This window comes from Gavia stellata, chromosome 4 (assembly GCF_030936135.1).
Source record: "Gavia stellata isolate bGavSte3 chromosome 4, bGavSte3.hap2, whole genome shotgun sequence".
Lineage (NCBI taxonomy): Eukaryota > Metazoa > Chordata > Aves > Gaviiformes > Gaviidae > Gavia > Gavia stellata.
In genome coordinates, this window is record NC_082597.1 from 22,853,991 (window position 1) to 22,975,886 (window position 121,896).

Sequence of the window (121,896 nt, forward strand, 5' to 3'; positions counted from 1 at the left end):
TTAAAAACAACTGTTAAGAACCAGATTTATGTTACACTAGGCCACTTAGCAGACACCAGTGACCCATTTTGCAATTGCTAATTAATGGGGCATTCAATTACCACAACCCTCTGCAAATACGGATCAGAACACAATCTGCAGTCGTGCACACTCCCACAGTGTCACCACAGCAGTCGGTGGGATCACTGGCACAGTCCTGGCAAGAGGGCACCTCTAACGATACCAGCGTGCCTGCTGCTGGCAGAGCTGTGGAGCCCTGCACCCCTGGGATCACCGGACGTGGAAATGGCAAGGTCTTTGCGGTTTGATAAAATTCCTCCCACTTCAGTGCTCCCTCCCTCTCCACTTGTGGCTGAGCTAAGGCTGATGCCTAGAAGAGGTGGGATTAGAAACAGACTCAGAAGCAAGCAGCTGTGATCAGTGGGGAGCAGCTGCATCCAAAAACAGCAGTACTCAGAGGGGGGACGTCCTTGGATGCCAAGAAAGCCGTCTGGTGCAATCCCCAAAAGCAGCAACCAACTTGTTTTTACCCAGTACAGTGTCCCATCTTTCTCAGTGGCCTTCACCCACCAATTGTGAAAAAAAAGGTATTTGGAATCTGTGGACTGCAGTAGACTAAAATGCCCAAACTGAAATTTTCTTATCTGTCAGACATCGGATGGATTTTTTTTCCCAGAAGTGAAGGTCTGCATAGCTTATACCTTTACTTGATTACGTGTATTTTGAACGTTCACACATGAAATGCCTGCTCAGTGCTTTTAAAGCAAGTGGAAACTATTATTACATGAAACAGAAGTGAAATTCCCAACTGTCTCAACATGTCTGTACTTCACTTCTACATACCACATACTTCCAAAGCTCAGCCCAATCCTAAACTAACCCTGGTTAGAATACATCCGTGAAGTAAAATATTTAAGAGAAGATCAGAAAATGTACCCTCAAATCTGCTCTAATGAAACTGTATTTAGATAATAAACTTGTGCTCAGACTGAACGGGTGTTTTAGCCATACTGTCATTGAACTGTGATCTATCAGAAACAGAACAGAGAAGGAGGAAAAGGGATAGAGACAATTTTAGAAAATAATCAGTAGCTATAATCAACTATTGACACATCTTTCTTGAAAAAAAGTTTTCTGGACCAATAAAATATTTGTATCTGTCAGCCTCGTGATTTGAACTACCATCAAACGCTGCTTGTGCTTAAACAGGTGGTGCAACACGGATTTTTCAGGTTTTGTGGGTGAAACATTAACTATTCTCCAGCAGAAGAGGAAAGGTCCACTGGAAGAGAGAAAGCGAACGGACGGAACAGCAGCGGTAAGCAGCAGGACTGCACGGAGAGGAAGTCACGGGTAGGTTTGGCCATGACGTAGTTTGGAGTTTGAATTCCCTGCGTGTTCCATCTCCATTAGACCCACGACCATGGCGTGTTTTCACATGGACACCCCGTGCAGTCCCACACCTAAGGGTGCTCTCTTGCCCCTTCTGCCTTTCTGCCATTTCCAAATCGCCTGCAACGGCAGCCACGCGACAGCCAGCACGCCAAAGCAGGAGCCTTTCCGTTAGCAGTCACAACAGGCACAGCCACCTGGAAAGCGCTGCAGGGTTAAAGCCCAGGACTTGAAGATCGGTCCCAAACCAGGCCTCCTGCGCCCAGCTGGGCAGGCCTGGCTCAGGTGGGAGAGCGGTTACAGCGGCCCGAGAGTGCTGCCTCAGCTGACCTGGGAGGAGCAGCTTCAAAGAGGATGCGGCTTCATTCCCTGCCACAAGGCCCGCTGCTCCCGGGGGCAGCGGAAGGGGCTCGGGCACCCGCTGCCGGCACTCCCGCACGCTCCCGGCTCTGCCGAGCCTTTCCTCGCGCCGGGGCTCCCGCAGACACACCAGTAAACCCCGCAAGACCCCTTTACTGGCTCGGACCCAAGCGACCTCTACGAGCCGGCACAGAAACCGGGCCGCAGAGGCCGCGGACCGGAACGCGGAGCACCCGCCGGCGGAGGGTAGCCGCGCGGGAGGACCGAGGCGGGCGGGTGGGCGCCCGCGGCTGCCGGGCCCCGCGGCCCATGCGCCCGCCCGTGCGCCCTGGGAGCTGTAGTCCGCTGCCGCCCGCTGCCGCTCGCCGCTTCCGGGCTCCGCGCCGGCGAGGGACTACAAGGCCCAGGCTGCCCAGCGGCGCCGGCCCCGCCCTCTCAATGAATGACTAATGCAGCGCGTTGTCCGGCTAGTGTGCCCCTGGCGCCGGAGCTCCGCGGCGCCGCCGCCTCCTCTCTCAGCGCCCCGGCCAGCGGCGGGACCCGCCGACCCCGCCGCCGAGCACGGCAAGTGAGCGAGGCGAGGCGGGCGGCCGCGGTGCCCGCTTTCTGCCAGGCCGGGGGGCGGCGGCGGCGGCGGCTGTGGTGGTGCCATGTTGGGGCCGAGCCCCGGTGCGGGCGGGCGGGTGTGTGAGGGGAAGCGGGGGGGGTTGTCGCGTTTCTCCCCGTGTCCGGTGCCCCGCAGGAGGGGAGTCGGCTGTGAGCGGTGCGGCCGCCTCCCCTCGCCGCCTGCCCCCTCACATACACCCGGCCTTTCAGGTGGCCGGCCCGGAGGTACCGCCGGCCCGGAGGTACCGCCGGGCAGCGCCCCGCTCGGGCGGGAAGGCGGTCGGGGCGAGGCGGCCCGCTCCTGCCGCGGGAAGCGCTCCCCGGGCCTTGCGCCCGCGGGCGGGCCGAGAGCGCTGCGGACGGCGCCTCAGAGCCCGCGGGAAGGGGCGGCCGGGGCCGGTTCGGCGCTGCCCTGCCGGTGACCCTGCGGGCGGCGGGGGCTGAGGGGCCCTCTCCGGGCGGGGGCGGCCTCCCGCCAGGCGGGCGAGCTCCTCCTCGGCCTCGCAGTGGAGAGGTTGAACCGTAAATCCCCGCTCCGGAGGGGAAGAGGAGGTAGGGAGGCCGCTGCCCGTCCCCTCTCCACCGGAGCCCTGCAAGGAGGCCCGCCCTGCCGACTAGCGAACTGCACGAGGGCACGAAACTTGGGGGAAACGCGTCCTTTTGGGCTGTTCTTCAGGTCCCGGACCCGTGTGTGGTTACACCAGCGGCTGCACCTTTCCAGTCACTTCGTTATGGCCGTTTGTTGGCTTGGGGGTTCATGGAGGTGGCGGTGTTGCTGGGCTGAGCGCTCCGGGCTGTTTTACGTCTTCTAGGTGTTTCGTGATAGGAACGTGGCATTCGTTTGTGGGTTTGGCTGTGACGGTGAGCTGGAGAAGAGAAAAGCAAGGCTCACAGTTTTTCTTTCTTCTATTTTGGTCTCTAAACAGTTGTGACTTTTTCAGACTGTCCACATTGTGCATCACATGCAATAAATTGTGAATTCAGGGATTTGAATTCACCTCTGAAAAGAGTTCTAATTAACCCATGTCTTGAAAATAACTCGTGTCCCAGGCATAGTCTGTGCTTTTCTCTTGAGGAAAATACTTGTACTGATGATCCTGTAAGCTGGTATCCATACAATGAAGGTGTTTATTTTTGGCTAGCTTTCAGGAAGAGAATGTTTGTGTTTGGTAATACTTTGCAGAAAGTTGCCACTGCTGAGTGGTTGCTGCTGGGTTGGAAAAGTGAGAGAAAGGGCTTTTAAAAGTTAGATCATACTTTGCATGTGTGGTGGTGTCAGTAGTAGTCCCAAGAAATATCAGTGGTGCCTGGAATGGCCTCACTTCTCCATTTTGTAGAGACGTCTTATCAGTGCACCTACTGTTCAGCTCACTAATGCATGTATTCCTTCTTGGAAAGCTAACGGAGTAAAGCAAAAAAATGAAGAAAAAAAAAGACAACAAACACATTTCAGGGGTTTCCCTGATATATTTTAACAGGGAGTGGACCTTAAGCAGTAGGGAAAAAACCACGCATACATTTAATTATCCTAGGTTAAATGAGTTTATTAACTGAAAATACTGGGTTATGGCTGTGGCATTGGTTTGTGCCCAGCTGTTTGTGGCTTTTGGTAGACTTTCAAGTTTCAGTAGCTTGAGTTGCTGATTGTAAATTTGTCAGCTGTTGCAGTGTCTGGCACTCTTGTGTGTTAACAGTGGACTCAGATGTTGTTTAATTCAGTGCTAGGAGACTTACATGTATTTTTCAGTGCATTCTTTCTTCCATATGGTAAATATGATAAAACATTGCTGCTGCTGCCACTGCAGCTATGAATAAAACACAGTGGTATTGGCATCTTACTTGTGGGAGAGTCCTCCGACTGCTTTTTTTTTTTTAAATAGTTCTTTTCAGAAAGCATCTTCTTTTTCCTTATTTGTTACTTGGGAAAAGTGAAGAAAGAGAATTGGGGCAGTCTTAGAAAATGGAAAAAGTGAGAGCAGGCCAGAGATAAGTGTGCTCCAGATTTAACGGGAGTGAGTGTGTAACTACAGCTGTTTGAAGTGATATCGCAGCATGTGCTCTGCCAGCCAGTGCCAGTAGAAAGGAGGGATTCTGCAGCTCTCCTTGTCCTGCTAGGGGAAAAAAGTCCATGCTGGTTAGCAGCACCAGTTGTCTGTCATAGATGATTTAGTACTAGATCTCACCAATAAATTCTGTTGGTAATGGTTCTCACTAGATAGGTGTTTGCAAATAGATTTCCAATGTGAATAGTTTCTGAGGTCAGCCCTCCAATTATTGAAGGTTTTCATAAATGGCCACTAAAATTTGAGGTGGTATGAACATATTAATACTGTAGTTCTGTGTTTGAACTTACAAACTCTACAAATGCGAGTGATTTTTTTTTCTGCCTGCAAAATGACTTGGGGGCATATAACTTTAATGTTAACTGCCATTTATAGATTTATATGAAAACATGCATGCACTCAGTGACAAGGTCTCTTCCTTTCCCCTTCTTTTTCTAAAAAAAAAAAAAAGTTAGAGGGGTTGTTTTCTCCTTCTGCCTCCTTCCTCCCCCCTCCTCCCTTTTAGTGGACATGCTATGCAGTTTCATTGAAATCACTGAGGGATAGCATCTCAACATAGAAGAATTTAAGTGTCCTGATGACACCACATATCAAGCCGCAGAAGAGACTACACTGGAGCTCCAGGAGTTCATGTTTTCCAGTGGTTAAGCCCTGCTGGCTGTCTGCAGAAGAACCTTGTTTGTACGGGCAGCGCAACATTGCGCACGTGTTGAGCGGTCTGTGTGCCTGTGCAGGAAGGGTGTGCACGCTTGCGAGAGGGAGCAAGAGCCTGCACCACAGCTGAACAGCAACACAAGCGCTGATGAAGTTGAAAAAAGGTCTCCATTAACCTGTGCCGTACATCTGGAGATCATGATCTTACCTTGGTAGGACGTGTATCTCGCGTGTTGCACAACTGGGAGCCATCCTTCAGAAGGACAGTAAGACGCTAGGTAAAGGGTAACCAATAAAGAAGGCCTGTGTGTAAGGTGCCAGGATCGGGAATTGCTGAGGGGTTTTCTCATTTCTTTGGAGGGTAGCAGAGAGGAATGGAAATAGAGATAATCTTTTGAGGGAAGATTTTTTTTTAACTACTGAGCTTGTCAGGCGCAGGGTGCTTTATACATTAAATGAGCAGTGCAGCAGCTGGATGGAATTGCAAGCAAGATGACTTTCCTGGTTAGTGTGAGTGTGTCTGTACTACTGAAGGGTTAGTGCTAACATGTGAGGCTGCTGTGTCTGCAGGCTGGAGTTAGTTTGCTTTCCTGGGGCTTTGTCTGTCTTAGGTCTGTCTTGAAACCTGACCCGCTTTCGTTAGTTCCCTGCCACAGTAGACCTTTGTGTCTTTGCTTGTTGCCAGTATGTGGGCCTGTGTCATATAACAATATTTCCAGTTTTTGTGATCACCTAATGATTTTGAAAAAGAGTAGATCAGCTTGTTCCCAGCTACTGTCTGGAGACTAGGATGGAAGGGGCAGGCAGGAGAGCACTGGTAAATGATGTGTTTGGCAGTTGGGCAAAATTATTTTGTCCCACAAAATCCCAGTTTTACCATCATAAGGATTGCATTTAAAAGTGTTCATAACAAAATGAATGAATGTGAGTGTCTGCCAATACTCTTGAGACCCAGCTTCTGGGTATCTCAGCAGACAGCCATTGACACGTGGAATAAACGTGTATGTGGAGTTTAAGACTTCTGCAACAGTTTTGTGGACCACAGTCAAATATCTTCCAAGCCACTAGTTAGTTGTCCATGGTAGAACTTCTCTCCCCATCTCCTTTGCTGGCTGCTTGTAGGTAATGAACAGAGAGTGGAAAATTTGCTTCTTGTAGAACTCCCTAGAAACTGTGCATGCAGCAGCTGTGCTCATTTCCTGTTGCTCTGTTTGGGAGTGTTTTGCAGAGGGTTCCCCAGAATCAGAAGTATCACTTGGTTCATAGTTTTGAATGGCCTGGAGGGAGGAGATGTGCTGAGTGGATATCTTACCCCAATCTGCTGATTGCAGGAGAGACTAATAAAATTATTTTCGTTCCAAATCTTCCCTGAATTCACATGATTCATATTGGAATAAAATAGGAAAGTGTCTTGGGTAGATGTGTAGGTTCTAAGACAGTGTGAGTTTCTGAGTGGTTGGCCAGACTTGGGCCATGTCACTTTGGTCTTTCTGTCCCATGTTTCTAAATTTAGCAACCTCTTTACAGCCTCTTAAAACAGTAAGGATTTGGCCTGTTGCTTTTTCTTAATTCTGCTCTGCATTACCTCGTACTTAGTCATTTCATCTAGTAGCTCTAGTCAATGTAATAGCAATAACTTTTACAAACACAAAACATATGAGTCTGCCTTCTTGTCTCTCACTGACAAACATGTTTTCAGTGCACCAGTGTCCCAGGCCAGATATTCTCATGTTCCAACACCTTCTGTCAAACAAAATTAATTTAATTGTCTGTGACTTTTAGCTTCCAAAGTATGCAAATGGATGTTGACTCCAGTGTCCAGGCACCTGAGTTTAGGCTGCATACATCAGCACAGTTCATGTTGCAGGAACATCTCATTGATGCTCAGAGGGTAAAAATCTGTGTTTTGAAATTTATGAACTGAGTCATGCGAAACCAGAGCCACAATCTACAACCATCTGTGATCACAGAACCAGTTGCTCAGTTAAGTTTCAAAGGCGTGGGTTGTGTCAAAGAGGTACGTGCAATATGTAGAGTAGGTCACCTTGGTGATGGTTTTGAAATATGTTCGCATTTCTGAATTTGTGGCTGTTGCATTAATTGGCAGTCAGGTTTCAGCTGGTGGATCCTTCTGAGTATGAGCAGTCTACCAGCAGAGAAGAGACACCATTTGGAGCTGATGATAGTTTGTTTGTAAACATTTTTAAGATTTCTGTGCATAAGCATGGAAAAAGCCTCATCAATCTTAAATACTCTGTTTCCATTGCAGAGGATGGTGCTGAGGCTTAAGTGGGTATCTGTTGATTTGGGTTCGCCTTTGTAGTAGGTTAAATGTTAGGCATGGAAGGTACTTTGTTAGGTATTCCAGACAGCAGGTAATGAGTGCAGTGGTTTGTTATTGGGAGAAAAGTTGTGTCTGTATCTGAAGTATTGATATGCCTCTTCTGTTTACATAAAATAAGTAGTCCTGTTAATGGGTAGCAGCATTCAAATGAGATGTGCTTATGCAGTGCGTAATATGAATCTGAAGCACACAGGCTGTACCAGCTAAACTGAATATCCGTTGCTAGCGAAACTGCAGGTTTAGAGGATAAAAGGAACATGGCACACTTGGTGCATGTAGATGTAAGTAAACTTTTATTGCTTCCTCTCATGCCCAGTGGATGAAGGCTGTGTTCTGGCCAGGGATACTGGTGTTAGAGGGCTGGGTCAGGAGGCTGGCTGTGAAATACACGCTTGCGTGTGCCTGTGGCTTACATCCAGGGCAGGTCAGTTCTGGCTCGGTTACAGCGCGACCTGTGTGAGGTGTGCTGTATTCTCACTGGGGAATGCCCACTTTATTGTTTGACAGCTTGCTCTTGAATCAGATTCAGTCCTTAGCCTACCTCTCATCTTTGCCACAGTGACTCTAGGGGAGCAAGGACGAGTGATGTTGGCATGTTACTGTGAGGAAGTGCTGTCCTAGGAGATGTGGGGGGATCTTCTTGTGAAGGGCCGATGATTAAAACCAAAGGAAAATTCACATTGCAAAATTGAAATGCTTTGAAAGCTCCAGCAGCCTCCTAACTACTTGTTTAGATACCAGAGGTCATGTTTGTAGATGTATTTAAGTATTCATATGCCTCAGTTCCTTATTTGTAAAGTAAAGGGAAGTACATATCATCCTAGTTCAGAGGCTGCAGGATTAATACTCTGAGTACTGAGAGATGCGGTACCTTCTGCAATGCTAGTAAATATTGTAACTATCTAAAGCAGGTATACATGCATTTAGATTGGGCGGGGGAATAAAACATAAAAATTGTTGATTTTTTCCTTTCAATAAAAGGTGAAACAAGTTGTGGTAGTTTTGTGGGTCCTAGTTTCTTACTAGTTATTGTGATGTGCGTGCAGTGCGTAGAAAATACAGAGCAATTGTAAGACTAGAGAGAACATGGTTTTTTCCCCCTCTTGCAATATCAACATGTTAAGGAAAGCAAGTGCTGCTTCTGAATTTCTGTATAGCTAAGAAGGAAGAAAATATTAATATCTTCTTTTTAAAGAGTAGCTGACTAGGTGGTTTTATAGGTAGGAGCATGAGAGTTTTTTAAAAAAAGCTTTTTATATTGATTCAGTTGAATCATTGTCTGAAGGCAGCAAATTTAGACAAGACAATAAAGGAAGAAATTCACTCCTACTGTAGGAGGATACCTTAATGAACTGCCTGTCCATCCTTTGTGTTGTGCTTGAATTTTCTCACTGAACCACCTAGTTGCAATAAAATGAGAAAGGGCGTTCATCCTTTAACGTTAGCTCATGGTTTAGTGTCTGTAACTTGCCTTGCTAGAAACCCTAACTTGTGAGTGTACCTCTTTGTCTCCTCAAGACTGCAAGCTAAGAGGGTTTCAGATGCCTAAATACACAGCTCAAAGTGAAACGCTCTGGTCAGCCAAGACTACCCAGTATGAAAAACAAGCCAGTAGTTCATGACCAGATTTTGCGCAAAGAGGAAGCTCTGCCGAAGCTGTTTTACATTAGGAAAGCTGGAGGACTGATGTGAAATAGCATGGCAGGGAGGTCTTTCTCACTCTGCTTTTGCTAGCTACTGTGCAGAATAAGCGTTGCTAGAAGTTGTTGCACTTACCTGTCGGTTCCTTTCTGAACTTGTGTGTTGGGGGGAAGAGAATAGTCCCCCAAAGTGTAGGGGAAAAATATAGCCCCTTATCCACAGTGCTGTTGTCAACGTGAATGGCTGCCCTGTATGTGCTGTCAAGACAAGAAGACCTTGAAAGGGAATAGATGCCTATCAGTAAGATGAGTAATGGCTAAATTTTAGGCTTGGAGTTCTTTTTGTGGTCTCAAAAATTCCTGTTTGGTTGCTTAGGTATCTTAAAAGTTGTGAAAAGGGCTTCATTTGTTCATATGTGTATGCATAAAGAACAATATTTAATCACCCAGTGAATGGCAAGCCTTCTAGGACTAGTGAAGATGAAACAAGCACAAGAATTCCACTTGCTGGGGAAAAAGGTGGATGAGTTGGGAATTCAGTCATCAAGGAGTCCCTTCAAGAAAATTCCAGAGGCAAAACTCAGTCTTGCTGGATTATAAGGAGCCAGGTCAGGCTCCTTCTTGTTTCTTCTAGCTCCAAGAATCTTCTTGGTGGCACTCTCAGCAGGAGGAATGAATCCCAGATTAAGATAGTCTCCTGGCAGGTAAGAGAGTAGAAATACTTTCTTATCTCTGATCTTTATGAGTGCCTGGAAGCTGCATCTCGCAGTTTGTCTGGGAAAAAAAAAAAATGCACTGTTGTACCTGAGATTTTCAGTATGGGATTTATCTCATGAGGGCCTCTTACAGCCCTTTGAAGTAGCTGGAGGAGAGAGATTTCATTGGTTTCACATGGTTGTGCCAAATCCCATGGTCATTAGAAAAACTTGAGGTTATGGGATGTTGTGGTATACATATTATGGGACACAATAAATAATTGTCTGACAGCGGCTTTTGCCTGTGGCTTTACAACTTGGGGTTGAATTTCCTTCTGTTTCCTGGCAGGTTCTGCCTACCTCCTCTTTTTTACACGCACGTGCACCATCTCCTGTAATCTTCAGTAATCTTTTTTTCCTCGAGGAGCAGTGCTGTGCATTGCACCTCTGAATGACTGTGAGGCTCTTACCTGCCTGCCAAGTTTGTTTAAAATTCACCTGTAGGTTAGCAAGCACAGACAAATAAGCTCTGCCTTGTTACCTAGTCTCATTTCTTTAGGAAGTTGAACTTTATTAAAAAACAAAAAGAAACTTCAAGGTTGAAAAATCAAGCTCTAAGAAATTTGGAAGTGCTTGGATTTAAGTTGCCCAGATGCTTGCCAGGATTTGATCTGAATCAGCACCATTTTCCCCACTGTTGGAACAGGTGGGAGGAAGTGCATACAGGTTCATATGCTTCAGTTACTAATCTGTGTAACAGCAAGGTATGTTCAGTCCTCTCTCAGATGTTTCAGGATTAATATTTCAAGAATCGTGGGATGTGGATATCTTCTGTGAATAGATAGGTGTAGAGGGATGGTAACTTTTCCGTGTGGCTGAGCTAGGTCAGCCTGGAGTCCATGGTATTTGACTATTCCCAGAATATATGTACTTTCTCCTATGCTGTTGGTGAGGTCACTGGCTAGCTGAGTAGCCAGCCTTGTCTGTACTCTGGTGTTGACATGTTCTGTGCCTGTCGTCCCTCACACTGAGGAAGGGCACATTTTCACAGCAGTTCTTCAGTTGAGCTTTAGTTTGCTGTTGGCAACCAGTTGTAAGAGTTTTCTTAATGTTGACTGAACAACCTGAGTTCTTGGGCATGTTCTAAGAAAAAAAAAATAATAATCCAGAAACAGGTGTTCTGTGTGGAAAATTCCACCTCCAGTGGATCTTGAGCAGATATAAGCACCTGAGAATGAGATCTCCGAGAAGAAAGTGGTGGCAGACTTGCCTGTCGATGTGGCTGCCCAGCCTCTCATCTGACCATCATAGTATTGTTCCGTGGGTTCTCTGCACAGGCTGGAACCTTGCTATGGTGGAGCTGGGAACCACACTGAACAAACAGCTTTGCTTTCTGCAAAGGTTGTACTGGTCAGATAAAAAGCAGTGCTAGTTAGTGTGAGAAAACTTCACAGAAGAGCGCTCTCCAATATCAGACACATCATTTACCCAGTGGTGAGAATGGGATGAGGTTTTCTAAAATGTCACTTGGTGGAAAAAAAATCACTCAGTGCTTCTGTATAGAAGTCTATTCTTTAACTGAAACTTGCAGTTTACTATTTTTAAGAGCACTCCTGTAGATAAGAGACATGTTTTCAAACCCCGGCAGGCCTTAACCAAGCTTAGAACTTTAGTTTGTATTTGGGGCCAGCTGAATCACTGGCAGAAAAACACTGGTATTTTGCACATAAACCAATTGAGGATCGAGCCCAGAGCTGAGCATCAGAGTATTGGTGTACTCCTGACTGATGTTGTAGTTGGACAAATATTTTCTTAGAGGGCAGTGTTGGTTTCGGCATCTCTGCTTCATACTATCCCTTCAGTTTTGCTGCCACAGTTGTTCTGTAGCTCTTTGGTCATCTGAGCTTAAAATGCCTTGGTAGGGTGGGGGAAAAAAAAAAGGTGGTTTTCTAACCTGAATCTGCTCTCCAGTCTGGTTTGCTGAACAAGTCAACAAATAGTTAAACCAGTCTATCAGAGACAGGACAGGATAAAAACAGGCGCTAGGTTCACTTAAGCCCACAATGCCACCAGACAACTCTGGCCAGGCTGTCCGGTGTGAGGTGTCAGTGGGCTGGCATCTCCTTGTTCAGGTTGCGGGTCTTGGGGCAGGGGTTTCCTTCTGTGCTTATTTGGAGCTGTCCATACTGCATGTAAATCGTGGGAACACTGTAGCAGAAAACAGCAGTTCAGATTCACCTGCCATTTCGCTTACTCTGACATCCAGGTTTCCTTGACTTGACTCGACTCCTTGGAAAGGGGGGCAGGCGTGGTCCTTGTTTTAAATTTGTATTATGCATTGTAGCAAAAACAATGGAGTACTTACATTGCCTGTGCAGACTTCTCGCATGTTTTTGAATAAATAGTTTGTTACTGAACCTCTTGGACTGTTTGCAGTTTGTAGTTTTTGTTTTAACAAAGTATTTGCCTCTCAGCTCCAGGGAGCATGCAGAAGCCAGGCTCTTGGCCACTCTGCATTTTTCTTGCCCAGCCTGCAGCTGTGGTCTGCAGTTTGCTGGCTGACCACTAGCAGTGGACATCATGAAGACGTAAATTACTGAAGTCCCTCCGTACGTGTGTGGAGGGAGGTGTCTGAATTATTCTTGCATGCTTCACGCGGCCCAGGCGAACGCCCTTTTTATAGAGATGTATTTTAAGCAAAGCTAGAAAGCAAAACAACTCACTTGAAAACAAAGGCTAGAAACCAGGATGCAGAGCACTAATCAGACTCGAAGACTGTTGCATTCAGGGAAAAGAGGGGGGACTTTTGCCATCATAGTTCTGTGCTGGCATATGCCATCACCCAGGTGCCAGCCAGATTTCCTCCAGCCTCACCTGGGCATAGGGCAGGAGCCTAACTTGTCCCTCCGCTCCTCAGAGCGGGACTGCAAATATGTTGTATGAATAAGTTGGTGAGGACTGCTCTCCAGCCTAATAAAATAAAACATTGTTCACGTGTACTGTGAAACAGGTCAGAGGGAGGTAACCCAAAACACTGTAGTGAAGAAGCAGTACTTTCTTGGAGTGCTTCAATTTTAGCGGGCTAGCAGTGAGAATAAGCAGAATGAGCACTAGTCACACGCTCAGTGGCTTGTGCCCTTAGAGTACTATCAAAGTCCAATCATAGTACTCTGCCAGCTTCAGGGAGAACTTTTGGACTTGAACAATATGGATGGGAAGAAGGAATCTTAAAACTAATACATGGAAGCCATTCACTAAGGGTTTGAAAAAACAGTTCCCCGGGGTTTTCACACAGGCATGATCTTACTGATGTTCTAACCCTGGCATATTTGTAAATATATACATGATGCAGGTCAGGTAACAATGTGTGTGGCTCTCTAGTTGAATATTAAGACTGTGACTGCTCTCCTCTTCCTTGTAGTGGTGAAGTCCTAGAAATATAGATGATTCCTAAAATTTGCCTAAAAACTGTCTTGATGTAGTTTGTTTGGACAAGACAGAGCTACTGATCTAGTTGAGCAAGATTTTTGCTATTGCTGAAACCTTTTTGACAGCCATCCTGTATCTTCAATTACTTATGAGTGATCTTGAGGAAAAAGGCATTTTTGCAGAATCTAAGACAGCAAAAAAAGCAAATTCTGAGTTCCCATGAAATCCACCCTTGTTTATCAAGATATTCTCGGTGTGTATGTGAGAACAGGACTATGCTCTGGATTTAGAGCCAGCTCAAGAACCGGATTGAAACAGGCTAGTTTTACCCTACTGATGGGGGAGGGGTTGGGTTTTTTGTTGTTTGTTTTTTTTTAACAGCACCAGAGTTGAAAAGGTAGTGTTTGTGCATCTTCGGTTTACTGCTTTTATTACTTCAACTTTTATTACAGATTGTAGAGACACCTCTCCTCCCCTTCCCCCCCCCCCCCCTTATAGTTCTTAATGGCATAATCCAGAATTATTTGTTTAATTTTTAATTCTCTTCCATTCCTTTTACTTCTTGCAGTTCTTGTGTGGTTGGTGAAAATAAGCCTACACTGCAGGGATGCAAGAGGAGCAACAGCCTGAGGTAGGGCTTGGAGCTGAAGATTTTTTTTTTCACAGTAGAATTGCAGGGAAGGTCAAGACTGAATCAGCCAGGTTCTTCCACTCATCTTCAGGGAAGGTCTGCAAAGTTTGAGGGTTGAGACTAACAGTGTGAGAGACCCCTTTTAAAACAGGGGGGTGGGGGACTGAGTGCTATTTTTTTGCTACATTTAGGTTGTTGTTTTCAGGGTCCTTTCCCTGAAATTGCAAAAGCTAAAAAGGGTCTTTTGTATTAATTTACTTGCAAGTGAGGAATTGCAGAAAATAGCCTAACCTTTACGAGGAAAAATGTTTTGTGAGTAAATTACACAAATTGATTGTATATGAATGATCTCTCTGTACCTAGGTTAAGTACCTTGCCAAATTAAACTGAGGTGCTTTTTTCTACCCTTTCTGTTCCTTTTCTTTTTTTTTCTTATGAGATATAAGAATGTTGGTTCCTGTGTCCTGGTAGTTAATTAAAAAAAAAATGGAACGGCAGACTCTCAATGTGGTGCTTAGTGCTTTTCCCACTGCAATGTTGTAATGTTGTTATGATGACAAAGCCAGCATAAGTGACAGGATTAATTCCATATGTTACAGATGGATACATTTTTCCAAAATATTTTTGTGACTAGAGTTACGTATGCAAGCAGTAGAATCAAGCCATATGTTGTGATCAAAAGCTGAGCTGGTGTTAAATTAGATTTGTGAATGTAATTGCAACTTGTGGTGTAATTGCAGTTTGCAGTTGTCAATGAACAGACTTTTGCTTTGTGGTGAAAGGGTGATATGTTGCTGTGAATGCTTTAAACTTTGCACTGTAAAGCTGTTGTACTTTTTGGTCTTACTCCATGAAATGTATGATAAATTTTGCCTTGCCTTCAGTGAGGCCAAGGTAAGACACCCAGGATTTATTATCTGAAAATTTCTGTTTGGCATAATGGAATGCAAGAAGAAATTAATTACTCTTGTTGAAGGCTCTTAACAATTGGATGTACTTTGTACAGTCCTGTTTTAAATCTTACCACGTTAAGTACAAAGTAAATAAACCAGTCATTCTAGCTAAAAAGCTGACATCGTTCAGGAGAGCTTGGCTGCCTGCTTGCTTATCCATTAATACTGCCTTTCATTTGGAAGGTGCTTGAATAATGATGGATTCACATTCTGTCTCTAACTTTGACTTAATGTTGTTCAAGAATTCCAAATTCTCCCAGTAATCATCCTGATTCAACTTTGAATTAATGTAGTTGCCTAAAAATAGTTTATAGTAGTAGTTTATAGTTAAAGTTTGAGCTTTCCCCGATTCTTAAGTCTCTCTGCACTAACTCTGCCTCTCTGGCTTGGATGACGTAGGCTGGATGACTGGGATTGTTTGCATTCTGTGCACAGGTTTTAAAACTTGTCTGTTAGTTAAGAGAGAGGTTTTGTTAGCCAAAGACCTGCCTCATATACTTCTAGTGATAATATTTAAAAGTCAGTCTTTGGGAATCTTTTCCATTACCTTCTAATCCTTTAGAGAACAAAAATAGGCAGATGCTTTGCATCCTTTTGACTTTGATTTCTGATGTATATAAAGTCAACATGCACACCAATCATACAAAGTTTGTGTATATTGTGTAATTACCTTACACTTATTCCAACAGAATAAAATACTTGAGCAGACTCTTCTAGAATGGATGTGTGTATTTTTGTGAGTGCTGATTAGCTTTGTCAGACTCCTGACAGACTAATGCTGCCTGGTAGTTGAGTCAAATATGCCATCTTATAAATGGCAATGGTATTATAATAATCAGTGCACATTTTAGTTTCCAACACAGAAAACGCTATAGTAGTGTTGGAGATAAATTTGTTCTTTTATTCTAGAATCATATTTTCTGTGTCAGGTATAAATAGTATCTTTTAAAATAGGCATGAAATAGTTTTTAATATGTTCTTTCTCATACTTACCCAGCTAAGAGAAAAACAGTTGTAAAATCACAGATGTTTCGAACTGTTGACACTGCTTAAATTATTTACTTGCTTGAATATTATATGTAGGTTCAAATCAAGCAAACTCACAAGGGAAACAATGTATTAAAACATTTCACTATAATTCCCAGCCTCCTTTTGAATTTGTTTCATACAGGCTGCTGCAGATCCAAGGTCCTCCTCTGATGCACCAGAAGATGGCCCAAAGGAAACGTCAAGTGTATCGCAGAATATCTGTATGTTTCTGGTTTGACTGGGGAGGGTGTATCATGTTGGAAGTATATTAAGCTAAATGTCCATGCCTTTTCCTTACCTAATAAGGATGTGGCTGTTAGCACAAAAGGGAGATGCGAATGAGGTCATGTCTGACTTAATCTGTTCATGATTTGTAGAAAGGCCCAGTTGCGTAAACCAAATTTGGAAAGAGCAATGACATATTGATTGTCAGTTTGCTTCTCCCATGCTTTCAAGAGAAAGTAAATGGTTTTTGATTTAATAGATCTACTCAGCTATTGTTTTAAGCTCAGTCGTTGCTCTCTAAGCTGGAGATGTATAAGTACATGTTTGCTTTAGCGTTCTGGTATCTAGTGTTACAATGTTGAATCAATTGTCCCAAGTGGAATACTTTGCCCATGCCAGCATGATAATGTTTTGATATGAAGTCCAAGCTTGCAGGATGTGGGAATAGAAGTATTCCAGCCAAAACTGTCTTGTGAAGGCCAGGAAGAGTATCAGTCCTTACCTTTTAGTGGTAAGGATCAGGTAATGACAGACATTTCTTTCTCAGGAGGAGAAAACAAAGGCTTCTTAGGATTTGCTTTGTGTTTATTGATACACCGTTGTGATGTTAATGTATACGATGATCATTTTGAACAATAGGAACATTCAGATTGTGCTTTCTGGCAAATAATAGGCTCTGAACCACCTTAGGGCAAATTAGTGGGTAACAGCAACATTATAATAATGCTGAAGTTGTTGAATAATCCCTAGGGATCGCAGCTTTCAGAAATAACAATCATCAGAGCAAACAAACCTTGACTAAAGCTATGGGAAAAGTACTCAGACCTGAAGAAGCAGACTAATTTTTAGTTGCTTTTTTTCTCCAGGTATAGAAGTTGGTTTAATAAAAACTATAGCTGCTCCTAAGAATGTTTTCCTTCATTATGTCCCTAAATGATGACATTGGGTACTGCACTGTTATAGCAGTTTTTCTTCACATGAAACATTGAGTCCAGTTCTGAATATATGTATGAGGTGAAGGCTTGAAAAATTAATAGAAATTAAATCCTTTAAAGGTTACTGAAAACGTAGAAACCACTTTCAACTAGGGAAGTCTGAGCCATAAATGGCTTTAGGCTAGGAGAGTATTTGGGGAAGGTATTGTGCACACTCTTCCCCGTTTCTTATATTCTTCCTTAGATATCCACTTTTGACCATTGTGGGAGGGAGGATATTTGCTTAGGTGGATTTTGGTTGATCTACTATGGCTGCTTTTATGATTATGTGACTGTGAGTGCTACAAATGCAACAGTTCTACCTATTATCCTTCCTTTTACAGTCATGTTTTCCCACCCCCTCCTTAGCATCACCATCTGTTTTGGCAGCAACATGGTCTTAGATCAGACTGTACTGATTGCAACACACCGTGTTCTTGGGTATTGACCATGAAGTAGTGGGCTGCTAAAATGCTAACTGAGAAGGATGTTGGAGGGTGGCTTTTGTTTTGGGTTTTGGTTTTTTGACATAAAATCTTGTGAGACAAGTATTTGTGGGACAGATCTGGCACCAGAGCCACATAGTTAGACCAGATACATGAAACAAATGAATGTGTGGTAGGAGGCTCTAATTTAGCTGCATCTTTGACATCCTGCCTGCAGACTGTTCACTAACCTTTTCTGTTTTTCCTGGGATTATGATCCTATTCCAGGCTTCTGGACCACTTGAGACCCCTGCTAACTTGTGCAGCAGCTTGCCAGAGAAAGAGAGTTGGTTGGAAACAAAACTCTGCTTTCCTAGTTGATGCTTTTTTTTTTTCCCCTAAGATGCATTACAGCTTAAAGATGACTCATTCAAAATTACTATATTTCCTATTGATGTAAAACTGAAGCTTCTCTGTCTCAGTTAATGAGGCTTTCTGGCATTTAACAAGCAACTGTGATGGAACTGATAGATCTTCCTGTTTTCCGTGGCAAGCTTGACATAGATGGGCTGAACTGTCATTTTGGTCTTAAATAGTTTGTTGTTGAAACTAGGGAAGAATGATTGGTTTCCTGACCTGAATACCTCTTAAGGTTTAATTCTCAATTGTATACTGATCCCTGGTGTGTTAATCACAGAAAAGGCTAAGATTGGTGCTGTAGCTATCCTATATGTGCCAATATGTGCAGGTGACTTTACCAGTGTACTCACACCGTTGCACATGTGTTGCTATCATTTATACAGATAAAATCCCAAAAGTGAACACTTTAGTTCTAGAATTAAAAGAATGCTCTCTTTTTTTTTTTTTTCAATTTAGTGTATACCTTTTCTAAGTATTCTTTGCTTCTCTGTCCACCTCACCTGCCACACAGCTTCTCTCTTTCCCTTACTGAACTGCGTGGACAACCTGTCCCAGTGTCCACAGGGTAGGAAACCTGGACTGAGACCCATGCTTGGAGGCAGCCTCTCCAGTGGTGGCACTCTCAATGATGTAGCCTCAGAATTTAATGTAAGATTACAGTGGTAAATCAATGGCATTTTAGCTCTGCTCTGCTCTTTAGTGGTGACATTTTTATTTTCTGTTTTACTTGCCTGCACTTTATAGTCATGTGTGCTTTTCTTCTGTTTTTCTTTACACTTATAGCTGATGCAGATGCATTTAAAATCCTCCTGGAGATGAAGATGAAGAAGAGGCAGAAAAAGCCTACTTTACCAAGCACTGTGACTGAGCTTGACACAGAGGATGGTTCTAAAGTGTACGTAGTTGGAACAGCCCACTTCAGTGACAGCAGCAAAAAGGATGTAGTGAAGGTAAATACTGAGTAGGAGCCCTTCAGCAGCATGTTTATAATGTTGTCAACTTAGGATTAAGTAGAATGAAGTCCAGCTGTCTGACTTGGTTCTGTGCTGTAACCTCCAGACTCTGTTTTCTCATTAGCTGTTGGAGGGCTAACAGTGCTGTGGGATGAACTGAGGCAGGCATAGTAATAAACTTTTGATGCAATCCATTGCTCTCCCATCTCAAATGTTTTTATTTGTCCTTAAACAAGTACAGATACAGTGCCAGTGTTAAAAGCAGAAGTCTCGCTAGTGAAGCTTACATTGCCTGTCACGATGCAGCATCATGTCACACCAACAGTGCGTACTGTGGTTGTTGCATACTCACTGTGATGGGGACGTGCTGAGAAGATGCAAAACCTAGAACAGAAACTGCAGTTTATAACCTGTCTGTGCTCGGGGTGTATGATACTGAGCTGTAAAACCATGCCGCCCCAAACTTGGATTCCATTCTCAAGATGCAAATAGGTCCGAAGCTCTAGTGAAAGTAGGAACTATTTCATACTGTACCTCATGCAAAGTCTGCAGTTTAGAGACTTTATTCTGTAGGAGCTAGAGGGGGAGGAATCTTGTGCCAGAAGCATCCACCCTGGTTCTTAAAAAGCTTATTCTAACTCAAATTGCAAATGATTGCAGAGTATGGTGAAAGAAACTTTGTGAATGTGAAAAGTTTAACTTCCAAGTTTTTCTTCCCCCCCTCCCCAGCACAATGTGTTCTCCATCTTCCTGTCCCAAAGCATCCAGTAACTAAAGCATTTCACTGTCATCTTCCTTAATGTTTTTCTCAATACATAGCTATTTGGAGAAGTCTTAATTTTTCACTGTTCTTTTAATTGAAAATAATTGCTGGAATGTGCTTTTATTAAGTCACTCTTCTCATGAAAGTATTGATATTGGCTGCATTTCTGTTTAATCCTTCCTAAACTGGTGTAAATGAATTCATCTTTTTCAGACAATACAAGAAGTGCAGCCTGATGTAGTTGTGGTGGAACTATGCCAGTACCGAGTTTCTATGTTAAAGATGGATGAAAAGACATTACTAAAAGAAGCCAAAGAAATAAATCTGGAAAAACTTCAACAAGCTATAAAGCAGGTATGATTCCCACAGCGAGCATCAAAGGTTTGTGTTAAGAGCAATTTGTCAAGTTACAATCAAAATCAGTGTTCCCACCAGCTGGGAACCTAATTCTGTTCACCTAGGTGAGAGTACCATTACAGTGGCAAAGTTAGGTTTGTTTGGTTTTTTTTGTCAGCTAGAGCATTGAGGGCTTCGGTTCCACAGTGGGATTGTTTGGGCAAGTTGGCAGGAATGCCTTTGTGGGACAGAAGTCTAACTTTGTAATTGTAATGTTCTGCTAATATATTTAAATAGGGTTATTATTCCTGCAATCTGCATCTGTATCACAGCTAGTTAGGGAGCACTTAATTTTGGTATTGTCTGTTGTCATCTGTTTAGTTGCATTCCTTCTTCGTCCTAGTCTGTTGCTATTTCTTTTTAATTCTCATCGACCTGTCTTTTGAGTAGCTTCTAATTGACAGTAGGCCTCGAGGGAGGTTTTTGAAAAATCTGGGCTGAAAAATGTGGGATTCTATTCAAATTATAACTACTCTGGCAGTTTGATGCCATCTGGAATGTGTGCACAAAACAAGTGTTGTCCTGTATTTTTTTCAGTTTCACCCAGTTAACTTATATTTAAGTAATTTTAAGCTAGGCACAGTGAAACAGCACGAAGTTGACTTAAAAATAACAGTACATTTGATTAGAATGGCGGTATGTGGTCAATAGTAAAAAGCTTCCAGTGTCCAGCTGAATGAACAAATTTATAGATTGTTATTTTGGTTGTGTGGTAATTATATATTGGAATTGTTTTACTGATGTAATTGGGGAATTTCAAGGATTGCATTCCTCATAAGAATATAATCTGCATCCATGCAGAAGCACTTGCCAGTGGCTAGGGTCTAGCCTACGTGTGTGTGCGTGCACATAGTGTCATAGTGCAGCCTGTCTGACTCAGAGTTAGGCAATAACGCGTCTTTCCTGTTTTCTTTATTTATGTCCTATCAAAGGAAAGAACGTTGCAAAACACTTGCATATTGCATGAATTACTGCATCCATCTGTTTATTTTAGGTAAGGTGGATTGTTCTGATACATGTAGCCAAAAGAATGCATGTTCACAACAACCAGAGCAGCATAGCTGTGGGTCTTCTGGCCTCAAACAGGCACAGAAGCCTTTTTTTAGTATCAAGCTAAATGCAACAGTTTTTGCTGTACTTCTGTATTAAGAGGAAAAGGACAATGAAAAGAAAATAGCAGACTTTTTTCCTCTGTGGTATAAATTCATGTTGGCAGCTTTGTAATTAGCACTTCCTACCAGGGCTTGAAGTGATCTTGTGTGCAGACAGTAGGAAATGCAGACTGTGTTGGCTCCAAAGCCAGAGAATAATACAAACATCCTTCCTATTGATACAGCTCAATCTTAGTCGTCTTTGTCACCAGGGATGATGCAAATAATAAAATTTGGACACTGTGCCTTTTAAATAATACACTTCTCCATCTATAGTCTCAACCAAAAAACCAACCCCAGCCTTCCCCCTTTGATTCAGTAGCAGCGTGGGTTATATAGGGAAAACCAGGAAAAACAGTCCACCTGTCTCATGCTAAGTTATAGTGTCTTTATTTTTCTCTAATAAAAATCAAACCAGCTGGTAAGTTGCTCAGTCATGCTTCATTTGTCCTCTCTCACTGAAATGTGCATTCAGGCCCAAAAGCTACACCAAAAGTCAAAACTGCTTGTAGCTTTCATCCCTGAATATCAAATTATAAAAAGACACAGTTTTCTTTTCCTAATCACTTGTATAAATCTTAAGCAGTAAAATTGCATTTCATTGCTCTTAATTGAAGTTGGAAACTGAGCAGAGTGTTAATGTGAAACTATTACAGCCTTGCAGTGGGTCACTGGTATTCATAGCTTATCAAGCAACTGTTGCAGGTTAAAAACAGCCTTTCTTCAGCCCCTCCTTGAATTTCAAAACCCTTACAGTTGTTTGCAGAGAACTACCTGTTTGCTTTGCATTACGCAAAGCAGCACAGTGCAGACTGGTATCTGGCTCAAATGCAGATTACCTGAAGATGTACAGTAACAGTTGGCTTAAACCAAACTGGTAAGACAGGCTCTGTCTTGTCTTCTCCCCTGGCTCCTTGTTTCCATTGTCCCTTCTGTGTCCATACCATGGTTGTGTGGCAGTCTGAACAGGGCTTGCTTTTTAGCTGCATCATGTCCCTTTGTGGCTGTATGATTACTGGTCCTGACACAGAGGAGGAGTTAAGAAACCTTGTTCAGGGGCAGAAGAGAAAGTGGGCTGGTGGCAGCAAAATCGTAGCTCAATCTCACTTTTTTAACCTATTCCTTTAGGTTGAAGTTACCTGTGCAGGAATATATTGTAATGTTATTTTTTTAATGCTTCTCGCCAGTGAAAAAGCCCTGGTTTTGCACCATGTAATACAGCCCTCCATGTTTAGGTAACCTACAGGGTTGTTCTGTTAAATAAAATGGATATAATGTGGATTGGTAGATGACTGGTACATCCATATGGACAGGAGCAGGCTGCTGTCACTTGCTACCTTCACTTGCACTTTAAAGTCTAACCTCCAATGTGCTTGCAGCAGCAGGAAAAACAGTTCCAGGCTCCAGGTGGCAAGGCTGTGTTTGCACATGGCTGCACCCACGGGAATTAGGGTTCTTAAAAGAAGAAATCCAGAGGACTAAAATACAAATGGTTTGTTTCTTCCCGCAGTTCTGCAGTTAGTGCTGGATCTATGACTTGTTACACAGTTGAACAGTAGCCCCAAGGCCCCCTCCTTAGGCTGTGTTCCCATGCGTAGTATAAGCATTTCTGTGCTGAGTCCGGTGGAAGATTTGTCTGCTTCAGAAGGCCTCTGGCAGCTGCCAATAACAGATGCCTAGGGAGAGGCATTAGAACCTGCAGTTGTACTTTGCCTGGGTATTCCTCTCTCTTCCTGTCATTTTTCATTGTCTCCATGCTAGCCATGGTGTCCAACAGAGTGTATCTTCCTCAGTCATCCTTTCCCAAGCCTTATGAGTATTTAATATGCTTAATTTTTTCTCATACATTTGGTATTTCTTTGCACATTTTGTAGCTCAAGTATCTTGTTTCAAGACAGGATTCCACTAAAGATTGTACAGCAGCACATTGATGTTTCTGGTTTGTTCCTTTCCTGGTAATTGCTCTCGCTGCTCTTGCTTTCTGACTGCTACTGAACACTGGGCTGATGAAATCGGTATTTCGCTTTCTCCTGTGTGCTCATAGCTCTGCATCCCTCTGTCTGTGCAGTTAAGTTTTCTTTCTAGTTGTGCATTGCTTTGTGTTTATGGCTGTTGTGTCTAACCTATGAACTTATTGCCAGTCACTCAGGATTTAATGTTCTTTTGTGGTCAGCTTTCCTTTATCTGACATTGAGTAATCCGGTATTGATAACAACTTCTTTTACTGTTTTGCTCCTATCATTTTTCATACATTTTGCCCTTTATCCCCCAACACTTTCTGGCTGGCCAGTTGTTGCTGGTTGCTGCTACATACGGCTGCTTGTCACCATTTATCTCCTTGACGCTGAGCAAATACGGCAGGCACTGAGTTTCATGCAGGTTAAGAGCACAAATGACTCAGACACACTTCAAAGATGCATCTCTCTGTTAGCCTGCAGGATGAATCTTTCTGTCACAGTGTCAAAATGCAACTTCAAATACTTCAATCCTGAAGGGGAGATCAGCCAGCAAATAACCTCAAGCTGCATTATCCTAGTTTTCTTTTCTTTGTGAGCATCTTTTCTGAACTTCTGGAGACCCTTGTCCCCCAGGCTTTTGAACTGGATCTCAAGGATGCTGAAAACCCTTTTTGTCACTGCCCTCTTTCTTCCTCGTCTCTCCCCAGGAGCCCAGTGCCCTGTCTTTCTGCCATGCTTGCTAGTTTGTAGCATGATAAAGTAGATAATCAACTGGCTTTGAAAATAGCCTCTCTTGCTGGTTCTGGTCCTCAGTAACTCCTGAGTCCACTTAACTGCAGAAACTGCCTTGCAGCCTTTGGAGAGGTCACACAAGCATTACATCTGGCACAGGGTGGGTCTTCTGAGCATGGCCCTGGGAGCAAGGAATGGAGACCAGGACCTTCCTCTGGTAACTTCAAGCAGTTATATTAACTCAAGCTATTGCGTGTAACCTCATCTTCAGTTGCGTGAAGCTGGTGATATAACAGGAAATTGACCTTTGGCGAGGGGAGGGGCAGTGCCCCTTTTGGTAGCAGTATGGACTGATGCCAAATTGGGGGAGATGCGTAACCAAGGTACAGGTTACGCCTGGGGACAGGTAGCACTCAGCCACTGAGTCTTAGTCGTAAAAATAACTGGTTAAGGATAGCCAGAGCTGGATGGAAGGAACAGCTCTGAATGGATTTGTTTGAGAAGTTTTTTCATTCCTTTTGTAAAAGGATAGGGGAGGGAAACTTTGCATAAGTATATATAGGAGATTGTTTTTAAAACAGAGTCTTGATTTTAGGTCTTTGTTCAAAAAGTAATAGACTGTGCAAGGAGGGGCCTTCAGTATGCTTGTGGGAGTGAGTCGTACTTAGGACTGTGAGGTCTTTTCTAAGGTCTTATGTGCTGAAGTCATGCACAGCAATTTCTTGCACAATGCTAGATTCCCTGTTTCTGTGTCTGTTAACCTAACCAGTCCCCAGCATAGTGTTTCCAAGGATTGTGAAGTGTTTATGATTATACCACTAGTTATTTCCCTTTCAGTATCTCTATAACGTGGTGTTCACTGCACATTCAATGGAATATATTCTAGTGGTCCCTTTTTTGTAACCAGATCGATCAAGAAAAATTAAATGCACAGTATGAGCTTGTGGTGGTTTGACCCTGGCTGGATGACAGGTGCCCACCAAAGCTGCTCCATCACTCCCCTTCCTCAGCTGGACAGGGGAGAGAAAATATAACAAAAGGCTCATGGGTCAGGATAAGGACAGGGAGATCACTCACCATTACTGTCACAGGCAAAACAGACTCGACTTGGGGAAATTGGTTTAATTTATTACCAATCAAAATCAGAGTAGGATAATGAGAAAAAACCCCAAACCTTAAAAACACCTTCCCCCCACCACTCCTTCTTCCTGGGCTCAATTTTACTCCCAATTTCTCTACCTCCTCCCCACGAGCGGCGCAGGGGGATGGGGAAGGGGGGTTGCAGTCAGTTCATCATCACATGTTGTTTCTGCCACACCTTCCTCCTCACACTCTTCCTCTGCTCCAGCATGGGGTCCCTCCCCCGTGGGAGGGACTGTCTTACGTGGGAAGGACCCACGGGCTGCAGTTCTTCACAAACTGCTCCAGCGTGGGTCCTTTCCACGGGGTGCAGTCCTTCAGGAACAGACTGCTCCAGCGTGGGTCCCCCACGGGACCGCAAGTCCTGCCAGCAAACCTGCTCCAGCATGGGCTCCTCTCTCCATGGGTTCATAGGTCCTGCCAGGAGCCTACTCTAGCATGCGCTTCCCACGGGGTCACAGCCTCCTTCAGGCATCCACCTGCTCTGGTGTAGGGTCCTCCCCAGGCTGCAGGCACATATCTGCTCCACTGTGGACCTCCATGGGCTGCAAGGGGACAGCCTGCCTCACCATGGTCTTCACCACGGGCTGCAGGGGAATCTCTGCTCTGGTGTCTGGAGCACCTCCTCCCTCTCCTTCTTCACTGACCTTGGTGTCTGCAGAGTTGTTTCTCTCACATATTCTTAGTCCTGTCTTCTCTGGCTGCTGTTGTGCAGTTGTTCTTCCCATTTCTTAAATATGTTATCCCAGAGGCGCTACCACTGTTGTTGATGGGCTTGGCCTTGGCCAGCGGCAGGTCCGTCTTGGAGCTGGCTGGCGTTGGCTCTGTCGGACATAGGGGAAGCTTCTAGCAGCTTCTCACAGAAGCCACCCCTGTAGTCCCCCTGCTGCCAAAACCTTGCCACGCAAACCCAATACAGAGCTGTTTTACCATTCAGTTATTCAGACACTTTCTTCAAGCAGGTGGTGTAAATATAGACTGAAGTAAGCCTGGCTGCCCTCCTTTCTTTTCTTAACTCTGCTAAACATTTTTTTGTTGAAAGGGAGAATACTTGGCCTCACATTGAAGTGAAAAGCTACTTTACAACTGATACAAACTGAAATAAGAGCTGTATTGATCAGTGAATTGGCTCCAAAAGGTAGTTTCAGTGCTGCTTCTTCACTAAGATAATTAATGTTTTTTTCATGACTGTGAACAGTGCATTCTTCTGAGAAATCCACACAGCTTGTTGATTTTCTTTTTTTTAATGTTTTTCTCCCTCTTCCACCAGAATGGAGTCATGTCTGGATTGATGCAAATGCTGCTTCTGAAGGTTTCTGCTCACATCACAGAACAGCTGGGAATGGCCCCAGGAGGAGAATTCAGGGAGGCTTTCAAAGAGGTGCAAACTTGAAATGTTTTTTCTGAGCTCACATTGCTGGCCTTTTGCTCCCAGAGGCGAACTAAAGAAAACCATTTGTTAGTGACTAGAAAAGAGCACTCTGGCTATACTTGTGTTGAAGCCTATAAAGTACTAAGAATCATCTTTGGCTTCAAAGTGTACTCAAAAGTACAGAGGTTTGTAAGGACTAGTAATGTACTAGTAAGGAAATCTGAGATAACATAGCTGTTAAAGAATCTGGAATAATGTGGTGTATTTATCCTTAATAAAAAGAAAACTGTTTCAAGGCTTATTTTCCTGACCATTCTGGAGCAGAGTGAAACATTTTAAGTGTTTCTCATTTTAAGTGGGAAAGAAAAAAATATATATATTAGTTCTGTCCTGTTCTAAAGTGATTGTTTGAAATTTTTAAACAGGTATGCATAGGAAAGGATTTTCTAGAAATTCTGTACTATGCTAAAATTTGTCAGTCTAAGCTACAGCAAAGTCTCACTTCGCACTGTCGTGTGGTATCTGGCATAAGTTCTTGTTTCTTAAGTTCCTTCTTGAATATATTTTGCCATGACAAACTGACAGGTTAGTGATCCTTACAAATCCTAGGTAAAAGCAAAATGACCACAGTTGTTTCACCTTAGACTTTATTCAGACCCAGATAGCTATCGAGCTCCATCTGTTCACCTTTAGTCATAAAGCTGGAACTTTCTGCTTAGGTAAAAGTAACCTAAAGAAGGTGGCATTACAACTTAATGTTTTTACTGTAATACCTACTGCATCTTGTAGCTGATGTATGCTTTTATGAAGTAGTATTTTGGAAATTTTATTTACTGCAAAGCGAAGATACTTTCTGATCTTGAAGTATGACACTACTTGCTCTTTTTAAGATACTTTGTATAACACAATAAAACGAACGTTCTCTTCATGCTGTAGCATAGTACATACTTATTAAGTGTTGAATGGTGATTTGTATCTTCTCTTTCAGGCCAGTAAAGTACCTTTCTGTAAATTCCATCTTGGAGACCGACCCATCCCTGTTACATTTAAGAGAGCAATTGCTGCACTTTCTTTCTGGCAAAAAGTCAAGCTTGCCTGGGGCCTTTGCTTCTTATCTGACCCAATCAGGTATGAATAAGCATCCTGTATGTTTATCGGGATGAATTGTTCAGTTCTTCAGTTTGACTTTAGTATGAGCTGGAACTCCTTGGTACCCAGCCTGATGCAGTGAAACTTAAAGTTAGTGAGAAGGATAAATGTGGATTATTGCAGAGTAGTTTGTATATTTTTTTTAAAAGAAAGCTGGCTTTTTGATCTTGTTCCAGCTCTTTCTTTAATTGTCTTTTGATACATTACTTCCGGTGAAGTGAAAGATTTGGTGCTGGAGAATTGCTGGTGTACTTAAGAAAAAACTTTTTTTTATTATTTTTTTATGCTGAAAATAAAATCTTTCCCACTACTGTGTGTGGATATCTTAAGTAGAAGAGAGTAGGGCATCGGTATGCTCTTACCTCCTTAAGATTTCCAAAGGACTTGAGCCTGCTGTGCTGAGTCATATCTGGATCAGGGCAGCTTCAGAACTGAATCTGCTGTCTGAGCAGATTTTTGGAATAAGAGAAAAATGTTTAAAAGTCTGTGGACAACATGCAGACTCTTAATGATTATTGCCTTTATAAAGGGACATTGTAAGGAACTTTTGCCTTATGGTAATATTCCTCAGACAGCTATTCTCTTGCTCAGTTTGGTTTCCGCTGCCCTTCAGAGACATCACTGTGCCAAGTTTGCTTCCTCTTGCCACAAGTAGGTGTGCAATAACTTGCTTGAACTGGGTGCAAACACATGCACAGCTGTCCTTCTAAATTCAATCCGCACCTAGCAAACTCGCAGTGGTGGGAGGCTTGCCAGAAGTGGGTTCCCTGTGCATGTGGTCCCTGAATCTCAGTGCCTCTCTCATACCCTGTAATCGGAGTTCTGCACAGGTCATAAAGTGATCTGTGGCATTTCTTCCAGGCTTTTAAAATTGGGCCAGGGCTCAAACTGTAGTCTGGTCAATCAAACCTTCCGTTTTCCAGTTTTAGCATTTACTTAATTGTCATTTCCTGTAAATACTTGCTGTTACATTCATCTGTAAAATGAGTTTGACCCTCTTGCAATCCATTAACTATGGTTCATGTGCAAAGTAAGTTTTCTTACTTATAGTCTAATATCAGCATGAAACTATTTGCAGGCTTTGGGGGAGGCATTGGAGGATATATTTCTCTGCAACTTCTCCCATTCTTTTATCCATCCTAAGAACATTTTGGTTTTCAACTGCAATATTAAGATAATTATGGTATACGCACACTAGCTTCCCACTGAAGCTTGGACGTAACATCTCAGTTGTTGTACAGTTGATTGATCTGCTATGTTGATTTTCAAAAATAACACGTGGGTAGGGGTTGAAAAGGAAAGGTGTTTATAATTGGGAAGTTGTTGTGCACCCAGCCATCAACGCAAGATTCTACAGAAAATGGAGTAATAATTCAGCATCAAATTTGTTTTGGTCTGATAGTTCTTCTATGATTTGTTGAAAGCTAGCAATGCATTTCTCCTTTTGGTTGTCCCTGTTGACATTTGTAGTGTCCTTTTGATCTTGGAAACTAAAGAAAGCACGTTTGGCATCATTCTTCAGTAGACAGTGATGCAAAACCAGATGATTCTGTTGCCACAAACTATGACTGTACCACAGCTGTGAGTGCAAAGTACCTATAAAAATATAAAAGCTCGTTACCTTTACTCCTGCAGTTCTTATTTATTTCCTGCCCATTTCCTCTTCTTCTGTTCAGGGAATTGATTTATAACTTTGATTTTCCTGCTGAAGACCTGTGATTGACACTAGGAACCTGCAGAAATCTTTCCAGCCCTTCAGACTGTGCCTTACAGTGTGCTTTTTTTGTTCCTTAAATAGAGCCTCTGTGTGTTCAGTGATCAGATCTGCTTCCTCAGGAGTGCTCTGTGTTGCCTCTTCTAAGCTTGTTAATATACGCTGAAAGTGCAGCGCCATTCCTTTGAAGCCCTAGTGCTTTTGCTCAGTTGAGTTGTCAGCTTTCAAACAGGGAAGGGTGAAAATCCAGTTGCACTGCCTAAAGGCAAGTTACCTCTCTTATTTCCCTTTCCCTCACTGTAGAGGCATTGTTAGGTATCCGGTTTTACAGGTTTAGGGAGTTTGCTTTGCTTTTGAAGAGGAGGACTGTAGAATGTGAGCTTATGTGAATAATGTGTATAATACTCAATTGTTTTTATTCATTGGTTTGTCTGTATTGGGCTTTAAAAGCATAACAGATACTAAGAAAACTTACCTTTCTTTCAGTAAAGATGATGTGGAGAAATGCAAACAGAAGGATTTACTGGAGCAGATGATGGCAGAAATGATTGGAGAATTTCCGGATCTTCATCGAACGATTGTCTCGGAACGAGATATTTACTTGACCTACATGCTGAAGCAAGCAGCAAAGCAGATAGAACTACCTCGAGCTTCAGAAAGTAATTATTTTAAAGCAGATATCATAACCAGCAAGGTGTTCTTTGTGTACTAGTCCAAAGTTCAGTTCTCCTCAGGAAACCTGGGATGTTCTGTCCATGTGTGCCATATGTCACATAAGATTACAATGCTTAAAGAATTAAAAAGGGATATTACTCTTCTGTTGCAATCACCTATAGAAGTAAAGAATTTTCGTAGAGCAGTAGACTCCAAATTATGATTCCTTTCTCATTGTGCTGTTTAAAACTGGAAAATAGTAATTAGCCTGACAGCTTTTGAAAAAGACAGGCATCTGGTATTACAGCACAGCACAGGACAGTCTGGACTTATGTTGCCTGTCTCGCTTCCAGCTTGTTACCTCACCAAATTCATTGTCATCACTAGCTGCTCAGGAACACATTTCTTGCTTGAAATGCGTGACTCTGCACGTTTCAGCAAGGTATAAGCATACAGAATAATTGCATTTCTCTAGCCTTTGGAAGTATTTTGCTGCTGTATGTGATCTGCATGCCCTTCCTATATATAAGCATACTGAGGTATGGGTTACTTCTTACTTGCTGTCTTAAGATACTGTTTGTAATCACTTCAGTGCAGACCTCTGGCACTGTCTTGTGATTAAAAAATAGCAAGGGGATTGCACTTGTGTTCTTGTATCTCCCTTGCTTAGTATTACCTCAGTGCTGCCTTCATAAAGTTTGTCCAAACACACAGTATTTCCTGTTAGCTCAGTTGATATGACTAAAAGAGGCACAGATGCATTCAGTTACTTGGTCCAAAGAGCAGGCTGAAAATTTAGTTTTATTGTTAGTCCTGGCTGGGTCATGAGCCACAAGAGGAGTTATTTAGCAATTCCCCTGCTCTTTTTTTTTTCTCCCTTTAAGTTTACTTTCTTAAAAGCTCAGTCTCTGCATCACTGGTTTAGTGAATGCCTATGAAACTGGAAGGACTTTATATGCATTATGAAGGACTTAAAATAGAAGATGGGACTATACAAGACAAGAATGTGAGGGACTACCTGACTGATAGTCATGTGTCTCGGTCTCTTAGTTAACAGAAGACAATGCCAGAGACAGTTTTGTTTAGAAGCTGTGCATTTGTATTATATACATATAATCTGTTCTATGCGTTCCTGCTCACGAGAGGCAAAAAGGAAAAAACAAAATGCAAATTATATACTTAAGATTCATAGTAAAATACAAAACACCACAATTCAAATGAGCAGAAATAGGGCATCATCACCATTGTCCAAATCATTTGCTGTTGTAGGGGCATAGTAAGGGGAAATTCCTGGACACTATTAGTGGGACTCAAATATACTTTTGGTCCGATTTGTTCCTAGCCTTTGTCCTGACTATTTGCCTGGGTGAACCCTTCCAAAGAGCTTGCAAATGAAACTTTCACATTTATTTTTTCATTCTGTCTTTACTCCACAGAAAATATTCTGGGAGGGGTAAAAGTTTCTTCCAGGACTAAGTTTCAGGCAGGACTTTAAACATTACTGGTGTCATCTTTGAATCCTGCCCAGAAGCAGACAGAAATATATGGGCGGAGGTTGGAGTAGATGTGATGTGCTGTGGGCAGCCTATTCTGCTGAGGTGCTGTGCTCTGCCTCTGTTGTAGTTGTAGCTCTGATTTAGAGCAACCCTAGAATAGGCTGAGAAAAGGCAAGTCCAAAGAAACGATTTTGAAAATGTGTATAATAGTTCTAGTGTTTTCAATACAGTTTTGTTAAATTTGGGGGGTCTGCTTTTCATATTTTTTTACTTATTCCTGGAAAGATCAAAGCTGGATATTTAAAGCAAGACAGTGGAACTTACTCACGTTTTATATTTATGTATTTTATATTAATGTATAATTTTCCCCATAGGAAAGCAGCCTGATTACTATTACTTAAAAACTTTTCTGTGAATTATTTTTATTGTGGTGTGGTGCCATTTTTTCATTGGGAGAGAGGTAATCCCAAAATTTTCAGGAACAACATTTTAATTTCCACTGGGTGTTGTGGAATTTGGATGGTAGATGGGAGGTGAGGGTGAGAGCCGGCATGTGTTGCAGTGGTCTTATGGTGACTGGCTAGCTGCTGCACAGGAATGGTACGGGTTTTGCTGTTACTTGCTGAGGCCAGGTCTGTAACAGTAAACTTAACAGGGGCAAGTGTTGTCTTGAGCACTGTTTTCCAATTGTTTATTCTGCTTGTTAGCCCAGGTCTGGTCACAATTTGGATGTGTGCCAGCCACCACTGTCCAAAGTGGTGGAGAAAGCTCTTTGTTCAGGAGACAGCAAAGACCAGGACTGTTCCTGGTAAGCGGTACAGAAACATGACCCACACAGGGAAGGAAAGAAATGAATTTAGCTTGCATCTGCTGAGCCTCTCACCCTGGGGCTGGAGTATGAACCCTGGCCAGGTCTGTTTACTGAAACAAATGTTTCCTGAAAATCCAGAAACAGTCCTGATTTTTTTTTTTTTCAGATTTTCAACATAAGAGGCAGTAGGTGAGATGAGTATTAACTTTTAGTATGTAACAGAGCTTTATTATCTAGTAGTAAGAGTCCCTATCAAATTCAGGTTTGTAATCTTACACATTACCTATTTATTTATAGCTTGAAATCAGTGGTTTTTTTTACTGATGTGTTCCTTTCTCTCCATCTCTCTTTGTCAGCTGAACCTAGAAAATATATCCCAGCTGTTGTAGTTGGTGTTGTTGGGATGGGTCATGTACCTGGAATTGAAAAGAACTGGAACTCTGACTTAAACATCCAGGAAATAATGAGGTAACAGTCATCCTTTCCTACATGTTGACATAGCAGCTTCTTGCTAAAAGACAGCAATAATTGGTTTGTTCAGGGTTTTTTTTGGTTGTTTGTCACAGCTTGAAGAAACATCACTGCTGTCATCCCTGCCCTGTCAGCTCATTGACTGGGCAGTGCTTGCAGATTGTGCTTACAGCAAAGGAAAAGAAAATATCAAAGGAAAAAAGTAAATAGTTGGATATCGGGGGAAGTAGAGATGAGAAGATGCCCTTGACTAGAAAGAAAATTCATTGATCCACTTTTAAGGCTTTTAAAATGAGAATTCAGATGAGGGCTGTAGAAGATGGTGAAAACAAAACCAGACTTCCAGTCTAGCATAGGTAAATATAAACTGTTGGATTCAAAGCTTTTGTTGTGTCAGGACACTGCTGGCTCTGGCAAGCTTACTGTCACAGTTGCTCATAACCTATTTTTAACTGTATGTATGTAAGTAATAACGTGTTTTAATGTGTATGCCTAAATATGGACTGATTTAAGCCACGTACCTGGTGAACTCTCGCTCCAGAGTAGCTATTAAAACGTATGTGCTTTGTAAAAGAAGGAATTGAAGAACTAAGATGTTCAGACTATGTGTATCCTATAAAGCCACAAAGGTCAGGACTTTAGAAATGTAATAGGAATTATAGTATGACCTGGTAGTACTGGCCTGCCGTGGTTTAGGATAATAGAGCCTTTCAAATATTGGCACTTTATCTTATCACACCTGTTTACTGTGTTTATGTAAGCACCTCACCCATCTCTTCAGAGGCTCTGAAAAACAGAAAAGGCTGTGCCTCACCTAAATGGTGTGTTTAGGCATCTAAAATACGATTTAGAGAGACGTTTTGGTGTCTGGATCCCAGAATGCAATGTACAGAAGCCCTGCCTAGCCATTTATAAGGCTTTTTCACGACTAAGCCTCTCCTGGAGTCACAAACTAGATGTCCATATTCCTCTGCACCCTCGCAAGTAACCTGTAAAATGAGGTTGCCCAAATCCATATAATTGTATGGTTAATGTTGGTTGCATCATTGACATTACAGAACTGAATAGCCGAAAGCCTGGCTATAGGTGTCTTCAAGTTTACATAGAGGGTCTTTTTCAACAAAGTTTAGGCACTTCGACTTGATTGTCTTTACTGTGCCAGTGCCATAACAAAGTGGAATGATTACTGATATCTTTCATAAGACATTAATATTGCATTAACTTGAATTCTAAAATAATATGAAGCAAATGACATTCGTAAGATTATTATATTTGAGACTCATTTCTTGTTAAACTTTTTTACCCCTCATGCTGTTGCACTGCAATTGCAGAGCAGAGTTACCAGGGGTTTTTTGTGTGTTAGTGATTGTCACCTCTCTAAAGTGAAAAGTTTTTAAGACTTTTGCAAGTATTTAGTTAGGTTTTACAAGTTGCAAAGTGATCTTGGAAATCGTCTGGATAGAAACATATACATTTCTCAGACTTCCAATGCTTAAGTTCATGCATTGAACCTGACTCTGAGCAGACCTTACTATTGCTTCAGATTGTTATGAATTTTTTTAAATTGTGCTGAGGGACTGGAATTGAGAAAGAATAGATTAGAGAAGCATGTAAGAAGTTCTAAAGGGATGCCTTTACCCCATCCTTTGTTCAATGTGTATGCTTTTTAAAACTCTTCCTGTATATTCCCTTAACATGCCAGTAATAACTTTGCCCTAGTTTGAGCACATAGTTAAGAACTCAGTCTAGTTGTATCCTAATCTCAGTGCATCTAGCCTGGTTTGAGTGCGCCCATAATGTTTTTGCACTACTGTAACTGATTGCTTCTGAATACATTAGAAACATTTTCTAGATATAAATAAATGAGAACTTGGGGCTTCTTTGAATTGACATCCCCTGTGAGAGGATTATCTGAGTTGCAGTGTAGGCATGCTGTGTGTGCAGGGCCAGCTGAGGTACCGCAGATCCTGTTAGAGAAGGTGCAGGGCTATGTGTGCGTGTTGCTGTGCTTTCGAAGCCAGCTTTATTTTGAAGGTAATATTAACTGTTTGGTTCGTACACTAAGTTAATGAGACTGCTTGAAGGCAGGGATAGACCTGGTGTGCCTGTTGTCCTCCACCCTCCTGGTTCCTGGTTGCTAGTGCAGAGACTTCCAAGTGGCTCTGTAAAGATCTCAAAGCCAGCAATACCTGCCAGACCGGAGACGGCTTCATGCAAAGCCTCTCTGATTTGTCTGCACTGTCCTCTGTGGAGCTCTGGAGGCCAAGAGTGCTGCAGGGGCTTGGCCTCCCCATGCTCATGCTGGGAGCTGCAGCTAGCCTGGTAAGTCTGCCTGGCATCCAGGGGTACACCTTGCTGAGACACCCCGCCCCGAGTCTGTGGAGGGGCCACCCTGGCTCCTGACTTAACCCTTCTGGCGGCAAACCTGAGCAGGTCCTGACACATGTTATCCAGAATATCCAAGCTCTGTTTTCTTCCATTACCCTGAATGACAGTGAGTTGACTGTACAGCTGTTGGACTTAGGCACTGTCCTGTCTGTTTTCTGACTTTTGTCTCTGTGCAGAGATATGCATAGTAATATTATAAACAGTTTGACAAAAAATATTAACTTCTAGTATTCTTCAAGAAGTCTTGATGTTGTCCTAGTTGTTTTGGCAGGGTGATGGGCAAGTCAAGGTCCATAGCCATGAAGAGTGGCATCATACATAAGTGGAAAAAGCTTTATTATTAGTTGTTGCTGTTACTGTTTAATTTGGATGTAGCCCTTGAACATGAAAGAATACGTTGTTCATTCATGACACATCTATTACCTGAAAGTCTCCTGCGCTAAAAGGGAGAAGGGGAGAAAAGATCCTTGTTTTGATTGGAAAATGCCTGTTCTTTCCAGCTATGCAGGTGTTAACATTGTTTTATATCTTTTGCTTCAGTGTGCCTCCTCCATCAGCTTCAAGTAAGATTTTCAAATTTGTCATAAAAGCAACAGTTTTTGGACTGATGGGATATGGCTGCTACCGAATAGGTCAAAGGACAGTTCAGTTTATTCTCTCGATGCCAGCAGCACAGAGCTATCTTCAGAAGCTGACAGAAATAAGGTCTCAGCATTGAACATCGAGTGGAGGCACTATGTGAAGAAGGTGGCTGAAAAAGGGCGGTAGAGGCAACAAATGTGAACTGGGCTGAAAGAAGAGGGAGATGAGGATTCTAGTCAGAGATGATTGATGCTGAGCAACACTGGATCACTATATAATAAAATATTTGATACTAAAGTTACACCAGCTATGATCTAATTGAATAGGTTTGATTCCTGGTAAGTGTGTTGCATGAAACCACATGATTCCAGATTGAGGTAAAAGAAATACGTACGCAAATACATATATTATTATATATACACATACTGTATATATAATATATATTACTGATGATGTACAGACAGCTTAAAGAGCGTATGTTCATGACTTCTTTTCCGGAGGAACAGAACAACACGAAGTAACCTAATTGGCTGCATCTGCTCCAAGTTCAGGAACACTTGTCTTGAGTGAGTCTTTGCTTTTTTCCTTAGGTATAATAATACCTAGTGGTCATTTCTGGTGCCAGACACTTTTACACATAATTTAGAAGGACATCTTCTCAATATGTGTTTTATACTTAAAACACTTAGGCTTTTTTAAACTTAAGAGCTTTCCAGAAATTTCAGAATTGTACAGGCTGTCATACGTACACTGCTCAAATTTTTTACAAGCCTTACTGAAGAACAGGAACGTTGCCTTTAGATTGCATCCCTTGTTACCACCACCAGTTGAATTATCTTTCTCTTGCATAGAGAAGGTATAGCCACACCATCAGAATGCAATGTGGTTTGTGTCAGATGTTTACAGGACACTGTGTTCCTTTAGATTAGCTTATTTAAACTGTATTATTTAGGCAAATCCTGCTGGATTCAATATTGTAAATTTAAAAGTCTAGAACTACTGTACAATTTACTTTTGTTTCTCGGACATTTCATTATTGGGACAAGAAGTCTGGAATTGGTAGTACCTGCCCCTCATTTTTGATACATGAAAATATTTTATTTATCAATGTAATTTCTCAGTGGATGAATATTTTAATCTATTTAATAGAAAAGCAGTGTTCAATGTAGTTTTTCAAACTAGCTGTAGCATTTTATTTGGATTACCTGATATTTATACATAGAATTATGGGTACTTCAGACTGCTGTGATTTTCTTGCTTAGTTATCCAGGACAGCCATCCATCATCAATCTTTTTTTTTTATCCTACGTTCATATTTCATAGGAATTTGTTGGTACCCTTTTTACAGGATTGTCAGTGATTGTAAAGTGCCCTCTGCAATTAGCTAGTCCCAATTCAACAGTACAAATAACTGTGATTGTCATATCAAAGTTTTAATCTGATGTATTTGAATGGAAGAGTCTGATTTGCTCATCAGGCTTATATACAGTTGTTCATTGCTTAAAGTGAAGTTTTTATCTGTATTAATTCCTTTTGGGAATGAAAGATAGGAACCAGTGTGTGAACCAGGAGGAGGAAAAGGTGATGTTGTATTTTGTGGTTTTGTTGTTTTCAGTTGGTTCAATAAAATCAACAAACTGCTTTTAGTAGGGTGTATTTCCAAAGGTTTGTGTTGGAAATCATCCCATACAGTGTATTGTTTGCTGAAAGTATGTACATGTCTCTTCTGTGCAGTGTTGTCTCTTTTGAGCTTTTTTAATGAAATTAAGGGTTTAATGCTCCTCTCTGTGGTGGCATTGACTTTACTGGGAGCTGGTCTGTCCATGCAACCTGATGCTTTTCTGCCTTGCACTTTGAAAATGTTATGAGTCCCAGTACAGCAAATCATTTAAGTGTATGTTTATCTTTAAACCTATTAAAATCTAACCCGATCCTGCAGAGCTCTTAAGACAATTCTAGGTGCTTTTCTGGATCTGGGCCTTATAGTTGTGCAGGGAATAAACCTTAGCAAATGAGAATGGCAGCAATTCACACTTCTTGGATACAAAGTGTAAATGATAATACAGACTGCAGTGGAGGTGGGTCCATTTATTTTCCATGGGTCCATTTATTTTCCATCTATCAGTGCTTAAGAAACCACCAGCCATCTCTAGCAAGAGGAGAAGCAGCATTTGTAAACAATTTATAGAAGACTAGAGTGACTGCCTGAATTTTTATTTTTTTTAAAGTTTAATGTATTGTTTACAATTAAGCAGTCCTATTGTAATGGAATTATTCAATTTTACGTACATTTTTAAAAGATGAAAGCAAAAGTATAAGCTCATTCTTCTCCTGGCTTTACTGACCTACCAAAATACTGTTTTGTTGCTTGTTTTTTTTGAGAATTTGTAGCTGGTAGAATTCAATATATTGATGTTTTGCTTTAAGTTATCTACAGATTTTTAAGGTATCTGCAGATCTTTTAAAAGCTCTGTAGATCTTTGATATCTGTGCTCAGGTAATTTTACACAAAGGAAAACAAATCTAAGGTAAATTTTAGATATGAGCCTTAAACTTGGGTGGGACTAATGCTAAATGATTGTCATGGAGCATTCTTGCAGACTTAATGTTTTATGCTTTTTAGCCAGAAGTGATTACCGTGTAAGTTGTCCGTTCATTATTCAGTTATTCTCTCCAGTTAATACCTTAAGTCTATTGTTTCACTCTTTTTATTACAAAGCATATCAGCAGATTCTTCAAGGAGCCTGTTTGTGGATGGAGAATTTGCCATTTATCTTCCCACTATTGCAAACTGGCAGATCACATGCATGCACTGTTTACTCAGTGGCACTGGAAAGCCTGATGAATTTGCAGAACTAACAATCCTATGAATCTATACATGAATGCTCAATGTTGTAGATTCAATGTGTTGTACTGTTTATGTAACATAATCAGTGTTTTAGGCCCATTCTTTTCTGTTTTAGTCAGTCCTTTCAGTGTTAACAGCATCCTGTAAAATTTAAATGTTTAATTGTCCCAGCCCCACCTCAACCTTATGAAGCCATATTGTATTTTTTTGGTGACATGTACATCTGTTTTATGCATTTGTACGTGTGCTGTAAATTTGAAGTATTTTTAACAATGTGTGCCTTTAAAGCGATTTAAAGTAAACAGCAGTATGTTCTATGATAAAAAATAAAATATTTTAACCACCATTTCTGTTGAAGGCGTTTATTTTCCTTATTAATCAGTATTTTTTATTGAGAACAAACACTGGTTAGCTAGATCTGTACATGATAATTTTACCATCTAACACATTTTTCTGAACAAGAAGGTCAGTTGGAGTAAATACCTCCCACTGAGGAGCATCTGAGTGTAACACTGAAGTAGGGAAACTAGTTTCTCTACCTACCATATGTAATTGGTTAAGAGAGGAAAGGATGAGTTTCCCTGCCCCGCTGAACATGCAGGGAGACTGACTTATCAAGATGAGTACCTAAATTAAGAGTCCAGAGTCAGGCATGGTGAGGTGACTCTTTTTGTTGTTGTTCCTTTTCTTTTAACATCTCTCCAGTGCTCCATTGTGTAAGGAGCTGATGGCCTTAGTCCCAGTCCAGCAAAGCGCTCAAATGCTGGCCTAACATCAGGCATAGTCACCTGTGCATGAAGTGCTGTCCTCTGCATGCAAAGACCTATTAAGTGGAGAAGGTGTTGAATTAGTGGCAAAACGAGTTTAATCTTTCAAATTGAGCCAGGTAAATCAGTATGACTATTACTTTTTAAAAAGAAAAAGCTATTACTAAAAAGACCCTGTATTCATACTGAAAGTAAGTATATATGATAAGCTGTACTCCATACAGATAACATACCAGCTGAATAGTCTGCTGATTGTACACTTTCTGTCAATCAGTGGTCCATACGTTTCGATTGTATGTGTGTGAAGCAAAGTGCAGTCCTATTTTCCTTGATCAGGCAAAGTTCCCTTTGGTTGCACTTGGAGCTGTGTCTGCAAAGAAATGCTGGGTAAGCCATTTAGGTGGAAGAAAAAAATTTTAAATACTGTAGTCAAATACTGCCCATGGGACTGGCAGATGATAAGCTGCACAGCACATGAGCTATCAAAGCACTGCTCAGTTGGGCAGCCTCAGTTTGCACACCTGCATCCATGGAAGGCAGCTGCCTGCTTTCAGAGTATTGTTTGCCAGCGTTACATGCGTGCTGCTGGCCTAGGTCATGTATATGATGTGTCTTTTCTATACCAAATACTGAAACAAATTAAAAAATTGATTTTTGAGGTGCATTGATATTGCCCAGATTTCCAGTGGAAGCTGTTTTTCTGTGTGTTTATTGTAAAACATCTAAAAGGCACTGAGAAATTATCAAGTTCTCTCAAAGGCAGTAGTGGGAACTACACCTGGAGAAGAAACAACACACTGTCACTTGTGTAACTCTAAGATACTCATGTATGTATTTTCCTGTTTCTTTCTAAAACTGAAATAAACTTTAATTTTAGACTTCAGTGTTTTGAGACTGATTTTATGGCAAGATTTGGGTTTTTTTAAGTATTTGCAGGAAAGGGTCACTTTTCTGGCTCTGAGTGATGGACAGACTTCAGCGTGGTGCTGAGCCCTCTCAGTTGGCTGTGGAAATGTGCATGGAAGACATCAACTGCAGGACACAAGTAGCTCCGAAGATACAAAGCTGAAATCAGTCTACTGACTGTTCAGGTGAAAAAATACAACTGCTGTGCATATCCCCACAGCAGCAGGTCTTTTGTGTCCCTTTGTATGTGAAGGGGGATGGGGAATAGCTGAAGCAGCTATCCTGTTCAGCAGGTCCTAGCTGGAGAGGCCAACGGGGGGATGTCTAATTTAATACTGTATGGGGAAGCTCTAGTGGTGTTGGTTGGAGGGGGGAAAAGATGCATGCTACCCCTTTCACACTTGCCTCATCCAAGATACTTGGTGGTGCCAATGCAGCAAGACTGATGCATGAGGGAAAGTGGAATGTATCAGTCTTAATCAGACTTTAAAAAAAATAGAAAAAAGCTCTGTTACACACTTGTTTCAGTAGATTGTGTCTCCTGCCAGCTAAGTGACATTCTTTCAGCGTGGTAAAATGCCCCACTTGGGGCTACAGAGATTATTCACAAACTGGGCAAAGTAATTGAGTGACATTTTGATTAGAGCATGTTGGTTATTAACATACTGTGTCTTTGCAGCACACACCTGCAGCTTCAGGGCCAGCAGGAGTATTGGTACAGTACCTGGAGTTATGGGTAGCCAAGGCTGGCAGGACTGCTCGGTGCTTTACCTTTGAGCAAATGCAGCAGGTTTCTAGGTGTGCACCACCTGGCAGTGAGCATCTTCTCTCCACCTCGCTGCATCTTCCTCCCTGCTTCCATCCCCATGTTGTCTCTCACCTTGTGATTACAGCCCAAGTTCTTTGGAGCTGAGACCCAGTGTTGTGGTTTTATTTTGCCTTCTGATTTAGCTGGAAAATATGAGTAATAGTAATAATTTAGTGCCATCTACCGACTGCAGATGGTTTACCTGATATGTCTGTTTTTAAGTGGAGGTGTCTACCGGACCCTGAGGCCATTCTTCAGAGAAGGTAAGTAAGTGTGCATACCTTGGAGAAGTTTGGTTTTGACTCACCGCTGTGGTACCTGGTATTAACTGAAACAACACAAAACAGGAGCATCCTGAATAATTACTAGCTTGTAATATACTCCCATTTCTCTTTCCTCTTGTTGTGATTGTATTGGTGCTTGAGAGGCAGATTCTTGATGAATCAGCAATAATGTATTAACCTTCACTTAAAAAAATTAAATATCTGCCAAAAAGCATGATTATGTTGCTTCTAGGGTGCATTATGGAAAATACAGAATTACGTTGCTAGAAAAGAACTTCCTTATTACACCTTAATTTTACTCTTTTGTGAAAATCATAGTTTTAAAACAATTCTAATTAGTGTGGATTGCTTTATTTGTAATGTTTCAAGGATACACTTAGTTTGCTCCTCATGCAAGACCCAACCTCAGGAGACCTCTACTCTCATTCTTCTAAAAGTTGAACATATTTTTGTTTGTCACATTGAGGGACTGCTGCTCTTCTAAGGCAACTGGAGACTCTGTGGGCTTCTCACCCAAAACCACGTTTACTGTGACTGCCCTGGCAGGCTCTGGGTGCCGCTTTTTAACGTGGGGCAGAGCGGGAGAACTTGGTGAACCCACAGTAGCCTTGATGGTTCATCGCAGTTATCAGCAACTTCTGCCTGGCCGATACACACATGGATTTCTACCTCTCTGGCTGTCCACAGGCAGACCAATAATGGTGTTCCTGGGTATGTGGCATTCAGACCTTGTCCTGCGCATGCTTTCTGAGATGCCCAGGCCTGTTAGAGGAAGGCTTGTGGCAGGCAGCGCTCCCACAGCACAGACCACAGCTCTGTGACTGTGCTGAGGTGTGGCTCCCCTCTTCAGACCAGTTACCCGAGACATAACTGAGGCACACTTATTTATTGACTGGTGAACACGCTATGAGGAAACTAGCAAAACAGAAAAATAATCAACAACCTAAGTACCATACCACTGATCAAGTTACATATTTATGCAAACCATAAGGCACAGCTATGAAGTTACAAGCTCCCGATTTCAGATCTAACGAGTCTCACTCGCAGCCAACTGTCTGTCAGTGACAGTTCTATAAGTCCCAAGGTGCAGGTTCGTCCCCCCATGCCACAATGTACAGCCAGAGACCTGATGGAGCGAGTCCAGGAGGTTATCCCAGGTGATGCTGCCCTCCAGCCTCCCAGGGCTCGAGTCCATGGATCAGCGCTGCTACCAGCCATAGGCATCCACACTCTTACCATCAGCAGGAGCCCTCTGGTCTTCTTTGGTGGACTTTGTACCTCATCCTTCATTCTTCGGCCCACCTTTTTGCCACCTCCTTTCCTCCACCCAAATCCCTCCCAAATAAACAACCTGCCCCTGATTACTTCTTCCCCATTGGTCCTGGCTTTGCTACAGTCATACCTAACCGTGGTACTTCTGATGCCATTACCCTGGCAGTCGTATCCTTATGCAGTGTTACTGGCAGGAATACCCACTGCGGGCAGCCTGGCTCCCCGTGACTCCCCCTGGTTGTCCTGCTGGGTTTAGTTTACCTCCTGTGATTACTAGACACAACTATTCCACATTAGCCTTGATCCCTATGCAAGCTGACCAAGCGCTAGCAGGACCTTATCTGGCAGTTTACACACCGGAGAGCAGCAGCAGAGGCACTTGTTTGTCACCCTTCTGCCAGTGCTGCTGGGGCCTTGGCTCTATGGGGCTGCGTGCTCCAGCGGGACCTCTTGCTCACAAGCCACCCCCTGGTCTGCCTGACCTCCTCCAAGGACACTCAGACCACTCTGGGTGCTAGTAAGCTCAATCCCTTCCAGCTGGAAGCCACCACAGCTGTTAGGCTAGCAATGCATGCAAGATGTTCAACGGGGCACACAAGCACACTCTTTCCTTTTGAAACAAGCAAAGCATATATAAAAGAATAAAGAACAACATGACTTCTATCATAACTAGTAACAAGTACAGGATTGAGTTCATCGAGTGCTGCATCGCAGTAGCTTTTGGAAACCAACCCATGGATGTGTCATACCAACGATGTACAGTTCACAATTTCAGTCTCCAGTTCTGACAGTTCCTTACTTGCCAAGGTGGTCCTCAGGCTTGCAACTTGTTGTCTGCTGTCCAGTTTCTCAGCTCCCTTCTGTATGCTGCCATGTTGTCTGAACACCTCATCCCAGCGAGGCCTCTCAGCTCCCAGACAGTCTCTTGGTCTAGAACAAATCCCTGCTTTTGAGAATAGGCAAATGAATGTACGCTGCCAACAGGTGCAATGCCACATCTTTGGTCTTCTCCTGGAGCTACAGAGGTCATCTCATCCTCCAACTCTCCCATTACAGGTGGGGCAACACATACACAGGCTGCACTGTTACCAAACACCACTGGTGTTCCCATGCTGACTTGCTCCACTGACATGTGACAATATCCTCCTGTGGTCCACAGCCGATTGTACAGAACTAGTACATTTACATAAATGTAAGTGTTACATTTACGTTTCATCTAGTTGTCCGTCTGCAACAGTAGTTGGTGAAACTTCCCTTGTGATGTGGGATCTCTTTGTTGTATTACCCATGAGAACACAGCTAATCCAACTGACAAAGCTGTTTTAATAGCTAACAATTGAGCTTGAGTACAATAGATAGAGATATTATTGAATTTAATCCCTTATAGTTTGTTGGTTTGTTTTGTTTTTTTAAACTTGGCAGTTGATTTTACCATGTGGCACATCTGGTTATCCCAGGTAGTTATCATTGCTGTTGCATCAAACAAGAGTCTGAAGTTTGTTACCCGTTTACCTTGCATATGATTAAAAATAGCTTCCATTTTCATAGAATAAGTCACAGAACGGTTGAGGTTGGAAGGGACCTCTTGAGATCATCTGGTCCAACCCCCTGCTCAAGCAGGGTCACCTAAAGCCAGTTGCCCAGGTCTGCCTCCGGACAGCTTTAGAGCATCTCCAAGGATGGAAACTTCGCAAGTCACACGCTGTATGTATTCTAGAATGGTTCATGCATCACATATCAATTCCCCATCTCTTTCCCCATCTTACAGGATTAATATGCATACTGTCCTACAGGGTTTGTGCATACTTGTGGATGGTGTGAATTTAGTTTGGGATATGCTCAGTGGCCAAAACTAAATCTGCACCATCTGAACAATTAAGAGCATATCAGGTGATACAACTGCATCCCCCTATTATTACACTGGTTGCAAAGGTACCATTTGTATCCCATGCAACTTCTGTGGCTGACCCATATTGGGATCCAAGATGAGTATCTATTTTATTAGCTCCATCTTTTTGTCCAGTCCATGTTCTCTTACAGGTGAAGTTAGTTAATTCTGGAAGGACTATTAACAAATGCTTATTACTGGGAAGCCAAACATCTGAGGTCATCCCCATCATCTCCAGGTCTCATTAAAATTCCTTTGACATCTTTCCTAAAGGAAATAAAATTATTAACAGCAGTGGTAATGTTCCACATCCAGACCATCATTGTTACACCTAGAAGCCAGCAGAACACACTGAACAGGACCTGCAATGCTTTAACAATATTCCTGACGCTGTCTTAACACAATGATGAGCTCCTTGAAGAAGACGGTTCTCATTGAGGCTCTCTGTGGTCCACACCTATGATCGATCCCACAGCTACATTTGATCCTGAAAACCAATCTTACACATTAGTTAGAAACATTCTCTTTGACTTCCTGGACGTGGGACCCATCTACCCATGAACCCCCCCCTTCTTTGTTTCCAATTAGTTCTTTCCCAACCCACAATCACTCCTAAATTTTCCCTGGGCCTTCCCCTTCGTACCTGGGGTGTGGATAGGATCACATTTCCCAGTGCGGGTTGATTTTCCTGTTGCTTTATATTGGCATACTGCTCCTGAGCTGTGCAACTCCACAGAGCGGCATGGGTCTGCGCTCTCTGCTGAGAGACTGAACCCTGCTCCAGGATCAAATCAGTATCAGAGGCATACAGCTGTTTACTGGCATCGCCACAGAGGATGTCCGTCTGTGGGGCAGGGCCACAGACCAGCTCGTAAGGGCTGTAGTGGTACCTGGCGAGCTTTTTGTTCCTGTGGCCCAGCACACAAACAGAAGTGCTTCATCCCAGCTCAGTCCTCTTTCTTCAGCAATTAACTTCGTCTCACCTTTATGGACCTATTAGCTCTCTCCACTACCCTGGAAGACTGTAGATGGTAGGAAATGTGAGTTAACTGATGCACCCCTACCCCTTCCGTGAACTTTTGGACTGATGCATGTCAAGTGGTTTCCTTTATCTGAATCAGTTAAGGCTGGAGGACAACATCCATTCAATACTTCACGTAGACACCAAACTGGCGTTAGCAGGAGCCTCACACACTGCCATTGCTTCTGTCCATCTCGCTGTTCTGTCAATGGCAACAAATACAAACCGATACAAACCCTCCTTTGATCTCTTGAAGGGGCCCACGTAATCAATTTGCCACTGGTCAAGTGGTGCCCGCTCCCAGGGGTCGAAGGCATAACCCAGCATGGATTTACAATTCATTGCAAGGGGTTTCCACCATCCACATACTCCACACCCCTGGAGTTCCACAGAGATTGTGAAAATAGGAATTTTAAATCCCAATCTGTTCAGGCTTTGTTGCACCCCCTGAGCCTCCTCGTAACCCTTCGGTGCTTTGGTACCGTATGGGTAACGGGGACAGGAAGAGGGGCTCTCCAGCTGGAACCTCATACTCTTCATTTACTACCCCCACTTCTGTTTTACTTTTAGACCAGTACTTCACCGACTTGGGGACTCCTGCAGTCGCTTCATTATCTGAGGCAGCTGCGCAATAGAGTTTTCCCTTGGACAGATCTGCCTTGATCTGAGACAGGAAATTAATTCCTAAACTGTTTGCCCCTGCTTTTACCAGCATTATCCACCCACCCAGTTTATCTTCCCCTACCCACAACTGGGCTTCTACTTATTTTCCCCTCCTTTTTCCCCTTCCCACTCCCAATATCCAGACGGATTTAGCCGGGAGTGGAGGACCCTGATAATCTAGTAAAATTGTCTCTGATCCCGCAGCAATTAAGAAAGTAACTTCCCACCCCCCCTTTAACAGACATCATACCTCCACGCAGCCCCTTCCCCCTGCACACCAGGTCAGTGCGGTGGAGGTTAATCCCACTGACACCAGGCGTTGGGACCCCTAATCTTTAAGGTCCCCTAAGGGTGGGTATAGCTTTCTCTTTGGGATAGGGGGAGGAGCTGATGGATTCATCTGTTTCAGTTTTTCCCAAACCTCCTCTTGCTTCATCCCCTTTTCCTGAAGGATTTTCTTCATTTTGGCAAGTAAAACTCCCGTGGGCTGACTATCTAGCTCTCCTTCATTCACCCCCTGGTTTATTAAATATCTCCAAATTGTCCCTCTAGGAATGTATTTCCTCCCCGTTGCCCCTGTCCATTCCTTCTTTGCCATCCCTTTCCCCTTGGCTCCCATCAGGGTCCCCATGTTCTCCAAGGTAGCCATGCATTCACCGAGGGGGCGGCCGATTAAAGTAGACCCGAGGCTGATGAAAAACCCCTTGTGCAGCTCAGGAGCACGACAGGCCAGCACCCCCACATCCCCCTGCTCCACGTTCACCCCAAAGATGTCAAAGTCAGGGGTCACTGGTTTCTCCCTTTGCTTCAACGCCCGGAGTAAGACATTCCCACACACGTAGGCTGACGCCTCCTGGACATCTCTCCAAGGTGCCCCCTCCATGTTATCTTTGAGAGGCTCATACTCTCCCAAATTTCTGATGACCAGCCTCAAGATCTCCCCCCCCACCATCTCATCGGCAGGCAGGGCTCTGATAATCGCCCCGACCTTGGGCCACGGCAGCCCGATGGCGGTCACCACCCGCTTCGCCGCCTCCTGTGTGAAGGGAGTGCACTGCTCCAAGGTCCAAATTCGGTTTACCCACACGGGCCATCCCTCCTTCTGTTTCCTCCAAACCTTCTCTTTCCTGGACGTATCCCCCGCTCCCTGGCCTCCATCTCCCTCCACCGGCTTTACCTTCCTAGCACCCGCGGCACCCACCCCTGGCACCGACGCCTCTTCTGGCACCTCCAAACTCCAGCCATCCCCGTCCCACACCTCCGGGTCCCAGTCTGCCTGACTGAGAGCCGCCACCTTCCTCCGGTCCAACCCCTTCCCCAGCGACAGCAGGGTGCCCAAGCACTGCACTTTCCTTCTCAGCCGGGCGTTCTCGCCCGCCTCGGCCCTCAGCTCCTCCCGCAGCTTGCGCAGCTGCTCGGCCTGCTCGCTCAGCAGCGAGCTGTCGCACCGCAGGGCCAGGATTTCGTTGCGAGCCACCTGCAGACTGTTCTGCAGGTTCTGTATGCACTGCTCCTTCTCCTCCACCGCCGCCTGCAAGACCCGGGCCAGGTCGAACAACAGCCACTGCAGGGCCGAGCACTTCTTCTCCCCCTTGGGATGGTAGACGGACACGTAGTTCAGCCAGTGCCTTTCCGCCGCTTTCAGCGAGGGGTCCTGCCCCACGACCTTATAGTCCCACGGGTCTCCCCCGTGCTCCAGCATGGCCTGCACCAGCAGACCCCTCTCCTCCTGGCTCAGGGAGCTTTCCGGCTCCTCCTTCTCCTTCGATTTCCCTCCCCTCGTTAGCCAGGACATCCCAACGCCAGCCAGCCCGGGCGAGCGCGGAGCCGGGACAGCCTCGGGCAAGCCCACGCGTGCCGCCCCGCGGGGCTCTCCCTCTTCAGGTCCGGCGCCCGAGGCGCGGCTGAGGCAAACGGACGGCGCGCTGGCTAACGGACGCGACACCAGGGCACGGGCAAAGCGGCAGCGCAACCCCCACGCGCGTCTCGCCTCACCGCGCCCCCTCCCGCGCCTCCCCCGCGACCTGGTGGCGGCTCCAGCCGGCTGCCTCTCGCGACGCCTCCGGCCTCCGGGCGGGCTGGGGCCGCCGCGCCGCGGCGCCGGCTTTTATACCCTCCCCGCTCCCGCTGCCGGCGCCCCGCCGTGCGCCACCCTCCCGCCCGCACCCCCGCTGGACACAGCTTCGCCACGTCCCCGCCCCTCGCCGGGGGTGGGAGGGGCGTCTCCGTGGGCGGGGCTCTCCGGCGCCGTTGACCCGCCCCTCGCCCCGCCCCGCCCGCGGGCGGATGGCCGCGGCGCTGCGCAGCGGGCGCCGCTTCGCTGTGCTGCTGCCGCCGGCGGCGGCGGCGGGCCCGGGTCGGCTCGGCTCCCTGCGTGCTGCCATGCAGCAGCCCGCCGCTCTCCCGGCGCGGCCGGGCGGCCCCGGGGACGGCGCGGAGGCGGGCGGCGGGGGCTGGCTGGGCGCGCTGCGCTTCGACAACTTGGCGCTGCGCTCGCTGCCGGTGGACGCCTCGGAGGACGGCGGGCCGCGGGCTGTGCCCGGCGCCTGCTTCTCCCGGGTGCGGCCCAGCCCGCTGCAGAACCCGCGGCTGGTGGCCATGTCGCCGCCGGCGCTGGCGCTGCTGGGGCTGGAGGCGCCCGCGGCCGATCGGGAGGCGGCGGAGGCCGAGGCGGCCCTGTACTTCAGCGGGAACCGGCTGCTGGCCGGCTCGGAGCCGGCGGCGCACTGCTACTGCGGCCACCAGTTCGGCAGCTTCGCGGGGCAGCTGGGCGACGGCGCCGCCATGTACCTGGGCGAGGTGCTGGGCCCGCGGGGCGATCGCTGGGAGATCCAGCTGAAGGGCGCCGGCCTCACCCCCTTCTCCCGGTAAGGCCCCGCGGGGAGGCCGGGCCCGGCCCGGCCCGGAGGGGAGCGGGGCGGCGGGGAGGGACGATGGCGGAATAGCCCGGTGAAGCTCGGTTTTGGAGGGGCAGCACCTCGGTGCCCCCGCGCGAAGCCCCCCTGCGTGGCGAGCTCGCGGTGCGGGGGAGACCGGGGACGGGGACGGGCTTCCCTGCCCGCTCATTGCCTTAGCGAGGTGCTTTTCCAGCTGGTTTTGTGCAGACGATCGTTCCCCGAGGCAGAGGTCATCTCTTAAGCCCTCGTGGGTTTTCTTAATCTTCGCTGCAGTAAGTGTAACGCTTAAATGCCAAAACAGAAGGCGGCAAGATTTTCTTCTGGAAAATAAGACTGTAATTGCATCTCCTTCAGGTCGTGTGTTACTTCTGTCCCTGCTTATCCTGCTCTGAGGTTTTCCCCCTTTAGGAGGACGCAGACCGTGATGAAGTGGGGACAGCTGCCTGTAATAGTTCCCTGACTGCTTGCTGCCACTGCTTGTGGTCCTATGGCCCACGCAAATGGGGGTGTTCGCGTTGGTTTGGGCTGCCGGTCCTTCTCCCTACTGCCAGCAGTGCCTTTCTTCCATCCTTCCTGGCTGTGGGAGGGAATGGTGGGAAAGACCCAAAAATGGCACGCTGACCAAAGCCCTGCAAGGGATGTATGTCTTCATTAGTCGGTTTAGCCTGCACTGCTTTAAATCTTTCAGGTCATTTTTCCCGCTTGCATTTCCTGTATTTTCTGTTCCAGCTGTGCACAGGCTCGGTAACACCTTGGTCTCATACATGTGGTGCTCTGAAAACCTTCACAGACCTGAAGAAGGCCAAGGCAATCACAGTGAAAATCCCAGATACAGTGGTAGCGTAGCAGATCTGCCCTGGGCACCTCTCTCTCCTCCTTGCCTGTGGCTTCTGAAGTGCTGGGAGTGTGGGCTGAGAACCACCTGCGCCTGTGCCGTTTACTTGATACCTATTAAATAAGCTAGTTTGCTATTTGCTGTCTTTTAGGGTTTTTTAATACCAGTGCCAGGCATGCCTGTATTTAACACTCCATTTCTAGATTACTTACCCAGAAAGATGCAAAATAATACTGTTTTTCAAGAGGCATAACGGTAGCCATTTTAAGAGGAAACCAGTGACTTTATTATGTAATTAAAGAGCTATATTTGTCCAAAATCTTTTAATTTTTTGAAAGACTCTATTGCGTCAGTACAAACAACAGAGTTAATGATTAGAAGGAATATGTGTAACTGTAAGGTTTATTTTCTTCTGTTATGTGTGGTCTTCATTGCAAGTGTGTTGTGTCCGTCTAATTGAGCTTTAACAGAAGTTTGAAGGTCCAGCTTTTGTTCTCAGATCTTCCACTACTTTGTGGTGTGACTGTGGATAGAGCAAGTCACTTCTAGGCTTTTGTTTCTCTACTGCTAAGGAGGAGACAGGAGTTCCTGCCTTTCTAGCCTGAAAACTGTCCATGTCTTCTTGTTGCAGGCAAGCTGATGGTCGGAAAGTCCTGCGGTCGAGCATACGGGAGTTCCTGTGCAGTGAGGCTATGTTTCACCTCGGAATTCCAACAACGAGGGCTGGAACGTGTGTGACATCCGACTCGAAAGTCATCCGTGACATATTTTATGATGGGAATCCAAAAAGTGAAAGGTGTACAGTTGTTCTGAGAATAGCTTCTACATTTATAAGGTAGAAGCCTATTTTGTTGGGGTTTTTTTATTCTTTTAAAACAAGCACAGCAGTCTTTTAAAATTGTATTTCTGTAACAGCACCATTTGTGTGTTACTTGTTCTGGGGGCTTGGAACTCTTTTGCCAGGCTGTAGGAAGCCACTCGTCTCATCCAGGGGATGGGATGAGCTGGTGTCTTTGCACACAGACAGATAAACACTAAGGATGATAGCCTGGTAGAAAGAAGCTGCAGACCCCGGAAGAGATTTTTCATATTTATGCCTGCACAGAACACATGCTTTTTTTGATGTTGGTAGTAGTGGTGCATTATAGCTCTACCCCTAATTCCAAAGCAATTCTAATGTAGTACTGTCAAAGTTTGGGTGTACTTTCCCTGCCTGAGAAGTGTATGGGGTTCCTGCTCAGACACAAAACAATAGGAGTTTCAAGAAGTTGCATTGCGTCTTGTAAAGTAACAGAGTATTAGAGGAAGGTGAGGCATAAGGAATATGTGGATTTATGTGTATATATGTGTGTGTGCCTGTGTGCATGTGTATATATACGTGGAAAAACCTATCTTACATGCTTGATGTACAGTCTAGTATTTTAAACAAGTCCTATTCCTGTATATTTACTTAGGATAAGAATTTTTCTGTAGAAGTGGTTGTAAGAAACTTTAACAAGCTGATCTTCAGTACTGGCTAGGGTCTTGATCTGTCAGTTTATTTACACATGGATGTATGCACTTTTTTGCATTAGGTCACTGAGCCTTGCTAGGTTCAGTGTAGGAATCTTGCAGGTCTTTTCTCTCAGTCAGTTGAAGGACTGATGCTTAAACTCAAGAGATGATGTGGTGTTATTGCAACAATGGTAAATGGTTTTACTACACGTATTGTCAAATGAAGTTAATAGTATCAGATAATACTAAAACATGTTTTTATTATTTTAAAACAGATTTGGTTCTTTCGAAATTTTTAAACCTACTGATGAATACACGGGACGCAAGGGTCCCAGTGTTAACCGAAACGATATTCGAATACAGATGCTTGATTATGTGATCAGCACTTTCTATCCAGAAATCCAGGAGGCTTATTCAGACAACAATATTCAGAGGAATGCTGCATTCTTCAAAGAGGTAAGAAAGATCAGATTCTCTTCCTAAATCCGTAGCGGTCATCTTTATGAACTTCATTCGCAAGCACAGATGACCGCAGTTAGTTAAGACCTTGAATCATCCAGCTGCCTGAACTATTCTTCTCTTTGGAGAAAACGCTCTTAATAGAACTGCTTATTGATGAAAGCAATGTTGATATTGATCAAACCAATGAAAGCGGTTTAACCTTTTTAATAGTAAATTATGATTTCTCTGCTCTGGGAGAGCTTCCCAAGACTTGTCTCCATTTACTGACCATGTCTTAGACTGCAAGGGGGAATTCTGGCCCCAACTGTCAGATGATGGGTTGATGGTACTACGACATCGCTTGCAAGGCATCGTCTTGTAAAATACTGAGAATGTTGAGTCACTTCCTGTCTCTCATTTTCCAAATTACAAGCAGGAATGTTGACTGCAAATCACTTTAACTACAGGCTTTAACACTGAAATGTCTAAGGGCAGTCAAGCACCGTGGGGGCTTGCCTGAGGAAGTTGGAAAAACCTCCAACTTTGGGAATGGTAAGATCAGGTGAGATAAATAAGTCTTAGATGTGGTGTAGTATCAGGTCATTCTGTAGTGGCCCAGAGGAGAGGCTGGGTGATTTCTCAGAGATCCATTTTGAACCCGTTTTCAACTACTGTGTAAATTTAGACCTTAACAATTACTGGAGATCCATAATAAAAGTCAGAACCATAACATTAGTAGATGTAGAATTGCTATATTTATTGTTGAAGTAGCTAAATTAATTGGTTTCTAAACTTTATCTTCTGAATATACCTTTTGCCTCACTGTTGATATTGTGTTGTTATTCTTGACATTGAATTTCTATTGCTATATTCCTTTGCCTCAGTGAACAAAGAAAGAATTCAGGGTCAGGGAATAAGGTGCTTCTCTTCGTGTTTTAGTGATTAGTATATAGTAATGCTACCCGTGCAGAAGGGATCCAGTTTGAAATTACTGGAGAACTGTAATAAAGGCTCCGATTTAGATGACCTGCAGTTCAAATAATGTTAGAACCCAAATAAGAATGTTACAACTAGCTAGTAAACAGACTAATTAAAAAATACCACAGTCTAATACACTTAACTAGTCTACGTGAAAGCAGTTGTGTTGCTTTGAAATCTGAAATGATCTGGTAGGGACTGAGGGAATGGCTGCAACATGATGCATGTTCATAACAGACCAATAAGGGGTCAAAAGGCAGGCTTAAAATCTGACATTCTCTAAATTTTATGCATTTTGAATTTGTGCTGGGGGGGGGTGATTTTTTTTTTTTTTTTTTTTCTTTAAGACAACTTGTACATACTTGCATTGGTTCTTCAAAAGCAAGGTGTGGTGTGGTTCCCCACTGGGTTCCTAAGAGTTTAACTTCATTAGACACGCCTTTTGTGTTTGAATGAATGGAAATGATGATGAGGACTGTGTCTTGTCACCCACTATGTGCATGTCCAGCTCTGTAGTTCATGGCATGTTTACTTTCTGATGGCAGAAAATCATGGGACTTGGGCATCTTTGCAGACACGTGTGTGCCCCGTCCTGCCTCTTTCTGCTTTTGGCTGCTTTTCCTGGCCCCGTTACTACTGGTTTCCTCCCCCCATCCTGGCATCCTTTCCTTGTTGCCCCGTCTCCATTTTTTTGCTTTTGTTGTGTTCCTCCTGCCTGTGCCTGTCCGTGCTCCGTGCCTGTGCTAGCATTGCCTCTTCGTTTTTCCCTCCTCTTCAGTGGAGACTTTCCATACCTTTCTCCACCTGAAAAGCACCCCAGTCCCTTACCTAATTTGACAAACACATTTTTTCAATAGTGGGGAAATGCTGTCAGCTCAACTCTAACGTATTTTATCTTTGGTTTTGCACTGTGGAAGAAGTGGAGGAAAAAAGTTCAAGTGATTGCATTTGACTGCACTATCTAGAAAGCAGACGCCATTATCTGTACTTCTCAAATAATTTGTAGGTGTTGTTTAAATTTAAATGAGCATGTCCTTGGGAGAGTGCTCTTATTTATATATACACCACACTTGTTTTCTAGTATGGCTAGCAGTAGAAAAATGTGATGAAAAAGAATAAAGGTCAAAGTGAGTGCAAAGCCATCTTTTTCTAATCTATTTACCCCTCTTTGAGAGGTGCCCAAGCTTTAATTGCTTTCAGGTGTTCTCATTAGCAGGATTTCTTTTTTCCCAGAACACTGGCGGTGTGTGGTGTAGTCATACGGAGACATCCAGCAGCGATGAATTGCCTTACCGCTGATGTGCTTTCATCCCAACCCTGCTGGCCAGGATTTTTTTCGCTTTCGGTTTTACCCTCTTCCTGACACAGAGCCAGGGTGTGTCTCCCTTACAGGTTTATAGCATGCCAATAATCAGTTTTGGACACATGTAGCTGGCTGCCGGCTGCCCTGTGAAACAGCGTTCAGGAAAAATGGGTGAAGTACCTAACACGAGACTACTGTAAAAATTAGAAGCGTGGGATCTCAAAGTGAACCAAAAGCCTCTATTCCAAGCATGATTTGTGGGTTTTACTACCTGTCAGATTATCCCAGGGCAAGATTTTTCTAATTTTTCTTCCTTACCTGACTGCATGTGTTTAAAAAAAGGGAAATGGAAAAATTCTGGGTTTGAAGACAGAGGCATAAAACTAATGTTTTCTCTGTTAACTGGATTGTTCTTTAAACCTTAATAAAATACACTTACACTGCAGCCTGGAGAGAATAGTTACTTTAAGTTTCTGTACATTGATAGATATTGGGGAAGATGAGTGATTTTTAGCTATGAAAATAGTTTGATTTAAAAGCTTTATCTAATGGCAACATAATTTTTTTTATTTGCAGCAATTCAGTAAAGTATTTAGAAATACCTAGGTTTATTTAAAAGCCAGGTTAGCTTCCTGAATTTTAGATTTCATAGGGCATATCTAGTTGTAGTTGACAGGTGGGCTAATTTAATTAATTAACTAGAACTATTTTAAAATGTTACGCTATTTATTTGAAGAATAGGGCACATGCAGTGATTGCAGTCAAGGATTCCACAACAGTAGCTCTCAGTTAAGCAATGGAAAAACTCTGGTGAAGCATGCATTCAGTGAACAATTGCATTTAAACAAAATTGTCATTCTTGGAATATTTTTGCTTAACCTTTTAGCTTTTTTCCGCTCTCAGCAAATTCAGGGGAGTGCTTATCAGTGCTAAAACTTGTTACCAGGGAATAATTTTTTGTGCAAACTGCTTACCTTCCTGTAAATCACTCCTCCATACCAGGTAAACCAGAAGACTAACTTTACATTGGACTTTCTTAGACTTTGCTTATGTTTTCTCCTGCCTGTAGTTAAAGGGTCTTTAAAATTAGTAGTAAGCAAAAGAATATATTTGTGTAATGACTAGAATACTAGGCAAGTCTGGTGTCAAGCAGTTCACTTTATTTCAGCATTCTGTTGTTTTGAAGCTGTCCAGTTGACTTGCAAGTCAAGCATGGAAGGAAAGAAGAGAAGGCAAACAGAAATGGGAGACTGAGAAACAGGGCAGTTACTAACAGGAGGAGAGAGGCAAGCTGTCCTTAAGCTATTTGTGTTTATGGCATGCTGCCGGAATCTGCTTCCATCGGAACTATGGAAAGATCAGTCCAAACTAGGAAATGCTTGGAAATATGTGTATGTATTGTAAAGACATTGTGTTGAAAAATGAAAAAAAAAATAATTCTGTTTTAGATAACAAAACGGACAGCAAGATTGGTTGCTGAATGGCAATGTGTTGGGTTTTGCCATGGCGTGCTGAATACGGATAATATGAGCATAGTTGGACTAACCATTGACTACGGCCCTTTTGGATTTATGGACAGGTCAGTGTGGCATAATTATTTGAAATGTGTGTATGATGTGCCACGTAGAACAACCCTGATGTTCACAATTGCTTTAATATTTTGACTCTAAAGTAGATTTGTGAACCCTCTTTATGGCGAAGTAGATTAACTTAGTTCCAGTTGTCCTGTAATTCTTCTTTTCAACTTCATTTTAACTGTGTTCACAACATCTCTAACTGTTAGACTGTTCTTGTAGCCTGTGGGGTTTCTCAGCGTTTGAGAGGAAAATATCTAATTAGGTAACTTTGGGAAAAGAATCAAGGAGGAGTGTTCCTTTTTGAATTTTTTAGTTTCCTAGAGGAAACTAATAATACTTTTCATGGTATTGGTGTCCAGATGATAACTAGAAAAATGCTAACTATTTCTTCATTTGTAGGTATGACCCTGAGCACATTTGCAATGGTTCTGATAATACAGGGCGCTATGCTTATAACAAGCAGCCAGAGATTTGCAAATGGAACCTGGGGAAGCTTGCTGAAGCTCTAGTTCCAGAGCTGCCCTTGGAAATAAGTGAACTCATCCTGGAAGAGGAATATGATGCAGAATTTGAGAAACATTATTTGCAGAAGATGAGGAAGAAACTAGGCCTAATCCAGCTGGAATTAGAAGAAGATAGTAAGCTGGTATCTGAACTCCTTGAAACCATGCATCTCACAGGTTGGTGAGGAACACAGCGGGTTATTGTTTAATAGCCCATCAGTGTCTTACAGTCAAACCAAAATGTAGTTTTTGTCTTGATCTTACGAGAAAGCAGCCTTGCACAAGTATGTTGCCATCAGAGAGAAGAACAGAAGACTGAAAAATAATTACATTTTTGCAAACTGTGGGGCAGCTGTTGCCTTATATAGGGCTGCCCTGTCTCACTGAGGGAGTTTATTTGCCTCTTCAAGGTGGAGACCTGGACTGCTGTGGGGAGTGCTAGGGAGGAGGTATGGGACTTGTTTTCCTGCTGATTTATTAGTTGCATTACTCACAGAATTCACTTTTTCAGGTGGAGACTTCACAAATATTTTCTACTTGCTGAGTTCATTCTCCGTAGACTCTGAGCCTTCAAATTTGGAAGATTTCTTGGAAAAGCTTACAAGTCAGTGTGCTTCTGTGGAAGAACTGAAAGTTGCTTTCAAACCACAGATGGATCCAAGGTAATACTCTTTACTGAAATGCTTTTGGCCTGTGCTTTTAATTCCGTCATACCCATAATGAACTCTGCATGCTATGTAATATTTGACTACATTTAGAAATTTCACTGTGAAGTAGACACATCATGATCTACAGCAGTGCAAATTCTTGTGTATTTTGTGACTGGGGAATGCTCAGCAGTGACTTGCAGCAGTTGGCTCTTGGGCTAAAATTGCCTGAGCTTTTGTTTGGTCCTTTTTTTTCCTCCTCCACTGTCTCTGCTGACTAAGGCAGTGAGAGTGCCAGATAGTGAAGTGAAACAGAAATATTTTAAAAAAGAAATGGATTTACCGTGTTCTGCCAATGTACTGTCAGCAAATAATCACCATGTTCTGGGCTAAGTATAATCTAAATGCACACTTAAGGCTCTGGAAACTGTATGGTGCCATCCATGTCCCATTTGATGGGTTATGTTCTGCAGCCCAGCTGCTCTGAGCATGGAAAAACAGTAAGTTTTGTTTAAGTGCTGCTTGTAACAGTGATTGCAGCATTTTTTTCACTTTTTGGAGCAGTGGAAGACAATGAATGAGTGTGACCCATGAATTTGTTGTCTTTTTTTTTTTTTTTTTTCCTAGCATCTTCCCAGATGGGGGGAAGAATTAAAGTGGGGATATTCTGGGTAGGGTTCTTCCCCCCTGTTTAATAAGTGTTCTGTGAAGGTAATGGACCTACCAAATTCTTCAGCTTTTTCTGTGTGCTGGTATCACAGTTAACTTACGGAAAGCAGGCAGTTGAGAAAATGGACTGGTGTGAAACTTGTATGAACAAGTTTGGTGTTATGCCAGGGTGGTTGGCTGTAGTCATTTATCATTTTGGAGATACTACTGATTAAGTTTCAGTGATGATACACTAAAATGAAAGGGAACTAAATTAAGGTGGTGGGTATTGCTTATTTAATTAAGTTCCAGGTTTCAGCTACTTTGAAATTGTAAACAGATATGCAATATGAAGAGAGCTTGTGTGACAGATGAGACAATATTTTTTTAAACATTACATTCAGGCTTAGAGGAGGGTTAAAAGTAGCTATAATTCATCATTATATGCATGTAAAGCTTTGGAGGGGCATAGTACTGTGTTAAAGTGAGTACATAACTAATTTTTTTTATCACAGCACTTGGATATCATAGAACTGGGCATATCAGATGTGTAAATCAGATTTGGATAGTACTTTATATAAGCTCAAAAATCAAAGCACCTAGCATATCTGTGCTTCTCAAAGTAGGAAAATTTAATCTGATATAATGACTTGTCTGTTTTGAGGCCAGGGAATAACGTTTCGTTTCTCCTTTGTTTATAAATGCATTCATAGAAGGAAATAAAAATACTTAGTGTGTTTTGATATGTTGCACCTTAGGCTCTTTGGTTTTTTATTTTACTTTTTGCTGTAGTGCAGTTATTAATCCAGGAAAAATGAAAGTTGGCTAGCATGGTATCAAAAATAAGGTGAAGCTGTTGTACAGCACCAGCTAACATATTCAAATGTAAAAAGATACAATCCTAGTCAAACTTGCAGGAAAATAGCTTGGCTGTTGTTAGGAATTTACTACCACAAAGCAGTTCTCATTCTGTGATTTAGACTAGCTGAATTAAAAAAAACAACTCCACACCTAAAAACCTGTTGTCTCGTATGACTTAAATGAGGTATCTTTCCACATTTGATTTGGGTTTTTCTTAGTACTGGTAAGATTAGTAGATGTTAAATCCTTATTCTGCATGTTGTTATATTATTAATCTTAGGAAATTAAAAATTTCAAGGAACGTGTGGACGAGGCATTGTGGGACATGGTTTAATGGGCATGGTGGTGTTTGTTGGTTGATGGTTGGACTTGATGATCTTGCAGGTCTTTTCCAACCTTAGTGATTCTGTGAAAAGAAATTTTACAAAAAACAACCCTATGGATTCTGTATTATCTTGGTACCTAAGTAAGATCAAATTCCTTACTCCAAATTCCTTTCAAAGTTCCAAGGATGTTTTGATGAGAACTGCTCATCTGAAAATCCACTGTCTGCACTTCAACCACAGGAATGTGAATTAAACACACTGAAGAAGGGGGAAGGAACAATAAAATTAGTATAATTTAATTAACAGAACAAATTTGTACTATCAAGTACTGTTATTTAATCTCTCTAGTGAAATCATAGGTTATTGTGAATGTTTTCATATCTACTTTATGGTTGCAAAAAGATGGTTCTTGACAGACAGCTCAACTTTAACATCTAATGTGTTTGTCTCTCTTGTTCCCAGGCAACTGTCAATGATGCTAATGTTGGCTCAGTCTAATCCTCAGCTGTTTGCATTAATTGGAACAAAAGCTAATATAAATAAAGAATTAGAGCGCATTGAGCAATTCTCTAAACTGCAGCAGTTAACAGCAGCTGATTTACTCAGCAGAAATAAAAGACACTGGAAAGAATGGCTGGAGAAATACAGGTAGGGTTTCTCAGTATTCATAGCAGTGTATTTGTTCTGCATTTTGAGTACAGTGTGCCTGTCTCATGAAATACTGACTTTCCAGAGAACATGCAAGGTGTGCCACTCCCTCAAGCCTCATCAGGACCTGCTGATGGTCTGTAGTGCCGCTTTTAAATGAAGCGGTGTTTTGTAATCTGTTATTGTGCTGGATTTTATAAACTGAGGGGATTATAGATGATGTAGTATTTATTAAGAGCTGCAAACTAAGGATCTCGAAGGAAACAGGTCAACTTTTACATGTGATTCTTGAACCAAACCAGTTGCTTTCACTTGCTTAATTTCAGAGTCCGTTTGCAAAAAGAAACAGAAAATGTTAGTGATGCTGGTGCCTGGAATACTGGTCGTGTGAAGGTCATGAATTCAAACAATCCAAAATATATCTTGAGAAATTATATTGCCCAGAATGCCATAGAAGCAGCTGAAAATGGGGATTTCTCAGAGGTATGCTATTACTACTTCATGTCTCTCTAGGTTTGCATGGGTGTGTAGCGGTGCTGTTGATGACTGGCATTATGCTAGGCGAGAGTCATTCTGCCATCTCAGGCAGTTAGGGGATTGGGAATTTACTGTTCAGAAGGTCTGTATTATTTTTGAGGGAGCTGTGGTTTTAATGACTGCAGAACAAATGAAGGAGTTGAAAATCTGAATCTGAACTTCACCAGCGTTAGTATGCTGATCCCAGGGCAAGACGCTTTTCCTTGCTTTTACTGTCTTCAGAATGGTGTTTACCTTGGGAGACAGCTGGGGATTAATTTATACTCGTTTGTTGCTGTTCTAAGTGTTGTCTTTTAAAACTTAAGGCTTTCACCTGTGGAGTTCAGCATGCAGATTGTTATATGCAGAATATGGGAAAATTAATTTATTTTGAGAAATGACATAAGAAGTTGTATTTGAGACTTGCATTTCAAGTTATTTGAGCTGGAGTTCCATACAGATACAAACTCAGCCAGTTATGATTTTAGAGTTTTTAGCTTACTTGATATGCATATTGTTCATCTATTTCGTATTTGGCTTGTCTGGAGTTTGTGTATTAAATACAATATACTCAATCGTTATTTGGTGTGAGGTTCTTTTCTACATCATTTTGCCTTTACTTTCTAAATTCTCATAACCATGCTATGTTTTCTTTCTAGGTAAGAAATGTACTGAAACTCTTGGAGAATCCATTCCAAGAAGCAGAAGGTTTCAGGGAGGTAAAGGAAGATGCAGAAGAGGAGGGAGCAACTGCTACAGCAGCTGCTTGTGCTCAGGAGACCAGAAGCAGACTACCATATTGCAGTAAACCCCCGCTATGGGCTTCAGAGCTCTGTGTTACATGATCTTCGTAACCGCCTTGTTTTGTTTTTTGCTGTAAACTGAAGAGACTGATCCTCCTTCAGCAGTGAAGAATTCAGCAAGGCAAACATCAAAGTGCTATTAAGTTACTGAAACAACCCTACATTTGGATGCATCTGCAACAGTCTTCAGCTGTGCTTAATTTGAAGCAATCATGGATCATTGGAACAAACCAATGACAATCGACAGTCCATATACAACAGTAATTTAAATGCTTTCATTTATTCATACCGCATTGCAAGTAGAAAGCAATACTTCATGTTGAGGCAGGCTGAATTTCCAACATCCAAATAGAGTTGTTGTTATGTGAAGACAAAAATAGCAAGTCAGGAACCTGATCTGTTTTTGTCTGATGTCTTAACTAATAGTACTTCTAACATTTATTTACTGCTTTCTCTATGCAGGGACTTTTAGTTCTCTTTAAAGGAGGAATAGATTCGGTATTGCTTGTTTGAAGCTGTGTTTCATTTAATTAAGTAGTTCATTTATTGTGAACCCTCAGATTGATATTTAATCGTTACCTATTTTCGGCGAATTTGTGCAGGCTAGGGTTTGAGGGGAGCAACTGAATTTTTTTTAAATACATTAAGAGCAGAATTAAGGGAGACTATATACATTTGCACTTGAGAATCTTGGTGATAAAGTTTATTCAGGTTCAGCATGTTTGCATACGACACGTGTAAATATTTACTAAAATCATGGGTGCCAGTTGACTCGGACAAGGTTAGTTAATCAAATTAGCATGAATCTTAAACTACCCCAGTACTCAAATCCAGGTTCATTGTCTATTTATTTGTGTACTCTTAGCAGAGTCTCCTTGTATGAGACACGTGCAGATGGGGCACCTGTTCATTCACACAGGTCAGTGGGAGTCTTCCATTCCCACTCTGGTGTTGTGCCACTTAATTTGCTTCCATGGTCTTCGAAAATCTTTACACCGAAAGTTGCCGTTCAGGAACATGCTATTTGAGCTTGTGTAAAAGGTTGTACAGGAGGATGGGAGCTGACTTGCTTGCAAGTTGCTTATTGATAGTGTTTCGGTTGAGGTTTCAGGGGAAAGTTGGTTGCCATTATTGCCACATCAGCAGAAATGTTGTTCCGTATTTAGTTACTACTTAGCTTTCCTGAACTTCTTTCTAAAGGACTCTATTACTGGTTCAGCTACCAAACTTCTCCTGAGATTTCAGGTTTAATGCAAAGATTTCTCTTTTCCAAAGAGACCACCGTCTTGCACTGTGAGTTTAAGTGTACTCTAGTAAACTCTTCCTCCACCTCTGTGCAGGCTTGGTATTAGCTCAGGTTGAATTGTGCTCTTCCAGGTCTTCCTCCAACATAGGAGCTATGGAAAAACAGGGAGAACAGTTGGGCTACTGCTTATCTGTCTGTACTAACAATCAACTTGTCTTCCTTGCTGCTACAGTAAATAGGTGATGCTTAGAATGTAAACATCACTCTGTCTTGCCTTCGACCTGGAGAAACTGATGCCGAATAATGATTTGTGACAAACTAGAATCTCTGACAAACGCGGCACTTCCTGTGACGTTTTGGAGTCCTTAATGAAAAGGACAAACTTGAAGTTGTATTTACCTAGTCCATGGAAGAATGGTGTAGTTGAAAGAGGAAATACCTTTAAGCAGTGGGCGATAAGTAATGCTAGCTGGTGCAGCTGGTCGTCTTCTAGAGACAATCCATTTTTGTAGGACTTTGAGTCTGTCATCGGAGATCGTCCTTCCTTTGAACTTGGGGGTACTGGAACCAAACCATTTAATGGAAACTTTAACAGAAAGTCAATGCTGGGTAAAAAGGACTATACTGGGGAGGGTCAGGGGAGGAAAATGTGCTGGCAGTTTGAAAGACATTTCAAATGTCACCGTGATAAATTTGCATTTGTCTCTTACGCTATTCCTGGCCCAGAAGGCAGTAATGGGGCGGGGGAGAAGTTGCTCCAAGCTGGTCAGCATAACTCTGTCCTGATTTTGTTTCTCAATTTATATTGTTCCTTTTGTGAGGCATAGGGGAACAGTGTTTTGGAGGAGCTCTGCCCAAGCTTTTGGCTTAATAGAATGATCTAAAAATAATGATTTTACACCATACCTAAGGGATCAAGTCCTTTTAATGGCATTCTGATATTAATTTGGGGGGCTTGAGTAGATCTCTATTCATAATGGTATGAAGAAGGAGAATGGTATTACAACTGTGTGTTTAGACTATAGGAGAACTTGAATTAACTACCAAATCATTTTGCATATAAAGACACAAATTATTTTGCACCTATAATGCCAAAATCATGAAGTGAGGGATGCTTTGAAATAATTTGCTAGCAATTTTATCCTTAAAAAGGGAAATGGAATGTAGCAGTGAGGAATGAAAATGTGGTATCATTTCCTGCTAAATACATTCTTCACTTACATATAGAGCAAGTGTATCTGAACTGACAAATGCAGTCCCTTGGTGTGGCTGCTTTGGTGTGCCACTCGGTAAAGTTGTATTTGTAATAGATGCCGTATGTTCACCTGGTGGGTAGAAATACTAAGAGGGTATTCACATAGCCTAACTGCGCTGACATTCAACTGCACGGTTTCTCAGTGCATGCAATAATATTTGAAGAAGTGTGATGATCAGAAGCCAAGTGAATGCTTGTGTTCTTCCAGCACTCTCTTTTCGAAAGGCGGATAGTAATTTCAGCTCTGATGATAGTGAGTTTCTTCTGTTCTTGTTCCTGGAGCAGTGTGGAAGCCGGAGGTTGTTCAGGACAATTAGACCAAATTTTGTCCAGGTAAGAACTTTTATCTCTTAGCTCAGTTCTTCAGAGAGAAGGGAATACAGCTTATAACATTTGGGAGTCTAAATACTTGAATCATAAAATGCTGCTTCATTTTTTTACAGCTTGTATTTGCAATAGGTAAACCTGAAAATAATATTTCTTATTGGTAAAATAGTCTGCTGCTTTAAAAGCCATGGACTTGTGCTCAAAATGAATTGCTGACTCTTCACATCAACAGCTTTCTGTGGAAACACTTTGATTAGACTTACTCTGTGGCTATACAGCCTGAACTATCCTTGCATAAAAGCAAGTGGTACCCACATTACAAAACTGAAATGTGAAGCACTTGGAGACGTGTCTCTGGATAGTCTCACGTGGTAGTGGGACTCCTCTCATGACTTCGTAAGGTTTCACCATAACTCTGCTTCATGAGCTTCTAAATCTACAATTGCCAAATGTTTTACTGTCAGCTCTCACTGGAATGTTTTGTGGGCTGCTTTGGTGTTTTTTTTTTTTTTTTTCCCCCCCCAAACAAGTGCTATGGCTTTCTTTGATTCTTTTATTAAAAAAAATAAAAATTCAATTTTAATATTCTTGGTCATGCCTATTTCCTGAAAGAGTTTTGCTGTTAACTATACTGTTCAGCAGACTTCGTTTCTTTAGAAGTACTTGCTCTGTGTTAACATCAGATGGCCAGAAACCTCACTGTGTATTTTTGCAGCGTTTTCTGAAGAGTGAATTATCACAGGTACGGTCTCCTGCCTCGCCAGTGATTTTGGTAGTGTCCTTGGAGCAAGGTAAGGACCTTCACCTTTTTCAAAGAGAAACCTCCCTCTTAGTTACTTGGCCATAAGACCTATGCTGACACCTCTTTTATTCTTCCTTACATCACTGGAATTAAACTGACCGTCTGATGTCAACAGATAGAGGGTGTGACTTTAAACTCTGCTCACAGAAATAGGTCTTTGGGTAGAAAGTGAAGATGCATTTTGTTTAAGTTTAAATAAACTGGATCAAGTAGTTTATGCAGATTTTTTTTTTTTTGCCAAAGATCTCGGTGATACCATAGAGAATGGGGGTCTTCAGAGTGGAAAACATCTAGTATAGAGCATGTTGGATGAGATGGATGCCCTGGCAAGTGTACCTGTTGCACATGAGGAAATAAGAGTATCAGATTCAGTGATCTGTACATTGGCTCTGCAGAATTTAGGGCCTCCCCTTACTCCTGCAGTCCGAGCACAGGGGACTTCCCTGCGAGCTGTGAGAGCCCAGAGGCTCAGGAAGCAATTCATCGGTGAGGATCACTCTCCACTTACTCCACAGCTAGTTATTGGCAGAACCAGGTGGTTTACGTAGTCCCATGCTTGGTTTTAAACCAAAACCTGTTACTTGTTAACGTTACATCAGCTGTTTTCACAGATTACTTGGTTGTTTATGGCTTCCTTGAGCAAACCTTATGTCTTTTCCTTGGTGGTGTTGATGGTGGGGGATGGGAGAGGGGGCAGAGAAAGGAGAAATGTGGGTTTGAAGGGGAGAAATATTTGCACTGGCAGCCAGATGAGCAGTGGTGTGTACTTGTTCTGAGCCTTGGTGGTGGTGTAGCCAAACCCTGGTTCTGGACAGAGTAGCACAGACTGTGTGGTATGTACAGGAGAGGCAGAGAGAATTGGGTTTCTTCAGCCTTGGGAGAAGGCTAAGGGGAAATGCCTTGCTGTCTGCAGCAGCTACTGGGGGAGCGTAGAGAAGGCAGAGGCAGGCCCTTCTCAAGGGAGCACTGTAATAGCGTGAGCGGCAATGAACAGACTTGCAACATGGAAAATTGGGTAGATATAAGGGTATTTTTTTCCACCATAAGGGCAGCCAAACTTTGAAATAAGTTGCCCAGAGGTGGTAGCATCTCAGTCCTTGGTGATCCTCAAAATATCACTAGAGCAGGCTGCTCACACCCTTGTCCAGTTGGACCTGCATTAAGCAGGGATTGGACTAATGACTTCCAGAGATCCCAGCCAACCTGTATTGTTCTGTGAATGTTCTGGGGCTGACTGGCTTAGTGCAGTGTAGGGGTTCTTACCTTTTGGAAGATCTCACCTGGGGGCACTGGCAGCAGCTGACTGCCCTCTGGGGCCTTTAATGATGCAGCAGGTTCAGAGGAGGTTGTTAGCTGGAGTTCCGCGTGGCTCTTCATCTGTACTGTGCTTGGCCACCCAGATCCTCATGAAGTGGGATTTGTTTGCTTGTAGACTAGGTCAATTCAGAAAGGGGAGAGATTATAGTCTTTTTTTCCATTGCATTCTCCAACTTACTTGTTTTTTAGGTAATACTAAAAGTAATGAGTAATTAGGAACGTTGAGAAACATCTTGAGGTAGTGTTGGAGTGTCACTCAGCTGTGGTGTAGCTCACTTTTCCACCTGAATAGACATGTGGCTCCTCAGGATGCTTCAACTGGGGTAAATCTCTGCACCCCAAAGTATCTGTTGAACAGGATTGTTTCTGGTATTCTGCATTTCAGTTTATTTGTCTGTGATGGAAGTGGGTTTAGGCCAAACCTGCTGCTTGTCCCTTTGCATGGAGTGCATCCAAGCAAAGGGCTGAGACAACCCCCAGGGTCCACTGAAAGAGCAAATTCAGGCCTCGGTTATCCTGAATTGACCTTGTCAGATCTGTGCTTCACACATTTGAGTGTGTATCTCCGCACAGCACCCTTCATTAGATCACGTACCACCACATGCTCAGTCTGCTCAGTTACGCTGGGTCATGTCAAGCAGCCACAACGCCCTTTCCTAACAGACCCTTCAGCTCCATTACACAGCTGGATGGGACTCGGGCAGCTTTACCTCTGACCAGAGCCAGTATGAGAGAGGTAGAGGCAATAACCTGCACTTGCTCCTCCAGAGCCAGATGATACTTGAGGCAGATGAATGTAAACCCAACAGGAGGGTTTCACAATGCTATCACATCTAGTATAAGATTACACAGTCAAGGCTGTAATCTAAATAATGCGACCAATACCTATGGTTTTGGTTTTATGCTTCATGCATTTACAGTGGGAGGGTTTTTTTGTGCAGTGGCAGTTCTTAGTCGCTCTCAACTGTATAAAAATCCTGCGTTTGCTCTCCCTCCCCCCCCAGCCCTTTAGCACCTCTGTTTTCCCCCACCCCCAAATCAGCCTTACAACTGATGGATGCAGCTGCCCTGTGATGTGGGACAGGTACCATGGCATAGAAATCAAAGGACGTGAGGGGTAGTGATAAGCTTCCAGACAGACATGAGTATAGACTGCCTTTTTTTCCATGCATAATAAATAACCAATCATTCAGTTCTTACAGTAACTGCCTAATTAACTGGGGAGCAGAAACCCAAGGAGAAAAGCCATGCTTATCTGTCTCCGTAGCCAAGGCATGCAAAGAATCTGAAGGTCTGTACTGTTCCTTTCCTCCCCTGCTGCTGTTTTGGCTGGGCAAGGACAGTGCCGCAGCACTGCAGGGTTCTTACTAAGCCTGCGTGTTCAGCAGGTAAACCCAGAGATGAGATTTAATGATACTTCGTGCAAGCATAAGCAGAAACATTTTTAGTAGGCTAAGCTGACCTACAAAGTTTATTTCATGTGTTTTCTATTGTGGAGTTAATTTTTTTTTTAAAAAGTTGACATTTTAATACCATGAACAATAGACAGTTACATTGATATTTAAATAGCATTTACTTCAGTTTTTCTTCTTTTTAAAAAAAAAAGGTTGCACAAAGGAAGATGAATACTATTACCATTTTTCAAGTGGAGAATCTGAAGCACTGAGAGATTAAGTGATTTTGCTGATGATGGCAAAGCTGTGCTGGCTCCCAGGCCTGGCTGGTGACTGAGCAGGTTTTCCATCCCCTAAGCAGCTCCCTGTTGCGGGGCGTGAGCTGTGCACAGAAATGAAAAGGACTCTGCGTTGATGTTGTGGGCAGTGGTGAGCATCAGTCATGGGCGGCTTCTACCTCTTCAGCCTCAGTGGGCCAAGCGGCTGCACAGGGATGCTGGCTGGCTGCATGGGTGCTTCCATCTGGCCCTCTGCCTTTCCCCGGTGGCTGTCAGACAGGAAGCCTCATATCCAAAATGCCCTTTTTGTGAGTTAAGGAATTCAGCACCAAGAGTGGTATTATAACACTCCTGTTCTGTAAACTGGCTTCTCCCCTCTGTTCTCTCTAGCCACAGCCAAAAAACAAAAGGTGATGCATCTGCCTTTAACTCTTCCCCATGAGTAGAGATAGCAGATTCCTCATTAATGAATACAAAGGCAGGGCCAAAGGATGTCAAAGAGAGAATGCCCTTCAGCTGCCTCTGACAGGCCCCACACACTGGGAGCTGAGCTGGCTGTGGGTACTTCACCCTCCTGCCTTCAATTAGGAGTTACCAGTGCCAAGGTGTGGATCAAAATTCTGATTTGTAGATGTTTCTGGATGACTTTCAGTCCACTGTGCTCAAAAGTTTTACTGTGCAGAAAAGCAGGGAGCTACTACAACCATTTCTATACTGAAGTGCTCATATTACACCACAAACTTTAAAATGTACACTAGTCTTTCTAGTTTGAGGTCATTCTTGGTATTTCCTAACTGCCCTTCCTAAACAAGCAGTATTTTCCAAATCAAAATTAACTTTTTACTTTGTGCAGTGTCTGGACAGGATGGTGTTAACTTTCTTCATAGCAGCCTGTATGGGGCTGTTTTGGATTTGCAGCTAAACCAGGGCTGATAACACAGCAGTGTTTTGGCTATTGCTGAACAGTGCTTGCACAGGCTCAAGGCTGTCTCTTTCTCTCACTCTGCCCCTGCTCAGGGGGGTATGCTGGGGTGGGTGAGAAGTTGGGCGGGGATACAGCTAACCAGCACTGGCCAAAGGGCTATTTCATGCCATATAACATCACGCTCAGCAATAAAAAGGGGGGCAGGGGTTGGGGAGAGGGTTTCTTCATTTCCATACTTTGCTCTGATTTTTTTCTAAAGACTTTTGTCTGTAAGGAGGCAGTTCATCACCGCAAGGCTGCACCTAAAGTCCTACCTTTGCTGCTAGATTTTTCACTAGGTGCATCAGGAAGGATGAATTTGATAAAATGATCAGCATTACAGAGCTCAGTGTGAGGACATGGAGTGTGATGCAAACAAATTCAAACAAAGAGCAGCATTTAAGCTGAATCAAAAAGATCAGAGAATAGTTGCAGTTGGAACTGATCTCTGGAGATGATCTAATCCAACCCCCCCCCCCAGTCACTGTTTTAATAAATGTTTGAAAATTGGAAGTATAATGATGGCAAGAGTATAGGGGATTAAGAAAAAATAAAGCACTTCAAATGATTACATTTAAGAGAAAATCTTTGTTCTGTGTCAGTTTAGTGTATCTTTCACCGGGGTGGGGGAGTATGCTACAACTGTACCAATGCCAGGCTAGTTTTATAACACCATAGAAGGGAATCTTGCATTAGTGTACAGTGGGATGATGATGATCAGTCTCTGATTTTTAGCTGTTGCTAATCTTGCTATTTTCCTTCATCATAGAGGACTTCTTTAGAAGTCAACAGAGAGAAGGCAGCTCCTCTTGTATAATGGTACTAGGACTTCAAGTGAGGTGCTCTGAATCATGTTTTCTATCTATCTTCCCCCTTTGCTGCTGGTATCAATGGCCAGCTAAGGCACTTCAGGGAGCCGACTGCAGGTAGGTGCTGTAGCCTTCCTCCAGGAGTTACGCTGGGTTCACAGGAAAGCTAAAACTTTGTCTTTCTACAGTTACACTGTAGTGCCAAGCTGCCCTGCAGAAGCTGTGTGGCTGCTCTCTAGCGGGGAGTTGTGCATCAGGACAATGCACCAGTCTGCAACAGAAGGCAAGCTTGAACGCACACACGTGGCCTTGCAAGTTCTGAAGAGCAAGTCAGGTAGACAAACACCTCTCTACCGGCCCAGGCAACAGAATAGCTCAATCTGCAAGCCACTTGCTCTTTCAATCTCCTATTCTGTAGAACAGGAGGAAGCTAGTTAATTAAATACAGCACAGATAAAGAAACGGCATAGCAGTGTGTTACAACTATGCGTTACCACATTTTTATACTGACTTTGGTACCAGAGCAGAAGCAGAAACACTCAGGCCAACTTTACAGTTGGTATATTCTGACTCTTAATTTCTATTTCAGAAAAAAAAAATACATAGAATTACCTACACATTATCAGAAAATAATCATATTCAGTATTCCACAGTACTGGTAATATGTTAGCTGTACTTTTAAACAAGTGGCCACTAATCAGCTAATGAGCTCCTGAGGAATACATCCACATTTTAAGTGATTTCAGGATCTCAAAAATCAACATATTGCAAAGTTGAAAATTTCAAAGCAGACTGTCTCTCTACATTTTCATACCATGAAGTTAAAGGAAAAAAAGAAAACATCAGGGAGAAGGAAAATCTCTGCAGTTGAAAGCAGTAGTCAGAATATATTTGTAATTAGAGCTTTGTTTCACTTTAGTGATGCTGAATTTCCATTTTAGCTGTTTTACATAATCGCCATGAAATAAGATGTATAGCTTAAATGAGGGATGAGGAAACTAAGTTTGGCACAAGTGATCCAACAATTACCAAGTGCTTGAAGAGCCAAATACTGTATCTCCTCGCAGGTCTCCTCCCTGAAAGGTGTTTTTATCATGCCCTCTTCCACTGTGACTAATAGCCTTGAAGAAATTAGTTATGTTTATGTTTAGATTGAGAATTAATATCAATTTGAAAATAAAACATATCAAATAGGTACTTATGTCTGTCTGAACATTTGTACCTCATACTCATCTCTCAACAGTTTTAGAAAGTATCTGTTAATTTATTTACATTGGAGGAAATTCACAACACTGAAAATACAACATTTACACATTCACAGATATACAGTTTTGCACTCTCTCCCCTGTTAAGACCAGGCACTCAGCTCTTCTGTCTTTGCAATAATGACATCATCAGTTCTCAGTAGATCAAAAAACTGGTAGGTGTGGTGGATTTTAAGAAGCATCATTCTCTATATGTGGTGGTTATATTATTCAAGGTATTAGATGGCAGGTTATTTCACTGAAGAAAAATGCCTCTTGCATGGCATTTGCATAAGCTTCTATAAATCGTAAGCATATAGGTTTATCTGTTTACATTTTACCATGCTATCAGTGATCCTTATATAGAGTTCAGTTATCCCTGTAGTAGTTATTAAAGTTGATTCGCAGTAAAAAGTCCTCCAAATGTGGTTGGTAACCTCTATTTACAAGCTTTGTTACCACTGGAAGAAAAACAAAAACAAAAAAATAAAATAAATAAGCTTCAACTAAGATTAATATTCAAAAGTCAGCCTTGACAGTATCTGTGCATTTTAATTAAAAAAAAAAAAAACACAAACCCACAAAACAAAGCCTAATGCAGAAATCTGAAAACAATGGAAACAAATGTCTATTTTTGCATAAGAAAGGTCCAGTATCTATCTCCTTCTGGAATTACAAAGTATTTCAAACAAGATGGAAGAGAAGGATTATGTGTCAGTTCTAAGTGAAGCTGTATTATTCTAATAAAGAAATGCTTTCTCAAACTGCTTTCACAATGAGACCGGGTGTTCTTAGTGTAATGTCAACTGACCAGGAAGCATGGTTAGGTCCTGTGGTGACCTCTGTGAAAGAAGCTGCTCTGCTGAGGATTTATTGAGCAAAGTCCATTGTGAGGGAGAAAACCAAAGAGAAATTCCTGGGACAAAGCCCTCAAGCTCTATGAATGAACAAACTGACTGCTCTGAACATCCTTAATAAAAAAGGAAAAAAGGCAACAGAAACTCCCTAAGCTCATAAATATCCCATGCACTGATATAAAGGGAATTAGCAAGCAGCAGTAACATGCAAGGAAGAAGGGAAAGTGTATAGTTAGAAGTCAGGGCCTGAGCCAAAGCCATTGAAGTCCAGACTACTTTGTATTGGCTTTCAATGGATTCTGGATCAACCCATTGTGAAAGAGAGCATTTTACAATACATGGTGACTGAAGGTAAAAGTGTAGATGAACAAGCACACATTTGTTTTGTAGTGCTTAATAAAGAGAGTGTAAAAAACTAGGTCACTCAGCAAATTTCCTTACGGAATGGTCTATTAATCTCTGTCCATGAAGCAACCATAGATCTCGTAGTATGGGCTTAGGTGGCTCCCAGAAGTGTTCTGACTTCCTGTAGAATTTGGAAGCAGCCATTCTAACTCATCCTGAAATATCTGTTTTTGATCCTTTGACACCATTTTTGGACACCCTTAAAGAATAAAAAGGGCAGCTCATTTCCTGAAGAATATAGTCTGACTAGAAAATATTCTAGAAAAACAGATCTAAGGAAAAACAGTTGCACTTCCTTCAGGAATTAAGGGATTTCTTAAAAAAACCCCAAACCCCATGAACCACCTTTGTACTTAGGGAAAGGCTAAGTAACTTTTACTAAAAACACAAGCAAGATCTGAAAGAGAAAGGGAGAGGAAAGACACATCAACCATTTCTTCACATTATAGTCTAAGCTGACAATGAGATGAAATTTTATCATGTTAAAGGAAAGAACATTTGGCAAATTATCTGTGCAGTTGAAAAACACTTGCCTGGAACACTGCTAGGAGGCTCTCTAAGCTTTAGTCCAACATGGGAATCAGAATTTTCAAATCTAGTAACAATGGTAATACTCAACTAATGCAGATATATCTAAAATTACTTCTGAGTGGTATCTAACTATCCCTCATTGTGTCCAATAAAAAGTTCCAGAACTCAAGTCCAGAGAAAAGAAAAATGTAAGCACATATATAGAGAGCTAAACACCAAATGAGCAAAAACTTATGGTCAGTTTCGTGATATCTGTTAGATTTCTTGTGCGGACATTTTAATGCATAGATATGCAGATCTTTCTTTGCAAACCACAATAATGCAGCTTTCACTTGGGAACTACCTTTTCTAACACACAAGAAGTACATGTCTTCCTACTTTTACCTTACACTTCCAAAACCTCTTTGGAATTTTTTCAGTTGTCAGATGAGTTCTTTTTCTTCTATCTAGAATTTATGCAATTTCTTACCTTTGAATAAGAAGTGGGAGTAATACTTGAAGGTATTGTATGACTGCTGCATCAGACCAAAGTTGGGATGAATAGCCATTTGCTTCCCTGCATCGAAGCTCCATGACTGAGAGATCAGCTGGCTGCGGAACTTCAAAATGAGGCTGAAGATGCTATGTATAATGTTCATCACAGGGGCTGCCTTCTCTGTCAACAGACCCCTAACAGAACAAAAACAACTTTAGAAATGTAGTTGACATCATTTATTGGTTGTAGGAAGAAAAATACAAAGGGGTGACAATCCTTTAGGTTTCCTCTTTAATTGCTTTAAAAAAAATCCACAAGACTGCAGCCAACTGTAATGGTGATTTTAAAAAAAGGTGCCTAAACCTAACATAATCTGCTTGCACTTCCATGAAACTGATATTTGCATTGGTGTGTATCTGATTTCTAGAATGACACCTGCATTTGCAAAAGAGATGACATTTAAAAACATTATCATGCTCTGAGTTTCCTTAAACTTTAATCCCCTCTCATCCAGTCACCTGGTATCCAAACAGCAGCTTTAGCCAAGATTTTTCTTATTAAACTGAAAAAGAGAGACATGAAAGGACAGATTTCTTTCCTTGTTTATCATTTCTGTTCTTTATCATCTATTCTCCCTCCATCTCCCTACTTGATCATTCCCGTGTATACTCTTTAAGAAGAAACCAAATAAACACTAGCTGCTCTCCTCTTATTCCTACCACCCTTCTGCCTCATACACAGTAACCAAAGGGCTAATCGCTTGTGACTCCTAAAAGACAGATGTCTCTTGCACTGCTCATAAATCTAGACAGAGGCATCAGGTCACATTTGTTCCTTCAAAGTCCAGTCCTGGTCACTGTACATACATTAAAGGCATATGTAACGTATAGAAGCAGCATTTTACAATCCTTGAGCTAGGCTTACTTGTGCACACTACTCATGCTGAATGAAACAGCATTCATTTACAAAGGCTATGACAAGGATGGGGTGAAAGAAAAACAGAACTGTGGCAAGCGTGCCCTTAGTCTTCAGGTTAGAGCTGTCCTGAGTGGACTTAAAGCTTGCAGAGGCAGGATGAACAGGAGCTGGAAGCAACTCCAAGGAGTCTGGGGAAATGAAGAGGATAGGGAGCTGAGGAAAAGCATCAAAGTATGGACCTCATAACGTGCCATGAAGTTTGTCTCCCTTACATAAGAACACTTTCATACGTAGAGACTACTTAGTATGTCAGGTAGAAGTCACTTTTGCACAAATACATTAGGCTAGACTGGCAAATCCATTAACTTAAATATTTGAAGCAAAAATAAGTATGGTAGCTTGCCTGAAGATTGCTTTGTTGAGGTATTCTGCATGTGTTCTGTGAATTTCTTCCAGGTTGCCTACAGAAGACAGTTTGTTTCCAAATTCACACCATGTAACATGAAGAATCTGATTAGCAATGTAACCTTGAATAACTTTCACAAAATGCTGCATTTCATGTTTATACAGCTGGAGCTGTCGAAACTGAACAGAATTTGATGCACGACTCACTAAAGCTGAAAATAAAACCAGAAATATATTATCATCAGCACCCATGGAGACTGTCTAAAAATCAGGATTTTTAAAGGAATGAAGGTTTCTGTTAGTAAAGTCTGTTTAAAATGCCAAGGAACATTCTTTCAAAAATTTTGGCTTTTGAAGCTTGACATGACTGTTTATAAGCAATTGTCGAGCATAGGGTGCTAAAAGCATTTTAAACATGATGCTCTCTAGTTCACTCATTATACTTACCAGTGCGTTTTAAATGAAACCAAACATCCTTGAGAGTCCACACCATGTGCTTCAGCTGAAGCAAAAAGGAGAAGATCTTGTTGTATTTATTCATGCAGCTCTCAGTAATGACAATGTTCAGAGGCCAGTCAACCTAAAAGAATTAACAGTGCTGATCATACTACATTTCTGTGTTAGAAATTATAAGAATATTTCAGATACAAGTATTTCAGGAACATACAAAATAATGTATGTATTTTAATAATGTAATGCAATGGCCAGGCTAAGTAAATCCTGTAATTTCCACTACACAATTTTTTTACTCTGTTCTTAAATGTATTCCACTATGAAGAACATATTCACTCTACCATGGTACATAACAACCATGGTGTAATTACAGTACTACTACCTTTCTCCATGCTTTCTTACCTTGTACCTTAGCTCTAAGCAACTCAGAGCATCAGGCGCATTGGGCTTGAACACTTCTGGAAGGTACTTGAGGGCAAAAGACAGATTGGAAGCAAGCTGGGTGTCACCATGAAGACTGTACTGTAATGCTTTATTTAGGATAGAATTAAGAACCAGTGGATTCAGCAATTCACCAGGTGTTTGTCCTGATCCAAGCTAGGGGTGAAAAAAATAATCTTTATTAATCAGTATTAATAAAGAGTCTTGGCTCCTGAACACAGGTGAATTAAAGCAGAATAGTAAAGTGGTGACTATTCTGCCTTGCTCCACCATTCTGACTGGAAGCTTCTACTTCTGCTGCAGGGATGCGTAAACGGCATAAGAAGCAACTTCTGAACTATTTGCTGTTCACAGCATGAAGGTAATCTCATACCTGTACTGATTTATTTTGACATGTTGGACTGCAGTTTGCTGTGGTTCAGGAGCTGCTACACGTCCCTACTGCAGGGAATACAGCCTTTAGGCTTTAGTGGGGCAGAAAGCCAGTGACAGGACTGGTATTATCTATCTGACTCCAATCTGCCTATCTCATCAACTCAGCAGCCTCAGAGGTTTACAAATAAAGCTATTCATGGAGTCTAAATTCCCAAGTGCTTTCCCTAGCTGGGTCTAAAGCATTCTTAGGATTCAGAGAAACGTATTAACTATCCTACAGCCACGTATCTCCACCGGCAACCAGCTATATTAGCCCAGGCTATCCCTCCTATCTTACTGTCTTCCCCATGAACACAGTGGTAAGTCATGAAAACACTGTCTCATCAGAGGGCCCAGCACTCTCTTGAGATGCCCTCCCCTCTGCTCTATAGGATATTTGAGGTAAGAGGTAAAGTATTTTGCAACACAGGCCTTTCCACTGGATTTTAGCAAATGGCAACAGGCTCTTCCAGCCTTGCTGCCCGCAGATGGGACAGGACAGAGCAATAGTGCAGCAGTTTTCACAGGAAAGAGTGAAATACCCTTCCATGACTGCTTATCTGTGAAAGTTTGACATGATTATTATCAATGTGCCAAATCCTCGGACTCTCTCTATTGCTGGGATTAGCAGTAGGAAATATTACTCTCTTCCTTGTGATTTCCTTGGTCATGGGCATCCCTTCTGAGCAAAGCCCTCCTTTTGCCTCAGCCCTTAAAACATTAACAAGAGTTCCTTCCTACAAGACTTCTTGACACGGCACGAAAGAGGAAAACAGCACAAGCCAGGATTCTAATTTACACCATTCCCTCATTCCCATCCAAATTAATCCAGAGGTGTCAAGCTAAAGTAGGCAACCCAAAACAACGGTTAAGACAACAAAGCAAATACCTTCTCAAACAACAGGTCACTGAGTGACTGAGCAAACTCCCCATCCTCCATTAACAAAAAATGTCTCAGTGCTTCAAAATGCTTCTCTACATTCAGTTCCACAAAGTAGTAATCAACTATTGCTTTGTTCACAAGAGAAACACTAAGAATAAAAACAGAAAAGGTATTATTCTTACAAGCAACTCCTTTATTGTTAACATTCAGCTGTGGCTACATCAGATTAATGTTCCAGTACTTCACTCTGATATCCAAGACAGGATGATATTCACATAAGCAAAAAAAATGAGATGAAAAAAATCTTCATCCACAATATACCAGAATTAAAACCTACCACTTCAGATAACTGGGTTTTGAACAGTACTGCAGAAGTATTTTAAGACTGGCTACATAGAATGATCTTTAGAACACGCTGCTGGGCCTGGAGCAACATTTTATCAACAGCCTTCTGTCTTAACCTCTGTCACCTACGCAAACAGATTAAGAAAGACTATTAAATCCCTGAGAGGAATATCCTAATTGGTAAAGCTCTGACACTAGATACTGAGGGCAGGTCTCTACTACAGTTTGCAGTATAGCACAGGTATTCAAGCTAGCTTTAAATAATTTAACTTGCATATCTGGGATAGGCTAATTCCGCCAGCACACAACTCAGGCTCGCTTACTTTGCTTTGCTGAATACATAAATCTGTATACAGATTGTTCTGGTAGCAAATCTGAATGTTTAAAGCTCAGTTAGGTAACTACATCTTTCTACATTGCACCAAACTTTGAGTATAGCGTACTCAGAGTTAGCAAATGGAAGTCTAAACTTACAAGAAAGAAGATTCCAAAACAGGAAGCATTTGAACACATCTGTGAATAACAGATGCTAATCTTGTACATACAGAAGCTAATCTTGTACATAATAACAAACTTTTCTTTAAAATGCCATTTAGATATAGTAATAAAATGGTCCAACATATATGTGGTTTCCCTATATATTCCAATAGTAACAAGAACAGCTTCTATTAAACTTCAAAACAGCTTTGAAGTTGGAGTTCCCATAGGAACATAAAATATATCCTGATTAATATGTATGAGCTTTCACATAATCAAGATTTTTCTTTTTTCCCTTTATCTTTCACTTGCCAAATAAAAACTAGCACAAACATTATAAATAATACACCTTCTTTTTAAAAGAACAAGGAAACCAATGGTGTCAAAACCACTTCTGCATAATCCATGAGTCAGAGCATACACCTCCCTCCAAGCCCTTGTATTTCAAACAGACCTTCAAATTTTTAACTTACACATGAAAATGTAAGTTTATGTTACTATTTATAAGTACACCTGAACTTTTTAGTTAGTAATGGACCATCCACTGAAACACTTTTGGGAGCAAAGAGAAAATTTAAGAGAACAGATCTATGTGCAACTCTTGTCTCAGAAAAGAACTAATAAAGAACACGACGTTAATTGCTAAATAATGGATTCACTGTTTCTAACAAATACTCACTGAGATACAAGTGGAGCAGTAATAGAACGTTTCATCAGCACTGGCAGAGATAAGAGCTCACTCAGCTGTACAGCCGTTTCATCTGTTGCTGACTGTACCATAGGATCCACAGGAAAAGTGTATGATCTTGGTATCACATGATGCAAGAGATGAGAAACTGGTAGTTCTGCTAAATTAAAAAATATATAAACATTTTAAGTTATTATATTTAAGCAATTTGATAATCTGTTTCTATTAATCTCTACAAACCCCTCTAGGTTAGAAAATCATAATGTGTCAAAATGTGTTTCTCATCTTTGTGCCCAAAAGCAAACTGTTTGGCTACTGTAGTTCATAATATTGGTAATTACTGGCAATTCAGGTATTTTTTCTGTCACTCAGCTTTGTTGCTCAAGTTTACCATATCTTCTATTGGTCTACTGTTCTACTCACACATCAAATCATAACTATCTTGATATTTTTCAATACAATACTGATCCGATAAGGCTTTCAAATAAGCTTGTTCTTTCTTCCATGTATCTTCATCGCTCCCTTCCTCCTCCTTAGTCTTGGGAGCATTAGCTTCAGTTTCTTGAGGCACAGTATCTTGTGGAATTGCTTTTTCAGGTTCTTCTGCCTAAAACAAAAAAATGGAGAAATTTAATGAGATGCTGGCTTTGCCTACTCACACTTAATGGGTTCTTACAGGTTCCAACTGAAAATAAAAGAGCTTACTCACCTGTACTCTTCTGACATGTAAAACAACAGTGATTACTAGATTAGGACAGAAACTTACTACCTTAACTACCAGTGTGTTTAAAACTTTGAAGGAAGTCTTCTCGACAACTACTTTGTTTCTTACCTGTAAGCTCTGTGAGGAATCTGGAGAAGGGTCCTTGTTGACCACATCTGTGATTACTGTAATTACAAGTAAATTAACGACAGCATTTACTTAGACCTGCTTATAATACTTAGTTCATACTTCATATCTGCTCCTGAAGTTCTTCAGAATTTCTCTACAGACTGTCACAGAAACAACCACCCCAATAACAGTCCCTCCCCATAGTCCAACCCAGGCAGTTTTATGCATGTTCTCTACTCCAGATCACATGAGGTCCTGTTTCACAAAGTTTCAGACTAGAATTTTTTTAATGCTCTGTTTCTTGTGTATAGGAGACAAGACTAAGCTCAAGTTCTTTCCTCTGAATTCTAACAGTGTCCGAAATGTTATGCAAGGAATTAAGTAATAAGCACCCATTTTGAACATAAACATTTACAGTCACTTTCATGAGCTCTTAAACAAATGCTGACTGAATAAACTTAATTTTATTTTACCTTCTTGTTTCTCTTCCATTGTATTTTCTTTTTTGTCATCTTTAATATTAGCATCAGGAAAGACTGAAACAATGTCAGATGACTGCGACCACGGTAACGTCTTTTCCTTAACTTGTAACATTTTTGATTCTTTTCTGGTCCCTTCAGCACGAGCTAATTCTTCACTGTACAGAAGGGTCTGAACTGTGGAGTCAGATGAAGGACCAGAAATGGTTTTACGATGAGGTATTGGATCATTTTCTGTAGATGGGGCCCACTTCCCTATTTGGATGCTTGACTGTGATACGTGACCAAATGGGCTCCAACGAGATTTCAAAGGCTCTGTATCTGAAACCAGTTCTCCAATTTTGATGTGTGACTGTGAAGCATGCCCATGGATATTCCAGCGAGGTCTAGCTGAGACCACCTCTGACACGTTTTCACCAATCTTAATATTGGCATCAGATGCATGACCATGGACGTTCCATCGAGGCCTTGTAGGAGCTACATTTGACACATACTCTCCAATCTTAATATTGGCTTCCGAAGCATGTCCATGAATGTTCCATCTAGGCCTTGAGGGCTCTACCTCTGAAGCATATTCCCCAATTTTAATATGAGCTTCAGAAACATGCCCATGAATATTCCATCGTGGTCGGCTAGATTCAACTTCAGAAGTATAACTGCTGATTTTCATATGGGAGTCTGAAGAATGCCCATAAGGACTTGAATGTGGCTGGTAAATGTCCACACGAGGTACATATTCTCCCACTCTAATGTTGGCATCAGATGCATGTCCATAAATATTCCACCGAGGCCTTCTGTACTCCACATCAAATACATTTTCTCCAACTCTAACATGTCCCTGCCAAGCTGCAGATGGTCTGAGAACTGTACTAAAATCATACTCATTTTGCTGATGCAATGGTGCGTTGTCTTCTCCTTCCAGTACTCCTCTCAGGACAGACTGATTTCCACTTACTTGAGAAGTCTCAGAAAGATCCGAGTTAATATTTCTGAATGCTTCATCTAGCAAAGATCCTTGTATGCTAATGGTAACAGGTTGTTCATCTTGTGGCTTTGATAAGAAATCTTCTACATTCACATTGGATTCAGGCAAGAAATCAACACTGTATAGAGTATTGCATGCTTTATCTGAACTTTGGAGACTGCTTTCAGATACTGCTGCTTTAGGCTGAAAATGCTGATCAGCGTTATTATTTGTTGGCTCTGGCACGGGCAGTGCTTTGTCAGTAGTAGTAGCATATTCCAGTCCAGGCTCAGATTCTTTTCTGCCAACCGTCTCATCAGAATGCAGAGGTTTCACAGATGACACCTAAAAAAGAAATAATTATTACACTGTATGGCTAGTCACATAATCAAGCTACTTATTAGGCTGCCACTTTATTACATGTAAGATTTAAATTTTCCAATTTTTCAGATGTACTACAAATAATGTGATAACTACTCACCCTGCTGTTCAGTGAACCTCTGTTTACTGAACTGAAATGAACCATGAACTGAACTCCCTTGAGGGAAACTTGGAACAGCAACCTGGAGTTTATGTAAGAAAATAAACTCACCTGTGAATGTGGATCTTTCACAACAGGGTTTTTATCTAAAGCCAGCTGGCACTGTTTATAAGGAATAATATCTAATTTTCTTCTGCAGTTTCCATCTGGAAGTTTTTCAAGCATTTCCTGTAAGTAAAAATGACAAAACCAAAAGTCTTTAAGTACCAAATTTTCTAAATTACATTTCTTAGATCTTTTCAGAAGATACCTCAATGCGTTTTTGATCTTCTAATAGAAACTTAAGACGGGCTGTTTCCAACTTGTGTCGCTGGATTTTCCATAATGCTCTTTGTTCCCGACGGGCTGCATCATCAGAAAGTTTGCTGTAATGGTCAATTAATTCTTGCCTAAATGAAGGCAGAAATAAGGTTAAGTTACAGATTTTCGCATACTGATTTTCATCTTGCCTTCTAAAGAATAAGACCTTTTTGCACTTCAGAACTGAGAAGCAATTTTTTAAAAGAAGAAGCCAGAGGCTTCAATCACAGAGAATAAACAGGTAGAGAAAACAGGACTGTATTCTTAGTCAATACGTATTTTGTAACTATTCTTAGGAGGTCACTCATTTATCTTAAGTATTTTTAGATATAACAAAAGAAAGTGAAATACAACTAGATGCACAACAAAAGCAATTCAAATAATAATCAATCTAACTCCTCCATCTGCTTTTTGCTTCTGGTTCGACATACATGTGACGATTTTTGCTGTGGGCTCAGCTTTTAATTGTTAAGACATAGTTAAATTTTTTCCTCAAATTCTGATCATAACAAAAACCAGACTGGATAGGGTTGACACAAATCAGTGGGTCCCAGATTTTTGGGACACTAACCATTCCTAAATTACAAAATTGGTCATAGATTACCAAAAGTCCTTTCGTACATCCTTTGAAGTTAAAAGATGGAGAGCAATGTCTGGGAACTGCTAGTACCATAAATTTGAATATAAAATAGTTTTTCCTGAGGTCTTTATGATGGTTTTGGAGTATCTAAGCTCTATTTACCTTGCCTTTTTTTCCAGTTCTTCTTCTAATGCTTTCAGTCTTTTTTCTCTCTCTCTGAGCTCTCGGGCATAGCTGAAATCATCATCAATCTCCTCTTGCTTTATTGCAAGGCGACGCTGCATAAAGATTTAAAACTTTTAAAAGCCACTCTCAAAATCAGCTGTAACACAATGTACACATCTGCAAGAAGTTCTTATTTGTACCCCATGAGCTACTCATTCAAATCCAGGCAATAAATCAAGATATCCTTTATTTGCCTAAGAAATACAGTTGGCCTTTAGAAACACACACAGAAATACCTCTTGGTCTTTTGCAAATTGCTCTTTCAGCTTCTGAAACTGTTCCCGTTTCTTTGCATCCAAAGCCATTCGTTCTGATATTTGTCGGTCTGTATTACAATAAAGATATTGTTAGTTTACATCGACAAACCCACTAAAAAACACAAGAAACACCACCATAACTTACCATTAATGGCTTTTAGTACTTTGCTAGCAGTTTCTCGAGCATGAACAATTAATTCTTGTTTGGCTATTTCCATGCGCAAATCCTAAAAAAACCCCCAAACAAACAAAAATACAGATGGGAATTTTTTCTATTATTTTAGACTTGAAAATACACTGTTGCAAAGACAGCTGCACACTTTATAATGGTTATTTATCTATGATTACAGCATAGAAATATGAATAAAGCAATTACTTAAATGGAATGTCTATAACTAATATTGAAAGTTAATACTCCAGACCATACAGCAAAATAAAACCACCTGATACATACGCTACATTGACGGCATCTGAAAGACAGAAGTCTCTTTATAACTAAAAGAGTTCTGAAAAAACAATTAGCTACGCGAATTACAAAGAGTCTTATCTGGTTACTAATTAGCTTGTCATATCTGTTAAATTAGAATTTAACAATCTTTTTAGTACTTTTCAGTAGGAGGGCAAATCTGCTGCTGTAAAGAACTGAAATGGAAGTCCAAACCTCATTTAATGTATGAAAATGCCAACAAATGACAACACACCACCTATACGTTTAAAAGTTATATTAAATAAGTTTATTTGCTGTGATAACAATTCAAAGAGCAATTGACCAAATAAAAAATTCTGACGATGAATACAAATTCTTTCAAAGTAATAACAAAAATAAAAGATGAGTATTAAAAAAAAAAATTCCAACAGTAAGGTCTTTATTCTTTTGTTCATTTACCTTTTCCTCCTTGCTTATGGAACTGTACCGGGCAATTCTTTCCATTCGACCTACGTACACTGCACAATCTCTCTCTATTTCTTTCAGCTCCTCAAGTGAAAAAATAACTGAAATCCGGGGAACAGGTATATCTGACCAACATATATAATGCTGAAAAATGAGAAGTTTCCTTTTAAATACATTTTTAAAATTGTAAAATGTTAAGATTATGAACTCAGATTATATATTTTTTTTAACTTAGTAATGCTTCAAGATACTGAAACAAGCCTCTACACAGGATCTAAAATTTTTAATAGTATCAATGGTTTTATCATTTGTATCATTCAAAGTAGGAGACAGAGGTATAATGTTCCAGAACTTGGATCACAGATCAATTTCTCAGGGTCCCCTCTTTCCCACTGAATGGGACAGGAATCTAAAATCTGACACATAAATTTATACTAGTCATGTTCTAAATGCCTAAAATTTTGCTTTTCTGAATATCTAAATTGACTGAGCCTGAGTAACTCAGCGCTGACTGCACCTCTCCTATCAAAAGTTAGGTTTTGTTTACTTATATCCCCCACAGATCCCCACTTAATAGGAACCGCCTGGAACATAACTAACACCTACAGGAGAGAGCTCTACACAAGACATAACTCTCAAAAATATGCCCAGCGCACATCACAGAGTACCTATTCTCTAAGCTAAGTATCTTAGGTTTTTCTGCTCTACCTCAACATGCCTAAATCTCTGAAGCTGTTCTACTCAGTGCAGAAAACAGGTAAGTGAGCTTTTAAAAAAACAAAAAGAGCACACAAGCAGTCTACTGGTAAAAGCCAGAAGATGGGATGCCCAGAGCTGTGTTCCTGGGACTGTGTTACCCTAAGCAAAAGGGAAGAGCCAGCTGTTTAGGGCATTATCATGGAAAGGGATGAAATGTGACTGGCACTCTCAGACAGATGGAAGATGATTGAACCTGGGTGCTGTACATCCTGGGGGAATGTTCTGTCTATTAAGATACTGTGTTAGTGACTGATAAAGCTGTAATTTATAACGGAAATTATGGCTGACACTGTTTTATGAAAAGCCCAGTACTACTGGCACACCTGAGTCATGGTTTGAGAATGCTCATCAGAGAAGACTCGGGAGAACTAGCACTTGAGATATTAGGCTTATGCCTGATAACTGATATCAGATATCTGATACTGAGCTGCTCAGCTCTGTCAAGACTTGGCAGCTCTGATCTTAAAAAGAAAGAGAATACTAGCTACTTGGGAAAGAGTGCCTATAGACTTTAGACACCTCTGTGGTTGTTTCATTGTTAGACATATATAGAGAAGAGGGAAGACACAAAGTAGTTTAACATGTTTTTCTTATCAAGGACAAGACCCGTTCTGCAAAATATGAATAAACTATTTAAGCACTTCTTGGAAATGTAGTGATAGAGCTGAAATACAAGAGCTATGCAGAACTCAGTCAAGAGCTGGTACATGAGGCATCTTTAAACCAAAAAATAGTACTGTGAGTTGTGTGAAAAATGGAAGGCATTTGGAAGTCTAAAACATTTCTGCTTTCACTACAAAGGAAAATAAGAAATACAGCACATGCACTGGATAGGATAAATTTGATGCTGTTAAAAACTTCTATTTCTGCAGTGAGATGTTAGCAAGCAGATTGGATAATCAGTTCACAAGTGTCTGAAAGCCACTAATTGCCTTTCATCAGTCAACCTACTTACGCAATACCAGTTTTCAATAAAGGAGTGAACTTGCTAAAAACCTAGAAACTTGCTCTAAAGAGATATGATTTTCTCAATGAAATAGGAAGGAACCAAACCAAAACTTACCCTAGGACAGCACAATTTCAGCAAGTTTATGGTTTTCCCGCATATGTATACATCATTAGCAATATGTTTAAGAAATATAGGGACACAATCTTCTACTTCTTTTGAAATCAAAACATAACCATGAGTCCAGTAATGTTTATCTACATATCAAACAAAAAGATGAAAAGATGTATTTTAATTATTTATTTAACAGCACAAATTATGTACATTAGAAATGCTCCATATACATACTATACCTCTGAAACAAAGATAATCCTCATTCACCTGAATCATAAATTCTCCATAAACATCTCTGAATACACCACTATATACCCAATCATAGATGAATCTAAAAAAAAATACAATTGTACAATATTGAAAATCAATCCTCTTGCCTTCTCAACTTTATTATAACCAAACAGTAAGTATATTCTTTAAAACATCAAAACACACAAGCTATAGGCAGGATAAAAGACAGCAATTAAGTGCTGTCACACCGATATTTAAAGATACACACAGGATTGTGTCTTTACATTTTTCTTAAAAGAAACCATCTTTATATAGAACATTTCAGTGATAATTAGTTAAGATGAAAGAACATTGCCTTAATTAAAATAATCTTTTTATTTCTGTATATTAATTTACTAAGTATATATTAAAAATTTCTAGAAATCTTTGCAGCACATCAAAAGCATAGGGAGAGATAAGCAGGAAGGATTTATTTTAAAGAGACATAACTTTAGCAGTGACAAACTGAAAGGGTATAAACCAAAGATGCAATACCAAGCACTGTTTCCCTGGATCTAGAGACATTTTTAATATACATGCAATAATGAGAACTACTATTTTGGAGGATTTATTCATGCTTTTTTGTATTTCTTCCATGTGAAACCAAACTTTTGAAGAAATGAAAAAATACAATTATCTGAAGCTATAGATAAAAAAGCTCAGAGCACCTTGAAGCTAATCTTTTCTTTTCTTACTAGTTGCAATACTAACACTGTTTCTAGGCTTTGGGTCAGTGTAACAAACAGCAAGCATTTAGCACAGGAACCACTCCTCAAGTTTAAGGTTGTAAGTAAATAGTTAAGAACTTTTAAAGTGTTAAATCTGATGTTTCTATGATTTATTTGAGCAACAACTTCTATTACTTAATTTCTTTCAGGTTAAAAATGAGTGGGATAACACTTTCTACAGATAATGGAGGACTCCTTCCATGACAGCCCTGATCGTATATGATTGATGTTTCAATAGAGATCTGCAACAAACTTAGGAGTCAATGCTTTAAGTATCGCATACTAGTAAGCACACTTTCATATTTTTTAGGTTCCTTGTGATGCCATGACATCCTGCCCTTGGTAGTTCAGAAATCTGACTATGTTCCATAAATTGCAGGGCAGCAGCTGTGGAGGTGTTTCAATGAGTCTTCTGGTGAATCTGAAATTACATTTCTCCAAAGAACATTTTATGTAGAAGGAAGAAAAACAAGAAGGGTGGCCATGGGAGAAATCTTAAATTCAAAGCATTTTGACAGATTTTGGCTTTCTCTTTCTAGGATCATTACATCTATTAAGTATCATTGTAAACTGATGATGGACTACAGCTATAATACCTATAAATAGCTATTTAAAAAAAATTAGCGTCTCTTCAGAAGTTTAAAAACTAACAATTTCTAAATTTATGTCCACTGCTTAACAAAACTGTTCCAGTCCAAGGACCTCTACTTCCTATTGTTATTTACATCTACTTAATGAAGACCAGATTATTTTTTTTTAGGTTTTTGCTTACTGAAAAGCCCACAAGAAAAAGACAGTGGAAATAAGCATGAACTTTCCCATTCTGTGCAACACCAAGAAACCTGTTAATTGCCAGTTTCAGGATTTTACTACATGTACGAGTCGAAAAAAAAATAGAAGTTTATCTGAGTCTTATATTCCAGTATGAATTTCCAGGACCAGCAGCAAGAAAGAAATCTTATTTACATGCATTTATTTACTAAGCTAGTCACACATAAAACCCTTATGCTGTTACTGAGCTGGAAAAGAGAGGGAAAGAAGGATTCAGCAAACTGAATGAATTTTAGTATGTATTTTGCAGATACAGCCACATCCTATATTTTCTCTGAAAACATAAAAAGCCATTGTTAAATTAGCAGAGTTACTCACCACATTACTAATTCAGAACTGCTCTTAAACACAATTATGCAGAGAATAGTATGGACGCACCTTGTGTATGGTTCACAGCTCGTCTTCAACAAAGACAGAAGAACTGGATAATGCTCATTGCTACAGTTGTTGAGAGCCTCCTTGTACAGATAGGAAAGCAATTTAACACCCTAAAAAAATTGAAAAATATTCTAATATTAGGCAACAAACTTCACTACAACTTTAACAACAAAAGACTCATAAATACACAGCTTTACATGTTTCATTAGACACAGAAAGCAGAATTCATCTCACTTTCTCTAGCTGTCTGCAGTTAAGATCACTTCATCTGAGCTAGTTACCTCAAGCTCACTTTGTAGTCATTGGAGGGAAACGGGTATGTTTAGAGGTGGATTCATTTGACTTGCTACAAACATCTCCTTTAGAATGAAATTAAATGCACTCTAAGGCTTAGTTTGGGTCCTTTGTTTACTTCAGGAATTGAAAACACAGGACAAAATTCCACATTTTAAAATATCTGGAGAACGAATCATCACATTCTAACTGGAGGTCCAAGGTCATATCTTCGGTAGCAGAGAGACCAACGCTAAATATTTTATGTAAAATCCTACCTAATTTTGAAGAATATTAACATTGTAACCCAAACAAAACATAAAAACATGAAATTAATTATCACCGTAGGAAATGAAGCACCAGCTCCACCACTGATCCCCAGCACTGTTGTTCCTATGCCACAAAGTTCAGCTAAATACCTAAAAAACAATATTAAAACATATGTAACAATTTCAATCAGAAGTCTCTGAGATCACAATGATATGAACTTCGCTAAAGTTGAGTATCATACAACCACCCTACTGTATCAGCTGAATGATAACAAGGATAACAAAGAAACTGAATACAAAGACCTTACATGTTTTCCCTAGAACCTTCTGGATACAAAGAAATCTTTCTGTTAAAATAGAGGAAAAATACTGAAAGACTATGTAACAATGCCTATGTAATATTGTCTCTTTTAGTGCGTATGAAGAAATAGATCGCATTTTTCCTACTATGAAAAGCTTAAATATTTAATATTATTCTCTTACCTTAACTGACGACCTAATTTTCTGAAGAGAAAGCTGATTGTTAGAAGACTTAACGTAGGAGGTGTTGACAAAACACAGGCTCGGTAATACTGAAGATACTTTCTCAGCCCACTTGTGAATGCCTAGTATCAACAGAAAATATTTAAAGTCCTACTGTTAAAGCTGTTAGTAGTCTATCAATGTCTCACATCAATTGCACCAGGATGAAAACAAACCCTTTACTAAAATAATTTGCATATGCAAGTAAGAGGGACTTGCATACCAAAGTAGGGAGAAAGTAAGAGCCCATGCAACTTCAGACATTCAGATTAGCCAGATGACTCCTCTATACTCTTCATACACTCAAGGCAGGGAGTCTGTACCCATGCACAGTATAATAAAGCATCTTGGTTCAGCTTCTTTGAATTGCCCTTCGAGGAGCTCCTCGTTCTCTAATGCCTATAATATGAACCTAGGGAAATGTGTTTCCTTACTTTCATGCCTAAACTGGATACTGGAAAAAAATCATCTAGAACTTTTTCTAACAAGACAAGGAGAGAGACCTTCTTATTCAATTTCTATTAACATTGCTGTAAATCAAATATTCAGAAGGAATACATTTTCATAACCAATCCTAACTTAATTCTATGCATTAGAAAGAGATGAAATCTGACACCCAATATTACACAGTGTATGTACAGTTCAGCGTAATATACAGAGGACTGACAGGGAAAATTTGCATTTAATACAATATTTAAATATTGTATTTCTCTATTTCAATTTTTATTTTAAAAATATATATTATATATATACACATACTGTATTAAGAAAGTTCTTGTATTTTAACTTTATACATAATAATGTATAAATATGTACTGGTTTTAAACCATCTAAAAATTATATTCCTTTAGTCCTCAACAGAACAACATAACTAAACAAATCACACTTCAGGTAATGAAGACCTTTTACCATGTGTTTCAGTGCAAGCAAGCCCGAAGCACACAGAGCCGTGATTTAAACACAGTGGCACTGTTCACTGCCGACCTGAGATGAGCATTACACTTAAAATGCTTTGCAGTTTTGCAGAATGCAGAAATTCCAGCTTTACACAAAATCAAAGTTACCTTCTCTACCTAAGATAATTGACCCATTAAATCTAGATGATTTAATACAATTGTTTTACCTGAAACACAAGTCCTTTGCTGTATGAAGAATCTAAAACTGGCTGAAGAGAAAAACGACTTAGTCGTGTGTAATAGGTTCCATACTCTGCAACTTCCGAGAGTAGGTTGTGCATTGTCTCTGGTGAAGTTCCAGATACATATACCCCCTCCTTTATCACAAATGTCTGAGCAGCCTAAAAGGATATAGGGAGGAAAAAAAAGGCAGATTCAAATATTTCATAGCTGTATTCTGATTTAAAATAGCAAACATTTACACACAAAAATAACAATAGACAAATTTTCAGTTTAGATACTCCGGTGACTGAGACTATATAGCTAGGACAGTGTGATAAACTATTAAATCATAGCAGAATTTCAGGAGCATGAATGGTATTTTCAAAAATACAGAATAAGACTCATTATCTAATTCCTTAAAGCAAATCCCATCTACAAAACTATTTACACATCTATTTTCAAGTATTCATAAACCTATTTTCACTTAGAGGACTACAAATACCCTTAGCCTATTGCAATAACATCACTAATGCAATATATAAATACTGCCATTAGGTCACATTCAACTTTTTAACAGTATCCAAAACGGCAAGATATCAAAAGAAATAAATGTATTGAAGAGGAAACCTCTACAAAGAAAAGAAAAAGATGCGACTAAGAAGGGCAGCTAAAAATCTTCCATACCTGATTGAGTGAAAATGTAGTGGATACCACACCAATGAGGACATTCAAGACATCCTTAACCAGTTCAGGTTCCTTCATCAGCACAAGCTGTGGAAGCTGAAGTACAGTAGTACTAAACAGTTGCAATTCCCCTTCTCGAAGTTTGTAAAATTTGTCAAAAGCTTCTCTCCCAGCTTCCGTAAGATACGGTTCCTCTTTTTTACCAGGTGGGCTGTGTCAGAGTAAACACAACATTATAAGGTGACTATATGAAAAGAAGGAAATATATCTCCTAAAGAAAAAAAGGAATTTCAGAATTTTACACAGCCAGTATCGACCACAGAAAAAGCTACTAGTTAATATAGTGCATTTTCAAGGGAATGTGCATTCAGTCAGTGGAACTGTAGCCCAAACTCAGTACAGTGAAGAAATAGGTAGATAATTTGAACATCAGTTCAGAGACAGAAACCTTGACAGAGAATTACCAGCTTCTTTTGTGGCCTTCCCTGATGCAGTTTTCATATTAGGAAAATGAGGTCAATACATACCAGATTTCCAGGGTCCATGTAATACTAATATTCAATGTTAATGTTAAAGAGCAATACGCTCAAAATGCTATAATGACTTGTATTAACACATTTTAGCTCTTCCCAGTGAGGATTATTATCCCCTCCAAAACAATTTTTCCTTCCAATTCTTCCAAAAATTCTGAATTCTAGTAGTATGTATTACATGAAAGCTGTTAGGCATATGGTCTATATTTGACTCTAAGATCCTTACACTCTAAATGTCTTGTACTAGGAACAAAGGTAGAGTGTGCTACAGTGGCTTTGAAAAATCAGATCAGGAAAATTCTCCGTTTCTGAGCTTCTCAGGCTCAGAGTTGAAAAAACACTGTATAACACTGCAACAGACACATCACTAGATTATTAAAATTGCAGAAAACATACAGAGCAAAGTTTCTCCAAGAATCAGGAACACCACTGTCCATCAGGAACATAAGAAAGACACCTGCCATACCTGCCTTTTTTTTTTTTCTTTCTTCCATTTTAGGGAAGCTAGGAAGCTTTAACACAGCTATATAGAGCCTTCTCTCAGGACATGCATCTTCTACTCAACAGCCAAAAGAACTACAAGTCTAACTACACCATCAAGAAATCTGTAATAATAATTTCTCTTTTGGTTACAGTCAGGGAAGAAGAATACAATACTGTACAATACTGGGAGATACAGTTTTAATTATTCTAGTGCTCTACAACTACCACTTTCTCTTTTGAAACTGAAAATATGGAATCATTTTAGACTGAGTTAAATTGCATAGTGCATAAGAAGTCAGATTAGTTAGAAAAATGTTGCATTTCACACAAACAGCGAGTGTTCCCATAATCCCTTCAGTGTTTTTGACAAAGATGATTTTGTTTTCTCTCGTCCTATGAAGCAGCTGCAATCTAAGAACTAGTTTGTTGAAACGGCACAACCTTTATTCCTTTCTCAATCATTAATGCAGTGTATCGAATTCTGTGAATTAAATATGCACATTTCGTTATTTATACTGAGGTCATTTGGAACTAAGATGAAATGCACCTTCATACATTTGCATATGATGCATAGTAAGTTTGCCAGTAACAGCAGACACATACTATCCAATTCTTTCCCAACATCTTCGTTTGCTGGGTCCATATGTAAGCACTGCATCCCACAAGTCAACGTCTGGAGTCATGCTCGGCTCTGACTGAGAATCAGGAGTCAGGTTGGACGCTGACTGGAATCCCTCATCTTCTGACTGGTCTATACTTTGGGGAACCTGTCAGAGAGAGTTCAAATGTTATATGTGAACACATTTTACTGAAGAAACATATGCTAATAAAGAAGATGTTCTGCTATCATTCATGACCAAGTGACTCAACCTGTGTCGTCCACCCTCCCTTTATATCTATTTAAAGTTTTTCCTGTAAGGACTCTTCTTTTGATAAGTCTCCATAAGTATTAATGCCTATACATAAAACAACAATCACCATGAAAATAATATACTAAGTTTGTCAGTATTAAACTTGAAACTTACTCCTTTGGTAAGCATATAGTTCTACAAATTGAGAATCTGAGGTCTGGATATTCAACAATATGTAACACTAATAAAATCATACTGTTCAGTATTTCATTTGAGCAAATGATCCAGGCCCTAATTCTTCAAATTTGTAAACATTTTGTTAACTATGACTAACATAGTTTGTTCACTTATGCTTATTCATATGCAGAATATCTGCAGATGTCCAAACAGTGTATATGCCACATCCTCAACTCCCACTCAAAAGGAGTTGTATGTGCTCAATTTTAGTAAAGGACAATCACATCCACATAAAAAGCAGCATGTTCTTCAAGAAATCACAAATTTTCCAATCTGACGGAAAGAGTACAGCACTTACTCAAAAATGTTCTCCCTCCCCTAAGTTAAGACTTCCATCCATATGTGCACACTGAATGGCACAGGGGTTTTCTTTTTTTAATGTGTCTGCCTTCGAGTTTCGATTAATACCCTGAGTTAAGGGAATTGCAAGAACTATCCATATGTTAAGTAGAGGGAACAAAATGAGTACAGAAGTGTAAGAAACCTACTACACACAGTAAAAATGGAAAGAAAGAAAAAAAACCCAACAAGTTTATCTAGTACCTCTATGAGAATAAAATGTAGCAAAAATAAACAGAATGAACAGCAAAAGGGGAAGAAAAGATACAGTAGAAACTGTACACACTGGAAAGGTAAAAGGGCAGTGGGAACTAGAAGGTTCATTGAAATACAGTAACTGGAAAAGATGGTTTAAGATACAAGAAGCCAAGAAGAAAATACAAGTTAGGTAATCTAATCTGAACAGCAAAACACATACATGCTTAGGCAGTCAGGCTGAACAGTAACAAGCAAGCAAAACCACAAAGGAGTTCAATATACAAAGCAGGCAAAAACGCAAGCAAAAGATTACTAGGGTGGGGAAGGCAAGATATAGCTGATGACTTAACTTCATAAAGCCTATGGCCACATGATGTTTTTTTACACAGTTATAGGACAAGACCAAGGTTTTCATTATCATACATCTCTGTATCCAAAAAGCTTATCTGGTTCTCAGCAAAGAAAAGGATCCCGGCTCCATCTTAAATTCCAACACCGTATGCTTCTATTACAAATTAAATGACTACCTATATTTTAAACTATAGTTTCAAAGTGGCATATTGAAAGCATGCATACACTCTTTAAGTCCAAAACAAATGATACCATACTTTAATTGCAAGTCCAGACAAATCTGCATTGTCAGGCACTGGTGGTAAATCCAACTTGATGTCCATATCATACGTACGGCTATGGACAAGAGCACCGAAGAGCGAGACCCGCGTTTCTTTCTCAAACTTGTCACCAGCAGGATAGTTCTGTGAGAACAAGCCTATGGCAGGGAGTCCAGTGCCAGGCGCTGCCTCCATTATCTGAAGCGTCTTTTGAATTGTGTCATTGAACTGACATTCTTCGTTTGTTATTAGAGATTGTATATCAGCTTCAAATACACTTACATCGTAATAATCGTAACCCTGATATTTGACATTTCTCCCAACATATTTGTTGTTCAGAAAATAGTCCTTTTTTTGTGGTACAAGCTGAGGAGGACCTGTTCCAGCAAGCTGTACTAAGAGATCCAAGACAGAATTAACTTCAGTAAATGGTAAGCATTCAGCTGTTTCCAGTTCCTCCACAAGATTCTCCAGTCTATCTGCTTGAGCACCTAGGCCACCAACTCTCAAGTTGAAAGACAGCATCAAAATTTTGTTTTTCACTGGAAGCCTGGAAACGTTTGATTGCAGCTTATGAACCTCGTCTTGAAAAAGATTTATGAACAGGGCATTATATGCAACCCTCTTCAGATTTTGCTTAGCCCTTCTCTTGCTGATCTTCTGCCTGCCCAGGTGGACCTTCCATGGCAAACCTGTCAAATGTGCTTCACACAAATCATTGAACAACTGCGTAATGCTCTCCATTTCAAATCAAATTGTCAAGCTACCGCAGTTACAGTCTGGGTCTCTGGTTTCATGCGAAGACCTGAAAAATAGCAGGAAAAGGAAGAAAACACTCATAACGTGTATGAGAAATTGATGAATATGTTTTAACTTAAACTGAGACAGCCCAGAATGAGAAAGAAGAAAACTGACCTAGCACGTATTTAGGACGTGAGCTATAAAAATAACACTGCGACTTTGATCACAAGCAAAGTGATGGTGGTGCAAGCTTAATTCCAGATGCCTGATGTTGCTCAGCAGACCGAAATAGAGCAGAGAAGATTGTCCTGGTCTAATACAGGATTCATGCGGGAACACCTCCAAAAGCTTTGCCGCTCTAGCTTTTCTAGGAGACATCCGCCACCTCCCTCCCACCTGCGCAGTGCCCTCACCAGAAGCCACGGGGATGCGCAGAGAGCGGGCAAGAAGATGCGGGTGCTGATGGAGGCAGGCGGCGCAGGGCTGGCCTGCACGGCACCGGCCGTCCCTGGGGCGGCTCTGGAGCACCCACCGAAAGGCTGCGGGGGGTGCCAGCACCTGCCCGGAGGAGCTCCCGGACGCGGGGACTTACCTTAAGGATCAAGCTGGGCCCAGCCCTTCCACCCCCGAGAAACGCCTGCCAGCCTCCTCCTCGCCCCCAGCCAGGGCAGGCACCATCCCCTACATAACCCCGCACCCCGTGGGGCTGCCCCGCCACCCCCAGCCCTTCCACCCTTCCCCTGCCCAGAGGGACCCCCGGGCCCGCCCCGGCCGTACCTGGGTCGGCTCCCCCGGGACGGGCGGGAGCGGAACTACACGGCCGCCTCCTCCCCTCAGCGCGGGCCGCCGCGCACGGCGCCGCCGACGTCACGCGAGCGCGACGGGCCGCGGCGCCGAGAGGGGCGGCGTCGCGGCCGCCCGCTCCCGCTCCCGCTCCCGCTGCCTGGGCCTGCCCTCGCTGGAAAGGAGCCGAAGGCAAAGCGGCTCTTTGCCGTGGTCTGTAAAATGGCGTGGGTCCACACGCAGGCAGGGGCAGGCGGCACCAAGGCCCGCGGGCCCTCGCAGCCCCGCGGTGGTAGCGCCGCGTCCCCACCGCGGGGATGGGCGCCCCGGGCCGAGCGAGGCACAGGAGCGTTGCCGTGCGCGCCCTTCCCACAGAGCGGTTTAAACGCCGGTACGTAAAACGCCGATTTGGACAGGTCACGATTTTTAATAAACCATTCCTGCCATACTTACTTTTAACGTTGTCACTCAATTTCCAAGAAAAGCTGCGCTGGTGCCAGAAAGCAATAAACCACGCTCGGATTGTGTCCCGAGCTGCAGAATGTAACCGCGGTCTTCTGACAATAGTTGCAAACTAATTCTACCAAGAGTACGTATTTTTCTCTCTTAATTCATGTTTTAATAAATTTGGTCAAGATCTTAGAAAAATACATACCAAAATAATACATACCAAAATACAGTATTGGTATCATTCAACCACTGGCTGTAGAAAGGCAGGTAAAAGGGAATGAGCAGAGATATTTCTGAGAAAACGCTTTTTCCTTAAAAATGCTGAATTGTCAAAAAAAACATTTTCTTTTTTAGGGGAGAGAGTGCGAGAGAGAAGAATAAACCAACAAATCTGTTCTGAAAAGTTTTGAAGCTAAAGTTTGGAAGCTGGGCAATGGCCAGTCTAAAGTAAATACTTTTTGGAGTTTGAAGTTAAGTTTAAAGAAATTCTGAACTGAGACAGAACATCTTCACATTCTTCAACTTTTGTTTGAAAACGTTTGACATGGCTTTCAGTTTCTTTTGAAATAGACTTTCATTTCAAAATGTTTAAGGATTGGGTATCATTTCCCATCCAGCAGTAACTGAAAACCAGTATAAATAAGAAGGGAATCACTGGGAACAGTTATAAAGAGAGGACTGTTAAGGCAGATTGAGTTATTCAAACTATGTAAAGTTGATCCCAGTAGCAACACCAGTAGGAATCCTGTCTAATTAGGTATGAACATAATTTGAAGTGTTGGAAATCAAAAGGTCACATTATTGAAGTCAAAATTACAGAAAAGTTCTCTTGAAAATGAGCCTGAAATCGTATCTGGACTGCTGCAAAACAAGGCATACTATGGCTGTTGCCTCGGGATGTTTATTTAATTTTGAGAATTCGCATGATGTCAGCCTTAGGGCACTACCAAATTTCTGGGGGTTTGGGGGTTTTGTTATATAGACAATTTATGCTTGAAAAAGGGCAGAGTTAAGTCCTCTTTACACTGCTTTATTCAATTATGTATTTGTAATTTTATAGATGAAAAATATTTTTCTTTTTTCTCTCGTACCCTGTATAGTTCAGGAAATTAAACTTAATCATCACAGGTGTGATGTCGGAAATACATACACTATAGCTGTTCAGCTGCTTTTCTTTCTTAACTTCTTGCAATTGACAATTACTCATTAGAAAAATTAAAAGAACAAACCATGTTAGATGAATCCTTTAAATCAGATTATGAAATGAAATTTCATTAATCTGAAGGACCTGTTGTTAAGTTTAAACTCCCAATGAAATGGTGGTGGTGGCAGCAGTGCAAGCACTCTGGTATTACGTTGAATAGTATTAAAATGCTTTGGCTATTAGTTTGCTCATTTCAGATTCCTGTCTTCTGGACTTCTTTAACATTCATGCAGTCAAGCTACTGCATATGCAAGCCTGACTTCACAAGGTCACAAATGACACAGGCCCCAATTTGCAGTAATGAAGTACAGTCTGGAATAATTATTGCCAATATAGAATTTGAAAGCATAATTCTCTAGCTGAAAATACGGATTTTAAGTATTCTAAAAAGAGGAGACAATTGTGAATGGGTCTTATTCTGTTTAGATATCAACCATCTCTTTTCCTGATGATTTAAAATGAAGAGCAACACATTTTCTTCTGCTGTGTAAAATGATTCTGAAGTGAAGTCAATTTCTTGAAATACCATCCTTCACTGAAAAAAACAGCAATAAGAAAAACAGTTATTAATCAAGCTGATACCACAACTCCCAACCCCGTAACAACATTTTTATTGGAACCAGACCACTGCTCTTGGCCATTTCCTCTGAAAGAGAGCAGGGCATTTTCTTTCAGAGAGAGACACACAGACACTTTATCATTGCTTTTTCTGTTGAAAAACAAAAGTTAACCAGTAGAGAAATGTTTCTAGACAAGTATGCTTGCAAACATACACACCTGCCTAATCTGATTCCTACACAAATGCAGTACCAGATCCTCAGTTATTTGTGAATGTACGTTAGCATGACTAATCACTATTGAGTTAAGTGAAGTTATTTGTGGACAAGTTAAATGTAAATAAAAATGTAACCTGATTCCGCACTATATTCAGAAAACACGTTAGGAATCAGAGCCAATGTACATCCTATTAACCATTCTTTAAGCACGTACTATTTTGGCAGTTTCATTTCAAAATTTTGGAGTAACAGCATTCAAAGTTCCCAAAGGTACAGTTATTATACTATGAAATTTGGTGCCTTCTGGCTCAAGTAGCAGAATTAAAAGCATTCAGTTTCATCCTTTTCACATTAGATCAATGTGCTCCCACTGACTTTAATATTCCACTGACTTACAGGATCCAGCTGTATTTTAATATCTTGTCAGAAACGTGCGTATTTTAGTAAGAACTAAAGATGAAAACAGACAACTTACCTGAACACTGAAGCATTTTCCATTCCTGCTGAAACTGGTCTCTTAGTATTTTTATTTTATTTACTTTTTCTTGAGTAGGAGGTACATAAACTCCAAAGTGAGACGTAGAAGCACCCACTAATGCTTTGGCTACACTTTGCATTAAATTTATCTGTGTGTCCTATTTAAGAAGAAAAAAAAAAATACTCCTGGGAACCAAACTTTCTTTGTTTCAGTCATACATGAAATAATTACGAAAGCTTGTTTTAAAATGTGTTGCTAGTATTAGTAGCAAGAATGAGCGACTTTCAATTTTCAAATAGAAATGTGTCAAAATGGAGAAGTTTTTTCTGAAAAAGGTAAATTCATTTTTATCTCCTGTAAAACTTGTTTTTTTCAAACAGAGAAAGAATTTCAGCTTTTCTTTTGTGATTGAAAAGAAACAGTACTGGGTTAAAGGTGGAAAATGTTAGGAAGGAAGGGGAGCATAGAGCTTGTTCACTTCATACATCATTTATTCTTTACCTGTAGAAAACAGTGATATATTTTGCTTCATCAAAAAATGACATTTTTTGGACTCCTGACAGTCTAAATCAATGTCATTTGCTCACAGAAATTATATTCTGAGGTGTCCATAGTATATGAGGATTATTAACATTTATTTTCAAGACTTTTTAAAAGATAGAAGTCTTTTTTCAACGATTCTAAAAAGCCAAGTCCACACATTGGAAAATCCCCATATATTAGATAATCCTATTATGGAGCTACCTGCAGAGTACCAATATACAAGTCTCAAACATACATCTTTAAGAAATGACTAACTTCCTTTTTATCTCTGGGTTTACCCTTCAGAATATCGGTAATTCTTTCCATTTCATACTCAATACAATTAGTAATGTGCAAATACACTATTTTGGTAAACCACGTATCAATGTACAAATTATATTAGCTTAGACGATTTACATATTAGCACTGTAAATTAAAACAACATTTGAGAAGACTACAGAATAAAGTATGTCAAAATCCACTTAATTGGCAGCTTAATGAATAGTATGTCTTTAATTGGATACTTGCTGGAGAAAGATTAGAATAAAATTGCATACGTGAACAATTATTCATTGCATCTCATTAAAGAAGAACTAGAATGCACAAAAGCCATCAAAAGTTACTGTTTCACAGAACACACAGGGAAATTGTGTTACTCACAGCCGCAAGATGCTGCAGAGGCCAAGAGAGTAACCTGAGTTCTTTAAGAGATTAGACAAACGCATGGAAGATATGCTCACTGGCACTTACCACACACTGGTCTGGATACAGCCTCCAACTTCCTAAATTTAGAAATCCTTAATGTGGTAGTGTACGGAAACACTAGGCTAGGGAAAGATCCATATATTCTTTATTTCCTTTCCCATGCTTTCTATCAGAAACACAAAGCTTGGGTAGATTGGTCCTCAGTTATGTATTATGGCAATTAGGTTTGCTTAAAGGATACGTGCCATTTTGATTTATTTTCTGCATGATGGAAGTCGTGTGTGATAAAGTACAGCATGGGGGAGAGAAGGAGAGGAAATTTAAGTGTTTTATGATAAACAGGACAATGGGCTGCTTTCAATCACATTTGATGGAAAGAGGCCATATAATTAACAGACAAGTGTCTCTCTTCAGGAGACAGCTCTGAGCTGTGAATCCCAGGTGGAAAGGGAAGTTAATCCCCGAACGGTGGCAAATTGTCAGAACATCTACTGTCTACAGACATAACCATGGGCTTGCATTCATGCCTCAGCTTCTCAGTCATGCAGGCTGGCTACAGCTCAGTATGCATCTGTGTCTGGTCTTGTTCTCAGGCCAGAGAGCAACTTGCGCTATTTGTGCCATGAACTCAGGGGTACCAAAGACAGTATAGATAGAGCCAATGTTTTCTACTGGGCAACTTTAAGCAGTTCATACCAAGCACGGCTGCTGCTTGGAGTTCTGTCCTAGGCACTTGGAAGTACCACGGCTTAGCACCACTTCTTACCTCAATCACTGCAAAAATTCGAGACTCGGCTAATCCTTGTAGTAAAGCAAAAAGCAGAGAAATCCCACTTATTCCAAGGCTCCTGTTTGGTCCAACAGCTATTACTGTCAAGTTAGGTTGATAACTGTATGCTACAGGAAGAATGAATCCAAGTACTGCATAAAAGAAGTCATTTCCTTCAGCATCCTTTAACAACAACGAGAAACTGTTTAGCACAAATGTAAACCCCCAAATTCCCAGATACAAAACAAAATGGTAAGGTGAATCTCAAAAAGCTTTTGAGATTGACCTAGGAAACAGGATACTGATCTATTTTCACAGCAATTTTTATAAAAAACATGCAGATTAGTCATCTTTTCCTTAGTGTCTTTGCACTGTAACTCTGCCTACTTAAAGATGTACTGCCGTAGCTACTGAAGGTTTTCTCAGACCTATGCATTCTAATACACTCTAAAGATCTGTGAAGGAGTAGTACCCTGGCAAGGGCAAGAAAAGGAAATATTTTCAAAGGTCCAAATTGCAGTGAGGGGTGTAATTCTCAGTGCCATTTTATGAATTTGTAAATATATTCTATTATTTCTGTTAAAAAAGTTTTTCTCTCATGTTGTTTCCAGAAAGTGAATTTTACCTCTTTCCAGTTTAGAGAAATGTAGTGTTTGGAGCTCGTCTTTCCAGACTGTTCTTTCTCAGAAATATGTATCATGAGTATTCTTCTGTAAATAAAAAACACATCTGAGTATTTAACGAACAACTTCCAATGAGATAAAAAGATCTCTTCTTTCATCGTTCTTTAAATACTAATTCATAACACAGGAGCAAAAAACTATTTGTATTACTACATGCCATAATGTAAACACCAATTAAAACTGAAATCCTTTTAAAGGTATTTTTAAAAAGAGTATTAAAGACTATGGGCAAATTACTTTTAAGAAAAAGGGTAAGTGGCAAAAAAAGTTATAGATAAGTAAAGATGACTTTCAACAAGGAACTCTGCATCAGCAGTATGTGCCCCCTGCAGTTATAAGGGGGTACACCCTATATAATTAATAACTGCCTTCTTTATTACTTTATATTTTCAATATTCTATTTTCAATAACAATCTCAATTTCAATAATATAGAAGGATTATACCTTAAATGTACCACTAAACTCATGAAGTGGCACTTAGCGATAGCAGTTTGTCTTTAGAGATATATTTGGGGATGTTTTGTATTTTGCCTCAAGTTAAACTTCGCGAACATAAGCTCATAACTGATTCCTTAGCACAGATTTCATCATACATGTGGACACTTATGAACATTTATAAAGCCTATGGGATTTGAATCCCTGAAGTAAAGAGAAACCTCACCCATCTTCTGTATTCGGTATGATTTGCATGTCTCCAACAAATATACAAAGCACTCTGCAGATAACAAATAAAAATATACATACATTTACATCTACAAGTAATTTTTTTCAATTAGTGCAATTTGTTTAAAGAGTTTGCATGTAGATTAGATGCATAAAAAAGAATGTATATTATTTCTGAATCTGGTCCATTATAAGTATAAAGACGACAGATTTACGACAGCTCAAGGGAACTCCTTTTCTCCCACCAAATACTGGAGAGAAAAAACAAAACAAAGAAAATGTCCTCAGGCCAAAGACAATCGAAATCGGACAATGAAAATGTAGGCTAGCACAGCAGTCATCCTTAGAAATGTTTTGCCTTTGGTAATGTAAAAGGTTTTTGCTAGCATATACAATATTGTCTGCACTACGTATTGAAAATGCATATGGAGATGCTATTTGTTTTAAATTAAGGTTTCAAAGGCAATTTGCCCTATTTCAAGCATTTTTATCTTATTTTTACATTTTGTCAAAGGGTCCCAAATGCAAAAGATACAAATTCACCTTTGAAATCCAAAATGAACAGAATGTCTTAGTGCAACAGCAACAGAAGATGTGGGTGATTCTGCAATTCCATTGCATACCTACAAAATATATTTTTCATTCAGAAATAATTAATGCTGAACAAGATCATGTAATTTCTTATTTGTGCATTTTCTTATTTGTGCATTTGTGCATTTTTATTTGTTTACATGTATCATTCAAACAAAGCTACAGCTGTATGAAAGGGATCTTAATGATCTGTCACAGTAGAGTTAAGGAAATATTATTTTGTTTTGTACAGAAAGGCCATATTTGATCATTATGTCAAGAGCTGTTCTATTACTTCAAAACTATGCTGCTATGCTGAAAGGCAACTGTAAAAATAGCTTTTGCAGGGGAAGGTCATCTTTACTGCTTCTCTCAATAGTCTGCAGATTGGATACACTCTGTGTGTCAGTAGGCAAACTGCACCGGAAACATACACCCTATGAAAAGGAGGCTGTCCCTGAATTCTCATTCTGACTCTTCCTTTAACCTAGGCAAGCTATTCCTTTCTGGAAAATACAATGACAGTACTACTCAGTCAACCTTTCAGCGTTCATTTGTGTTGTGTAGTGCTTTGAACTCACACAAAAGTGACACAAAAAGATAATGCATGCTCCCCCTCCTCACTCCTCTTCATATTTGTCAACACAAAAAGCTCAGCTTAGCATTTGCCACTTATGAAAAGTTCTATTTCTTTTTGCCAGTTACCCTTTTTTTTTTAATCTATTTATAGGCTCTGCTAGAGGTATGTGCAGTCTATAATGTTAGAAGTTTGTCCCCGAGATCTACATACGTGACTTCCAACAACACGAAGATGGCTTACAAGAAAGAGGCCATTCTGGCAGTTACTCTTCCTCGTAGGCCTGGTACTTTAAAGAGAGCTTTTCATTACAAGTGAGAGACTTATTTATTATGATGTAATAATATTTTGTTTTCTTAACTTGTTTGCAGTTTTTCTTTATGTATAAAAACTTGGAGAAGCAAAAATACAAATGTGCACCCTCTAAGCCTGCCTTCTCTTCATTCCTGACCCTGCAAGAATCAAAATGCTGAATAGGAATTACTCTGTTCTGAATCACAGCACACAGTGGTGTTTTCAACAGCTCCACTAAAGCAGAGAGAGTGTGAGTGTGTGTGTCTAGGTGCAGCTGCACATAGCATGGCATCTTGTAATGAAGGGCAATGCAGAAGTAAACTCTCTTCTGAAGACAGAAGGCAAACCTCTGTGCACTGAGACAGGAAAATTTTTGACGTTTCTTGCTCAGATTTCTTGCTGCTGCTCACTGGTGCTTGATACACCAACTTCTGCTCCCCTCAGCTGGAAGACTGAATGCCTGTTTCACCTGTATGTCTGAGAGTGATGAGAAGGTTATCACTGACTCATATGCTGTGACTGCAGAAAAGCAGGAAAATGTCTCGCCCAAAGATCATTAGTAAGATGTCTTGGGGTTAACAACTATCCCTAAATAGTTGTTTTCTCATCTTGCATACTCGCTCTCGTAGCTAAGCACATTCTAGCTAAGATTAATGAGGTCATGAACGACACAGCAACTAGTATCTGGACAACACCACAGTAGAAGCAGAAATCAAAGGAATCCAACTCTCCCTCCATCCCGTGAGATCAAATCAGTTTATGATTACCTCCTTCTTAAGTATTTTATCAAGGATGGCCAACATACTGCCAAGAGAGAGCAAAGTTTTGTCCTCTTTCACAAGGTCTGCATAAAAGCCACTGTAAAATAAATTAAATGAAGAAAAACTAGGTTAGAAGCAATAATGCTTTCAAAGAGGACACTGATACAGTACTTTGCAGTTAGTATTAACGGGGTACATTTTGTATAGGTGCTACACATTCATTCTCAAAAACCTAGCTTTAGTAGGAGGATGACAACACTGTTGCCTGACAGTCTTGAGCTCTCTAAACCTGTCTCCATTCTGCACTGGAAAGAAAACAAAAATGTCTGACAATATTCAGGAAATAGAGTTCTGTCAAAATTAGACTTTCTAAAGACAAAAAGTTGAGCTTCTCAAATCAGACCAGTTTGGTATTTTTTTCAGCTACAAGTGAACACAGAGCTTTAAGGCACTTTCCTAGCAAAATCTCTTTCTAAATGAATACATTTGCACTAACTGTTCTATCTCCATTGAAATAGTTTTCTCTAAAAGTATTCTGGTTAGTTCTTTAAAGGACTTCAAGGCTACGAGTGATAACCAAAACCAATGTCTTTACTTTTCAAAGAAAGAAACTCTGGATATAGTTGAGTAGACTAAAGCCAAAAAGATGACCGTGGCAGAGACAGAGCTAGATGACAGTCTGTACAGAGATCTCCTCATAATTATATGTTGAAAATTTAATAGATAGGACCAACCTGACAAGAGCTTTTATTTCAGTTTTGTCCATTTCCTTCACCAAATGAACAGTTAGAGGGAGCAAATGTGCTGAACCTTTAGAGTCAGTTGTTGCTGTTTTGATGGGAGGCACTGGAAATAGAATATTTTTCATGTGCAGTTCTAAAAACCTTTCTACTTTGACAGTTTCATCGTTGTTAGTCACCTTAGAGTCATGTTCTGTGGAGGGATTTGGATTAGCCTTCTTTAGTAGGTGTGATTTGGTGCTCAGATTTTGTAAAAATGGTATCTCTAGAGAAACAAAAAAGAGGGGCTTCACATGTATTAATTCCTGAGCAGTGTGTTAATATTGGTTACATTTGTTTACAAAACAGAGTACATCTGTATTCATAGTATGCATATTTATTTCCATGCACTAGCTACAATGTTTCCTGCCACAGATGTTATTTTTCAGTGCTGCTACACTTGCTTTAATCTAGCAGTTATGTCCATATTCTTGAAAGAGGAAACAGCATCCTCAAACAAAGATATCAAAGTGCTACTTTTTAGCATGATGTTTGCCAGCCTCAGAAGCTCTTTTCAGACCAGCTGAGGACATGGCCCTGAAAGAAGCCTCACAGTGCTTCATCAGTCACTTGATGAATAACTGGTAGCTCAATTATTTTTATCCACTGGTGTTAATCATTTTGAATCTCTGTATGAATCCATTTACCAATCACATTTGCTTGAAGAGAGAGAAGAGTAATTACCTTCATACATCAACCATTTCCAGTAGGGTTTATGTGCTGCTCTCACATTTTGAATAGATTCAATTGCACTACCAAAGAAACAGGATTAACAATATCAGCACTAATGAAAATACAGGAAACATAATTTACCTCAATGAAAAAACAAAACCAAAAAACCCAACCAAAAATGAACAAACTCTGGTCTATTCCAAGAATGCAGAAGAGAAAAATAAAGAGAATGAGAGTCCGTGGGCGGATTGCTTGGAAAGATTAGATGCAAGAGTCAAAAAAGGAAAGTGAAGAACACATGCAGTATGTGCCTTTTAAGTACATGTTCACACACATTGAGTGAAATCCTGACCCTGCTGTGGGAGGAAGCACACCTGCCTCTGACTTCAGGAAAGGCAGAACTTCACCTGTCTTTCTTTGCTCTGTCAGAGATTTTATCTACAGAATGTAAAGCTGTAATTAGATTCACTCAAAAAGCAAGACTACCTGTTCAGGAAGATTCAGAGCGGGGCAAAAACCAAGTAAATCACATTCCCTGCTATTCTTTGTGTTGAAATCTGTTTTTTATTATCACTATTTGCAGCACTATAGGCAAATGGTCCTATTACACTAGCTATCACACAAACGTAATTCATGTCATGTTAAATCCAGGACAAATTGTGTGTACGTGGAGATTATTTGTAAGGTGTTCAGGAGCTGGACTGATACAATAGATGAATATGTAATCAACTCTCTGTTATGCAGGATAATAGCAACCTGAGATACTACAGCTGGTAGAGAATAAAAAGGGGTCATACAGGTACTATGGGATGTACTAGCAGCAAAATAACCAGCTTTGCCCCATCAGAGTTGCCCAAACCCAACTCTGCCAACAGCTGGGTATATCTACACTGCTTCCCTGATTGATCTGAGCTCCGAGTTTTAACTAACACAGCCAACTGGTAGGTGCTGCCACCAAAATACATGAGGAGCATTACTGCTGAAAAAAGGCATGGAACAACTATTTAGGTGGGAGAGAGACTGAAGATGGAGCACAGAGATGTGGAGGAGATGGTATACACAGGTAGAGAGAAAGACACTGTTGAGATGTGGCACTGATTTAGGCCCAAGATTCAGAATGCTTTACTAGGTCTGATTCACCATTGTGCAAACACAATCTTACTGTCTCCAAAAAGAAGTTAGACCCTAAGTTTAATTATCTTGGTACAGTTCTACAGCTGAGTGCTTTCACACCCCAGGCCTTGATACTCCAAATTCCAGAAACACGAGGAGTCAAGACTGGCTCTGCACAGCATCAGCTCCCACTGATAAGAGACATGTTAGCTCCAGCTATTGGTGTACTACAGCCACTGAAGTGGCTCTGGCATCAGAAGATTTAATCCTTGCAATTACATACTTTCCCAAATACTGGCTGTCATTAACTGGCATTGCCTTGATTACAGCAAGATTGCCTCAGCCTTGAGCAAGATGGATCTTTACAGGATAACCAAGCTCAAGAATAAATAGCATAAAATCATAAGCCATTAAGAACTTCTTGCAACCTGAAATCATTTCAGAAACAAAAGTATACAAAACTGTGCCTTGGATTACTTTTTTGGAAAGCAAGTTATCCGAAGCAGAAAATAATATATTATAAAGCATCATATTAACACCTTGCTTCAGCTAAATGTTCAAAGCATGCGTATCCTCAGCCTCTTTGATAAACACATGGGTTTTTCTAAAATTATTCATATGCTTACCTTAGGCAAGGTGCCATTTCTCCAGTTATTTGAGGTACAGGATCTCCAAGCAAAGTTTTTACAGTCATACAGACTGATTCAGACAGTGACTTTAAGTGGTATCCACCCTAGGAAAAAAAATATTGTGTGTCACCAAAGGAACGAGTACTTGTCACATCTATCTGAATATCATCATGGAAAATAAATTAAACTTTTGAAATATATCTGAATTTACAGAAATGGAAGATGATCTGCAAGCACATCTAAGTCAGTGATTTTCAATATGAAAACAGTTAAGTTAGAGGCTACTTGCTGAACTTCACTGGCGTCCCATGATTCAACTCACTTTATCATGGTTCGGTTCGTTTTGGAAATCAGTTGTGACTTTGCCATGAAAGCCCTGGAAACACATTCCTTGTCCATCCCTATCCATGATATGCCATCTTCAGCAATTCTTGTGGAAGATTACTTAGAAGTCAAATACTATCACTGTCCTCTAGAATGTCTGTACAAGGGAAATCTCCCACAGCCTGACACTTTTAAGATACGGTTGTCCTAATGGTTTGGCAGAATTTGGAGAAAAACTGAAGATAGATTTAAGACTTCTAGATTGCACATGGTAGACTGCTTCCTGCATACCACCTGTGGAGCAGTCACATCATCTGTATTAGGAGGGGATGCTTATTTGTACTTCTGTTAGAAGACAGAAATATCTATAATAACCTGCTGGAAAGAAGGATGATGGAAGAAAGGTCATGCAAAACAGAGGTCAAATAAATCAATTCATAAACCATTCACTCTTGGACACCTTGTTGGCAATATTTTCACACACTTATTTACCTGAAAAGCCACCACTTTCTAACATGCAGCAGAAATAGTGAGTTGAAATCCAGATTTCAAAAGGAGGAAACATTTTCAATTGTTAAAAAAAGCTCTTTAAAAAAGAACTTGCATAGAGGCTTTGAATCAAAAAAGAGGGAATTTAGTAAGGGCTCCATTACTAAGTAAAAGAATATTTAGGTTAAAGGTTTTTTTAAACACTCCTGGAGTAAGACATACTTGCAAAAACATTGGTAGTGCAGCTTATTCATTAAATACATTTTAATGAGTTTGGGACTGTCCAGAGCAGCAGACTAGTCACTGTTCACAAGAACCGAACATATCTGTGGAGGATATGTTTTTCTGAACAATGAGCATATACTCCTCTGTTTCAAAATTTTAAGTTAAAAAAATCAGTTTTTTAAAGACACACATTTCTTTTAATGTGTAAGAGCATTGTCAAATCTTAGCCATTTTTGCATTCCTGATTCTCAAAAGAAAGATAAGAAGAATAAATTATTTTGTTAAGAAGTTTCACTTCCTAGCTTGTAGCTTGCCCTATATGGCTTCAAAACACAGACCCATCCCCTGGGAGTACATTTCAAAAGTCTTTACCTCTAGGATGACACACAGCTTTCCATTAGCTAACTGCATCAGGAAATGGGTAAGGTGGGCAAAAACTTCAGGAGTGGCATTCATCTGACCCTAAATCAAAGAAAAAATTTTAAGAGATGAAACCCTGAATCAAAAACACTGGTAAAAAACCCCACACAATCTGAAATACATGAGTCTGAACTGGAATACTGGAACACTTGCCTCTCATTGTATCTAACAAAATGCTGAACCAACTGCTTTAAAGGAAGGTGCAAAAAACAACACAGTAATTATGCCTATGGGATAATCTGTCTTTATATATATCATTGTAGTATTTAATGAGCTGGGGTCAGCTTAAAGACTCAAACATGTATTTTTAGCTTGGTCAAAGTGAATTTCACCTAACAATCACATTGTTAGGACATTTAAGAGGTAGGAATATTTTGAAAGCAGATTCATGACTGACAGTAGAAAGGCCACAACAAGTTACTTACTTCAGGGTCTCCAATTCCAGAATCATATCCAGAGGAGACAAGAACCAGTTCAGGATCAAACTGTTATAAAACAGAGAGAGTTGTAGCACATTCTTATGTCCTATTTTCAATTTTGTACTGCATTTCAACTGTACCATATTAAGCTCTTTTTTCAGCTAGAATATGAACACAGATAAAGACTGTCCTTGAATAAAAACTAACTTTTATACTATTTTAATTCCTGCTAGAGAAGTTGCAGATCATTATATTGATTATTTAAAAGCTAACATTCCATAAATATTATTCAGTTGATCAGAACATTATTCATACCAGCAGAAATAACGTGTTAACCGTGCTACTGGCAGTTACTGCATTTCTACAAAATATTCAATGGTACCTGCTTAAAGAAGTACTTAGGAAGTAATCTTTGGTTTTGCTATTCAAATAGCAGAGCAGTAAAAAATTACCTCAAAAGCCATTGGAAGCAACACATGGAAAAACGCAGCAAGATAATCTGAGTTTCCCATCCCAACCTGCAAAATGTGAGAAATACAGGTCATATTTTCCTGTTGGAATAACAAATTTTCTAAGGTTCTTCAAGACTTTAGGGAAAGATAGCATCAAAAATTAAAGATAAGGGAACCATATGAGGTCAAGTAAAACAAAGTCCAGTTAAGTAAAGTGCATAAATATCCACCATTTTTCTCATGTCCTGAAACACTGTTTTGATGCCTAGGCAAGATATTAAAGAAAAAAGAATATGTGTGTGTTTCTCTCCCTCTTTTTTTTTTTTTTAATATTAACCCATTCTGAGACATATTTCTCAGCAGACATTCCACTGACAGGAAGGAGGTACACTGTGCTAAGATACCTGCCCAGCAAGTGAAGCAGTGCACTCCTCGGAAAGTGTTACATAAAGCACGAGGTAGACAGCTATTGCATTTGTTTTATTGTGCTGTAAACAACATTTACCTTATTCCAAGGCAAATTTATGTTAAAACCTTTTCCTCTTCCCAGACCCACAGCATCATAATCAGATTCTTTGAGTGATGGCCAGAATTCCTGATGTTCATAGCGATGCCAGGAAAAATACAAAACACTGAAAGATACAAGAAACAAATCCAACTTGACAAAAGGATTCTGAAACTGACTTTATATCCTGAACCTGGTGGCTGCATTGACTAAAAGCATGAAAATAGAATCTTCCTTTCCCCTTAACTCTCTTAATGGACTTGGACTGCATCAGAAATAGTGTGGCCAGCAGGAGTAGGGAAGTGATCGTGCCCCTGTACTCGGCACTGGTGAGGCCGCACCTCGAATACTGTGTTCAATTTTGGGCCCCTCACTACAAGAAGGACATTGAGGTGCTGGAGCGTGTCCAGAGAAGGGTGACGAAGCTGGTGAGGGGTCTGGAGCACAAGTCTTATGAGGAGCGGCTGAGGGAGCTGGGGTTGTTCAGTCTGGAGAAGAGGAGGCTGAGGGGAGACCTCATCACTCTCTACAATTACCTGAAAGGAGGTTGCAGAGAGGTGGGCGTTGGCCTCTTCTCCCAAGTGAAGAGTGACAGGACAAGAGGAAATGGCCTCAAGTTGCGCCAGGGGAGGTTCAGGCTGGATATTAGGAAAAACTTCTTTATTGAGAGAGTGGTGAGACACTGGAATAAACTGCCCAGGGAGGTGGTGGAGTCACCATCCCTGGAGGTATTCAAGGAGCGTGTGGACGTGGCATTGTGGGACGTGGCTTGATGGGCATGGTGTTGTGTGGTGTGGGTGGTTTTTTGTGTGGTGGTTTTTGTGTGTGGGCATGGTTTTTTTGTTTGTGGTTTGTTGTTTTGGGTTTTTTTTTGTAATGGTTGGACTTGATGATCTTACAGGTCTTTTGCAACCTTAGTGATTCTATGGTTTAATGGGCATGGTGGTGTTTGTTGGTTGATGGTTGGACTTGACGATCTTACAGGTCTTTTCCAACCTTAGTGATTCTGTGACTGAGAAACTTGGTACAGTAGGTCCTATGCCAAAATTAACCTAGGACAACTGCTAGAAATTTACTGTACACATGCAATCCCTTCACATCAAAGACAAAGCATTTTAGAAGAGCAGACTTGTTTCTAGAATCTAATTCTGTGGCTTTTCAGAAAACAATGTAAAGCCCACTTGTTTTATCCAACTACTACTTGAATACTTGAACTGAGATATTCCTGAATAGAGAGAACAGAGATATTACCTGAATACTGTCACAGAAGGATCTTACTACTGGCAAACCAAGGTAGTCATATTGTTCATCTGGATTGCTATTCTTTACAGTAGAATAGACTTACATATTCCTTTTTGTTAGAATTTTCCCTCTATTTGATAACAAGTAAAAACAACAGAGCGACTAAAATAGCAAGGAGAATGTTTTGTGTTTTGTAAGATTCTAGTTTTACAAAGTTAAAAAATCATATTCGTTACAATATTTAACCAGCTAGCATAAAAAATAAATAAAATATCCTTCAAACCTCGGATCCTCTTCAAATACATATTGAGTTCCTTGCCCATGGTGCACATCCCAGTCAACAATTAGGATTCTGCATAGATCAGTAAAAGAAAACATTCAGCAGCAGAACCACAGCATCTTGATCTAAAGGAGATACAGATGAATAATGTTTTTCTGCCCCAAAAGTTACATGATACCCAGAAAGCTCTAGACACTAATCTAAAACAGTGCAATGTCAAACAGTTATCTAAATGCCATACATGCATGTAATAAGCTTCTCTAGGGTGAACCATGGACTTACCTCTGTAGACCATATTCCAGTTTTGCATATTCTGCTGCAATGGCGACATTGTTGAACAAACAGAATCCATTAGCTGCATTTCTCTGGCTGTGATGACCTGGAGGTCTAAAGAAAAGTTTTATATGGTTACTCACAACAAAGGAAATCTTGGGGAGAAGTGAAGACTTTCCACGTATTTTCTTACCTTACTAATGCCATTCCATTGCACACTTTTCCTGACATCACAGCGTCCACCAGCTGCAAAGTTGCTCCTACTGCTAGTCTAGCACAGCGGTAGGTGTTCTGAAAATGAGAAACTCATAGTTGTCAATCACTCATCAGCTTGTTTTAAATTAATCAATCACCCGTGATGTGCTTTGCACCCCAACAGCAAATTGTCTTGACATAATTCTACCTTACTAAGGTTGTATGCAGATAGTCGAAAGCAGAATTTTACAACACAAATTTCAATTTGTACTAGGTTTACCTACGGTCATCATATCCTTTATAAGGATGTTCTCTCTGGACCAGTTAAGAAACATGAGATGGACATACTGAACTGACTAGTGGAATAACATGGCACCTTGGAAAATAAGGAATGAAACCTTACAGAAACAAAACGTGAAAGACTTCACCTCCATTACCTGGCACAACATTTAAGAGCGACTGTTACCAAAATGAGATTTGCAGGTCACTAATGGTCTACAGTGACATTGACAAAAATAGAGCTAAAATCTGAGTAGTGCGCTATACTGGCACGATGCAATTACAGAATGGATGACAGGACACTTAACCAGTTTAAATTACAGCATTATACTAAACTTGAAATAGGTAACAATAATATAATAAATAAATGCAAGTCTATTTAAATAGCAAAAAACATATTGCCAACTTTCCCCAACTTAGAATAAGTGCCACTCATACGCAGTAACACAAATACTTGTAACTCCCAATAGAGGAAGCAGTTTAACTTACACACCGGGTGAAAGAAAAAAGCATCATAATTTCCAGAGACTCTTTTCAGTTCCTCTTCATTCATTGTCTGGGTGCTTTTTGCCATTTCCAAGTGTTCTGAACTACACAGGACAGAGAGATTAACACAACACTTAACTAAGCGACTATAAAGGGGTTTTTTTTTAATGCAAAATGTAATTAAAAGAACAGAATATATTTTAAAAGGAGCTTTCTGTGAGACTTCACAAGTCCAATAGGTACTCTGGAACGCTAGTTTCAGGATACAGTGAAAAAAAATAAGGAGTGCTATGAAAGCAAGGGTTCTTAGCTGTCATAAGAATATGACATTCTTCTTCCTTTTCCAGTGGTAAGAGCAATTAGTCTTGCTTTCAAAAAAAAGGCTCTTTGTTCATCATGCAGCGATCTATGTTGCAATCCACGCTACATATAGATACCATCCCAACAAGAACTAAATTAGGCTTCTGACAGTCATCAGAGTGTGAATTATAACTCTGAGAATGTGTATCTAGTTCTCCCTTGTTCTATGGAAAACAGGTATTTGAATGAATCCCTTACCAGATGTGTACTAACTCCCTCCTTTCACTGTTTCAAGACTGCAATAAGTACTAAGGCACTAGAACTAATGTTCCCCCAATTCTCTGTCTCTGCTCGCCTCCCTTTGTGTAGTGAGCTGGAAATGGAGACTGATGGCATCTACTCTCCCATCTGTGCCCTAATCCAGGACACATTGTCCATGTGTTCCTCTAAGTGGACAATGCCAAAGCAACCAGAATTTCAGAACAAAATGAGACACACTAGAGCTGCCTAATGGAAATGCCTTCAAAATGAAGGCATTAACAGGAATAAAACCATAATAATAATAAACCATAATAATAAAACCCATTTGGGCCCCTCACTACAAGAAGGACATTGAGGTGCTGGAGCGTGTCCAGAGAAGGGCGACGAAGCTGGTGAGGGGTCTGGAGCACAAGCCTTATGAGGAGCGGCTGAGGGAGCTGGGGTTGTTCAGTCTGGAGAAGAGGAGGCTGAGGGGAGACCTTATCGCTCTCTACAATTACCACCACAACTACAATTGTGGTGAGGTGGGTGTTGGTCTCTTCTCCCAAGTGTCTAGTGACAGGACAAGAGGAAATGGCCTCAAGTTGCGCCAGGGGAGATACAGACTGGATATTAGGAAAAATTTCTTTACGGAGAGAGTGGTGAAACACTGCAATAAGCTGCCCAGGGAAGTGGTGGAGTCACCATCACTGGAGGCTTTCAAGGAACATGTGGACGTGGCATTGTGGGACATGGTTTAGTGGGCATGGTGGTGTTGGTTGATGGTTGGACTTCATGATCTTACAGGTCTTTTCCAACCTTAGTGATTCTGGGATTCTGTGTGAATGTGAATGACTGTGTAATTACTAGTTTAACTTCATCAGCAGCCTCATAACTAACTGTAAACACAAAACATTTTTATAGGAGTTATAAATTTGTTTCAATCTAGAAGTGTTTTAAAAAAGAGCTCTATTATAGCTTACCTATGGAAACCAAGACAAGACTTAGTAAGTCATTTGTCCCCAGTCATCTAGCAGAAGCAACTCAACTGCAAATAGTGAACAAGTCTCTTCCGCACCCCATCAGCGGTGTGTTTACTATGAAAATGAATTATATTGGTACACAGCACTAATTGCATTCTAACAAACATGTTCTGAGGAAAAATACTGTTCTGGAATCTGAAAATTTAAGCATGACTTGGACTCAAGGTATGGTCCTCGTCACAGGTGTCAGGGCCCCAAGTGCATCCCTCCCCTCCTGGGGTTTGGCTGCTGGGTTCAGAACCAGCTTAGAGATAGTACAGCTGGCCACCTTGAAAGGAGCTAGAAGGAGCCTCAGCAGAGGTTCCCTACAATCAGCTCTGCTAAGAAGTGTCAGCAGACACTCCCCCTCCTTCCCTTGGCACCTGCTTTTAAGATAAGGCTCTCAGCCTTGGCTACACTGCAGCTGCGTTGGGTAGCCATATCTGTGTCTGGCCATGAACCCTACAGATCTGGGCCTGGACCCTGACCTGTGGACTGTCTTTCTAGCTTGACCTTGGACCTGCCATGTCACTATGGCCTTCTCAGGCAGTCTAAACTCATGGCTGAACCCGGTTACCATCACTGGACCTGTGTGGCTCACCTTGCTTGGGTATTGTGGGATTGTACCCTTGTCCATGAAGCCACTGCCTCTGGCTGCTTTGTCGTCATGCTCTGCTCCCTACGCCCCTTCCCTTTCAGAGAAGGCTGCCCTTTCCACTCCTTGACAAGGGCAAATGAGTGCACAAGCAATACACAGAATCATTTGCAGTTGGCTACAGAATCATCACACCAAGGTGACATGCCAGAGCAAACTTCATTGCCATGACTTCAGAACAGGCAGGCTGCTGTTCCACTGAACTCTCTGCCCAGAATTAGCTGCAACGTTTTTCTGTTTGGTTCACTCTATCTCAAAGATGCTTGGGAGAAAGAGGAGGTTATTATCTTTCTAAAGAAATACCCATTTTTCTACACTTTCAAAAGTCTTGTCCCAATTTTTATTAGCAGTTTACTTTTAGTCTTGTGTATAAATCGGCATTCATTGCTTAAGAACCCAAAGAGAGAGAATGGGGATTTAGTGGAATAGCAGATTCATACTTCAGCACCTACACTATAATCAGCATTATTTGTCTAACTTAACATTTTCCATTTAAATTACTGGAAGTCATTGAGTTTTGGAGCAGACCTTTTCAAATGGAGCAAAATATGACCTGGAGGTATGAAATCTGTTATTTCATTGAATTAATCTGAATGGTGATGAAAGTAAGTTTCAGACCTGTGAACCAACAGGATCTCCTCCTCGCTTCCTTCTCTGGCAGGCACACGAACACATCTTTCCACAAGACGGTAACGTTTAAGGTGCTCATAGGAGGATGACAGTCTTTCTGGCACCTCAATATCACAAACAGGACTAAAAATAAGCAATAATCAAATTACTATAATACCAGAGCAGCACAGCTAACAAATACACTTCATAATACCTAGCTTTTGACTTCCCATTGTAAGCAGATTCATCACCCTCATAGAGGTATATGTGAGAGTAAAAGAAAAATAAAATCTTTAAATATTTTTTGTTTTGGAATTGAGCCAAAAATTGGTTCTAAAATATGTAAGCAGAAAAATATATATGGTTCTTACATAAAAAAGAAATAAGAAATTAGGCTATTGTGTTAACTACAGACACAGGAATGCTGAAATAAGAAGCTGTAGATTACAATGAAGGGGAACAGAAGAGAAGTGGGTTTGGGAGAGAAGACAACAGTGAACTGCTACTACGAGCACTGCAAAGGTACTGGTCTAATTTATCTAAATTTAAGCAAGTGGCATATACCAATTTCTAACTGAATTTAATTGACAGGTTTCAGCCAAGTGAGTATATCTACATATTTTTTCCAAGATCAATGATACTTTAGCTTTATAAACAATTTAATTAGCTTAAAATACTTTATTTAGGGGGTTACTCAGATGCCTAAAGCTCACACCTCTTATTAAGGCCTACCAGGCTGAAGGCCTACAGCTTCTCAAATCCAGCCTCAGATTATCATTACAGCATCTGGATACAAATTGGGAATAAAATACAGTTTTTTCTCCAAAAGGAAAGACTTTCTATTTACCAGGAAAATGGCAGGGTATCTATCACTAGGTATTTCAGACTACATTTACAAAAACTGCATTTACTTGGTACTTCTCTCAGAAGTCCTAATAAGAATCAGTTCATAAAAAGGACGGCAGTGACTTACTCACTCCAAAGTAGTTTATGAGTGGTCATCTCCTCATCGTAAACCAGTGCTGTTCCCGAAGCCATTGCTACAGACAGAACAAAACAAAAATCCCAAGACAGGTATTTCAGGCAAGAAGTAAACATATATTAAAACAAATTTAGTATTATATTAGTTAGTGAGGATGTATGTACGCAGCATGTCTGCTTGCATGACAATTCTTCGCTTTAGACTTTGTACTTAACAGAACGAAATCAAAGAAAATCATTTAGGAGGAGCCCCGACAGGACCGAGGCAGCAGTGCAAAGCTAATGGCGCAGACCTTGAGACTGGATGCACGCAGGTAGGATTCACGATTATCTGAATTTTCAAAACCTCAGCACAGGTATTTCTGGTGCAGGTGAACGGGTTACGCCACCTCTCCAAGCCCCTCTAGCCCACGCTCAGGGGCTCACAAAGACTGTCGAGGATCTGAGCACAGGCCTGCACAGGCCTCCTCGTCCCGCCATTACACACAGATACTCACCCGTCGTGTCTGATGCAAAACAAAACTGCTACTTGTGAAAACTGAAGTTGTAAAGCCACAAAGGACGAAAAACGGCATTACAGACACCATGGATAGAACAATTACAGGGATGTGTTGTGTTTAAAACTTTATCAGTCTTTCAAAAACGCAAGAGTGACATTTAAGCGAAACAAAGAAACCGACGCGAAGAAAGAGAGATCAAACCGCACAGCTGGCCGCCGGGCCACCTCACCGAAGCCCAGGAGCCGCCGGAGCGCGCGTTAACGTGGGCCGCGGGCCCGCTCCGCTCCTTGCCTCCCGCCGCCGGGGAAGCCCGGCAGCTCCAGGCGCCCTCACAAGGGGCCGCCCGGGCCCCGCCGCGGGCCGACGGCAGCGCCCCAGGCACCGGAGCGGGCCGCGGGCAGGCCCCAGCTGCCGGGGGCGGCGAGAGCGGGAGGCCGGCCCGCCTCAGCGACACGGCGCCCCTCTTCAGCGCTTCAGCGCTTCAGCGCAGCCGCCGGGAACGCCTCGGCCCGGCCGCCCTCTCCCCCCGCCGCCGCGGCGGCTCTGGGAGTGTCGAGTGGAGTCCCCGCCCCGCGGCCGGCCCTGAAAGCGGCGGGCGGACCGCAGAAGTTAAATGGCTGAATTTAATTTTCGCCAGCGCTAGTGCCGCTGTACCTTTCACTGGTGTGTATCGGGAGGCCTTAAAGCACATACAAAGAAAATCTTCCACGTTGCCAGAGCTCTCTGAAGTAGGCCTGACACTTTAAATTATGTTTTCATACCAAAGGTAGTTCAACCGCAGGTGGTGTTAAGTTTTGAGTATATAACAAATCCCAGAGCAGAAAAATCCACAACCCTGGACTGTATGGTATGCTCTAATGTGAAGAGAAATGAAATAGAAACGAACTAAAATGATGACTCCTTCATTTTTCCAGAGCAACAAGGACCCCGCTCTCAGCAGGTGACACCAGGCCCCGCGTGCCTCCACAGCGAGCCCAGGTGCTGGTGCTTCTCCCGCACCTCCGAGGTGGGTCTGGTGCTTCTCCCGCACCTCCGAAGTGGGTCACTCGCTGCCCCCGGGAGAGCCCTCCGGGAGCAGCTGGCTTGTGTCGAGCAATGACAGGCTTCTTTAAATATTTACGGGTTTTCCTGCAGGGACCAGCACAGACTCAGCAGGATCAGATGAACTGAGCTTTTGAACAACCTACTTTTTTCTAAGCGGTGACTTCATTGTACAATATAAACTGAATATAGGTTGTTTCAACTTTTTTTCCCCAGTTTCTACTAGTTTTCCAGTTCATGGTAGAAAATGATGGAGCAGGTGTCACCAGGAGCGTGCATACAACCCTGCACTTATAGGGGATTTATCAGGAGCCCAGACCATTACAGATGGGACTTTTAGAAAGCTATTGACCATAAACTTTTCCCATATTTGTTTCAAGAAAATATTAACATAATAGACACTATTACTGAAATAGCTTCTAATTTACGTATTATCAATTACCTGTTCTTGGGTCTATTATACATACTTACAAAACTAAGTCAAGTTCTGTCCATCTTCATGTGGTTTTTAATGTCAGTGTATTGCACTGACAATGAGGTTGCCAATCATGTGGCCACTGTAATATTTCACATTTCTAGAATATTATCACTCCATTAGTTCCCTGCAGTCCTCTTAGTCAACTGGTAAACATTCTGCATTGGCTTTTTTAATGTGTCTGAAAATGAAAAGGGAGCTTTCAGTAGAGGGGGCCTGATTTAGATTCCGGTTGAACCGTGTTACGTTCAAGGTGGTCACGTAAGAATAAGAAGTTTCAAAAACTATGTTTTGCCTGTGCTCTCAGGTGTTACCACTGAGATGCTGTCAGCTCTGTCATTGCAAAATGACGCCCAGTAACCAAATCTTCTTGTAGCTGGGGCCAGCCGTATCATGCTTACAGTTACTTTTTCCTATTTATTCCACTTTGATTCCAGCAAAAGTGACCAGCAGAGGGCTGCCTTCTTTTAAAATACTCTAATGGGAGAAAATCAGGTGGATTAATGAAACATTACGCAAGGGAAAGTTTAGGTAACTCGAGAAAATGGCAGAGTGGGTGGTATAGAAAAATACATTAACGGTAGTCAGCTGGATTAAGAGTGTTTTATGCCAGTTTTTGCATATCTTACAAAATATTTTTGCAATAACTCAAAGAAACATTTATATATGCCTGGCCAAGTTCAAACCTGATGTGAATAGCTGGAACAATACAGAAAGGAGGCCTGATAACACTGAGGTGTAAGTTCAACTTATAATACAATTTAAAAGGAGATTAAGACTTTACATTCCACTTATAGTACATTCCTATTTACAAGATAGGTTTGGCATGAGAAGTATAATCATCTTTTTACAAATAATACGATAACTATTTACAAGCATTTATGGTATCTCCACTTCTGAGTGGCCAAAGTCAGCTGGGAGTCCCTCCTCTGCCAACGATAAACCTGGTTTACTAAAATGATGCCCTCTTCAATGTTCCCCACAAGGAGATACACCATGGGACGATGGGTCGGAGTCATCCTCTGCGTACAGTTTTCATTGATAAGCAGCCACTGTTGTATCATACTCTGAGTTTCATAAGGCAAGAGTGAGCCCTGGGTGATGAATTCCACTTGGCATTCAATGTTATACCCTTGATCACCAAATACTGTTCTCTTTTTGGACAGCTTTACTTTCACTGCTGAGGAAAAAAAAAAGGAAACATGTAAGTCACTCTGTTTACTCAAATGCAGAAAGAAACACTACCAATGAGAGCACAACAATTCCTTAAAAATACTATCATAATTTAAGCTGGTAGAGTGTGGCAAGGCCTTCTCCAGCAGCAGTATACATTTTAAAATATTTTTAAAAATAAAGGTTATGTAGTAGAGAATTTTTTCATGGGATAGTAGAGAATTTTTTCACAAAGGTGAATAATGTATTTTTACTATCACCATGTATGTTAGACTTTGTGGATAATAGATACTGTAAGCTGTTGGCATTGTTCTTGTATCATGAGTCTGCCCAGCTTGCCCAAGCAATTCTCCTGAAACTCACTTTGTCCGTGTTATGAACCCCTCAGCAGAAACAGCTAGTAATGCTTGCTGATACCACCCTTTTAGATATTCCCTTTTCATTATAGGTGTCTACCTACCCCACTTGACTCCACGAACACTTTTTAGCATGAAATTTCTCTATACCAGCTGATCTAAAGCCAGCTGAAGTCGCTGAGAGTCTTTGCACAGACTTCAAAGGGCTTTCCAGGAAGTTTCTAGGGCAAACTCAGAAGTGTTGTCTGTCACTCCAATAAGACAACACAAGGTAAGAATTTCTTTTACTGATACGATTTTCCAAGTCTTTTCAGTGAGCTATGTATCATGAACAACTCATGCACCCAAGTAACAAGGACACGCCATTCACTGGTGAAACAACCAAAGCTTTACTTTGGGTTTAGCCACTAATAAAAGGCAAACCTGCTTATTTGGCTGCTTTTGCTAGGAATATTTTCCATAAAGCATGTTGCACTACATTGTAGCCAACTAGACAAGAACAGAAGAGCTATTTGATTGTAAAATAGATCACTAATAAATCTTTCATGCAAAATAAATCCTCCTTATATTTTGATTAGAAAGAACATATTCTGATAAACAACCTAAAGTTAAGTCAGGAGCCAAACTCTTAGGATTAAGAGTTTGAAATCCCATCAGAAACTGCCAGTTATTTTAATCCTAATTTTAAAGCATTTTAGAAGGAGAGCTGATTGATAGTCTCTTTAATAGCAGCCATATTAGCAAGGACTTACCAAAGTTATTGTCACAGAAAACTTCCAGAACTCTTTTGTGCGTAAAGAATTCCTCCACTGCTGGGCAGGCCTGGCAGGCAGGCTTTGGTAAGACTGGTAAGAAATGACAAAGTTTCATCGTTATCTTTTAGAATCTTTTGTATTCATTTTCTGCTGTCAAAGCTGAAAGCCCACTTTTTAACCACAGGGATGACAGAGACAATACACAATTGGTCAGTGATATCGTAAAAGTCTACACACTTCTCTGAAAACATGGCTAGGGATGGAAAGGAGTTTCATTTTCCATGCCCATTCAGGCTTTGTTCAGCCTGACAAGCTCAGTTATCAGCATCAAATACAGCATCAAATACAGTATTGTTTTTACTATGGCTAAGGTGGGTGGGGAAGGGGTTCGGTGGATGGTTCTATCAGTGACCCTGCGTTCAGCTGTGCTAGGATTGTGAATATATGAATTCGGGTGTGCCATTTATCCGTGATAAGGGCCATTAATAAGTCTATAAAGAGACCTCAAAATAAATCAAATGCAGCGTGCTGTCGTGGGTATGATACTGCCCATAGCTTTGTGCAGGGTGATAATCACCTTCCTCCTCTATCTAAGCATAGACTATCTACACTTTATTTTATTGAAGCGATGCTGACTTACACCATCTGAGGTGTGCTGCAGCTTAGACTGCAAGTACTAGCACTTTCCCCTGCCTTCCGGACAAACAGGGTGAAGCAGTATGGATAGACACGACTTCGTTTACAACGTCACAGACAGACTGGGAATGGTGTCCCTTGTATCTCCTTGATTCCCAGGTACACAGAGTATGGCCACCCTCCCCTTTGCCATCTTCCAGCTACCTTTGTGCAAGTATTTATATTCCTTTGTAAGAGATGCCAGGCACATGTCCTCATCCGCAGGGAATCGATCACAGTCCAGACTGTCAGGCCAGGGGTGTCCGTGGCAGGCGAGCACGGGGGTGCAGCTGTCACGGACAGCAACACACATACTCCTACAAGGATGGATAAACCTGTCGCCGGAGGAAATACCAGGCTGAATCAGTTAAACTCACCCAGTGATAACAGAAACTACTGCAACAATGATTTCTGTGCAAAGTACATTGTCTTTGCTGATATTTAACGTCCTTCAACAATAATATAGTTCTAGAAGCGGCAGCTGTGCAAACTATGCAAGTGGTCTGTATATGGACTGGGCTGTGCTTACAGGATTAAGCCACAGTTTTAAAAATGCTTTTATTACAACCTGAGAAAAGCTTCAGCAAGAGCCTGATTCTATTTGTAATAGATGCTTCAACCCTAAATTAATAAGAATAAAATTTAAAGTGTAACAAAATAAAACATTATATTCTTTGACAACAGCATTCATTTCCCCAAAGCAAACTTAAGTCGAAGTTTTCAGTGCTTTTCTTTCTGATGAGTATGAAAAAGTTAACAGAATTATTTCAGATAAAGTGGAGATTGCCTTTAGATTATGATAAACATGCATTTCATTTGATCCTGTTCTGGCAAATCAAGGCTGGAGTTTTGTACTGTGCTGTGGTACTTACGTATCTAAACAGATGGGTGCAAACAGGGAGCACAGGAATGTCCTCACGTAAGGGTGACAGTCTGTGTGCGCAAGGTGCTGCCAGGTGGTGGATTTTAGGATAACCTCTGCCATGCTTGTGTGTCCCATCAGGTTGGGAAGCCTCATTTCAGAGTAGCCAATCTTGTGGCACATGTCCATCTCCTTGGGTATCACTACACATTTCGTGGATAATCCAATGTCAAAGCCTGTTGCCACTCTTAGGAAACCACTCAGAGCAAAAACAAGTATTTTTGCAGTCAAGGACATCTTCCAGTGACTCCTGGGCTGCTGAGCAGGGAGCTGTCAAACCCCCCAAGCGCAGGGGCACACTGAAACCCTTGTGGCTTATATACCCCCAGAGCTTAATAAACCATTGGTTATCAACTGCTTATCAAATCACTCGAGACAAGACCAGGTCTTATTGCCTATTCAAGGGATTGTTGTGATAACCAGGGAGGTGGAGACAAAGTATAGAACTATGTTCCCTAAAGACACGGATTTGGTATATCCTTTCATGTGTCCCACGGTGTCAGTTGCTGCAGTGTGCTATGTGGTATATTAAATTTTGACACCTAGAAGGTTTGCTGTGTGCTTTCTAAAACAAATTAAGAGATCCCCCAGAAAAACGATTGGGCAGACAAGCTGTCTCCTGGGGCTGCTGTGTCTCCTTTGTTTTCAGACACTGCTGACAGGGCAGAAAAAACAGCCCAGATTGACTTATCAAGTGAAAATATTTTGCTTGTGCTAATTGCTCGTGTCTCTTCCACTTTTTTTTTTTACGGTGTAGAAGAGGTACTTTCTTTATTTGGTCAAGCCCT

General features: G+C 41.2%; 5 protein-coding genes across 11 annotated transcripts; 2 read left to right on the plus strand and 3 right to left on the minus strand.

The window, feature by feature from the left end:
- Positions 1-13,787: 13,787 nt before the first annotated feature.
- TRABD (TraB domain containing) lies at positions 13,788-38,730 on the plus strand. 2 transcript variants are annotated; one of them, XM_009813517.2, is made up of 9 exons: positions 13,788-13,814; positions 15,939-16,017; positions 18,624-18,790; positions 19,770-19,910; positions 26,204-26,314; positions 27,294-27,433; positions 29,655-29,827; positions 32,486-32,597; positions 35,529-38,730. In XM_009813517.2, exons 1-9 carry the CDS (start codon positions 13,791-13,793, stop codon positions 35,704-35,706), a joined length of 1,125 nt encoding a protein of 374 aa, XP_009811819.2. In that variant the 5' UTR covers positions 13,788-13,790; the 3' UTR covers positions 35,707-38,730. The 2 variants fall into 2 exon arrangements, with proteins under 2 accessions (XP_009811819.2, XP_059672421.1); XM_059816438.1 differs by lacking the exons at positions 13,788-13,814; positions 15,939-16,017 and adding an exon at positions 18,464-18,488.
- Positions 38,731-48,313: 9,583 nt separating this feature from the next.
- SELENOO (selenoprotein O) lies at positions 48,314-60,752 on the plus strand. The gene is made up of 9 exons (XM_059816050.1): positions 48,314-48,894; positions 50,391-50,594; positions 51,529-51,709; positions 55,424-55,554; positions 55,952-56,232; positions 56,567-56,717; positions 59,000-59,185; positions 59,512-59,668; positions 60,361-60,752. The coding sequence occupies exons 1-9, from the start codon at positions 48,314-48,316 to the stop codon at positions 60,553-60,555; spliced, it is 2,067 nt and encodes a 688-aa protein (XP_059672033.1). The 3' UTR covers positions 60,556-60,752.
- A 9,400-nt stretch (positions 60,753-70,152) lies between these two features.
- On the minus strand, positions 70,153-93,390 carry TUBGCP6 (tubulin gamma complex component 6). 2 transcript variants are annotated; one of them, XM_059816829.1, is made up of 26 exons: positions 92,644-93,390; positions 91,014-91,177; positions 89,395-89,605; positions 88,716-88,889; positions 87,554-87,675; positions 87,145-87,220; positions 86,529-86,638; positions 84,561-84,652; positions 84,325-84,464; positions 82,497-82,646; positions 81,756-81,837; positions 81,590-81,678; positions 81,291-81,406; positions 80,499-80,637; positions 80,300-80,416; positions 78,738-80,052; positions 78,265-78,320; positions 77,856-78,039; positions 77,424-77,592; positions 75,929-76,070; positions 74,587-74,781; positions 74,179-74,311; positions 73,730-73,943; positions 72,403-72,602; positions 71,439-71,601; positions 70,573-70,601 (listed from the first exon to the last, which is right to left on the minus strand). In XM_059816829.1, the coding sequence occupies exons 1-25, from the start codon at positions 93,388-93,390 to the stop codon at positions 71,450-71,452; spliced, it is 5,289 nt and encodes a 1,762-aa protein (XP_059672812.1). In that variant the 3' UTR covers positions 70,573-70,601; positions 71,439-71,449. The 2 variants fall into 2 exon arrangements, with proteins under 2 accessions (XP_009815337.2, XP_059672812.1); XM_009817035.2 differs by lacking the exon at positions 71,439-71,601 and having other exon boundaries at positions 70,153-70,601.
- A 2,408-nt stretch (positions 93,391-95,798) lies between these two features.
- Positions 95,799-115,793, minus strand: HDAC10 (histone deacetylase 10). 5 transcript variants are annotated; one of them, XM_059816374.1, is made up of 21 exons: positions 115,709-115,793; positions 115,204-115,270; positions 114,240-114,374; positions 111,412-111,508; positions 110,638-110,735; positions 110,454-110,558; positions 110,175-110,243; positions 108,650-108,776; positions 108,145-108,210; positions 107,699-107,758; positions 107,226-107,315; positions 105,813-105,919; positions 104,086-104,153; positions 103,357-103,627; positions 102,629-102,719; positions 100,964-101,043; positions 100,419-100,472; positions 99,700-99,784; positions 99,072-99,257; positions 97,076-97,235; positions 95,799-96,359 (listed from the first exon to the last, which is right to left on the minus strand). In XM_059816374.1, the coding sequence occupies exons 2-21, from the start codon at positions 115,266-115,268 to the stop codon at positions 96,334-96,336; spliced, it is 2,040 nt and encodes a 679-aa protein (XP_059672357.1). In that variant the 5' UTR covers positions 115,269-115,270; positions 115,709-115,793; the 3' UTR covers positions 95,799-96,333. The 5 variants fall into 5 exon arrangements, with proteins under 5 accessions (XP_059672357.1, XP_059672356.1, XP_059672358.1 ...); XM_059816373.1 differs by lacking the exon at positions 115,709-115,793 and having other exon boundaries at positions 115,204-115,328; XM_059816375.1 differs by lacking the exon at positions 115,709-115,793 and having other exon boundaries at positions 111,412-111,503; positions 115,208-115,285.
- Positions 115,794-118,096: 2,303 nt separating this feature from the next.
- Positions 118,097-121,345, minus strand: LOC104254580 (secreted frizzled-related protein 2). Its single transcript, XM_009808396.2, has 4 exons — positions 121,059-121,345; positions 120,352-120,521; positions 119,509-119,601; positions 118,097-118,407 (listed from the first exon to the last, which is right to left on the minus strand). Exons 1-4 carry the CDS (start codon positions 121,343-121,345, stop codon positions 118,097-118,099), a joined length of 861 nt encoding a protein of 286 aa, XP_009806698.1.
- Positions 121,346-121,896: the final 551 nt, after the last annotated feature.

What these genes read in the sequence shown, in the direction of transcription:
- HDAC10 (XM_059816373.1), bottom strand. Translation starts at nt 115,328, where the DNA reads ATGTTTACTTCTTGCCTGAAATACCTGTCTTGGGATTTTTGTTTTGTT. An exon ending in CATAAACTACTTTGGAGTGA is followed by an intron (nt 114,375 to 115,203) that starts GTAAGTCACTGC and finishes GCTTATTTTTAG; the next exon opens with TCCTGTTTGTGATATTGAGG. An exon ending in AATGGAATGGCATTAGTAAG is followed by an intron (nt 110,559 to 110,637) that starts GTAAGAAAATAC and finishes ACTTTTCTTTAG; the next exon opens with ACCTCCAGGTCATCACAGCC.
- TUBGCP6 (XM_059816829.1), bottom strand. Translation starts at nt 93,390, where the DNA reads ATGGAGAGCATTACGCAGTTGTTCAATGATTTGTGTGAAGCACATTTG. An exon ending in TGTCTGGACTTGCAATTAAA is followed by an intron (nt 91,178 to 92,643) that starts GTATGGTATCAT and finishes TCTCTCTGACAG; the next exon opens with GTTCCCCAAAGTATAGACCA. An exon ending in TGAAATTGTGCTGTCCTAGG is followed by an intron (nt 82,647 to 84,324) that starts GTAAGTTTTGGT and finishes CTCATTTTTCAG; the next exon opens with CATTATATATGTTGGTCAGA.
- TRABD (XM_009813517.2), top strand. Translation starts at nt 13,791, where the DNA reads ATGCAAGAGGAGCAACAGCCTGAG. An exon ending in TTCAACAAGCTATAAAGCAG is followed by an intron (nt 19,911 to 26,203) that starts GTATGATTCCCA and finishes CTCTTCCACCAG; the next exon opens with AATGGAGTCATGTCTGGATT. An exon ending in TTCTTATCTGACCCAATCAG is followed by an intron (nt 27,434 to 29,654) that starts GTATGAATAAGC and finishes CCTTTCTTTCAG; the next exon opens with TAAAGATGATGTGGAGAAAT.
- LOC104254580 (XM_009808396.2), bottom strand. Translation starts at nt 121,345, where the DNA reads ATGTCCTTGACTGCAAAAATACTTGTTTTTGCTCTGAGTGGTTTCCTA. An exon ending in ATATAAATACTTGCACAAAG is followed by an intron (nt 119,602 to 120,351) that starts GTAGCTGGAAGA and finishes ATTTCTTACCAG; the next exon opens with TCTTACCAAAGCCTGCCTGC. An exon ending in TTTCTGTGACAATAACTTTG is followed by an intron (nt 118,408 to 119,508) that starts GTAAGTCCTTGC and finishes TTTTTTCCTCAG; the next exon opens with CAGTGAAAGTAAAGCTGTCC.